This window comes from Leguminivora glycinivorella, chromosome Z (genome assembly GCF_023078275.1).
Source record: "Leguminivora glycinivorella isolate SPB_JAAS2020 chromosome Z, LegGlyc_1.1, whole genome shotgun sequence".
Taxonomy (NCBI): Eukaryota; Metazoa; Arthropoda; class Insecta; order Lepidoptera; family Tortricidae; genus Leguminivora; species Leguminivora glycinivorella.
The window spans coordinates 11139698-11250315 of NC_062998.1; the positions used below are offsets into that span (position 1 = coordinate 11139698).

Sequence of the window (110618 nt, forward strand, 5' to 3'; positions counted from 1 at the left end):
GGACAGACAGACATGGCGAAACTATAAGGGTTCCTAGTTGACTACGGAACCCTAATAAAAGTGACAGTAAAGTGTAAAAATATAAAACAGCAATTAAATTAAAAATACCCTTTTTAAACCCGTTAATGTAAGGGTGCTTTTTATAGAGGTTAAAGAAGGTCATCGTCATCGGATAGCATCTAAATGGGTCAATCAACTTTTTCTTGTCTGTTATTGCCATGGTTACGGTCCCCTGAGTCACGCTGGTTTTATGCAAATTATGCTACTGAAATTATGCAAGCATGCATGTAGTCCATGTTTGTAGGTAGCAAATTAAGGAAAGAGCTTGTTAACACCAGAAAAATGCATGTTTGCATAGTTTACGTAGCATAATTTCGCATAAAACCAGAGTGACTCAGGAGACCGTAACCATGGGCATGGCAATAATTCACCCAAAGACAAGAAAAAGTTGATTCACCCAAATACTTTAGACCTGAATAAAGCTTGTTACACCTTTCCTAAGATAAGGGCGCGCAAAAATGTCTGAACACGCATTATCGCCTTAACAATAAGGGCGTGTTGACATATTTGTGAACACCTTGACCGTTCCTATACATGTGATGACAACTGTACATAGTATTCTTGTAAAAGAGTCAAATTAGGTAATGTTATGTACGGGCTCTGGAAAATCTGGACTTTACTTCTTAGCATAATATGCACTAATCCAATTAAGAAAGTCCAGAATGATTATAGGCCGACTGTATAATATACAGTGATCGGAGCTATGGAAGCAAAACTTTAACAAAACCTTAGAGCTGACATAAATTAAAAAGAAAACCAGGATTATTATTTTCAGATCAGTGTTAATAGTTATTTGTTTTACAAGGGGGCAAAGTTGTTGTTTAACCGCACGGGCCAATATTGATACCCGAGCAAGCGAAAGATTCCATTATTGAACCGCGAGCGTAGCGAGTGGTTCACAAAGTGGAATCTTGAGCGTTGCGAGGGTATCAAGGCACGAAGGTTAAACAAACTTTGCCACCGAGTAAAACACAAAATTTTTCACCACACCAACACTATGAAAATATGAACTGTAAAACATCAAAATAAATAAAGTACTTCAATTTATTTAACATTTATGATTCAAAATCATGATTTCTACGTGAATTCCAACACCCAGCTTTAGACATCAAGTTAAAATTTGTATGAAATTACTTTGCACTCTTGTGGATAAAATGCAATTTTGCTATCAGTTTTCGAATAGCAAAGAACGCCTTTATCAGTTGGTGTGGTGAAAATTTAATTATATACCTGAATCCAAGATTTCCAATACATTACTACAAGGATATTAATATTTTCATGGCTGTAAGCACTCTACAATGTCCACTTAGCAAGTTTTGTCAAAGTTTTGCTCCCATAGTTCCGATCACTGATACGAGTATATGTTGAAGTGTACCCAAATAGCGATCGCTAACACTCCTTTATTAAGTATGTATGTAAGTTTCTAAATAAAAATGTGACGATTAAAAACAGGTAGTCTCCTTTTTAATATAAAATAACAAGTGTGTTCAAACAAAGCATGTGCATCTCGCGTGGAAACTCACCTCGTCATGTAAAATATTTACTCAGTGATAAAGATGTGCTGAATACGATGAATATCACCAGCAAATTGTAAATGTTTGATCTGTCTCGCGAATGACTTATCTTATTAGGGAAAAATAAAAAGTTTTTATTTTACTATATAAAAATAATTTATTTAATACTGTTAACTATCTTTTGTTGCTTAAATCTAACGGCAAGTCTAGGCGAGGGCCTTTTTTGTCAATGTTGCTCTCCTGTTTGGTGCATTTTAAATTTAACGGCATATCCGACACTGGCTTCGCCTCCGCAGCCTCCATGGCTTCCGGAAAAGCTTCGATCCGGGGTTCCTCGTACGTGTATATCTTTTCCCCGATCGGTCTTAATACTGGACAGCTGACTCCGTTGCAGTAATAGCTTCTGTAGGCGTGCTCATACATCTGTGTGTACTCTACGTACGACATTTCGTTAATAGGCAATCTTAATGGGTACATGTTTTCTAAAGGTCTTGTGTAGACTGGCTCTAAAATGGGCGGGTAGGGTGCTGTGGGTATGGTGTCGCTCATGGGTAGTATAGGGTTGTAAGGTGGTATCGTGGGTGACGTGTTCCTTGGTGGCGAGTACTGGATGCGCATTGGTGAAGTGGGTTGTATGTTGTTGTAAGAGAAGCTGTTTTCTTTGGCTGGCGAGCTGGCTTCGGGGCTGGGCGGTTCCGGCGTGTGTTTGGACGTGAAGTGCTTGTACGTTTTTACGTGTTTCCTCAGGCTGGAGGGGTCTGTGTATCTCTTGTTGCAGCCGGGGACCTTGCAACAGTACGGCTTATCCACAGTGTGGGTTCGCGTGTGTTTGAAGCGGTCGCTTGAGTTTGAGTACGCTTTTCCGCAACCCTGTTGGAAAAATACATTGTCAGTTCAAATATTAGACAAATCTCTAGTTAAATTTGGCTTCTAAACATAGGTACAAGTCAAGATAATAACTATATTTACTTTAAAGATTAAGTTTGTTTGTTTATATGTGTTGTGTGTTATCGTTTAGCAACATATATTCTTTGAGATTAACCTTCTAGGAAGACTGTCCTTGTAACACACAGGCCATTTTTTTTAATTACATGAAGAAACATGAAAGGAATAATTACCTCATAAGGGCAGACATAAGGCTTTTCCCCCGAGTGTGATCTCAAGTGTATCTTAAGGTTTTCTGCACGGGAGAAGCTTTTGTTGCATTGGTTGCACGTGTGCGGCCGCTCGTTTGTGTGCGTCCTTATGTGCACGAGCATTTTGTACCTGGGGACAAACAAACGCATATTCAATTTACATCAATTGAAATATACTTAAACGCTAACCTAGTTGGAATGATGGTGTGCAATTTATACCCGCACTACCTAAAAATCTTCACATTATTTACTAGCTATGTAGGTATACTTGTCTTGTGTGGTAATAATTTTATCAGTGAGCTTGAGCATGATTCTTATAATCGCATGGCGGCTTATAATAACAACATAAAAATAGTTGGTTCGGTTATATTTAACCTTTAAACGTCAAGGCTCTTTATATTGAGCTATCAAGCTCACCAAGCCTTCACTGAAACCAGTATCAAAACAACTTTACATTAAAACACACGTGAACTAAAAATAGAATGTCTGTATGTAGATTATTTGTTTTAAAGCTGCGATCGTAGCGCTACGCCGTAGCGTGTAGCAAGTTAATGAAACGAAGAGCTTCTTACTTTCCCAATAGATACTAACCGTGCGTTGAATCCTCTCTGAGGTCTAGTGCAGTCACGCCAGCCACAGTAGAAGAGGCCGTCTCTGTGCGCAAGCGCGTGAACGCGCGCGACGTGCGCGGAAAGTCGCGCGACGCTGCCGAAGTGCGCGCCGCAGCCGCGCCAGCCGCACGCAACCTCGTGCGACTCGCACTCTGGCGACGACCCTCCTGAGGATGACTCCTCGTCGATCTGTGTAAACAAAACAACATCGTTACAATCTTGATTGAGATTGCTGAAGACATAACTGCTCGGATGTCAAGTGAAAAACGACTTAGGAGTAATTAGGATTCTAAATTATTATGAAAGAAATTTCAACCGATTACTTAGTAGAGAGAATTTATAATTTTTTATATGAATAAAAAATCCGGTATAAAAATACCTGTGTTTGGACTGTAGGTAACATCACTGGCCTAGCAATGTAGGGCGCGAAACGGTCCGCGGGCATCCACCGTTGCACCCTGCATCCCTCCCCTGCCACCTCCGGTCTCCATTGCGGAAAAACTAACATAATGTATCACTATAGCTTTTATTAGAACGTGGTCACCGTTCGGCGTACACCGACACAATGATGGCTAGCGCGCGCGGCGCTTACTTATAAAACATCTCCGAGTGACAACGTGCTGATAAGCGGACGTATCCCCCGCGAATATGCTCCACGTTCCCCTTGGGTAAACTGGTTAAAACTATACCGATCTGTATGGCGAGCGGTTAATGAGCTCGTTTTGTTATTGCTGATGTTTCGATTATCATTTGCGGTTTGTAATAGGGGCTATATTGGCACAGCGGAGTGGTAAAGGACGGTTAGCGAGCGCCCCGTGGTAGTGTGGCCGCGTGTTATCTGCAGCCGCCTGCCGCGGCCGCCGGCCAGTTATTACCAGTCTGATAGGCCGTAGTTCAATAGGTGACTGATACGCAGTCAGTGTGAAGCGAACTCGAGCTGGTTCTTAGTATGAATCCCTTCATGATTGCATTAGTTGCAAAGTCCAAGCGCGGTTGGGCTAATTAACAAACACGTATGACATTAATTATGAAATACATTCTAAACCTACAGGGATAACTAACAATACCTACATAAAATAACAAAACTGCTTGTAAATATGTAGAACGTACTTATGTGCATTTAATATATAATGTACCCCTGTACATCATGGTTTCATGGTCTACGTGACTAGCTATTTTCAGTATATATTTTTGTTTTCATCATTTTAAATTGCTGTACTTATAGTATTAATGTCATCAGTGCCATCGGTAGAGCCGGGCCAAGGAAAGGAAGGGCTTGTTGAATCCAAACGCCTTTGGACTTTGCCACAAACATTGAAATTTTATCTGTTGATCTAAGATTAAGTAATTTAAAATAACCGTTATCATTGATGTATGAGTATAACACAGGTGAAATAAAGCTATTGCACAATCATTTACTTAGGTAGGAAAGTTTGTAAAAGAAATGAATTAAGTTTTATATTTTTCTGATTTAATTCATGGGTCGGGGAACGTCTTATTGCTGTCATTTGTCATTTTCAGTTATTTATTGATTAGTAGATTACCATACATATAGGAAATAAGATTACCTACCTACACTTTTATAAAAGTGCCTGAACCTAAACTGAGCGGTGCGATTTGTCCAAACACACTCTAAAATGAAATGATACCTATCAACCAGTAGTATGTATACGAGTATGTACCTATTTTTAATAGTAATAAATAAAAGTACCCATTATTTTACCCACCCCTTTATACCCCTACAGGTTTAAATGGGTGGGTAAAATAATGAGTACTTTGTGTAATGTAGAGGCGCGTCGAATTCTTAAGTAAGGCAAACTGGAGATCAGCTACATGGTAGGCTAGCTTTTTTCGAGACTCGTAGGTGCTTAAATAGATATCCCGAAACAGGCAAATAATGATTAATGATAATAATGATGTTTGGTGAACACTCAAATTCACCATCTGCATCATTCGAGGTGAGATATATTTTCTAGGCCAAACGATACTCATTATTTCGTATGGCTAATGAGCAAAACAAACATCATGGTTCTTAGCCGTTAGGAATACTCCAGATTTCCGGTAACTCTTAATACCAATTTGTATCTCTATGTGCGGCTTTTGCTCATTATCGGCATTATCCTCATTGCTTTGCTTTACCGAAGATACTTAATTGAGTTAAGGCGAATTGTTACGAAGGTCTCTTCTTCCTATGCCAGAGCCTTATGCTTATGCTTTATGCTTTTTGTTTTATGCTTGGTCAGAGAGTGGGACGCCAGCCCGCTACACGAGCGCTGGAGGGCCTACCACAGGCCTGTGGGATCGGGGTCGGGGTGACCCGAAACCGCGGGTCCTACTAGATTTATTTTAGTTTTAGTTTTATTAATTTTAATTTAATTTAGTTAATTTATTATCTTAAGACCCCTTACTCCTTAGAGCGCTCATCAATTTCACGAAACGGCCATCGATAGATGGCGTTGGCGCTCGGTACGCGAGCACCGGCAACTCAACGCGCGTTTCAACGCAGACACGAATAATCTTGATAGTTTTGAATTAAATTGCTAATAACATAATTTTCAATTTTATATGGGCTCTTTATTTAATTTCATATTCATGGTATGGTAGTAGTAAATAAGGTATATGAATGTAGTAAAAGTATAGTATTAGTCTACATGTACATATATAAATTCAGGTTTCCTAATTGATTGATTCAACAACCAACACCGCTGAGCCGAAACTACGAAAGCTAGAAAGTCGAAATTTATATAGATTGCATTAACAAAATTTCGAAGAGATAAGAATCGATTATGAAAATTTACACCCCTAGTAGAGGGAAAAAGGGGGTGAAAGTTTGTAGCGGGATCAATTTGTTTTTTTTTATTAGGAAAATTTTAGTTAGGAACTTGAAATTAGAGAATAGTTTAATAGTGATTTCTGTTTTTTAGGGTTCCGTAGTCAACTAGGAACTCTTATAGTTTCTCCATGTCTGTCTGTCCATCCGTCCGTCCGTCCGTCCGTCCGTCCGTCCGTCCGTCCGCGGATAATCTCAGTAACCGTAAGCACTAGAAAGCTGAAATTTAGTAACAATATGTATATCAATCACGTCAACAAAGTGCAAAAATAAAAAATAGAAAAAAATGTTTTATTAGGGTACCCCCCCCCCCTACATGTAAAGTGGAGCTGATTTTTTTTTTCATTCCAACCCCAACGTGTGATATATTTTTGGATAGGTATTTAAAAATGAATAAGGGTTTACTAAGATCGTTTTTTGATAATATTAATATTTTCGGAAATTATCACAGTTATAGTGACTTTCATATTTTTATAAGAACAGCATGCACTTACGTCCAGAACAGTGACATTTGGTGCATTGGAACTGCTCATGATGTGTCACTTTTTAACCGTCGCCTCAAATCTGAGAGATTCGAGGCGAGGTTCTCAATTCGTCTGTATGTTTATTTATTTTTTTCATTTTATGTTTGTTCCTCGATATCTCCGTTGTTACTGGACCGATTAAAAAAAAAAATTATTGAATGTATATGAATACAGATAAAAAAAAAGTAGTAGATAAAAAAAAATATCTGCCCCCTCTTTACATGTAGGGGTACCCTAATAAAACATTTATTATTATTAACGACCTTCCACATATTTATAATGAGCCCAAACATGATGGGGTTATGATGAGGAGAATAGCAGTTCTGTTGACCACCTCCTGACTCCATCATGAGAACTTGGACCTCGTCTAGTTCGATGGTGCTCGTCAGCCCAAATCTAATGAGCCCGAACATGATGGGGTTATGATGAGGAGAATAGCAGTTCTGTTGGCCACCTCCTGACTCCATCATGAGACCCTGGACCTCATCTAGTTCGATGGTGCTCGTCAGCCCAAATCTAATGAGCCCAAACATGATGGGGTTATGATGAGGAGAATAGCAGTTCTGTTGACCACCTCCTGACTCCATCATGAGACCTTGGACCTCATCTAGTTCGATGGTGCTCGTCAGCCCAAATCTAATGAGCCCGAACATGATGGGGTTATGATGAGGAGAATAGCAGTTCTGTTGGCCACCTCCTGACCCCGTCATGAGACCTTGGACCTCATCTAGTTCGATGGTGCTCGTCAGCCCAAATCTAATGAGCCCAAACATGATGGGGTTATGATGAGGAGAATAGCAGCAGTTCTGTTGACCACCTCCTGACTCCATCATGAGACCCTGGACCTCATCTAGTTCGATAGTGCTCGTCAGCCCAAATCTAATGAGCCCAAACATGATGGGGTTATGATGAGGAGAATAGCAGTCTGTTGACCACCTCCTGACTCCATCATGAGACCTTGGACCTCATCTAGTTCGATGGTGCTCGTCAGCCCAAATCTAATGAGCCCGAACATGGTGGGGTTATGATGAGGAGAATAGCAGTTCTGTTGGCCACCTCCTGACCCCGTCATGAGACCTTGGACCTCATCTAGTTCGATGGTGCTCGTCAGCCCAAATCTAATGAGCCCAAACATGATGGGGTTATGATGAGGAGAATAGCAGTTCTGTTGACCACCTCCTGACTCCATCATGAGACCTTGGACCTCATCTAGATCGATGGTGCTCATCAGCCCAAATCTAATGAGCCCAAACATGGTGGAGTTATGATAAGTAGAATAGCAGTTCTGTTGAACATCTTCTGCCTGACTCCATCATCATGAGAACCAGAACCTCATCCTGGTCCCAAAATATAATAATAATTCAAACTCTCAACAAACTTCACGTATAACTTAAAATCCAAAATCATATGAAAAGCATGTCGAATGCTAAAATTGCATAAGGTGTAAAAAGGATCAAGATTTGTTTAGTCGCAGTTTACGGCACTTCTCGGAACTATCGCGCTGCTTACGAAAGCCAGGTGCGCCGGACGATCAAACGCAGGTCCGTTGTCTTCGAGCGCTCGGCGCAGACTGAGCGGGCTCGCGTTAGCACAGTGTCTTTTATTCGAATTTTAGGTGTTTTAAAAACATATCTATCGACAGAAAGGTATGTCTTATATGTATGATTTTTTTCTTATAGGTCAATAAGAAGTTCTAGTTTATGATAATATTATTTAAGAGTTACAAAAAATGCAGGAATCGCAGGAAAAATACATAATGTAAACCTCTTTTTATCGAAAAAATGGGGAGGATACGGAAGGTTATTTATCCACCATTTCAAGTAAATCTTAAAATGTCAAAGTATTAGCTACCTCGTACAGGATATAACAAATAGGATTGTGATCATTTATTACCCCAAATAACATTTTTAACAGCACAATCACGATTCTAAACGAGCTATTCCACTACGAAATTTGAAAACGTCTTCCGAAAAAACTGATTTTTCGGAAGTATAAAAAGACATATTTTAAAGTAGTACCAATTGACTTTCTAGCTTAAGATATGTACTTTTAGGAACATTATCATTTTTTTAATAATCATTTAAAGTTTCTTTATAATTTTGAATGAAAAAGGTTCTATTTTGCAAAAAACGCTCGTCTTTAGGAATAAGGCCTCTGGAATGTATTTCCGGCAATAAATAATTTCATTTCATTTTCATTTCATTTTTCGTTATGCGAAAGCGGCCAGCATTTCTGAAACTTGAGTTACTTCAGCTTCAGCGATAGTGTCATGAAAATATTACTAGTATATGTTATCGATTATCGTAAAACTAGTTGTTCACGATATCTTGCTTCAATTTATTTTAAGCAAAATAATAAAAATATTTAGCTAAATAAATCGCAGACCGATTGGTCGCCGACGTCATTGTCATACCTGTCTACACCAGATAAGGGATTATTTCGTAAGGCCATCGGAAAATTTGGATAACCACGTAAGCACCGTCTGGGACGGTTATCTAATCACGTGCAAATCTGCTGGTCTCTGCGTGGCGGTCTTCCGAATCCGCGATCACCTAGAGTATCGGCTTTAATCCATTCCACAATGATAAAGCAATGTTGCTCTGTAAATAGCGGATCCTAGTGCAAATATGGTGTAAAATACTGCGTCATCGGATACCTAGTTCGTGTTTGAACTAGCAAAACCAAGAGCGTTATCGGTATGGTATATGTGTGCGTTGCGTGTGCGCGTGTGTGCGCACGGCCCCCTGCGGCCGCCGGCGGCGCGCGCGCCGGTTTCAGCCGGATCGCTTATCGCGCCCGTCTGCGACGACGTGAACATAATAAACGCATGAACAATTCAAGAAAGTATTAAATTGCGACATAATATTGAGTACATTACGATCAGGTTGACAATTATATGTCCACTTGGTTGCTGCGAAGTAATTGATGGTCAATTATAAATGGACAATCATCGACCCAACCTATAAAGCTGGTGCCTTAGAGTAAAGTAGTTTTAAAGTAATACCAGACCTTCGCCGTCGGAACTGTTTCTAGCTTATCCCTTTCTAGGCGGGCTCGAATATGGCCGAAACAGATTCTGATAAAGGCTCTTTGGATGACATCGTGATGTTGACGTATCGGCGTATCTACCCGGTGCTTCTGTCAAAGGAAAGGAATGACGCCCATGACTGTCCAAGTGTCCACAGTGTCCATAGCACTGCTACAGTAGCGATTATTAATTGTTTTGATCAAGGATCATATGATACGGAACATACAAAGCCCCTACAAACACATACAACAAATGACTTTGCCGATACATTTGATGATAAATTCGGTTGTTTTGTAATGCCTGATGCCTACTTTGAAATCTTTACAGATAGCCAAAAATATAATCAAATTGTTGAAACTAAAAATACCTATTTATCAACTTTTGATAAGCTTTTTATGATTTTGTTTTTGTCTTGACTATGTTCTGAAATTAAACTGTTATTATGGTATTTACATGGTCCTATTTATGAATCCAAGTTTCTATGAGATTTGGTTTTAAATGATGGGTTACTAAATCAATAAATTTTATATTTATATAAAGATTAATGGGTAATGTTAGGAGATACTTTATTTCATAACACTCTGCCACAAAGCTGCAAGATACTAACTTTTTTAAGTTGAGTGAGCTAACTTTAAGCCTTTACATTCTTTACACCTGTAAGTTGCTTACGTAAATCTTTCGTAAGCAACGTATGGATCCAAGTCAAAACTTACCGTAAGCTGCTTACAAAAACCAATTACATTTGAAAGTTTTGCATATAAGTCGCTTACGTAAGCGGTAAAACTCACAGGTGTAATGGCGGCCTAAGGTCCTGTCTCTACATGGCGAAACTAGTTGACTACGGGCTACGGAACCCTAAAAATGGCCGTCGGACCGAACTAGCTTATATTCAGACATTAAACGTCGATACGAACTCTACTTTATCCCAATGTTTCATCCTTGAGAAAACTATGGACGAAAAAAGCCGTAACGTAATGGACCAAGAGCCCTCTTGGTCCATTACGGCTTAAGGAGTCATCTCAGCTAAATGATATCCAAGAAATGTTTTAAAATTTCCATACTGGGCATCTGCCCTTAATCTGTTATTAAAACCGGATAACATGGGTAATGCAAAACACGTGTCGAGGTGAGAGTAAAACCTGAACTTGCAGAACTTGCAATATTGCTCTCTAGTCATGCAAAAATGAGTCTTTTGTCCATGATACAAGATTGATGAAAAGATTTTCTTATGACGCGTGGAGGACCACTTCTCCATACAAATGTTCTATTTTCTTCTTTAGATATTGACGTTAGTAGGAAATATTTTTTTCCTTGACTTTTTTTCACAAAGATTCTTTTTACCGCATAGTACGGGATGGGGTGCCAGGATAGATGGTCGGGTGGTAAGGACGTTAGTCGCGTTGGCTGAAGCCTGCAGTGTTGTTTTCGATTCCCGGTTAAGCAACCGTTGTACTTGATCGCCTTTACTTTAAGTCGAAACAGTACGCTTTAGTACGCTCTTAACTCTTTAAACCAATGCTATTCCAGCTTTAATTTCATATTTTTTCCATAATGTCAAAATCCAGAGATGAAAAGGTTTATTTGGAGGAGTTACTTCTACAGCCATCAGCCCTAATCCTTTAGTTCGCCAGGAATAAAGCTGATGTAGATGGCGTTGTTTACTTGCGATATCGGAACAGGCTGCGAGGGTGGGTAAAACGTAAATCCAGCCAGTGTGCTTTACTTTAACGTCTCATTTCATATAGCTACTTATTTCCCATAGTGTCAAAAACGCAGAGAGGAAAACCGCCTACGTCTGTGTGGAGGAAGGTCAGCCCCTCTCTCAGTTAGCTACGAATTAGTATAGATGGCGCCTGGTATATATCTGAACAGGTGCCGTATAGATATCTACGAGCGTTTCGTTTCGTGAGCATTTGTGCCATTCGGCTACGTACCCAGGGTACGTAGCCAAAGGTACAAACACTCACGATAAGCGCGACGAGAGGAAAACGGTCTACGTTTGTATGGAGGACGGTTCCTCTCTTTGCCAAGAGATGGCGTGTTTACTTGCAATATCTGGACAGGCCGCGGGGGCGGACGGACAGTTCATGCCAGCCGGTGCGCGCCGGTTGCGGTTATCGCACACTCGTACTTCATTTCATCACACAAATATTGTTTAACCGCTAATTGGATGCATATTATTGGCGAAATGGATATTTACTTGTTTTGTACATGTGTGCAACTAGGTATACCTAATGCGATATAAAATTCTAGAAATTTCTTGAACAAAATGGAACTAAAAAGGTTTTATACAATATTTTTGTTAAGCGTTCTAAGGGGGTTATAGATCGTCACTGCAGCATTTGGGCCGGCAACTATTGTTGTCTTTCTCTAACATGTGAGTAAGAGAGAGACATCAATAGTTCCCGGCCACAATATTGCAGTGAAAATATGCCCCGATAAAAACCCCTTAATGTCATATGGGCCATTTGGGCCAGACAGTTGGGCCATTTTTTTTTAAAGTTGTTCACCCCACTTTTTTTGTAACATGAGTATTTTTTACGCGATACATACTCAGAATCGCAAGGTTTTTCGATCCTGATAGGAGAAAAAAATCGTCCCAAGACTTCCATACATTTTTCAAACCTTCCATTCCGTTACCGCCATACAAAATGTACGAAAAAATGATAACGGAATTGGAGAAAACCTTGGGACACTTTTTTTCTCCTATTAGGATTGAAAGAGTTCGTGATTCTGAGTGGAAACCACATAAAAATTTTCAAATCCAAAAAAAAGTGGGGTGGACAACACTGGACAACTTTGAAAAAAATGGCCCAGTTAACTGAGAACACTTTCTTCGCCCTCATTTATTGCTAAGTGTCGTGATTTTTTCCGGATGGCATTATTACTGAGAATAAAAAGTGGCTTTAAATTGAGCACATACTTCGCGTTGGTGTGACAATAGTGTGACATACATTTTTGGGTTTCACTTCACAACAGTTTTCGTACCTATCCCTATTGCCTTGAAAACCATCGCCACGCTTTAGATTCCACTTATCGCAACGCTCGTGGTTTGATTTAAGAATCTTTCGCTTGCTTGTTCAGAGTTGAGAGAATATTCGAGCATTACGAAGGGCTTACTAACGACTTGGAAATATATACCTCCCACACTTCATAATGCTTAGAGAAATTGGTGTCAATTAAGTTCCTACGTGTAAAATTATTAGTTTGAAAACCAGACTTATCTAGGTAAGGCCCACTTGCACCAACTGATCTGTCAACTGTCAAATTCCATATAAAATGGTGGGTTAATCCTCCATTTTCGTTGGTGCGAGTGGCCCTAAGTGTATTCAATTAGGATTCCTATTTCGATGGAAGTTATCTAATTACCAAAACAATATCCACCGGATAAAACAATAAAAAAAATGTCTCGGTAATCTCAACTCGCAATTCAGGGTAAAAAAAGAGCAAATCAAAATTAGATCACTCACCATATCACCTATCACGTTAATCGTCACAATTTTTTTGAAGAGTCCCACCACCGCCGGCAATCAAAGCTGTTGTGACGTCGAGTTTCCCGCCAAAAGGGGCGCGCGCGACCACACGCGAACTACGCCAAAATAAAAACTCCAAAATAGTATTGCCGCGGCGGAATTAAAATAGGCGCGCGTACGCAGCCGATCGCTTAGGATACGATTATTGCTTATTGATGTTCCACTAGGAATTATGTATATTTTGTCAAGTGAACATTTATTAGGAATAATGTATACCCTAATAAATGAAACTTGACTACTACTAGACTCTCACCTAAAGTTAGGTACCTATCTATGTACAGTCGCTATTAGATATATTTGGAGATGCCGAGTTGCTCAAAAATATCTGAACACACGCTACTTAACGCCATGACAATAGACGCGTGCATAGATGTTTGTGAGCGTCTTTGCCGCTTCCATATATTTGATGGCGACATTCGCGATTGATTCCCCCTTATTAGAATTTTTTGTAACTACATAAAAATAGTACAGTAGGTCTGTATCAGTTAGAAATTTATGAGTAAAATAGGCACAAGCTTTTATCGCCGACTGTACCTTTCTTTCAACAGTTGCTCTCCGACACGTTTCTAAAAACCCCTTACTCGATGGGAACACGATGTTTCATAACAGAGTTCCTATGACCACCTTCCTGGTCCATCATCAGAGCAGCTCCATGATACCATAAATACCATAATATTGCATTGTCACTTGATTTACATATGTGTGAAAAATTTCAGCTAAGGAAACCGGGAAATGGGTCAAATTTAGCTTCTACGTTTTGACCCAAACTAACAAGGCAAGATACTGATATTTAATTGAGAATATATTCATAGTATTGATAATGATAGTACACTAAAACATAATAAATAATAAAGTAGTAGTAGGCAAGTAGAATAAAAACTTGTAATTATATGTTTTTCATTTCTAACACTGATTTGAAAGAGGTTAATCACATCTTAAGGTGGTATATTCCGTATATTTACTGGAGTGAAACTTTCACTGCGTTTGAACGGAAATTACTACGACTTTGATGATATGTTTCATTACATTCCAATATATTTCAAGCTAGCTCTTCAATCTTCCATTCCGTTACCATTTTTTCATACATTGTATGGCGGTAACGGAACGGAAGGTTTAAAAATGTATGGAAATCTTGTGACCTTTTTTTTTCTCCTATCAGGATCGAAGGACCTCACTATTCTGAGCATGAATCGCGTAAATAAATAACCACAAAATTAAAATTTTGAAAAATCCCCCGACCGTGACATAGTAAACCGATTTTCATGGCACATGGCTAAGAACACTCCCGACCCGACTAACTCAGCTTTCAGACAAAAAAAACTAAATCTAAATCGGTTCATCCGTTCGGGAGCTACGATGCCACAGACAGACACACACACATACAGACAAACAGACAGACAGACGGACAGACAGACAGACACGTCAAACTTATAACACCCCGTCGTTTTTGCGTCGGGGGTTAAAAATACCCATGTTAAAAAAGTGGAGTGGACAACTTTGAAAAAAAAAATGGCCCATCTGGCATCGAATATTTATTGATTATTGACTATCTTTGACGCCCTCACACAATAATAAATATTACCTACTGCGGTATTACTTGTTCCTACAGGGGGCCGATTTTTGAGTCTCACGGCGTTCGAATTAGGGTATGCAAAAACCGGTTAACTTAAAAAACCGGTTAATAACCGAGACTTTTCCTTCAAAACCGGTTAACCGGTTATTAACCGGTTTTGAGGATTTTTAGTAAATGGCCGTACTACGCAATAATTACCATTACCTTTAAGAATTCTGATGTTGATGACATCGTAGCAGGTATTACTTGCACGATGCAGATCATTTTTATCCAGTTTTTGGGAATTTTGTAAAATGCGGAAATTGCTAAAAAAGGCTTTTGTGGTTTGAATGTGATTCGTCAGTTTTGCGTTTTCTATATTCCCATTACGAATTGAACGGAATAAACGTAAACAAACTGCTGTCACTGTCAAAGTAACACGTGCAGCTCAAGTCAGGGGTTCTCTAAGTAAGGGCCGACCGGAAAACAAATAACTTTCAACCAGTTATTAAGTACACATTTAAAATCGTGAATCGATCGAACACGATGACTGTTATATTATGTTATGATCCCACGCAAGCCAAAATAAAAATCAGTCCAAAATTGTCGAACTTTTGTCATATCAGATACAAAAACCAATAATTAAATTTATAATCAGCTTATTATGCACAGGCTAATTAAAACCTTCTTCAAATACGAGTTGAGGACCGTTTTAATTAGCCATTAAAATTCACTACCACCTAGTCTCGAAAGTTGCTGAAAAATAATGTTTAGCGGCCCGCTATTTGGTCGCCCAGGTACATTTACACAGTGATACTAGTGCAATAAATAAACTACCCCTCAGAAACGGCTTTTTAATTTCAATAAATATACCAAAACGTTTTGTGTTAAAATTTATTTTCGTTTAAACAGAGTCATTATTTAGGTAATGGAATATGTAAAGATTTTTAATAAACTTGTAAAATATCGGCAATTTTAATACCTCGAATGGTGCAATTTTTTTATAGCACCGGCCACACCTTTGTTTACAATAATTCCGGCTAATTCAAAATAGGAATACAGGCATGTCGCAAAGGTTTACAGCTACCAGAGCCCCTAGCAATACAAGCAATTGATGTAAGAAAACCAAGATCTCCATTTTACCTTTCTTTTAAAAAATATAGTTTGAAATATACGGTAGACGCCGGTTACAACGACGCTCAAGGGACCGCTGATATTACGTCGTACTAACCGAATGTCGTACAAAACGAATTTCATTTCTTTTAATTAAAAGTAATATCTACATCTCTATTACTAAAACATTTCAATCAATAGGTTTATTTACAGGGTATTATTATCATAGTATTAATACCTTATTTTATTGTGACTTGTTTAGTTAGAAAAAGTCATTTTTAGTATGCGTGCTTGCTCATCATTTGTAGGTAAAGCTAGTTTATACGCAATCGAAAAATACAAATTGGGTTCTATTTAGCTTATAAGATTGGACCCGAGGCGAACAAATTGTTAAAATTTTAAAAGCTCCTAAAAGTTACATGGCCACAATGTAATCTTGCTACTTGTTGTAGGCAAGACAGGGGGCCGTGCTCGGGTGGAAGTAGCTTTGTTTCCTCAATTTACTAGTAAAACTAAAAACGTTGTCGCTCGTCGTTGCAACCGGACTTGACGGACGGATTCTGTGTAAAATGTGTCGTGAAAGGCGGCTGGTCGTTAAAATCGGAGTCGTAATAAACGGATGTACTTTCATACTATCACATACGAAAACCAAATAAATACCTGTGCTTATGTCGTTGTAAGAGGTTAATTGAGTTAGACTCGGGACTAATTTTTAAAATAAAATCATTACAGATAATAATGTTGTCAATGAAAAGTAATGAATAATTACGTATTTTTGAACCTTTTTATGCCTAATTTTCCAAATTTTGAGAAATAAATAGTTTCGGTTATTAACCGGTTAGAGACTATAAAAACCGGTTTTTAACAGAGGCCAAAAAGTCTCGGTTAACCGGTTTTTCGGTTAACCGGTTAACCGGTTTGCACACCCTAGTTCGAATTCAGAAAATTGTCACTGAAAATAATAGGCAATTCCCCGTTTTTCAACCGGTATTTTAGTGAAAGTGAGATTCAAAAATCGGCCCCCAGGTACCAATTTAAAGGAATACAAAATAAAACAGCTTATTTTTATTCGTTTCATACAGTTGCATATTTATTTTTCTAACATTTATTATTCCAGTATTAAATCGGACATGTTTATGTATTGTGGTAAGTACTAGACGGTATACTTTGTAAATATGTAGGAAAAAAACAATACAAGTGTTATTAAGTACAATGGTACAAGCACAATTTTGTACTTCTTCGGACTATATGTATACGTATGTGACTTGAACTTGCCAGTAAAAATGTGATGATATAATACAAGTACATAATATATAGGCAGACGAACAATTGAGCTAGAGAATAATATGTACTTGTAGAGTTTTTTTATTTATGAAATATTCTATGATTCCGTCAGGTGAAAAGCAAAACTCAAATCAAACATGTTTCTTTATTAGCTGTAGTGTAGTGAACCATAGTAGAATCAAAATAAGGTAGATAAATAGATATTTTATATTAATCGATTAGTGAGTTTTGTTTGACATCTGGGGGCCGATTTTTGAGTCTCACTTTCACTAAAATACCGGTTGAAAACGGTGAATTGCCTATTATTTTCAGTGACAATTTTCTGAATTCGAACGCCGTGAGACTCAAAAATCGGCCCCCAGAACATTTAATTATCTTCTTTTCTCTCTTGTAATTTTTAATACCGTATTGAGAATAGCAGGAGGGCGATTTTTGAATCTCGCATACGGGATTTTGTCACTAAAATACCGGTTGAAAACGGTGAATTGCTTATTATTTTCAGTGACAATTATCTGAATTCGAACGCGTGAGACTCGAAAATCGGCCCGCAGGTAATATTACACAAATAAGTTTTACACTTGTTTATTTACTTATTTCGTTGCTGTTTTCATGGGATAGTGAGACATGAGAGAGAATAATATAGACTACCTGGCATCGATATTTGAAAGAAATATAAATTCCATAACCCATAAATAACTTTAAAAAAATTAAAAGTCTTCTAATAATTGTAAGGGGTATCTATTTGAAAAATCCAATTAAATTGTACATAAATATTACCCAGATAGTAAACTATAATTATGTCCTACTGTTCAGAACATTGTTAATTCAAAACATTAGTAACAAGTTCTGAATTGAATGTGTTGAAACTAATCGTGACCAATATTTAAAAAAAAACTTTGAATTGTGGTTGAAAGAAAGTTTTCGTCTGTTGTAACAAATCAGTAAATTCGATGTTCTAACGGAGATAACTCCGTAAATATGTAAAACAGGCGTGCAAAATTGAGCTATCTGCGCGACGACACGAATCACTTAATAATAGTAGTAGCAGTGGCCTGAAATATGTATGTACGATACAAGATTACATTTAAATTTAAAACTAATATCGATAAAAATGCAAAAGCAAGAAGCCAAGTTTACAAAAACAGAAGGAAAGCAAAATATTAGATTAGAATACGACGCCGTGCCGCTAATTGCTAACTAATACACACTTAATTTAAGTAGATGCCGACTCGCAAGTCAATAACCATTGACAGTAATACTAAAAGCACAAAATCCTTAAAACATGTAAATATTAAATATAATTTATATAATATAAAAAGACATCACAATTAATTAAGTGAAATGCCAAACAGTTCGGGAATGATAATTAAAACAGTTGAAATAATAACAAAAATATAAAATTGTCTTTGTCATTTTGAAACATCTGAATCTCGGGCAAGAATACGCTTTTGTCTTTTTAATGTTAAGTTTGTATGCTAACATTTTTCTTTATTAAGAAAATTTTCAACGGGAGCATTTTATGCGTAGCCTACGTTTCACTTAATGACTTACATATTACCTATAGCAATCGAACTAATAAAATTCAACTACATAAGTATATATTAAGTAACCAAATACTGGTTCAAAGACACGAATAATATTAATAATTATAAAACCCCAATTTCAATAAGAATACTTATTTCTAGACTTGATTTTTTACGAGAGGAGGGGTATTGTTAAGTACCTGTTTATAAGATAAGGTATGCATTTTGTAATCGCATAGCAAAATTAAAATCACATGTCATGTTTTTAAGGTTGGTAAGTTAAGTAACCATTACGTCCTATCTCTTTGACAACAATAAATTTGTATACGGTTCAAATATTTTAAAATCAAATTAAGCACGAATAAAATATACTTCGGTAATTTATAGAGAACAAAGTCCAATAGCAAAAATCAACTAGAACAAGATAGTACTAAATATAACGTACCTATATATAATAAGTATAAATTCTAGCAGAACACATTTCGGTAGTAATCAAAGACAGTTCTGCTGTCCACGCTAAAATCTAATTATTTAAGTATATTTTTATATAAAAAAGGATTTTCTTTTTTAAATTATTTTAGCAGTTCTAACGTGGCTCGCTTGTGTAAAAAGGTTAGTACATTTAGCGGGGCTGGGAGATGTACTTGTCGGCCAAGCCATTCACACTCGGGTACGGACGCCGCACCACATAGCTCATAGGTACACAGTCCTGATCTTCTCCGTTCTAGTGCTCGTGTACAGAACAAGCACACTCTTTACATAAACCGGCTCGCGGCTCACGAGGTGAATGTTGGCTAAATCGTCAAAGGATCTTTAGACCCTTCAGAGAGTGCATCGAAAACGCTGATCGCGCTTCTCATCTCCATCAGGTGTACACGTTCGGTTTGGCTCCTCTTCATCACTTTAGTCCATGGGTTCGTTTTAATTACACTAATTGTGCACTCCGTTAACACCAATCAGTAATTATTGCCGCAAGTTAACATGATTCTACTTACAATTATTACGTAAAGTAACATGCTGAGAAAATCACCTACGTTACTGTCCTTGATATGCCAATCACTTATACTGTATAATATGTTGGTCCATTGTGTGCTGTAATTAGAAAATTCAGTCGTTTATGATCTAATGTAAGCTGGTTTTAAAGTTCACTTTTTCACTTTGACACAATTCGTACCTTGTGTGTACACCCGTTGTTTGACGACAAATGCTCTTGTCAATGACTGCAGCGAGCGCATTACGTATTAAAAAATAGATTAATTTGAGCTAAATTTATCTACATCTCTTCATAGGATAAAAGATCATTCACCTCGAAATCAAAGTTGGAAACCCTCCATTCTCCAGTATTATATTATGAAAAGTGGGTTACAAAGAAACGTAGAAGAGAAATAGCGCCCGCTGTAAAGTAGTCGATGTTCACGGGGCGGTATGCCGTCGTTCAAGCGGCACGAGGTAGTGTTTGTGCCCCGTCCGCGCTAGTCACGCGTAGGTCTCCCTGAAGCGTTTTTGGATGTGATGGGCGGCGTTGAGCAGCCGGTGGTGGAGCGTGAGATGTGTGTGCGGGGTGAAGACGGGCGGCGCGGGCGCAGGCGCGGCGCGCAGCGGCAGGGTCGGCAGCACTGCGTCGGTGTCCGGGTGGCAGAAGAACGCGACGCAGTGCCGGCCACGGGCGCGGGCGTACGTGCCCGAGGGAACCACTACGCGGTGCATCTGTAACGTTCAAAGTAGACAAGTTTAATTACAACACACATGGGGCCACTTGCACCAACGAAAATGGAGGGTTAACCCTCCATTTTATATGGAATTTGACAGATGACAGCCCACTAACCCTGAGTTAAGTGGTTGGTGCAAGTAGGCCTTAGGTACATAGACAAAAATCGAGCGCTTATGCGCACTGCCAAGGAGTGGAATTCCTTGCCGGCGGTTATATTTCCGAGCTCATGTACCTAACCCGACAACCTTCAAATCAAGAGTAAACAGGCATTTTCTGGGCGAGCTCACTCCATCTTGGGCCACGTTTGCTTTTGGCAAGTCCGTGGTAAAGAAACAGTACACCGAAACACAGATATTGGCTGTTGGTTGGTCTGTGGGCCAAGAGTACCTAAGCTCATTTATAATAATAAAAAAAAATAACTAAATAATCTGTCTAATACTTAAAAATAGCAAAACTGTTAATAAATAGCAAAATTCACGTAAATTTTGCAAATCATAATTTATATCAGAATTCAGAACAGTGTATACATGAGATAATTAGGAATTTGTTTACCTAAATTCTAAAATCCTACATCCTAATAAACTTTTTTTCACCACACCAACTGGTAAAGGCTTACTTTGCTATTCGAAAACAGATATCAAAATAGCATTTTAACCACAAGAGTGCAAAGTAATTTCATAGAAATTTTAACTTGATGTCTTAAGCTGGCTGGTAGAATTTACCTATAAATTATGATTTTGAATAATAAATATTGAATAGATTGATGGATTTGATTTAGTTTGATATTTTATAGTCAGTATTTTGTTCGTGTTGATGGGGTAAAAAATTTTGTGTTTCACCCGGTGGCAAAGTTTGTTTAACCTCCGTGCCTTGAACCCTCGCAACGCTCAATATTCCACTTTTTTGGAATCTTTCGCTTGCTTGGGTATCAATATTGGCACGTGCGGTTAAACAACAGCTTTGCCCCCTTGTTAAACAAATACATAACTATTGTTTCTCGTGTATACTCATCGATTTCTATACACGTTGAGTTGTGCAATAACAATAATAGTAACGTTTCCATAACACGCATTCCTCCAAACATAGCAGTTTCACAATGTTGATAAAGTACGGTATAAGTAAATAAAACGTTTGTCAACAGGCGGTTCGTGTTGTCGTCAATGTTATGTAAATAATGTTCATTTTGCTAAGAAAATGATATACTTAAGAATAAAATTCTGTTTTTAGAGCCAAAACATTGACTGACAAGAAGTATCGTATAATTTGGATGACATTATAATAAATTTATGTTTGGTATTTACAATTAAAGCTATTGTTTAAAGAATCGAATGTATTATCATTAACCATGATATATCAGACTGTTGAATCTACTCGTATAATAGGTACTCCCAATTCCCAATCTTTTCCAGTCCGCCGTACACTTGCAAATTTATAATATTAGGTGCCCTATCCTAGCCAGGCTAATCCAAACATTAGATAGAAAACATAGTGAAGGAATGTATCACGATTCACGGCACCCCCTCCTTTCCTCCTGTCCACGACGCCCCGTGGCGCACATTTTGGGAACCTTGCCGGCCTAGCCGAAATTACAATTGTTTTGTCGATCAAAACTCAATTTAATAACGATTTTATCATGAGCGTTCGTGCATTTGGCTACACACACCCTTATCCATATTGTATCATAGATTAAATTTAATGTAGTTTGTGATTGTATCGAATAGCGTAGATCAGGGTAAATAGTGGAAAACACCTATAGTTTTTGCAGGAGTTTTTTTATCGGTTGACTTTGACTACCAGGCAGGCAATTATGGTCGCGCGATAAATGATAAAACATCTGGCCGTTCCTATCGCACTTACTAATAGTGCGATAGGGACGGCCTGATATTTTATCGTCTATCGCGCGACCATGCTACCCGTGCAGGAGCAAGAAGTACAGTATTTAAAATGGACTTCAATAGGAGGGAGTTTAACTTCTGGGTACGTAGCCTAAGGGCACTAACGCTCATGAAACGAAACGCTAGTAGATACGTATATCTATCTCTATCGCTCTTGCGTATTGTCGCGACAGAGCCAGACTACCTTTCGTTACTAACCAGAGCCGGCAGTATGTTGGTCGTCCAAGTGGCGAGCAGTTCCCCAGTCTGCACCAAGATGGCGCCGGGGAGATGGCCGACTGACTGCCACTTTTCGCTGCCGTTCAGTTTCACCTGAAAAAGGTTTCAGCACATTTTAGTATATATGTTATGTACAGGTCGATTCATGAGAGTTTATGATAGTGGACTATCGGCCTTAGAACAAAATTTCGACTGTCACCTGTTTCGATATAAAGTCGTAGGAGTCAAGAGCTACCATCAATCATCATATTGATTAATCTGTCATACACGTGTATACTCGTAAGTAATATCATTTATTCGTTCCATTCGTGGAAGGGGTATTAAACGCGCTTTGTAGTGGGGTTACACGGAACTCCTCAATATTCCTATTGGACAGTAGGTAATTGTTCAGTTGATAACGACTTTGTTGTAAAATGTAGGTAGAGTGTGGTTATAAGACAGAACCTGTCTGTATAGTGATATGAAACTATGTTTGAAAAGTTAATAAAACTGGATATTCCTTCTAAGGTGACACAGAAGTCAAGCAAAAAATTCAAGTGAAATAAGGATATACTGATATTTATTAAAATACTTATATTGGGCGCTCTACACAGGTGATGCGAACGACCTTAGTACTTTACCGTGACATTGATCTAATGGCCTTGGCAATGATCTTGATCTAACTATAGACGTTATTGACTACGAACCAGGTAAGTAGCTACTTATAAACGGAGAACGGGGTACTTATGCGGAGGAAGTCCGGTTTAAGGTTAAAAGAACTGAGTTTTTGGAAAGTTGCAGTTTTCCGAGACCACAATAGCGCACTCTTTTCATGTAAGAGCTTTTGATCCTGTAGGACCAGGCGAGGATTTCCCGAAAATTTTACTAGCAATCTATTGTTGAGGACTTTTACTATTTAAATCCTGAATTATTATGGCTCGTTTAAAAAAAGAAACACTAAACTAACTTCCTTCAGGTCTTAAATACACTTTGTAAAATTCTAATAAAATGTACACCGATTAAAAAAGAGCAAAACTTATTACGCTAGAAAAAACTCGGTGATTTTTTATTTTTGTTACCGCGTTGCTAAATAAGTAAGCGCAAGCGGAAACAAACTTTATTAAGCATGACCTCGCAAACTACACTAAAAATACCACGATAGTTCACAGACTTTTTGTAATTCCAATCGTTAGGTATATTTAAACCCGTTCTTTCCACTCTCTTGACAAAAAACGGTTTCACAAGTAAAAATACTTCGAGGCCGGCTTCGGAATATTGCGCAAGGAGCGTGAAAGTGCTGCTGCGCTGTAGTGCACCGCGTGGGTATCGCTGTAAGGGCCTTTGCCCTCCGGCGGATAGTACATTGCTACTGATGGTAGATTGGTTGGCTGCCCTCGCTAGCCAAATGCCCGAGTCATCAGCGTCAAGCCTACTACACAGCACAACAGACGACAAATACCGCCAAATAATAAGGCCGCCTTCGGAGTCTTGCGCAAGCAGCGTGAAAGTATAACGTAGTCAGCGTGCGCGCCGCAGCAAGGACCTTATAACACTCTCAACAGACATATGAAGATAATAGGTATCAGTAGTGACGAATCCTGCCCACACTGGAAAGGAAGAGACACTTACTAGCAGAATGTACCTATCATGTATGCGGCACCTCGATATGATACATTCGGTAGAGACAGTTTGAGAGAAGACCAACTCAAGGATGTCGAACTTAAAGATGTCCTTCTGTTCTGCAGGAAAACGAGAAGATTTGAGGAGAGAAGTGTAGGAGGGCAGCTGGGACAGTAACATGCAGCTCGGAATTGGGCTGAATGAACGCATCAGTGATCGACAGCCCGCCTGTCTCCGGCCAGGCGTCCCTACACCACATCTACAAGGGCGTTTGCTCTCGGACGGGTAGTACACAGCAGCCGCATGGTAGACGGCAGTGTATCCAGTGACAGAGTTACCACATAAGCAATATTCAATTACCTCAAGGCCGCCTTCGGAGTCTTGCGCAAGCAGCGTGAAAGTGCCGTAGTCAGCGTGCGCGCCGCAGCGGGTGTAATGCACGGCGTCGCTGTCGCAGCACGGCCCTTCGTCTTCGGGCGGCACGGGCGGGTAGTACAGCAGCCGCATGGTGGACGGATTGCGGCCCTCGCTGGCCAGCATGCCCGAGTGGCACGTCAGCAGCGTCGCCGGCGGCAGACCTGACACAAATGTTTATATTCGTTATGAATTGTCCGGTATTCGAAAAATGCGATATTTATTTACTTAATGAGGAGGTAAACTGACAATGAATGGCGACACTATTTATAATCAGCTGGAGATTCCAAGATTTCTTTCTGGCTTGGCAACACATATACTGTATTCCGTACCTATACCCTACAAAGGCTGACGTGGCCATATCTAACCTATCAGTGTGATTTCTCATTGATTTGTCCAATGGTCCATAATTACTATAATTAGTCATAATGACCATTTCGCTCTACCTTTCTTGACAGAAGCCGTAGATTGCTGGAAGGTTGCCTGCCCAAACAAAGACCCGCCCGAATTGCGCCATTCGCAGCATCAATGGGACGAGCCGCTCTGCTTGCTAGTACGTGATAATTTATATGAAACGGCCACTAGCCCTGCAGAGCGAGCTCGCCTCCTTGCTGGTGCGAAATGGGAATCCGGCGCATGGCTGCAGGCACTCCCTTCGAGCAATCTTGGTACCCTGCTCACCAGCAGTACTTTTAGGCTCGCGGTATCGCTGCGCTTGGGGGCGGCATGCGTGACCCCACACCGTTGTCACTGCGGCGCTCAAGTGACGAAGTTTGGTACCCATGGCCTCTCTTGCCCCAAAAGTGCCGGTCGCTCGGCGCGCCACGCAAGTCTGAATGACATACTGCGCCGAGCCCTCGTCTCTGCCGGAACGCCGTCCGTTCTAGAACCTATTACGGGTCTAGCGCGTGACGATGGGAAAAGACCGGACGGAATGACACTGGTTCCCTGGAAGCTGGGTCGGCCCCTCGTCTGGGATGCCACGTGCGTGGACACTCTCGCGCCGTCCCATCTTCCAGGGACCTCAGCAAGGGCTGGCGCTGCTGCTGAGGCGGCCGAGCAACTCAAGCGGCGCAAATATGTAGCTATCGACAGCGGCTGCATGTTTGAGCCGTTTGGGGTAGAGACGCTTGGGCCGTGGGGTCAGGGAGCACACTGCATTTTCACAGAGCTGGCCAAACGCCTAATAGACGCGTCGGGTGACCGGAAGGCTGGAGCATATCTTGCCCAGCGCATCGGCATTGCTGTTCAGCGCGGCAATGCCGCCAGCCTTCTGGGCACTCTACCGGCCGGCTCTGACTTAGGTTCGATTTTTTATTTATAGGGTTTTATTTTATAGGTAGATTTAGTTTAGTAACAGTTTAATTTATTAGTTTATAGTGTAGTTTTATTTGTATTAGTTTAATTACTTTATGTCTTAATTACGTGTAAGCAAGTAATTGAGTTGATTGTCAGAAAATAAAGATTTTCTAAAGATTGCATGCTCTTCGACAAAAAACATTAGAACAAAACTTTCAATAAGAAAGTAGATCGATTGGTCATACACGCTTCCTCAGAATTATATGTAGAATTCACGCCGTCGAAGAATGTTGACGAATATGTGACATATCTTGCAAGAATATATTTAGTAGGCGGATATAAGTATTATAAGAATATAAATAAATAACAAACTTCGCATTGCAAGTCATTTAATAAGCATCCTTAGTATTAGGTAAAGCAAAGCAAACGAATTTTGGTAGTTCATAAATATACATAACTATACCCCGTCTTTCTTATTTCAAGTTACTGAATGTATAGTATACATATGGATTGTACACACGTGTAAGAAGGAAAGGGGATAACTTTGCTATGATGGAAACAAGAAAGACGCGAACTAAGTGTGTGATCCGTAAATGATAGTGACATTAGCTAATACCAGCTGTACCAGCACCCGGTCAAGACATCTATAAAAATATCTAATCTGCAAATAGCTATTAGGTACGTAAATTGCTGTAGTGTCAAACATAATAACCGACCGTTCTGCGAGTTTGATTACGATTCCATGATTTATTGGATAGGCATTGAACCGGTTGTTATTGATTGACGCAACAGTCAAAGTGCGTTTGATAATAATCGATGGCTGCGATGCAATGACAATTAGGATATATAAGTATGGTTACTTTAATAAAACCATTCCAGTGAGTAAAAGTAAATTCTGAGTCTGATACATCTCCAATCTCCACATCTATCGGGCCACATATGCAATTATGAAATGAAATTTTAGAGTCATACATACAGTCAACCAATTTGAATTCTAAGCCACTGTAAATACTGTAATTAGAACCCTTTCACAGTAAAAGTCAAACTGACTTTTCTATAGCAATTAAGAGGATACGATACCGAAGCACGAATTCAAATTTGAGATTTTTAGGTCTTTATCGCCGTCGCGCTGACGGGGGCGGAACCCACAGAGAGGCCCTGTGTGCGTGCGCGTGGCGCACGCACACAACCGCGTCCACAGCCGGCACAAGTACTTACTCGCGCTCAAGCGCTCTCTATATTTGTCTAGTTTCGGACTTCTGATGCATAATGTTTTGGACTCCGTGAAGATATTAAGTGTACTGATTTGACTAAAATGCAAATTTGTAATGTTTTAAGGAATGGTAGAAACAATTCCTTATCTTATACATAATGTGATTATCTTAAAAGATGATTTCTTTTAAGAGTCACATTGTTAGCGAAATAAAGTTATTCGGTATGTAAAAAGCTAAAACCTTTTCGATTTCAAAGAGAAGCCATATTATAGGAGTAGGTACGTACAATCAACCAATTAATCTGAATCCTAGGTCATTGGCCAATCTAGACCCTTTCACAGTAAAAGTAAAACTGACTTCTGTAGCAAATAAATGACGGTGTCAATACGACAGGGTTCTAGAGTGGCCTAGGATTCTACATAATTGGTTGATAGTATCTACCTACCAAAAATGTATGTGAATCTTATTCTTTTTTTTGCACATGTTTGACAGAAGTGACAGCGTAGGAAAATTTAACTAGGTAACAATTTGGTACCTATTATATTACCAGACACCGGATTATGTTCCAAGGTAATTAGAACTTTTTAGCAGAATTCTAACAAAAAATCTGCCAAACAAAATCTTATTGCATATGAAGCATAAGGACCTTTTTCAGATGGAAAGCTACATATGCATCTTATATTTCTAATTTTCTAGGGTTGTGTATACATATTACCTACCTAGCATTAGAAATACAAGGCTTAGCACAGAACAAGACCAACCATAAAAATGCTTAACTAATTTGCCAGCTAAATTTAAACCTAGGTATCGGTACTTAAACGTATAGATACTTTTGATATTTTTATTATTTAAAACTTATTTATACTTACATATCAGCATTTCTGTTACCATAGAATTAAAACGTATATAACACTCATTTCATCTACCAACTAAGGGCATCTGTAATCTACATACAAATAAGGCCCGGTTAAAAGTCTCGAAATGTTATGTACATTTTATAATTAGATAAGTGTAAATGGGTCAAAAAATTGGGTCCATGTGCAATTGTGCATTAAGTAGGTGCACTTTTCCCAAATTGCTGCATGTATGAAATAAGGCCCATCAGTAACTTAACAAAAAATAAGGTATTTCTTACATACCGAATTAAGCGTAATTGTGTCGCTTAACTTCAAACCTGGATATATCCATTCTGCTACAAGGTTAATATATATTTTTAATATATTCAATCTTAAAGCAGAATGGATTTAAGTACCCAAGTTTGAAACTAAGCGACACAATTGATAGTATGTATCTAGGAGATATTTTCTTTACAAAATCGTATTATTCAAGAGCGCTATGATAAACGCACGTCGAAATAAAGTAAAATTGACAATATTTACCGATGAGATTGTGCTCTATGTGTAATGGTAAACATTAATAATATGAAAAGTAATTGTTTCAGTCAGAGCATCTTCACTCGTCAATTTCGTCTTACTCTTTAGTTGTGAAACATGGGTGACAAAGGACGGTCGCCAGAAGGAAAAGAATAAAAATATATGGATACCTATATATATTATAATATTTTCAGTACAGATGGTGTTTTTTTACGCACTAGTGCGAGAAGTGGTTCATTATATGGCAGGTCGAAACTTCGGAGGCTCATCTGTACTGAAAACGTCGTACGATACACGTGCGAAAAGGAAATTCGTAACTCGTATCGATTTAAAACACTCCCTTCGGTCGTGTTTTAATTTATCGCCACTCGTTTCGAACTTCCTTTTTTACGCACTTGTATCGTAATGTACTATTATCCCGTAGGACAGCAGGTTACTTCAAAGTACTTTAATTAACTACCTAATTTTAATGTTGTCTTCGATTCCCGTCGTCGTTCGTCGTTCGTCGAATCCCGGTAAGGGTATTTATTTGTGTAATGAGCACAGATATTTGTTCTTGAGTCATGGATGTTTTCTATGTATATAAGTATGTATTTATCTATTTAAGTATGGTTTTGTATTTATCTATGGGATATGGGTTAAACTGTGGCGTAGGCGAGAGGCTGGCAACCTGTCACTGCAATGTCACAGTTTCGTTTTCTTTCAACCCCTTATTTGCCAAGAGTGGCACTGAAGCTTTAGTAGTTTCATGTGTTCTGCCTACCCCTTTATGGGATACAGGCGTGATTGTATGTATGTATGTTATCTATTTAAGTATGTATTATTTATTTATTTATTAGTAAAAACATGTTTACATGACATTACAGTAAAACCAATGCGTCACGAAACTTAGATAACAAAAATGTAAAAAAAAACAGTAAGTAAGAACATGAAAAAAAAAAAACAATAAAGTTTAAAACTAAACAATTTATTTGGGCGATTACGTAACAGCGTGGCTCCGTTGCATCGTTTGCCCCGGTGTAGGCTTCGGCAAGTTGCCCCGGAATCGCCGAAAAACCACACCTTTCGGCCAGAAGTCTGCGCTTGCGATGGTGTCCTGCGCTATATCGTCGCCTAGCACCCATAGTACAAGCTTTGCTTAGTTTGGGGCTAAGTTGATCTGTGTAAGGTGTCCCCAATATTTATATACATAATTATTTAATTACTTACCATAATCATAATGTAATAAAGTGTGCATTTTTTCGTGGTTACCAACATGCATACCAACCATATAAATGCTTAACTAATTTTCCAGCTATATTTAAACCTAGGCTATTTAAACGTATACTTGTACTTTATATACTTTTATTATTTAGATCTTATTTATACTTTTCGGCAAAGCATTTTTGTTACCGCAGAATTAAAACGTTGGTAATACTCATTTCATCTACCTACTAAGGGCATATGTAATATCAATGCAAACAAGGCCCGGCTATTAAGTTTGGAAATGTTATGTACATTTTATAACTTGATAAGTGTAAATGGTTCAAAAATTTCGTGCAGTAAGTAAAAAAGTAAAAAGTAAGTATTATTAAACAGAAAAAACTATGGGTCTTATTTGATGCAGGTATGAAATAAGGCCCATTCCGCCCATGTGTCCACATGTTCACAACCTTCGATACCCAAGAAGTAGCGCTGCGGAAATAGAGATGGATCGGATATAATCTTCAAAGATGAGCTATCAACAGCGCCAGTATTTGAGTGGTGGCCTCAGAGTGGAAGGCGACCCCGCAAACGCCCAGTACTTATGATACACAATACACATAAACACAATACATTATAATATTTATTGCCCCGTAGGACAGCAGGCTACCCCACACTACTTTAATTAAGTACCTAATTTTGTCCCTTTAAACTTAATATGAAATAAGGTCTGCCTATCTTGACCACATTGACCTTGACGCACTGCTTGTTAAGACTTGAACCTCTCTAATTTAGAGTGCCATATCCTAAATGCATAGTCCTGAATAAATGTGTTTTAGACGACAGACCGTAGTATAAATACTTATCACAAAAATTGATGATTGAATTCATGAACACAATGTTTACACAAAGTTATAAAACTTAAGAAGCGAGCGATGGGCCTTATTTAGAGAAGTAACTATTTAGGGCATTTTTTGATTCTATATCTGCGAAGAAAATATACAAAACGGCATGATTGATAAAACTTAGAAGAAATATAAGCACTGGGCCTTATTAAGGGCAGGTACTGGTACCAACCTGAACAAACTATGTATTACTAAATAAGGCCCATCGTTTTTTTAAATATTTTAAAACATGACTTAAATTATTAATATTATGTCTGTTTTTATTGTGTGTAAATAAGTACATATAATATGACTAATATAACTACTTACCTAATTGGTGTTCGGCAGAATAGTAATAAATAAACAATGATGACCGAATACCAAATAGTTGCCTAATATTCGTGGAATCTATCGTAAAATACAGCATAACTTTATAATTGTTACTAGTAAACCAATGACGAGAAAAGTTATGCATGTATAAAATAAACCTATTACCTGTATGCAATTGTTACGTACCTATACTTATAAAAATATGGACTTAGTATTTCCACAGAATATAATTATAATACAGATTCAAACTTTCACGATTTTTACACATATTTAAAATTGCAAACGGGACTTAATCGCGTATTTACTATGTTTTAAACACTAACCTCCGACGTTTCAAGGACGGCATTGTCCCCGTGGTCTCGGAGCAGACTGGTCTTCTTTGGACCACCAATTTTAAATATGAACATATAATAGTACGTATTTCTAACTAAAAAGTTCGTCAAACACGGTATGTCGATATTTCGACGTAGTATATCGATAACTTTTCACATCACTAGATTATCGACATTAGATGTCGAGTATTTCCCATCACTTTATTTCAGTGTACGTATATAAAAACTTAGCCCCGCCCCTAAATTTGGTGCGATAGGGACAACTGCAGCTCAGGCGCGAAATCCCGCGTAAAAACTGCAAAAATCGAGGTTCCGCTCTCGACTGTTTCCTCCTCCAAAACTTAACCAATCGTTACAAAATTTGGAAATCAGAATGACAAGGAAATTATCTGTGTCGGACCGTTTCGTTTTTTTGGATAATTGATCTCAGTTTTGAATACCACGCCTTTCTTTCTGGCAAATTCAATTAAGCCGTTTTGGCCAACTTTGAGAGGCTCTAATTCCTTTTAAAACAAAAATATCAAAAAAAGCAAAACGGTCCGACACAGATATTGATAATAAAAGTCTGTGTTGAAAAAACCATTGATCTAGCTTCAAAAACCAGAGAGGAAACAGGCGAGAGCGTTTGTATGGAGAAATGAGGGGTATCGTAGCGTCTTAAAGCACTGTGTCAATACGACAGGTTCTATAGTGGCCTAGGATTCTAATTGGTTGACTGTACATGTCTTGTACCGCCAAGTAGGTAGGAAACTAACTAAATGAAAACTAGATTATGTACTTGCATTTAACTGCAAACGGAAAGGATCGATTAAATAAATAATAAGACTAAGTTTAAGTTAAACATTGTATCGTATATCTAACATTTATAAACATTAAGCCAACGTGAGACTTCGCAAGGCAGTTAAATAACAACAAAAGCATTATAAAAACAGAAGACTCGAGATTGAGCAACAGCGATGACGATATCCAAGTAGGTATGTTAGTGCGCGCGGTTGTTCCATGCGATCAACGCAGCGTTAAACGCACGCGATCCACGAAATGTGGGAAATACCTATAGGTACCTAATATAACGGCGCTCTAAGCTGATCGTCACATTTCATAAATTTCGTGTTGGAATGATGCTATAGCAAAAAACAACCGTGCACTTTATAATTTCATACGAATAGTTAGATGGAAATCTAAATAGCGGCGGCGAGACGAAATAATTTAAAATTGTGTTTTTATTAAGATCACTTTTATGTTTCTAGCATTAGTTCAACTAACCGGAAATTAATCAGCAGGTAGCTGCATAAACGGTTAATTCCTAATTGTTCGGATAATCTTGTAACAGGCTAGTAATCCTTAAGAGTCTTATTTAAGGACTGACTCAAGCTAGACCTGACTAGTGACTATGCCCGTGTCGAGATGTCCGACACCAATTTAAGAGGGGGTAGAGCAGGGAGAATTTTCAGAATCTGTCAAATTACCCCATTACACACACAAACACCCTTCACTCACACTACCTCAATTTACTGTGAAAGGTCAGTGACCCTTAATTTTTTTCAAGAGTGTTATTTTGAGTTTGTAGTCAACTACTGACCTCCTTTGAGAAATTAAAACTGTAAAAAAGGTAGCATACAAGAAGACAGAGAAAAAATACGCATCATCTAGCTTTCCTTCTCTGTTCATGTCTCATGTGACTTAAATTTACCTAAATACGTAGATAACGTTCCTTATTCAATTGATTGTTTATCTAGGTGTATTTCAAATTACTTTGCACTTCATTTTGCGTTACTTTTCTATACTTAGATTAAAAATCGTCAGCCTGCCTATCCCCGCAAACATTATTCAAAGACGTGTGTGAAGGGCTAAAGGCCGATACCTCCAGGCAGACAATTATGGTCGCGTGATAAATGATAAAACATCAGCCCTATCACACTATTTGTAAGTGCGATAGGGACGGCCCGATGTTATACCATTTATCGCGCGACCATGATTGCCCTGCCGGTCTTCGGAGGCCTGTGCTGTGCATTACGTATATGCGGGGTGTATTAAAGACTAACAGATAGGTACTTTATTATTTTTGGTCGTTAGGTTTTTTATCAATTTATCATTTATTTTGATACAAAAATAAAGTATGTGTATAAAATAAAAACCTAATGAATAGAGTACAGCTAGCAGCAGTCATGTCAGAGACACAAAGAAAGACAGGGAATATCGACGCATATCTTATCTTATCCAATACTGCCATCGCCATCTGCATCAGACTCATGATCTTACCCAATTTCCGAGTCCCTTCTCTTAATTTCAGTTCCTTGAGTTGAAAATGTTGAAACTCATACTTAGTATTAAATAAACCACAAATACATATAAAATCACAATATAATTTTAAATTATGGCTTAGGCCCTGTACCAGTTGCAGTCGCCACGTCTGTAAAGCCCCTTGTAGTTTCTTTTAAATGGCTAAATACTTAGATGTCATGTCATACACATCTGTGATGTAACTGAAAATTAAAAAACATCGCTCAGAGATAAGGTTCAAATTAGCATGGCAAAAAATACAGTGCAGTCAAAATACCATCAAAATACGAAAAAGCATATGTCAATGTCAATATCACTGCCGTATGCCGTATTTCAGGCCATAAGGGCTATTTTCTCAAATATGAAAAAATCTCAAAAGCAGAACTTTAAATAGTATTTTATGCAACAGGCGTTTAAAGGAGATCAAAAAAGACGAGTGGCGTGTCCTTGTTATTAAGACACCACGAGTATTTTTTGACTCAGTTAAACACCGTTGCATACAATACTTTTTCTACGACCATGCACTTAGTTTTTAATAGGTTTCTTGAATAACTTTCGTGAAATTCACACTGTTTCCTGTATTTTGACGCAAAGGTTTGCACTGTCAGCTCAGCTGCCCAAAGCCTTCCCGCGCACGCGCGCCGTATCGTTATAAGGCGTTGCCATGGTTACAGAGCCAAACAATGCGTTTTCAGTTTTTTCGATACTGCGCGCATGCGCGGAAAGCCGGCGGACACTGGCTTTGGGGAATAGACTTTTATGTAGGGTTTTAAAGATCTATGCACGACCCTGTAAATGACGAATAATAGTTCGGGAATAGAAAAAAGACTTTCTAGGAAAATTATTTTGAACTTGATAGGTAGAACAATTTTTAAAAGTTGTAAAAAAAAAAAAATCTGAACTAAGTTTGTAACTAATTATATGAAAAGCATTTTTTATCTTAGATTGCATATTTTATATGCATATTATCGTAACGAATTTTCTTTCAAATAAAAAGAGAATTATTAGAATAGGTTGACGGTGTCTACCGTAAACTGGGGTTACATTGACCAATTTGGGAATTTAAACTTCTCTAGCTTCTACATTTAATAGGTATTTTTACCCATTAAATGTAGGAGTTAGAGAAGTATAAATTCCAAAATTGGTCAACGTAAGGTAACTAAGGAAGAAAAAAAATGGGACCATCAACTTTTTTAGTCTTTTCCTGCTAAAAATCTAAAAAGGTAACAAAATAAGTGATATCAGGATTATTGTTTTCTGTCACGATGCCTGCACGTATGAATTCTTTTTAACCCAGTGGTTGACTGGTAGAGAATGCCTTAAGGCATTATGCCCACCATTTGTACTTATTCTTTTATGTGCAATAAGGAATAAATAAATAAATAAATAAAATAATGTACGCAGAAAAAAAACGATGTGATCAAACATAAACTGACATTGGGGTTACTTTGATACACTATATATTTTTTTTAATGATAATCGAAATTATGTCAAGAAAAGATAAAAAAAAATGGTTCGCAGTCAAATATTACAACTCTTTAACGCTATTTTGGGGTTACTTTGATCAAGAATAAAAATTAACATCTTCGAAAAACCAACTTTATTTGCAATTATTTCAATATTTATCACAAGAAGCGATCAAATTATCAGCCTCAACAAGTACCGTGACAAAATCAGACAATAATTAACTATGTGTCATTATGGTCAATGTTACCCCATGCAAGTGATCAAAGACACCCCACAGAGTAAATCATTAGTAGTAAATACCTAGTTTGACTTTATGATACAAAATTCAATACAATGGTATAGCTAAACACATTTCTGGCAACCTAATATTCACTGTGAACCTTTTACTTTAATACCCACTACGTTAGTTTAGAAGTTTATTTAAACATGAAAAACAAACTATGCTTATATTTTGACACGTTATCCGCACTGCCCACGACCATACTTACTTATTCACCGCGTCAGAGCACCATCTAACTATAAAGGTTGGTTAAGGGTTATCATAATATGTGTAGATTTCATTACCGACCACTCATAACATATTAAATCCTTATTTTTTGGTAAAATAAATATAATACGCTCGTGACAGGTCATATTTTGTTCGCAATCCGAAAGAGTCAACCCTTTTCCCTATTCACCCCCTTCCCGACCCTATTCACTCCAACGTTAGGGTGAGCGAAAATTACTAAATAAAACGACATATTTTCAAAGACAAACCGAAGTTCACACTGCCGGAAGATTTTTTGTGTAAAAAATTAGCATGGCACATATAAAAAAACTGCTATCGACGTTCAAAAGTCGGTTTTGGCCCTATTCACCATAAATTACGTTACTTATACCCGTTCCGACCCCATGAACCCAAAATCTTCAGAAAACGATGTACTATGTAGCCCAATTTTATTTGGTATTTTGGAGGTAACTAGTAAAAATAATTTAGTTTTACAATTGTGCGAAAATAGATTCTCATTTGGCCGGTTTTTTTAACCTGGCCTGGTGGCCTAGTGGTAATAACGTTAGCTGCGTAAGCTGAAGACCCGGGTTCGATTCCCGGCTCAGCCACCGTGGGCCTTGTCGTTTTTTCTTTCGTGTATGATATCTATTTCAATATATGTATGTATGTATGTGAACACTTTATTGTACATAAGACAAGTTAGGACATAAAAATACAGTATGTACAAAGGCGAACTTATCCCTATAAGGGATCTCTTCCAACCTTTGAGCGAATTGAAAATTTATTATTTATATAAACTTGAAAAAGAACAAATCAAAAATGATTCAATAAAATAATTTTATTTCTTCCCTAGTTGTATAGTTTCATACTTATGATGTTTATTTTAAAGTAATCCGTCTATATTATAGCAACCATGGGTGATTTTTGCGGACTTAAGTAGAAACGTGGAGGTAGACAGAAGTGTGATTAACATTTCTAAGTGTTAATTTCTTGTATCTAGTCTAACTACGAAGCAATACATTGACGTATAAATTGCGTCCATATACAGAGAGGTCATTCATAAAAATACCACTTTAGGTAAGTTATATATATTTTATACAATGTGACAAGCATTGACCACACATCCCAATTCACCCCTCTTCCGACCCTAATCAGCCCCTTCGTAAACCTATTCACCCCCTTTCCGACCCGATTCCCCCATTCCTGATCCCATTCACCCCTCAGGCCGCGGATATTTATTCATCCCGTAAAAATTCCCCAACACAGTTGCATCGCTTTCTTCATGAAAACCATTATAAAAATGAAAATATGTCTTATGATTTTCTGTTATACATAAACTTTAGAAGTGTATACACATTCAAAAGGATAATGAACGATTAAAATGAGTAAAAATCCAATAAATTTGAACGTCAACTTTGACAGACATGAAACTGTAAATAAAAATGTGTGGCTTGCACATTTTCGCTGTAATTTTAAATATGTAACATATTTTTTTTTTAGTAACATATTGTGTATTAAACTTTTCACTCAACAGATAACTGTTATTGGCCTAAGACTATGTAAAAATACCTATGTAAGTTGAATATTTACGGCTGTTGTCCTAAATACCAATAATAATAATAAAAAAAAACATAATATATTATTTTCCTACTTTGATTGCGGAAAATATAAGGAATATGTCAAGAAATATAATAACATTATATACCCCCGGAACCCTTTTCACCCCAAATTACGGTATTTATTAAATTGTCATTATGTAAAATGTCGGAAACTACGGAAGCCTACACTGACGCGCTCTTGGTCGATTTTTCTTCTTAATGCTATGTAAGAGATAATAAAAAATTACACCTCCCAATTTATAAAAAGTTTTTTTGCAAAAAAAAATATTTATTGCTCTCCGAGGCATTTCTAAAAACCCCTGACTCAAAATGGGGATACGACGTTTCATAACAGAGTTCCTATGATCACCTTTCTGCTCCATCATCAGATTAGCTCCATGATACCATAATATTGCATTGTCACTTGATTTACATAATTATAGTAGGGGGAAATTAGCTAAAATTACGGCATAATTAATGGAAGGTTTTTTTTAATTGAAATATGTACGTTATAGACCGAAGTTATTTTTCATCAACCCTCCCCACTCCTCTCCCTCTGCGTCACCCCTCTACCCTCCCTTAAAGTGCCGAAAATGCGGTTTTTCTCGATTTCTGGCAAAACTGTTGAAGATACAGAAAAGGCGCGTAGGAACGAAGTAATCCTTTATAAATTTACTACAAATCCTTCATTAACACTTTGGTTCTAGCACTTATAGTTTTCGCGTGATCCGTCACGAAAGTTGGTCCTTTGCTGCAATTTTCTTTAATGAATGTTAAGTTTTCGCCCCAAATGCTTACGAAATCGTCGAAATTTGTTTGATATGACTAAAATATTGTAACTCATGACTAAAATAAAACTAAGGGGAAAAATCACTATAATGGGTGGAATTTCCAATATGTGTTGGAATTCCAGTAACTATTTAAGACGTAATATTTTCACGGTAGTAGTCGCTAGGAGTACCATTGATCCATATAGTATATCGATAACTAGGGATGAGCTTTTGGTAGCTGTTGTTAGAGCCCTGGAGTATCAATCCAGAAGCCGTAAGTTCCACCCATGGTAGTGATTTTTCCCCCTGAAATTCATTTTCAGTTTATAATATTTTAGTAATATCAAACAGATTTCGTAAGCAATTTGGGAGAAAACTTAACATTCACTAAAGAAAATTTCAGCAAAGGACCAACTTTCGTGATGGATCACGCGAAAACTATAAGTGCTAGAACCAAAGTGTCAATGAATGATTTGTAGTAAATTTATTAAAGATTACTTTTTTCCTACACGCTTTTTCTGTATCTTCAACGGGTTTGTCAGAAATCGCGAAAAACCGAATTTTCGGCTATTTAAGGGGGGGAAGAGGGGTGACGCAGAGGGGGGAGGGATGGGGAGGATTGATGAAAAATAACTTCGGCCTATAATGTACATATCCCAATCAAAAAAAACCTTCCATTAATTATGCCAAAATTTTCATACATAACTTTCCAGAAGCAACGTACTAATACGTGTGCAAAATTTCAGCTCAATTGGAAACCGGAAAGTGGGTCAAATTTAGCTTCTACGTTTTGACTCAAACTAACATACCTACTAACAAGGCAAGTTGAATAAAAACTTGTACAGTCAACCAATTTGAATCCTAGGCCACTGTAGAACCTTTGCACAGTAAACGTCAATGTGACTTCTTATGGCAAATAGAACATGGTTTAAATAAGACAGGGTTCTAGAGTGGCCTAGGATTCAAATTGGTTGACCGTACCTATAAAGGCTTCTGATACTAAATTTGCAATAAGTTTACTTGTCATAATTTAAGAACAGATGAGACAGACATATCCAATGACACAAGTCTATACCGTTTTCGTGAACTGTCAAATCACCTCATACAATTTACGGCTGTAAGGCAACCAGGTAGGGTTTATTATTGCACTTTAATTACATATTAATGATTTCTAGCCCGTAAGATATATATTTGCTTTAACAATGGATAGATATTTATGCGGGTGAAAGTGTAATTTAGATTTTTATAAAGAATCAAATATTTTTAAGCGACCCGATCAGATATGTATGCGGATAAGGACCCTCCCACATCTACCGTCTTGCGATCGTAGCGTCGGGCCAACTGTATGGCTAAGCCGCGCTGACGCGGCGTCTTTTTCCATACAGTTGGCCCGACGCTATACGCTCGCGAGACGCTAGAAAGAGAGACGATGTTTTTGCCGGTCACGGAGCATCACAATTTTTTGCCGGGAACATGTCGTCATATACTTATGGCCCACTATAGAACATCAGATATTTTTACACGGCTGTTCATAGTCATTTATGCTGGTCACCAGCTGGTGTTCCATGAATATTTGGTCTAGTTGAGTGGAGAAGTGCCATTCAAAACAAGCGCTTTGTAAACAACGATGTATTTAGGTGATTTATAATTATTATTGTTTTCAACTTACGGTTACGTGTTCGCGGTATGCACAGAGTAAATCTTTAATGAAATTGAGTCATTTTTTTATATACACAATTAAATTTGAACTAGAAGCACTATACCTATACCCGCTCGCATTCCCTTTTTTCTATTCTAAGTAAGAATCGATTAATACGTATCTGAATATGTATGAATAAATTAAATTGTAATTGTTTACATACAGCCTGTGAAGTTTGGTTGACAAAATTTGACGTAGGTACTGTCATATATATTTTTAAAATGACGTACTGTTAATACCAGCGTAATGAAAATGTATTCCAATGAGTAAAACAAAACATGAAACTTTTTTCAATTTAACCGAACTAGAATGAAATCATTTATACTCATTCGGTTGTGTTCGTTATTTTCTTTAATAATGTGATATATTTTTATTTATTTTTTATGCACAAGCCATGCATCTTTAAATTTTAAATGAGATTGGATCTCCACCTGACATATTTGATTTACCCTATTTATTTTGAGCACAGTTTTACACTGGTATGGTTTTTCGTGTACGTACACTATTTTCTGTCAAAATATTTGTCAAATTTAATTGTCAACGCGGAGCGACCGGCGACACGTCTGCCTCCGATGAGCCGCTCACGGCATCTAATCGAAAGGAGAATTCTGACAGCAACGGCGAATGTATGGAAATTTTACGATAGTTTAAATTTAAGGTAAAATTTCTTTGTTGCCTTTGAGAGGAAAAATATAAAAAACCTCAAAACTTCTAGTCCATTTATCTGGCTTTTAGAATCACTTAATGTTATAACTAAAGTATTGAATTTTTTTAACAAAGTTTACTAAACGGCGACATACGTTTTTCTCATTTTAGGTCAACTTTGCGTGGGTTTATTTATTATACCTTTAATAATTAGAGATTCTGAATAGTCAAAAGTTGTAGACACACTCTTTAAGATAATAACTCCATTTATTTTATTTCATTTAATTTAGAAATGTGAGCAGCATTTGTTAAACGCCGAATGCACTTTTCGAGGATTTCGTACGACCCCCTCTTAATTTTCACGTGACAGCTGATCGTTGCTTACGTACTTTCCAGATAAAAATCTCTGGCGCAGTCTAGCGAAAGTTGTTCTTTTATGAGACATAGTCCAATCGCTGGGACCTCTAGTTAAGAAATATTTACCAAACGCGTAAGCGAGTGCCTGCAGCAGAACGCGGGACAGGTTGGTGAGGTCCTGCGCCAGCGGCACGGCGTGCTTCGTGAACTCGGGGATCTCCTGGGCCGGCATCGAGGATGCCGAGAGCGTCGTGATGTTGAACAGGTGACGCAACTCCTGGGAACAACAGTAAGTGTTTGTTGAGCGATGTTTCAAGGGGTACGTGGTCGTTATGTATCGTGGTCAGCATAGGCTGCAGAACAGGGCCATTAGGAATACCTATCCGCGCTTCCAGTGAAGCTTAGGATCGCAATACTTCGAATGTCGCATATCTCAACCGTTGCCCTGAAAGTTTGTCAGCATCTTCGATAAAACGAGTAAAATGGCGAATTTATCACAACGTCTAATCAAAGGTTTCGTTTAAGTACCACAAGAGCAAGATTTGTTTGTATCTTTAGTTTACGATTATCCTGTCTAAGCGGTAAAACGACACATAACTTAAATATAATTTAATTGTTTATTTTTCATTTAATAGTTTTTAATGTTCCGTATGAAACATTGTTCTCATAATACTTATAGAATCAATTCAGTCTTGCAAATCGGTTATTTTTAAGTTTTCAAAATGGCGGCACAGTGGGATTCCTGATTCCTGATACCTACTTACCTACAGCTCACATACTTAGCCATAATATGCCTAACATCCTTCAAACGATAAGGTAAGTACACTCGCGCTCATCATTTTCCTCTTCGTCGAACCTGTTTATCGTTGCCTGTTTCGGACTTTGACTTGCGGAAATGTTTCCTAACCCTTGAGGTTGAGTAGACACCTTATAGAGTACATCGACGATTTTTCTACGCTTAACTAGGCACATACAGTTAGTGTTTTCAGAGTCTTGGTAAGCACTAATATATGTATATTATCATAATGTCTGAAATAAGGTAATTATCGAATTTGGTCGTCTAGTCAGGCAACAGATTCGCGAACAGCCACCATCACCTTAGCCAGTCTCGCTATTTCTCGCAGTGAATCATTAAAAGCACCATCACTCGTAGTTTAATATCATTTCAATAAGTGTTGTGTATCGGAGAGCGCCAGGATCATCGGTGGAGAGAACGTCGAAGGTCTAAGTTGAAAGCTCGAAGGTAACGGTTTTACGCTTCCTCTAGCTTGCGACAAGGAGCTGAAATCACCGCCAGCGGGCCTACAGCGCGACCAACGACTCAGTCCTCACATTCCCGGACTGTAAGGTAAACTTCGCTTACACTTATTTCACACTTAGTCGTCTAACATCACATTTATCATCTTCACTCCATACCAACTTCCTTGCTGACTCGGCTCTAAATTCCACTCTATCGTTTTCCCCTTTTCGCCCCCATACAGTCCATTAATTGTCGAACATTTTGGTCCGTAGACAAGAGCACAATATCGTTGACACACCATGGCGTACGATACGCAACTGTCTGTATCGCAACAATACGGAAGAGCTATAGAGAGAGAAAACTACGAACGCTACGCATGCAGCGGGAACAATTGTACTCTTGATTACGCACCCTGCGCTATGAAAAATGACGACGCTATTGCGCTAACGTTGCGTCGAGCAGCAGACAAAGAGTTGACTAGACACCGACGCTAGAAAGACTGAGCTGACTGAGAGCTGTAAATAGTTGGTTGGCTGGGTTGCGGGTGCGGGTGTATAATCTTACGCCGAAATTGTCCAAATATTTTGCGGGGGGCCTGTAGTCTTTGGTCCACTTTAAGCCACTGCCTGTCGCGAACGCTGCGTTCATTAGCTATAAATTTGACTATCCTAATATGTTTGCGAGACGGTAGACTGACACCTCGCACAATGGCTATCAAATATATGAAAGAGGCGCGTTCCTACGCACACAGTCTAAGCTCCTATAGGCGAACGCGTACCATGCTTGTATGAGTGAGGTAAGACAGGTCGAGTGGTCGCGTTCTTTACAGGCGGTGTGAGGTAAGCGAGAGCTGGTGGGCGGCACTTTTAGCGGGAAGCAGGACTGGCTATATATAATACTGTGTATTATACTGTGCTAGTGTGTTGTTATGTTCAAAGAATTGATATTTACCGTCATGGTGGTGTCAAACTGCTCGGTCCCCGGGCGCACGTACCCGTGGTTGTTGGCCGGGTTGCGTAGGTATTGCGCCTGACATCCCTCCGGCAACGCGCAGAAGTTGTCCAAGTCAGCATACACTGCTTTTAACTGTAAAGGGATTGATACATTTCAATGCATATTCGCATGCGCTCTTAGTAAGTAAATAAATGTTGTCAGGCTAAACAGGCGTAAAATTACTACTTCGAAAAGTGAGAGGCACAGCACAGCGGTCAGCATAGATCTAGAGCAGTGCCCAATTGGGGAACTACCTCCATCACCTTCCAGTAAACCTCAAACAAATAACACTAAAACCCTACTTAATGTTCCTGCTAGTGCGTAATGTTAGTATTGTTAATGTTGACAGAGGTCAACGAGGGTGCGATGCGTTTGAAGCCCTGCTCAAGAGCGCGCATGAAATACCTCTGGTGTTAGGTATGTACCTACCTATACGCGGAAATAGGCCACAGAGACTGCTCTTTAGGTTATTATCAGGGGGGCCGTATGTTTGTCACCGACGTAGTACAAAACAAAAGAGTACGAATATAGTATCAAATATACCTTCTCCTCGGCAATGCCATGGTTGACCAGCATCGCCATTCCCTTGCTGCTGAGGGCGGTGAACAGCTGTTGCCCGATGCGGCGCACCACTGACTTCATGGGACACACATCCGTACCTGGAACAAGGTACGACACAATATTGAGCAAGTGTTCCAATACCGATTTAGAACTTAGTTATAAATTCCAATTTGTCTTAAATAACTATAAAAAAAACTCCTGTGAGACTCGAACATATTCAATACATATATTTTAAGTGCAGGCGGGGTCTTACTCTTAAGATCCTCGAAAACCGAACGAAACATTTTGAGCGTTCTTCGACTTAATAACTTAGCGATTTACTGCTTGAAGTATTTCTGATGTACATTTGTGTAATTTTCAAGCAGAAAGTCCCACTTTATCGCTTAAAGACTCTTTCACAAGTTATTCGTATAAAATACAAGCAAACCTCGTCCTTATGTACTATATGTACATTATAACGACGTCCTGCCAAAGAGGCTATCTAACGACGATCATATTATTATTATCTGTACGACTATGACCTAGTGTAAATAGCTGTACCGTGCAAACTGACCTTTGTTAGGCTATCCGCAGATGCTAAACTTTAGCGTGCTGGCAAGGTCTTTCCGTTTACACATCTATTAAAATGCCTACGCTAACTTTAAACAAAAGAGCCTAAGAACGCGTGTTGTTCTTCGTCGATACTGCATAACATGGCGATGCATATTTTTAACTAAGTATGTATTTAGCAGAGAATCCGGCAGTAGAACGTAAATTCAAAGTATTCAAACCACTGACCATTATGTATTACTTTGTAAGGATGCAGTATACGACCGCCAAAAATTGTGTAGCGAGAACACCGCTATGCACTGATGTGAACGTTCTATGCGACCAATACCGAGCGTAACTCATAACATGAAACAAAAATGGTAACGAGATTTTTTTTTTCCGTAATTGATTTAAACGGTTATGACCCGGGATGATGTTTCCCACATATTTCAGTGTGGTGACTTTTGTTGATTGCACAAGCCCGCATGAACTTGTACAAGTAAACCAGCCTTTGCTGTCCGTGACACCATTCCGATGGAACACCTTGTCGAATAAGAGTTTGGTATTTTTATTTATATTTAACATGGAGACAAGTCGAACTCATTACGATATCAAAATGAAAGATTTGTGTAGAACAAGTGAAGTAGAGTGAAGTGAATAGTGACATCTTCTCGAGTTCCTTAAGTTTAGTTCCACTTCACACAATAATCATCATCATAGCGGTTGCTAGAGATCAACTTTGGCAGCTGTCGGCAACAGAGGCAGCTTATTCAGGAAGATCGTATAAGTATGTTTTTTGCTGCAGACGTACCCCCTTATTCATAAACGTGCACTAAAGTTATCAAGCCGATAAAGTTCGTTTGTCCCTTTCTATCACCCCAATACGTCGGAAAGGGACAAATGAACATTATCGGTTTGATAACTTTAGTGAACGTTTATGAATAAGGGGGGTAGTATATAAAATTGGTTATCTAGTAGCCACACCAATGTAGTCGATTGTACTTGTCCACCTCGTTTTGTATTTACAAGCTGTAATTATAGTTAATAAAAATAATGAAACACATAAATACATACACACAAACATACTTTAGGGCGGCCGAAGTACCTAAGTTTCTAATACATAGTTAAAACGCTAAAGTTTGCGGAATGGGGTCCGTAGCCGAATGACACAAACGCTCACGAAACGAAACGCTAGTAGATATCTATCTCTATCGCTCTTGCGTATTGGCGCGACAGAGCCAGACTACCTTTCGCGGCGTTTCGTTTTCGTTTCGCGTCGGAGAAATGCCATTCGGCTACGGGGCCTGTAGGCCTAGCACATGATGGCCGCGGGAGTATGTCGCCGCGAGATAGATCACACGTCTTCTTCTAACTGTATTAATGACATAAGGACGGGTAGTCTATCTCGCGGCGACATACTCTCGCGGCCATCATGTGCTAGGCCTACTGGACCGCTCCAAAACACCTGAAAGCGACTGTTCTTGTAAGTATGAAACAGAAAACCATTTGTGAATGTAACCAACACGAAATTCATTCATTTAGTTTGTGTAATACAAACGTATCGCTTTGTTGTCTGCATATCACGCTTGCTTAAACGTAATATTTTGAAACATTTTAGTAACAAAAATACTTGACGTATGAAACAGTGATTGAGTTACGATTAGATTGGAAACTCGCCTATCGCTAATATCAGTCACGTGCAAAAATAACTGATTGCTGTGAAAGTTTGAAGCCGTTGAAGCCCCACAGAATAGAGCCGAGCCGAGCAGAGCCAATTTCACCCGCGGAAAAGGTCCAGTGTAGTAAGTACCACTGCCTATAGGTACTGATAGAATGTAGACTCTCAGAAAAACCTTAGCAAGCTAATTTCGCATATCAGCCATTTTCAGTTACACTAGCGTCAGTTAATAAGGGTCTAAAGTTGAGTTGAGTCAGTTGAGCAGTACCGTCAACCGGGGGTGGCTTTAGGAAACTTTGATGTGTTTAAACGGCTTTAAAATTAACATTTTTCATTATTTACTGAAACTGTTCATGTAACTAGTTATATCAATAAATATTCTTGTAAATTTACCATAGAAAATCGCGAATATACTTACAGTATGACTTTAAAACTAAATTTTCAAAGTCGCCCCTGAGTTTTAAAGCCACCCCGGTTGACTGTACCTATGTGGGCCTGTCAGTTAAAAGCAAAAAGTGACAGTGCCGAATAACTGACAAACCGTTATTATCTGGCGAACTGATAGCCAGTGGGCCCCATTTACTTGGATAAATCTATCAGCGTGCGTAGCCGAATGCACAAACGCTCACGAAACGAGCGCTCGTATATATCTATCGCTCTTGCGTATTGGCACAGAGCCAGTCTCTTTCCCGTCGTTTTGTTTTCGATTCGCGTCGTAGAAATGTCATTCGGCTACGGGGCCAGTTGTGGTGATAAGAAGAAGTAATAGTAGATATTTGAAGTGTTGAGGGATTCACCCAAGTTTGTACTCAACTTACTTTGACTACACAATGCCAGTACTGATTGATGTCACGCGGTCCTTGGAAGCAGAGAGATAATGAATTGCAAGAGCAACATCCGTGGAGTCAACTCAACATGACATGTCGCGCCGCATTCCACAATCCACATGTGAGGCTCCTTACATGTGAGCACCTACTTACATTTGTACGATTGCGAAATCGTTAAGAAATAAGGTTGAATGTGGGATATCAATGAGTGATTTCTGTGAAAGTCGGTTATCAACGCCCGTCGTGTATCATTTGTGCAGATTAGCTGTGTTTCTAAAAACTCCCGCTTGGCGCGCTGGTCAAAATCCCATACAAAAGTAAGCTTATCTACAGATTTAGTGCGAATCGTTTTTCCTTTGTATTTTCACGGAAATTCGCGAATGTGTCATGCTATGTCAGTGAGTCTCAGTAGAAGTACTAATGTTGACGGAACTAGTACGGTATGACAATTACGAACGTTTCCGAGAAAATACGATGGAAAACTATTATGCACTACTTACATCTGTACCGCATTGTTGACGTCTCGTTTTCGACTGAAATTTACAGTAGGTAAGTATAATAAAGAGTACTATCGTACAGTATGGCCACTCCCGCTTCCCGCTGAAAGTGCCGCCCACCCCCTCTCGGTTACCTCACAGTTACCGCCTGTCAAAAACACGAACAGTCGACCTGTCATATCTCACTCAATACAAGCATAGTACGCGTTCGCCTACACGAGCTTAGACTGTGACTGTGCTAGGAACGCGCCTCTTTCATTTATATTTGATCGCCAGTGTCCGAGGTGTGATACATGTAATACTGGGCTGGGACAGACAAAGCCCTTACAAAAAAGCGTAATACCCCTGAAATGTATGGGCCTTTTAAGCTTAAAACTAGATGGCGCTGTTTCGCAGCCTGGAAGTGGCCAAAATCATATTTTCCCCAAATATTTTTGCGTTTCTATTTTTTATAAGAACAAATGACATGCTTTTACATTTTATTATCATGATATCACGTCAATCAATACACATTTTGAAAAAAATAAATAAATTTGTAGGCATCATCAGTGTAGTGTAGTAAGCGCTGGTAGCCTAGCGGTAAGTGCGTGCGACTTTCGTTCCGGAGGTCGCGGGTTCGAACCCCGGCTCACACCAATGAGTTTTTCGGAACTTATGTGCGAAATATCATTTGATATTTGCCAGTCGCTTTTCGGTGAAGGAAAACATCGTGAGGAAACCGGACTAATTCCAATAAGGCCTAATTACCCTTCGGGTTGGAAGGTCAGATGGCAGTCGCTTTCGTAAAAACTAGTGCCTACGCCAAATCTTGGGATTAGTTGTCAAAGCGGACCCCAGGCTCCGATGAGCCGTGGCAAATGCCGGGATAACGCAAGGAGGATGATGATCAGTGTAGTATAGTATTTAATAGATGGCGCAAAAAATGGAGGTACGATTCTTAGTATGAAGACTATGAAGATTGTAAATCCCATATACATCATAATTTAGGGATTGCAGTACCGGTACTGTTCTAAAGAACCGGGATTTTCGGTACCGAAGCAACATGGAACCGGGATTTCCCGGGATTTTCGGTACTTTCGGGACTGGTCAAATTTTTTCGCTTTTTCAAATATATCAACATAATTTTTGTCATTTTTCATCTTTTATTGATATATTACCATAACCGAACCGCACCAGCTTCGCTCGGCGTATTGTTTTATCTGCCTTTTTTATTTCATAGTCATTTTCATAGTGAGATTATACCGTGCAACAACAACAAAAAATCGTGAAGAATTCTGCAACCTACTACTACTTCTATCTGGCTGCCATAGGTACCAATGGTTAACGTTGCAATACATTGCTCCGATTAAGCGATCTGCCATTACTGGGAGATGTTTAATCGCTTAGTAAAATAAATAAGACAAATACTATTAAAGAAATATAATAATTTATTATCGACCGGCAGTAAAACCTTACAAAATTCCCCAAACATGTTATTTGAATCAAAGAATATAAACTCCAGGAAACAAAACATTTAAGATGGTGCACTTTTTTTGCTAGTCAGAGGGATCGATCTCGAGAAAAATTCTATGGAATACCGTAAGATCACAATATATCTAAACAACTATTTAAAAGTTAAGCATGTTTATAGCAGTTATCATTGAAAGTTAGACATAAGCCATTGCCGATTTTTTTCTAGACCTACATTTATGTATCAGAGCGACAGTTCCACCATACATTATATTGTTATAAGTCGATCGGTACGTACGGGTAGGGTTTTCGATTGAAGCTCTTAGCAGCGTGATTTTCACCGACTTTTAGCACATATGTCATGTTTTAATAATTAATTTATAATAAGAAAACCTTAAACATTCCTCAAGACATATGTAGGTGATTACCCTCTATTCATACATAGGTGAAAAACGCATAAATATCCGTTTGGTAGTTTTTGAGTCTATCACAAAATTCGCGAACACGGTTTTATAACATGCAGAGAAATGAGTCAAATGAGATTGAGAGAGAAAACATAAATACCCAACTTAATATAACAAACCTTCACCAAAAATACAAAACTCGACTACTGAACTGGCTAGTGGGGCTAGCTAGGGTATCGCGGTGGCTACGGCTGCCAGGCTGCCACTGCCACACGCTATTTAATAGTGATTAAGCGCGTGTACTGTACCTACGCCTATTTTTTAACTGTTTAAATAATATAAACAGAAATAAATAAATTTTGTAGCAAAAAATGTCACTAAAAAATATTTCCCGAAAGTACCGAAAGTACCGGGATTTTTCAAGTTGATTTCCCGGTTCTTTGCTTGGCCGGGAGCAAAAAATCCCGGGGAATTCCCGGTACTTTCGGTACCGGTATTTCCCAAAGTTGGAGCAAACCCTTTATAGTTTCGCCATGTCTGTCTGTCCGTCCGTCCGCGGATAATCTCAGTAACCGTTAGCACTAGAAAGCTGAAATTTGGTACCAATATGTATATCAATCACGCCAACAAAGTGCAAAAATAAAAAATGGAAAAACATGTTTTTTAGGGTACCCCCTACATGTAAAGTGGGGGCTGATATTTTTTTTCATTCTAACCCCAACGTGTGATATATTGTTGGATAGGTATTTCAAAATTAATAAGGGTTTACTTAGATCGTTTTTTTGATAATATTAATATTTTCGGAAATAATCGCTCCTAAAGGAAAAAAAAGTGCGTCCCCCCCCCCTTTCTTTTGAACCATATGTTTAAAAAATATGAAAAAAATCACAAATGTAGAACTTTATAAAGACTTTCTAGGAAAATTATTTTGAACTTGATAGGTTGAGTAGTTTTTGAGAAAAATACGGAAAACTACGGAACCCTACACTGAGCGTGGCCCGACACGCTCTTGGCCGGTTTTTCTTGTTGTTTTCTGATACGGCAGTGTAGGTTTTTAATATTTCTCTTTTTTTTACTTCTAACTACTCACATAAACTAAGAGTCCACTGTCAGTAAACTTAGATAACTGTTCTATGTAACCTGATATCTTCACTGGAATGCGTAGTAGACAATTTTTATCTTTGTGTTGGTTTGTAATCAACTAATCAATCAAGATAAAAATGTAAATAAAATTTGAATTTATCTAGGAACTGTAGGTATTTAAGTAGTTATTGTAATTTAAATATAAGTGGTTATATTCAGTTTTATAATGATCCGTTATATATGAGTCAATTTCAAGCCCTTGACATCGTTAGAAGTAGCAATCGATTATTTAGTCGGTCCCTGTGCTGGTATTTGTATCGTGCGCTGAATGTACATTGTACAGTCAACCAATTTGAATCTAGAACTTTTCAATAGTGAACGTCAAAGTGACCTGTATGGCCAATACTGTAAGGTGTTAGTGCGTTTTCACATTATCCGATCTCCCATACATTACAGGCGCCATCTTGGATTTTCTCTATTGAAATCCTTCCGACATCCGATATCGGATCGGATAGTGTGAAAACGGACTTAATATGACTGGATTCTAGTCTAGAGTGGCCTAGGATTCAAATAAGTCGACCGACCCGACCGTACGGTTTCCACCATTTTGTTGTTAGAACATCAGCAAATGACTGATTTAAACTTTCACGATTATTACACATAATTATTTTTAAAATCGGGACTTATCGCGTATGACTACGTATTAAACTGGCCTCCAACGTTTCAGGGACGGCGTTGTCCCCGTTGTCTCGGAGAAGACCCGAAGACTCGGGCTGAAGCTTCTCCGAGGCCACGGGTTTAAAGTTAAGTCCCGATTTTAAAAATAATTATCAGCAAATGATTCAACACATACACATATTTTAAAAATATTGGAGATAAATTTATACACTGCTAAGTCTGCTAAGGAAGTCGTTGTAGTAGAGTGGCTAAGCATACCTACTCGTACTCAATGCTCATATTACCGTACCTATAATAGTGAATCATGGTGATTCTGATGAATTCGCAATAGTGTGTTTTATTTAAGCGTGTGTAAATTATGTTTTTCTACACCCGAACTGTTATTCGTCATTTACAGGGTCGTGCTGCAGGGATATTTAAAACCCTACATAAAAGTCTATTCCCCAAAGCCAGCGTCCGCCGGCTTTCCGCGCATGCGCGCAGTATCGAAAAAACTGAAAGCGCATTGTTTGGCTCTGTAGCCATGGCAACGCATTGTTATAACGATACTGCGCGTGTGCGCGGGAAGGCTTTGGGCAGCTGAGCTAATAATACAGAAAATACAGGAAACAGTGTGAATTTCACGAAAGTTATTCAAGACAAGAAAACTTTTAAAAAGTAAGTGCATGGTCGTAGAAAAAGTATTGTATGCAACGGTGTTTAACTGAGTCAAAAAATACTCGTGGCGTCTTAGGCCGATAGTCCACTATCATATGTTTGTCATAGAAATATGATCATAGGCAACATGCCGTCCTTTTTCTTCACGTTGGAGAAAAAGGGAGGCATACAGACCTAGGTCTATGATCATATTTCTATGATAAACATATGATAGTGGACTATCGGCCTTAATACTTTTCGGCTTCGCCTCAAATTGTTACCCACGCCACTCGTCTTTTTAATACTATATTTCTGCTTATGATAATTACTAGCACGGAGCATATATAATTATATATATATATTTTTTATTTTTTCCTCCTTGCGTTATCCCGGCATTTTGCCGCGGCTCATGGGAGCCTGGGGTCCGCTTTGACAACTAATATATATATATATATATATATAATATAATATGTAGGTATACATAAAGCAGCGTTAAGCGTTCTTCTATTTTCTTTATTGCTAAACTGCTATCCTCATTTATTTTTATTTTCTGTTTTTTGTAGAAGCGAGAGAATTAAAGTACCATGCAATGCAACTTATTAACTTTGAGATATTATTAGTAAATTAGTTGCTTAACCTGCATACGTCAGTTAAAAGTGTCAAAACCAAGGCGGTTTACAATTTAGGTTAGCAGAACGATCTCGCTCGGTCTGACTCACCCACCTTCATTTCGATATTCGATATAATTTCCACAAAAGTTTAATAATAAATACGACTGAATTCTTTTAATGACTACAGTTATCGATTGCTATTGTATTTTAGTGGTAGTGGCTATTAAGTAAACTTCTTATACCTTGTTTGATAGAAGACTTCATAAAATGGAATGTTGCTATAGGATCTTAAATTCTAGACTAACTTCAAAACGTTCCTTTTAGGGCTGCGTTCTTCACTTTTGATTCTCTTGCACGGGCACGGAACCCTAAAATAACAAAGGGATTTTGCGAGACTTAGTCACTAGTCAGGCAGGCCTAAGTTCAGGCAGTCCAGCTGGAATCGTTCGATTTTTGCAGACTCTTCATAAGCCTTAATAGTGCCTGACTCGTGTTTTCAGATATCTAAGACGAAGCCTTGTAAGATAGTGCAATGTGAATCTGAATCCGTATCTCGATCTCGTCTTAAAAGGATAATGCGTAGTAGTGTCCGATTGCGTCGTGACAATCGGCCAGATTCAAACTTTAAGATACGCCAAAATTAGCTCTAGATTATCTATTTAGCGGATATTCCCGTGTCAGGTATATTACATATTATTGAAATTATATCTACATAGAGCAATTTTGAAGTTAAAATCGCATGACAATTTGTTTTCTAGGTATAAACTGTTCTAAGCAGCTCATAGAGCCTGGGGTCCGCTGTGACAATTGATCCTATCCCGTGCAGGATTGAGCTACATTACGCTGTTTTTCGTGAATAGAAATTATATTTTACGAAACACGGCTTATATGCAGAAAACATTGTAAATTGACCTACCTGTCACCTGCAATAATACGTTATAGATTAACCCCTCTAATCATAAACGTACTCTAAAGTTATCAAGCCGATAAAGTTCGTTTGTCCCTTTCCAACGTATTGGTGTGATAGAAAGGGATAAACTAACTTCGGCTTGATAACTTTAGAGTATGTTTATGATTAAGGGGGTTATTCGGTTACATATTATTGCAGGTGACAGGCGCAAAAATATCTGACACGATCTTAACATTTGTACAGAGCTATCGTCGCTAGCGTCGCACATTATTGCGGCCTTCGAAGTGTAATACGCTTATTGCAGGTGACTGTACCCATAAATAACTTAATGCGTAAGCGCAATGTTCTGCATGTGCATAAGTATTATGTAACGATTACATAGAATTCATTAGAATTCTGCTTAGTAGCAGAGTTATGCGACAGGTCGACGTGGCCCAATTATTAAATGCGATCCGAGAAATAATATTTATCGCGATACGAGACGGTGACGCAAGCAAAATGTTTTAAACAAAGAATTGATGTAAATATGTGTGTGTGTTAGCTCACAGCAGCGGACTGTGACGACGGCGAAGGTCGAATGGTAAGATCATCATCCAGTCGTCAAGTGCTGATTTTTTGCCCCCCGCCATTAATAACATAAATAATGCAATGAGCGCTACCTACTTCATCATACTTGTCATTTCTATAATTTTACTTCGTAATTAATATACATACTTATATGTATTTCTGACATAAGTGTATTACCTACTCATATCGTATATTTATTTATAGACCTTACCTACTCGTAGAATACGTGGAAAATCTTGTTATCTATGTAGGGAGTGCTGCGAAGTTGCATGGAGAAAATTAGGAAATGAATGAATGAATTGATAAATTCGCCATGTATTTTTGTAGATGAATGTACATATGTGTGTCATAGTCATAGCTGTATTCCCAAAAGTGGCAGATAGAGCACATGAGACTGCTTTTAGTTCCCGAAGAGCATGAAAGAATGCGAAGTTGAGATATTTATTATATTTGCAACTGTTACCAGTTCATCGCCCACTCCACAACTGAACCCATATGCCACAGTCGACTTCTACGACACCGCGGGAGAAAAGTGACTGGTAAAATTCTTTCCCCTCACTATAGCGAGGAAAATTCATACTTCCACTGTTCCACAGGTGGTAAATCATCTTCATTATTAGATTCACCCACTATTATCAATTTTAAAGCGGTAATTTTGACTAATATTCAATGTCAAATTACTTTATCCACTAGTGGATGAAATGCGTTTTTACCCGCTGGCATTAAAGGATGAAACACGTGTTTCCGAGCTAGTGAGGAGAAAGATTCACCACGCAGTCACAAAGTCTTGTTTTAATTTCAACACTTCGGCTGCTGAGTAAGTACTTCTTATAATGTAAATATCCGCCAATAAGCCGCATCACATTTCAACACTAGGCACTTAGAAGTCTTAGAACTCGCGAGTAAACTAAACGAGTTTCATGGAATTCTTACTGCAAAAAAATACGCTGACAATAAATAATACATTCATTAACTAACAAGTGCGATAATATAGTGCCATATGCACTGATATAGTACATTACGATACAAGTGCGTAAAAAAGGAAGTTCGAAACGAGTGGCGATAAATTTCGGTCGCGTTTTAAATCGACACGAGTTACGAATTTCCTTTTCGCACGTGTACCGTACGACGTTTTTCAGTACAGATGGCCTTCCGAAGTTTCAACCTGACATATAATGAACCACTTCTCGCACTAGTGCGTAAAAAAAACACCATCTGTGCTGAAATAGTACATTAGTGCGAAAAGGAAATTCGTAACTCGTGTCGATTTAAAACACTCCCTTCGGTCGTGTTTTAATTTATCGCCACTCGTTTCGAACTTCTTTTTTTACGCACTTGTATCGTACGACTTTTTTCAGTACAGATGAGCCTTCAAAGTTTCGACCTGGCATATAATGAACCACTTCTCGCACTAGTGCATAAAAAAAACACCATCTGTACTGAAAAATAAGTTATAAATACCTAATTGAAACTAAGGGAACAGAGTGAAGAAATTAGACTAATACCAAAGTCGTGTGGCCTAGCAGAATTGACTAAATGCCGGATGGCATTGGTGATGGCAGTATCATTTAAACTATTGCCTGTTAAGACGCTACAGGAGCGAAAAGGCTAAAATGGAAAGGAGCTCCCCTTTCAATTTTGGAATTTTAGTTAAATATACTGGTGTTATTAACTAGATTTATCGAAAAAAATTGTCCATTGAGAACAACAACTCAGTTAAAAGATATTGCGAAAAAATCTTTTTTCTACTCCCGTACTGTTATTCTTGAGTTACAAGGTCGTACAGAGAACTTTAAAACCCTACATAAAAGATGACAGGACAAGTCTATCTAGTCTATACCCTGAAAACATTTAGTAGCAGTAGCACGATATAGCTGTTAAAGTTCAGTAAATACGTTGCTACCAACTTAACAAACCAATCACTTCATCGTAGAAAATTAAAATATTGTATGAAATATATTGTTGCATTTGTTGCCAACCTTAGAATGTCAGATAAAGCCTGGCATTCGCAGAATCGAGTCTCGTTCGTTTTCTGCTGCGTTCGTTGGCGACGCGTCGAATCGCATTCAAATGTATGAGAACTCGATTCAACTCGGCTCGATTCGTCTTAGTGGCCAGGCTTCAGAGAACCATACCATAGACAGTTTTATTTTCATGTTTGCACTCAAACTGCATATTCAAATTGGTAGGCGGTCCACCAGATAACTAAGATGACTGAAAGTAGGTATTTGTTGAATTTATAATTTTCTTTCAAAGTAAGTGCTTGGTCGTAGAAAAAGTATTGTATGCAACGGTGTTTAACTGAGTCAAAAAATGCTCGTGGCGTCTTTATTAACAATTATCGGCTTCGCCTCAAATTGTTACCCACGCCACTCACCTTTTTTGACCTCTTTTAACCACCAGTTGCATAAAATACTATATTAAAATCGAGGATCCGCTCTAGACTGTTTCCTCCTGAATCAATCGTAACGAAATTATCTTTTATATACCACACCTTATTTGCGCCATAATCAATAAGGCCGTTTTTGGTATTTTTTTAATGGGTCTAGCGTCTATAAAAAAAACAAAACGGTCAGACACAGATAAAAATAATAATAATATATCTGTGTTGAAAAAATAATTGCTTTATCTTCAAAACCCAGGGACGAAATAGTCGAGAGCGTTTGTATGGAGAATTGACCCCTCCTGTATCGTCTTAATTTAATTACTTAGCCCAGAAAATTAAGCGGGGAGACATACATGACAAAAAAGACATAAGAACGTTTTAAAATATGTTCAAGCTCTGGTTTCCCCTACTATTAACTGTGTGCAAATTCAAGTCACTTTCACTTGTCGCACGGAGGAAAGTGTTACTTACACTAACGACCTGCACTAATAAAACATTATATAAAACCGGGGAATATGCTAACTTATCTACGATCCTGCGATCTCTAAGTACGATTTTACCAAGTAAACGAATTATTGTGCTAACTCAAGAGTAAAACATTGTTTCGTATAGTTCTGCGGGCTACACTCTACCGATGGATTACACTGACGTTATCTGGAAAGTACAGTCACCAGCAATAACATGTTATTCTTCGAAGGCCGCAAAAATATGTGACATGCTCGTCGCATATAAGATCGTGTCAGATATTTTTGCGACTTTCGAAGAGTAACATGTTATTGCTGGCGACTGTACCTACCTGATTACTGGCTACCTATAGTTCCATCCATATAATGTTTAAAGTATAGCTTAGGCGGTAAGTATACACAGATAAACTAGGTCTCAGGAGAGCTAAAAGGAGTTCTCAATATTGTCAGAGTATCGTGAACGAGGACGCACGCGCATGACGTGTGGACTGTGGCCTGATCAAGGCTTGAGGATGAGGAAGACGGATGGGATTTCCGTATAACAAAACCAAATAATAAACGCGATAACCCACACATTTTCGCTTTTGTCGACGTCACAGATTTTTACATTTGTCGACACCAGGCAGGCAATTATGGTCGCGCGATAAATGATAAAACATCTGGTCGTCCCTATCGCATTTACTAATAGTGCTACCCGTGCTACCCGTGCAGCGGTATCGGCATGGTCACGTGATATAATTTATGACGTCGTTGCCTCCTTGTCGTATTTTTAGGGTTCCGTACCAAAAAGATACAAAAGGAACCCTTATGGCGCGACTCTGTCCGACTGTCTGTCTGTCACATTCCTAAATATCTCGAGAACTACTTATGCTATCGATTTGAAATTTGGCATAGTTTTGTAAATGCGATAAGGACGGACCGACGCGATATCGGCTATGTGAAACTAAAGTTCTAGGCCCGCAGAAGAATCGAATCGAATCCCACTTGACACAAAAAAAATATTTGTTTAGGGGTTGGGACAACCGAGGACATCAGGGAATAGGCTAGCGATGGTGTATTGTATATCTTTAAACTTCATAGCGTCTTTCATATCTCGCCATTGGTAAACAATGTAACAAAAATACGTGTACCTACTTATATGAAAAGGGGAAATTACAAGATCATTGACAAAGTTCTTTAACCTCCGCAAGTCGAATCCATTGTTTTTATTTTTAATTTAGATTAGGTATTGGCTTATAACAAAACTGTATACTTCGTACCTACTTAATGAAAAATTGATACGAGTACTTATCGTAATATAAATCGCAATCTATTCGTTCTAGGGGCCCACTCTCCCACAGATAACAAGTTCGTCAACGATATCGGCTGGTCAGTTATTCGGCACTGTTACTTTTTGAGAACAATTGAAAGCCGACATTAGTCGACATTGTCACAGTATAACGGCCTGGCCACGGACACGCGCGAATTGCGGCAGCGGCAGCGGCGAGCGGTGAGCGGGAGAAACAAAAGCCTAAAAACGCATTTAGGATGCCACGAACCGCCGCCGCTGGCGACAACGCGCGCGAATTTTGTCGAGCGGCGGGCGGCAGCGGCGCGCGGTGCGACGCGCGGGGGAAACAAACGTACCGGGCTAGTGGACGACGCCACGACTTACTGCCTGGCCACGGACTTGGTCTAAGCGGTGAGCGGGGCGGCGCGCGGCGCGGTGGGAAAGCGCGGAACGGGGAGCATGCCACGTACTTCGCAGTCGCGGCAGCGGCATCGAGCGGAGGGGACGGATTCAAAATGGTGTTATCCGAAATTGCTCGTCAGTGCCTCGAAAGCAGCACATATTTCAGGCAGGATATTTTAAATCTGAGAGAAGGAGTACACGAAACTAACAGACGTCGCTGTACACATGGCGAATTTACAATTTTGTATGAAGAATACAGAAAGTACCCGGAGAAATCTTACGAGTACACCAGAATGAGCATCGAAACTTTCGATTACATACTCCAACATTTGGACAACCATTTACTTAAACCAAAAGTTACTTCAAAAAGAGTTTTAACTAATCCCCATAAGTTATTTCTCACGTTAAGATACGTAAAAAGAATATATATCTTAATATAGAAGCGCTTCCGAGTCCATTTCGCGAGCGAATCGTCTAATAATTTTTGGTCGGAAGCGAACCGCCCGATACGTGCCGCCAATATCGCTGGTCGCGCCGCTCTAAGTCGTGGCGTCGTCCACTAGCCCGGTACGTTTGTTTTCCCCGCGCGTCGCACCGCGCGCCGCTGCCGCCCGCCGCTCGACAAAATTCGCGCGCGTTGTCGCCAGCGGCGGCGGTTCGTGGCATCCTAAATGCGTTTTTAGGCTTTTGTTTCTCCCGCTCACCGCTCGCCGCTGCCGCTGCCGCAATTCGCGCGTGTCCGTGGCCAGGCCGTTACAGCGGCGCGACCAGCGATATTGGCGGCACGTATCGGGCGGTTCGCTTCCGACCAAAAATTATTAGACGATTCGCTCGCGAAATGGACTCGGAAGCGCTTAGCACGGAAATATTAAATAGGTAACTTATGATTAGGTATACATTTTTGAATGTGATTTTGATGTTACCAAAAGGCTGTGATTTCATACTAGTAAGTGCCATGAATTATTAGAGGTATATACAGAGAGTGGTGTTTTTAGTTATTTTAAATATTTGATACTGAGAATTTTATAGTTGTTTTAGTATTGAGATATGTAATCGAAGGATTCGATGCTCATTATGGTGTACTCGTAAAATTTCTCCGGGTACTTTCTGTGTTCTTCATACAACATTGTAAATGCGCCATCTGTTAGTTTCGTGTCCTCCTTCTCTCAGATTTAAAATATCCTGCCTGAAATATGTGCTGCTTTCGAGAAACTGACGAGCAATTTTGGATCCGTCCCCTCCGCTCGACACCGCTGCCGCGACTGCGAAGTACGTGGCATGCTCCACGCTCCGCGCTTCCCCACCGCGCCGCGCGCCGCCCCGCTCACCGCTTAGACCAAGTCCGTGGCCAGGCCGTAAACCAGTAATAACTCTTCTAACAACACATTCGAACGTCGTCGGTCGCGGACCCGCGTCGGTCGCCGGCCGCCGGCGGCGGGTGGTCAGAGAAACCAGGGCCTTACAAACGTACGCCGCGCGGCGTGCAGACACATCCAAGCGGATTTGGATAAACGTGGATAAGAATAATTATGCATAATGATATTTTTGTGTTTTCTGACTGTTATAATGTGGTATTATTATAATAATACTTATATGTAGTACGGTACTATTAAGTATTAAATAACAACATGTTTCTTTGGATGATGTTGAGTAACATTTATAGTAATTTTATTCAACCACGTACTTTCGAACGCAGTAGGGTAGGTAGGTACCTTTCGCGTACTTATACTGTGACATTGCCCGGCGAATGGCAAACTGGTGGATAATCAGTGGGCCCCTTTTCATACGTCTCAAGTCTCAACCAATAGCAGACCAGGAAGACTCTTAACTCTTTTTAACCCCCAACGCAAAAACGAAGGGGTGTTATAAGTAGGGTTGCAAAAAAACGGTTTTATTTCTGGCTTGAAAAAAAACATGAAAAACAAACCGTGAAAAAATCGGTTTTCTTTTCTGGATCATGTTTTTTTTCTAAAGTACGAAATCTCAAAATTTGCAAAGCCATTAATACTTTTATACGGTTTTTTAGACTTAATGTTAACTATTAAACACATTTAATCAAATAATTTTAATTTCTGGTCTTATAAAAGTAACATTTACGAAATCTGTAGTTGGTAGTTATCACTATTTAATTTTACTGTTGGCAACACCACCACCTCTCCGCGTTGCACGCTGCATCGGGGATTTCCCAATAAACGTTTGTATACTGAATGTTAATCGAATTAAAATGTACGTTATTATTATTGAAGCACGTTACAACTCACGAAAAACCGTTATTGTCGAATTATTTGTTCATCTGAAAAAAAACCATATTTAGGAAAAAACAAAGGTGCTCGGTTTTTTTTTCAAAATTGTGAAAAAAAAAACATTTGTTTTTTTTTTCTATTTGCAACCCTAGTTATAAGTTTCACGTGTCTGTCTGTCTGTCTGTGTGTCTGTTTGTCTGTCTGTCTGTGTGCGTGTCTGTCTGTGGCATCGTAGCTCCCGAACAACGGATGAACCGATTTACATTTAGTTTTTTTTTGTCTGAAAGCTGAGTTAGTCGGGAGTGTTCTGTTGTGTTCTGTGTCGGGAATGTTTCATGAAAATCGGTCTACTATGTCGCGGTCGGGTGTTTTTTCAAAATTTTAGTTTTCCATGCATAATTAGTACCATTTATCGAACACATACACGCCAATAGAATTTCAACATTATTTCATTGCAGAATAAGACTAATATTATAGACGAGTTTTTTGTTTAATTTACCGATGAAATGTCACACCTTGACTTTTATTTGATTTTTTCGAGTGATTAGAACAATTTTTAAGCACACAAGAACGCATTATTCACGTGGAAAGTAAATGCATCACGGCACGTGACTGCACTGCAAGGGCCTGGTGACGACTGACAACGTTGCGGTCCATGGACCGCAGTGGGGTGTGTAAAAAATTCTCTTAGCAGCGTCGCCTCTAGTACGTAGTACATATACCTCAATGATCAAGAATAAAAAAATGAGATTTGAAAAAGCAATATTTTCTATATTGTTTCCGATCGAAAGATCCGGCAAAGCGTGATATTCCCAACCATTTTTAGGGTTCCGTAGTCAACTAGGAACCCTTATAGTTTCGCCATGTCTGTCTGTCCGTCCGTCCGTCCGTCCGTCCGTCCGCGGATATTCTCAGTGACCGTAAGCACTAGAAAGCTGAAATTTGGTACCAATATGTATATCAATCATCACGCCCACAAAGTGCAAAAATAAAAAGTGGAAAAAAATGTTTTATTAGGGTACCCCCCCTACACGTAAAGTGGGGGCTGATATTTTTTTTCATTCCAACCCCAACGTGTGATATATTGTTGGATAGGAATTTAAAAATGAATAAGGGTTTACTAAGATCGTTTTTTGATAATATTAATATTTTTGGAAATAATCGCTCCTAAAGGAAAAAACAGTGCGTCCCCCCCCCCTCTAACTTTTGAACCATATGTTTAAAAAATATGAAAAAAATCACAAAAGTAGAACTTTATAAATACTTTCTAGGAAAATTGTTTTGAACTTGATAGGTTTAGTAGTTTTTGAGAAAAATACGGAAAACTACCGAACCCTACACTGAGCGTGGCCCGACACGCTCTTGGCCGGTTTTTTAGGTAGTTTGCATTTCTGACTGTACGGACAACTGGGGGCCGACTTTTAATATCGACCGCTGGATTACCTGTTCTTGTTCAATAATATCTCCACTACCTCTTATATTCTACTAATGGAATTGAAAACAATCGGACAATACCAATAGATTCTTAATTTCCAGACGAAATCGAGAAGCGCTCGAAATTTAAAAATATATATCTCTCTTTCTGAACCAACTACCGTCAAAACAAGAATTTTTCACCTCACTAGCTCGGAAAGGACTTTTTAGGGTTCCGTAGTCAACTAGGAACCCTTATAGTTTCGCCATGTCTGTCTGTCCGTCCGTCCGTCCGTCCGTCCGCGGATAATCTCAGTAACCGTAAGCACTAGAAAGCTGAAATTTAGTACCAATATGTATATCAATCACGCCAACAAAGTGCAAAAATAAAAAAATGGAAAAAAATGTTTTATTTGGGTACCCCCCCTACATGTAAAGTGGAGGCTGATTTTTTTTTTCATTCCAACCCCAACGTGTGATATATTGTTGGATAGGTATTTAAAAATAAATAAGGGTTTACTAAGATCGTTTTTTGATAATATTAGTACTTTCGGAAATAATCGCTCCTAAAGGAAAAAAAGGGCGTCCCCCCCCCTCTAACTTTTGAACCATATATTTAAAAAATATGAAAAAAATCACAAAAGTAGAACTTTATAAAGACTTTCTAGGAAAATTGTTTTGAACTTGATAGGTTCAGTAGTTTTTCAGTAAATTACGGAAAACTACGGAACCCTACACTGAGCGTGGCCCGACACGCTCTTGGCCGGTTTTTTTTATTCTTTATAAACAGATAGCAAAATCGCATTTTATCCCCAAGAGTGCAAAGAATATTTGAAATCCGAACGTGTCATTAGTTACTTTTTTAAATATAATTTCTTGTAAAGGCATGTCCCAGACAGGACAATTTTCTCTCTGTGCTTAAATTGTCTTAACAAATCATGTGATGCGAACGTAAAAATAATTTCATATCGAATTGTATCCGACTAAAAACAAACAATTTTATAACATGATTTTACCATAAAACACTTGAAATCGTACAATAAATTGTATTTTTGACTCTTCCATTGTACTTATTCAGAACGCACCTTAAGTAACATTGCAATCTCAAAACGCGTGAAACGGAACGCACCCAAATAGATTTTTCTTCTTGATTCTTAATTTGAAACTTGTGGTGTCGGTCGGTGCATCGTGGAAATTGTAATAAACGCAAATTGACTTATTTCTGTGCAATTATGTTCCAGTTGTTTTTATTGCGTGTTTCCTCGCTTTAGTGAGGTGAAAAGTTATGTGTTACACACGGGATGCAAAGTTATTTTACCTCGTGTGTATTGCAACACTCTCTACGCTCAGGATTATATTTTTGAACTACTCGCTTCGCTCAGGATTCTATTTTCGAACCACTCGCTTCGCTCGTGGTTCAACCGTAGAATCCATTCGCTGGCTCGTAGTTCAACTCTAGAATCCATTCGCTAGTTCGTGTTGCAATTCCACACTCGGTTAAAATACAACTTTGCTCCCTTGTATAACAAATAACTATTTCTGCACCACTTTTATGTATGTACATAGAAAAACAAACGCGATAGAATTACGAAGCAGAATACAAAAGCCGGTTTGTAATTACATTCCCCGACAAAGTAGGCACCCAAGTATATACATAAGTCTAATTATTTGTACGTCATCAACATTATCTCGGTTCAAAGGAAATCTCATACGGGCTAATTAGTGCGAGCGAGATGTACAAAAGTAAGTTAGGTACATAGGCGTTAGCCAAAGACATATGCAACTCCGTAGTCCGTATAGACAGCTACAGTCTAAGAAAAAAACCTACCTCAGAACCATATAGAAAAAGGTACGGTGGCGTCACACCTTTGGGGGACGCTCGACTAAATGGCGCTAATATTAATATTTGACATTTTAACATATATCAAGCTAAGAATATGGGCCAAATTGACAAAACGGAGGTTTAACAGTTTTAAGCTTGTATCGAGAGTCTATGCACTGTGATTACATATTTTACTACGACAGTAACTCTGTATAAAACTTGATCCCCTTTGGCGTTAGCGAATACGTCAGTTACTATTTAATCTAATCTGTACAGTTAGGTATTTAAATAAATGAGAAACAAAATTTACCCTCAAAAGGCTCTTTAAGACGATACAGGAGGGGTCAACTCTCCATACAAACGCTCTCGACTATTTCCTCCCTGGTTTTTGAAGATAGAGCAATGATTTTTTCAACACAGATTGTTATTATTTTTGTGTGTCGGACCGTTTTGATTTCTTTGATATTCTGCTTTTTAAAGACACTAGAGCCAATCAAAATTTTCCAAAAACGGCCTTTTTAATTGTGGCGCAAAAAAAGGTGTGATACTCAAGAAGTCAAGATTGGTAACAATGAACCAAAAAAGCTAAACGGTCCGACATAGATTATTTCATTGTTATTCAGATTCTCAAATTTCGTTCCTATTGATTAAGTTTTGAAGGAGGAAAGAGTCGAGAGCGGAACCTCGATTTTAAAGATTTTTTTTGAAATATTTTTTGACTGAGTTGTTCTTAAAGGACATTTTTTTTTTCGATAAATCTAGTTAATATCACTTGTATACCTTGTATAATTTAACTAAAATTCCCAAGTTGAAAGAGGGGCTCCTTTCCATTTTAGCATTTTCGCTACCGTATCCTCTTAAGAATAGGTCGTTTAGTGACAGAATCCGCTTGGTTGTAAATTTGGTTGGTTAACCAAGAAATGTAACTACCTACCCGATAATGTACCTTTTAAATCAATAGACACGGACACTAGGTAATGTTGCCATTCTTTTATTTCTTCAATTCTTGTTGGATTGCATAAAGTAGGTATGTACTCAGAACAACTACATTTCTAGACCATCAAATTGACACCAACCAACTCGGTTCGTATTGTCAACGCATTATATTTAACTGATATCATTTGAATCTCCTATTTCAAGGGAGGGGGGGCGCGGGGGGAAGTTCCAACTTTTGGATTTTTTGTTCTTTCTCCAACGGAGCGAAGAGTCGAACTCGTCTTGGCGGGGACACTGCCGTGCCCTCAGATAATTATGCAGGTAATTTCTTTATACTGTAAAGCAATGTGTGTAAAGCAATTTAGCTGTAATAAAATAGCTTAGGCACTAATCCGCGGCCATTGTCTTCGCACTACTAAATAGGCTTCGTTAGTGTTATATTTCAATATTGACATCGTCTTACGTGTTTTTATGGTTGTTATAGATACAATAACGGCGGGAACGTGTAAGGTGTTAGAATAGGTAAATGATAACGTATGTATGTACCAGATGTACCTACAGGATGCGCAAGTTTTGAGTTCATACGGTAAGATGGGCTGAAAGAAATTGACCTTAAGATTTAAGTGATGCGTTTAAAATGATACTCCATATATTTCTAAATAATAGCTAATTAGCAATTGATTAGGATTTGTTTTTTAAAGTTTTATAGAATACAAATACTCTGCATTAACCAGGAAAATGGTATGGTAGTGGCCTATATTTGAAATGGTCGCATTTCATCTCGTCGCGGTCCAAAAACACTTTTCATCGGGTTGATATGATAACAAAAGTTGTGATAAGTACTTGTGTTTTATTCGGTACTTAGAAAACTTTGTTTAACTCTCCTGCCTTGAAGCCCTGGGAATGCGTTGTTTTTTTTCTACCCCTCAATATTTTGTGGCTTGGCTTGGCACACACAGTACGATTTTTTTTAAATTAAAACCAATCTTAATCAACAAACGAGACAAACAGATCCGTACTGATTTATTTTGTTAAATACTTAAAAATAAAAATATTATAGGACATTCTTACACAGATTGACTGAGGCCCACGGTAAGCTCAAGAAGGCTTGTGCTGTGGGTACTCAGACAACGATATATATATATATATATAAATACTTATATTTATACATAGAAAACATCCATGACTCAGGAACAAATATCTGTGCTCATCACACTAATAAATGCCCTTACCGGGATTCGAACCCGGGACCGCGGTGCAGCATCAGGCAGGGTCACTACCGACTGCGCCAGACCGGTCGTCAAACACATACACATACATAGTCGTAATTTTCCATATAAATATAACCGACTATCGCTGATAAATTGGTGATACAAATTTTCATAGGTACGTGCTTATCTACTTATAAACAAATACTGTATCTTCTCGGTATTTGATAACATATAATATGACAGGTTGATATCAATTGAACAATGAATTTACACCGACGGTATGCTAAATGATAGCAAACAGTTACAGTACTTATCTACTATATAGTACTATGTAGTGAAACTTTTGATCGATATGCGTCTCTTTGCGAAATAGATGTTTGGGTGTCAAGATTAGTCGAGTCGATTAGTTGAGTGTCAAGATTACTGTCATAGTAAAATTTGTAAATAGTCACAATACAAACAGTATTATACATAGACCAAGCTGCCATCTCTCGACACAGGATTAAAACTTTTTAACCTCAGTTTTGACAATTTAAAATCTATATTCTATATCTATATATAAAATGCTAACGCTAATGTACGTATGTCCGGGGTTTTCTCTATCACTATGAATTCCAATCAACCCCCTGTTGGGGTGGTAAATACGCCTTGGTCTCTAGATGAAAGTAAGGGAGTTTGGTCGCGGTGGGTGGAAGTGGGTGGCTGTGGGTGGCGAAAATGTTAAAAAAATATATATCTGTCCTTCTTCTGTACTGTACATCTCTACTTCTGTATCACGCAATATAATTTTAAATGTGTCACGCAATATAAAAAATGTGGGTAATAAAAAATGTGGGTAAGGCATCTGTACTTCTGGAAAGTTCTAAAAATTTCTGAAATGATCTAGAAAAGTCCAGAATGTGTGTAAATGTTTCAATCGATATGGAATGTTCTAGAAAGTTCTAGATACTTCTGGAAAGTTCTAATATTTTCTAGAATAATCTAGAACGTTCCAAAATCTTCAAAACTGAATGTAGTTGATATAGAATGTTCTGGAAAGTTCTGATATTTTCTAGAATGATCTAAAACGTTCCAAAATGTGTAAAACTGAATGTATTTGATATAGAATGCTCTGGAAAATTCTAATATTTTCTAGAATGTTCTAGAACGTTCCAAAATGTGTTAAACTGAATGTAGTTGATATATAATGTTCTGGAAAGTTCTAATATTTTCTAGAATGTTCTAAAACGTTCCAAAATGTGTAAAACTGAATGTAGTTGATATAGAATGTTCTGGAAAGTTCTAATATTTTCTAGAATGATCTAGAACGTTCCAAAACGTGCAAAACTGAATGTAATTGATATAGAATATTCTGGAAAGTTCTGATATTTTCTAGAATGATCTAGAACGTTCCAAAATGTGCAAAACTGAATACAGTTGATATAGAATGCTCTGGAAAATTCTAATATTTTCTAGAATGTTCTAGAACGTTCCAAAATGTGTTAAACTGAATTAAGTTTTACATATTTATGAAATTTCTACATTATTCCATAAGTTTTCAGAACTTTCTAGAACATTCCATATCGATTGAAACATTTACACACATTCTGGACTTTTCTAGATCATTTCAGAAATTTTTAGAACATTCCAGAACATTCTTATGAACAACATTAAGTTTTACACGTTTTGGAACGTCCTAGAACATTCTAGAAAATATAAGAACTTTCCCAAACATTGACTGACTGACTGGCTGACTAACATATCAACGCACAGCCGAAACCGCTGGTCCTAGAGATTCCAAATTTGGCACGTAGGTTCCTTATATAATGTAGTCGCTACGGGACGAGACGGGACGGGCCGGGACAGGAATAAGGTTAGGGATAAGGATAGGGACAGGGACAGGGACAGGGACAGGGACAGGGACAGGGACAGCGACAGGGACAGCGACAGGGACAGGGACAGGGACAGGGATAGGGATAGGGATAATATGGGTATCGTTAGAGGGATATCCAGGCAGTGTAAAACGCAGTGCAAAAAGCAGGCGGCTCAGTGGGACGGGATCGTTGTTGTAAGGGATAATGCAAGAAAGTACTTTTTACCCACCGACCATTAGTGTCGAAATACGGGCTATGTGGGTTGTTTATAAAGGTTTCCCCAGCGTATATAGAATACATACCTACTCATACCTACTACCTACGCTGTGGTCGATGTGGTAACATTTCTTCAATCATTGCAAGCATTTCTTTAAAAACAATAGTATTATGTGTAATCGAAATAATCGCAGACAAATGTACCTACAGAGAAACCTACGGATCCAATGAAAATCTTAATTTTTGTATACGTTTGAATAAAAATACTTTTAGTACGCGGGCGAAGCAGCGGGTAAAAGCTAGTTGTCTAATATTAATATTATCGCCATCTAGCCGAGAATCAATACAAGGTGTACCGCCATCTAGATGAGCATTCATGTTTGATGGGTCCGAGTTAAGTTTTTCTTAGACTTTATATATATTATGTCTATAAGGAGTTATATGTATTTGTATATACTGAGAATACTGGAAATCATGACTTTCCTTGAAATAGGATGTACGATGTGTGTAATTATTTATTCCCCTTCCAACGTCAGCAATGTGTCACGCAGCAGATGATTCATCCCAATGTAGATCATAATATCCCTTGATTTCATTTCGGAGAGCTCTCTCGAGTATTCGATGCAATCGGTTAATTATTTCCAATGGTATATAAATAGATTGTAACGGTTATTTTTCCTCTCTAACCTTTTTTCGTACTTTGCGTTTGGTGCTGGCCGATTTAATAAACTTCTAAATTCAAAATTTTTATTCGTTCTTCGAGACGTTTCAGGAAAACGCCAGAATATCGCCGGTGGGCATTGTAGACACAAACTGAGGTTAAAAAGTTTTAATCCTGTGTCGAGAGATGGCAGCTTGGTCTATGTATAATACTGTTTGTATTGTGACTATTTACAAATTTTACTTAATTTTACAGGAAGGTGTGGTAGAGCTGAGATATAAAATAAAAGAAAGGAGGAGACACAGGTCATTAAGAACTTATATCTAGATTATATGTACAAATTTACAACACACCCGAACCGGGGAAACGTAGCACACAATAAACTACATCAACTACATGTATATGTAGTGTAGATAGAAGAGTTTAGTGAAAAAAAATAGGTAGAAATTTAGATTAAAAACGTAACAGAATTGTCTAATTATAAATAATCTAGATATAAGTTCTTAATGACCTGTGTCTCCTCCTTTCTTTTATTTTATATCTCAGCTCTACCACACCTTCCTGTTTGGCTACTACATCCGTGAACACCAAAGTGATACTGATGGGTCACTTCCCGACTTTGGTGGGCCGGGTGTGGTAGTCACAAACCCTTTGTGACTATCCTAACGCGTAATTATTCTTAGGGCTGTTTCTCCGGGCTTCGAGGCTCCTACCCTTCCTCTCCGGGCTCGAGCCAATCACCCTCTAATAGGTACTCACCGCTCGAGTCCGGAACGCTGGCCTTCTACATTCAAGATCTTCCTGCAACTCTTCTTCCTCTTCGCACTGCTCCTTCTTCAGAAAAGCCCGGGACAACCTACCTACGTTCGACGCGTCGTCCCCGGCCTACTCCCAACTACATCTGCTCAGGGAAGTGAAGCCTAAGGCTTGTTTCGCGGAATTTCCTACCTATCAGCTCAGTTTCATTCCCACTTAACTTGTAAATATATATCTTCTTTTTCATTACATACCTACCTACTTCTACCTCCATACATGACACAACGTCATAAGATAGGTAGGTATTCCAATAATATATTATAATGTTGATTAAAGTGTTAGACATTTGTGGGTTTCACACACTCACGTACAGTTTTCGCGGTTTTAAAATGAAACCTACTTGCTGGTTAACGAATTGTATATGTTTGATTGATAAAACAAGATACTACGATACGAATGTTAGTCGTATCGTAATGTTAGTAGTAGTTATGGAGTCATATTAGTGCCGAGATGTATTGTTTGGAAAATATACTATGTATATTATGATTCGCAGAGTTTCTTGCTGATCCCATACTTGCTGTCAGGATATTTTCCTGGTATTAAACTAAAACCATAATAAAACATTTTTGTTTCAAACAACAAATAAGTTGATTTCACAGTTTTAGAAACAAATGTACCTATACGGTTTTTCTTGTTCTCACGTGCACGCAGCCCAGCCACGTGATTGCTGAAATTGTTTGAAAATAGTCAACAAGTTTTTTGGTCTCTCTGTTTATTTTTTTATGATAAGGATAAACAAAAGAAAGTATGTACTTAGTACAGTCTCCAGCAATAACATGTTACACAACAAAGGGCGCAAAAATATTGTCACATATGTTATTGCGTTCTTCGAAGAGTAACATGTTATTCCTGGTGACTGTACCTATGTACGTAGAGACAGGCAGGCATATTCCAAAATTTTCAATTTTCACGCATCGCCATACTAGTGTACCTTCTGCTCCTACTTGTGTTTTTATGACCATAATACTTACGCGCGGTACGACAGGTTATGATATATTGTAGCCCTCAGTTAAGTGGAAGTATAGCTAACCTAACCTAAGCAAGTTAAATGCAGCAGGTAAGTATGTTTTTCAGCTAACCGATTTTTTTAGTAATACCGAGACATATTGGTGCTATTAAGAAAATAGTTTTTTTTTAAAAGCATTTCACATGAAAATTTCTTGGGATCAGTGGACTAAATTGCAAGACTGATGACATCATAGGTACGAGTACACAGCTAGGCTATAAGAGATAACAGAGAAGACGAAACCTGTGTCACGACCTAGATAATTTACCTGTACCTAACCACTAGCTAACTGTTTTTATTATAGTCCGCTAATTCTGCCGTCGCAAGGAGAAAAACCATAAGTGCTATGCTTATGCTATGGAGTTATGGTTTTTCTCCTTGCGACGGCAGAATTATGGTCAGAATATATGGTGTGAATGAGTATCAATGTCCAAACGATTTAAGAAACCTATAAACAAAAATGACATTTTTTCCGTGACATTAGCGCTATTAGCCGGGTCCACACAGAGCGAGGCACGCCGCGATGCAATATGCTCGCGCGGCAAATGTACAGTGTATAGTGCCTCGGTCGACCGAGACAGGTTGATGGGTCGAGCAAAACGCACACACTACCCTCGGTAGGTCTACTTAACACGATCGCCACTAGAGGAAACTCAGGAAATTGCCTCGCTCTGTGTGGACCCGGCTATTCAGTAACGGACTCTAATCTAGATACAATAGTATTATAGTCCCTAATACTTGTAGGAATAGGAACTCACGGTGAAAGTTCGTTAATTGTTTTTGTATGGAATATACGAGAAGCGACCGACCGACTTCTTAATTTAGTTAAAAACGTCGAGGTAACGCGACAAGGATGGAAAGTGAAATCTAGTTCAAGCTCATTACAAAGTAGTCTTACGAAAACTGTCAAAAAGTAAACTAAGATTTAAGCGTGAAAAGTGAAAACATGTTATTTGCATATTATTGCACTCATTCGTAAAAATGGGTAAAACCAAACGGCTAATCGACTGATAATGGAATAAAGGGTGGTGCATGTTCCAATTACGCATACAATCTATTTATATCAGAACTAGCTTTTGGGCCGCGGCTTCGCTCGCGTTAAATTCAATAATTGCGATATGGTCCATACAAACTTCCACCCCCTATTTAAGGGAAGTGGGGGGTTACAAAGAGACAAAAAGTAGCCTATGTCACTCTCCATCATTCTAACTATCTCCACTTAAAAAATCACGTCAATTTGTCGCTCCGTTTAGCCGATAAAGACGGACAAACAAACAGACACACACTTTCCCATTTATAATATTAGTATGGATAGTATGAATAATAATAAGAAATGGCTTCATTGTGATTAGCACTAGCGGCCTTCCTTATTATGGGAAAATATACAGAAGAAGCCCTAAGTATAGCCACAGAATATATAATAGAACAAGTAGTATAGCTTATACTTTCAATATCTTTCATAAAAGTAATAATAAAAGGGACATCATTCCTTAGATAATATGGTGGTGTAGAATGGTCTTAATGCTTGTATGTAGTTGGCCGGACAGATACAGTACTGGCACAGAATATATAATAGTGTACTGGACAAAATTCTTCATACACCGACATATAAAATAAACTTTCTATCATAATTTATTTACCCTTAAACTTAACATCACAGTTGTATTGGAAAACTTTTAACTAATTTCATGGCGTACAACATACAGACAATAACATATCAATGATCGTACAATTATTTTTTTACATGAGTATAAATATAAATATCAGTACTTTTGGCTCTGGACGAATTTGATCATACAGTAATTAAAATACGAATGAAATGCAATGTAGTAGTGTGTATGGCTGTCATCTGCTTTAGATATCGCTGATTGTCTCGGAGGAACATTTTATGTTAGAAACTGAAAGTATTTATCTAACCCAAGCTTTTTCCTGTGTGTCTACTGAAGTAGGCAAAGTGGGTATAATTCAGAATGACATTTGATATTTTCTTTATTTTTCCAAAAACTTTATTTTTCCAATGGCTGACATAGTCTCATGTTATCAATCCTAGCCAAAATTTAAGGAAGTTTTTGGAAAAACAAAGAAAATATCAAATGTTATTCTGAATTATACCCACTTTGCCTACTTTAGTAGGCACACAGGAAAAAGCTTGGGTTAGATAAATACCTTCAGTTTGTACCTGAAAATGTTCCTCCGAGACAAGCAGCCAATATCTAAAGCAGATGAAAGCCATACACACTAATACATTGCATTTCATTCGTATTTTAATTACTGTATGATCAAATTTGTCCAGAGCCAAAAGTACTAATATTTATATTTATACCCATGTAAAACAATAATTGTACAATCATTGATATATTGTTGTCTGTATGTTGTACGCCATGAAATTAGCCAAAAGTTTTCAACACAACTGTGATGTTAAGTTTAAGGGTAGAGAAATTATGATAGAAAGTTTATTTTTTTATGTCGGTGTATGAAGAATTTTGTCCAGTACTGTAAAGACATCAGTCTACCCGCACAGTTAATAATTTGAGGAGATAAGCCAACATTCAAATGTTGGCTTATCTCCTCAAATTAACCGAGTCCCACGGTAAGCTCAAGAAGGCTTGTGTTGTGGGTACTCAGACAACCATATATATAATATACAAATACTCATATACATAGAAAACATCCATGATTCAGGAACAAATATCTGTGCTCATCACACAAATAAATGCCCTTACCGGGATTCGAACCTGGGACCGCGGCTTAGCAGGCAGGGTCACTACACGCTAGGCCATACCGGTCGTCAAATTTGTAATGAAACTGCATCCAAGCCGATAAGAACAAGGTCCACTGATTGCTTCTGCATAGGTATACGTTGCACGTGCCGACTCGTGAACCAATAAATACATGATGGCGTTGAATAATCGGACTAGTGCACGTGAACCTTGCTTTCGTTTCTAAACAATCCGTTTTGTTTTGTTTTCTAGCACCTGTGACAAGCTAGTAAATGTAGTAAAATCGTAGTCTACTTCAAATCAGGTTTACGCGAACTGTATGTACAGTCCACTACTTAGCAATACTCTACTACTTTTCCACATTTTAAGTCAATTTTCACCTATTCGTATTTCGGAATTCTACATATTTACGCAATACAATTTTGGTTCATCATTTTTGACATAAAGGAAGTTTCGTTTATTAGTTGAACGTATTTGTCAACAAGGGACATTATTAGGTTCGAACGAAGCCTAATTTTTTTGTCAACTTTGTTATCACGCGCGTACGCAGGCCCGTGGTACAGTCATCGTCATAAATAAGTGATGATTTCTGTACCCTGTCGCATTTAATTGTTTGACAATTTCGTATGAGTATGACATTTCAAACACCACGTTAATGTGATAAGGTACAGAAATTATTATCACTTATTTATGCCGGTGACTGTACATAAAAATGGCGGTTAAATTTGAAAGGGAAATTTTGGTTGATACCTTTTGTTTTGAAATCAAACGAAACATAACGTTTCAACTCTATTCCAACATTTCCGATATAAGTAATTGTTATCGCCTATATCTTGGTCTACGTCAAACCCCAAGGAAGACACCGGTTCACAATGACCTTATTTATTATTGGTCGACAGAGTCGAGACGACTTCCATGGTCAGACCACGAAGTTATTTGCATAATTTTATTATTCCCCTTGTCTTGTAGTTTGGTGTACACAGATGGCGAAACCTTGCGCACAATGGACTACAAACGTCATTAGGATGTACAAGTACAAGTAGCTACGTTAAGACGATACGGTAGGGGTCAATTCTTCATACAAACGCTCTCGACTATTTCCTCCCTGGTTTTTGAAGATAGAGCAATGATTTTTTGAACACAGATTGTTATTATTTTTATCTGTGTCGGACCGTTTTGATTTTTTTGATATTCTGCTTTTTAAAGACTCTAGAGCCAATCAAAAATTTCCAAAACGGGCCTTTTTCATTGCGGCGCAAAAAAAGGTGTGATACTCAAGATTGGTAACAATGAACCAAAAAAGCTAAACGGTCCGACATAGATTATTTCATTGTTATTCAGATTCTCAAATTTTGTTCCGATTGATTAAGTTTTGAAGGAGGAAAGAGTCCAGAGCGGAACCTCGATTTTAAAGATTTTTTTGAAATATCTTTTGACTGAGTTGTTCTTAATGGACAATTTTTTTTCGATAAATCTAGTTAATAACACTTGTATATTTAACTAAAATTCCCAAGTTGAAAGGGGGGCTCCTTTCCATTTTAGCATTTTCGCTACCGTATCCTCTTAAATAGTTGAGGACAATGGAATACCTTACGATTGGTCTGTCAATTTGAATATCACTAACATGGACACTTGGCTCTTTACTGAAGAGCTTAGCGACTGACGCATATGGTCAGCCAACAAGCTATAACAATCCAGTGCTGTGTAAATTATTTTTCAGTACAGATGGTGTTTTTTTTACACACTAGTGCGAGAAGTGGTTCATTATATGGCAGGTCGAAACTTCGTGTGTGTGTGGATTGAGTGAGCACCTTCCGAAAATAAAAAAAAATATGCTGATCATTTAGTAAAAGTTCTAAAACAATTGTAAAACGAATCTCTGAATTTGTAAAAAGATAAATCAAAAGATACAGCCATTAACATGTGCTCACTCAGTTCTCACAAACTACCAACGAAAACAGTGAATATATTCATTTAACATATAATATTTATATACTAACATTTAGTAAAAAATAGGCCAACCTACCTCTATAAATATTAGATCACCTAGTGACGTATTAAATTTTTTACAAATAGTTTCTTATGCTCACTCAATCCACACACTTTTGAAAAGCCGAATTTTGATGAAAAACATAAGATTTAGACCGCTATTATATGTGTATAGTTTAGTAAAAGTGAAATGGGAATTTGTAAAATACAAAACGAACCACTAACGTGTCAGGTTTTTTTATAATAAATTTTTGTAAGTGCTCACTCAGTCCACACGTTTTGAGAAAGTTAAAAATGTAAATATCTTACGATTTGTAGCACCTAAGACACTCGAAAGTACTTCAACATTTAGTAAAAATTTTTACTAAATATCCACCATCTAATATTTTATATTCGTTGTCTGGTTTTAAAGATATTCAGACATAACTTTTCTCATACAAATGTATCAAGTAGGGTGACCACACTATGTCGGCTCCTGATTTGCCCCACCTTCCCATTGTCATATTGAGATTGGGGAGTTTCGTTCGTTCAATTTTGATAATATTAAACTAATACCATATTAATTCTCCATCTGCAAACTGTTTTTAGGTTATGTTCTTGGCCTAGTGATGATGTGTATTGTGTAATTTTTTATCGACGTCAGGATAATAACCATATCGACATGCATGCATTAAAAAGGACATGAATAATAATTGGTAAGAAACAAAGAATATAATACTTCACTAGTAAGAAACCAGAACCTGGTAATCTAATCGCGCTAACAGATGAGCGTACCGGATTTGTAAGTGGGAGCGAGAAATAGTTATTCTTTTATCAAAATTGTAAACTATTATCAAAATTGAACGAAACTCCCCAATCTCAATATGACAATGGGAAGGTGGGGAAAATCAGGAGCCGACATAGTGTGGTCACCCTACTTGATACATTTGTATGAGAAAAGTTATGTCTGAATATCTTTAAAACCAGACAACGAATATAAAATATTAGATGGTGGATATTTAGTAAAAATTTTTACTAAATGTTGAAGTACTTTCGAGTGTCTTAGGTGCTACAAATCGTAAGATATTTACATTTTTAACTTTCTCAAAACGTGTGGACTGAGTGAGCACTAACAAAAATTTATTATAAAAAAACCTGATACTTTAGTGGTTCGTTTTGTATTTTACAAATTCCCATTTCACTTTTACTAAACTATACACATATAATAGCGGTCTAAATCTTATGTTTTTCATCAAAATTCGGCTTTTCAAAAGTGTGTGGATTGAGTGAGCATAAGAAACTATTTGTAAAAAATTTAATACGTCACTTACTAGGTGATCTAATATTTATAGAGGTAGGTCGGCCTATTTTTTACTAAATGTTAGTATATAAATATTATATGTTAAATGAATATATTCACTGTTTTCGTTGGTAGTTTGTGAGAACTGAGTGAGCACATGTTAATGGCTGTATCTTTTGATTTATCTTTTTACAAATTCAGAGATTCGTTTTACAACTTTTACTAAATGATCAGCATATTTTTTTTTATTTTCGGAAGGTGCTCACTCAATCCACACACACACGAAACTTCGGAGGTCCATCTGTACTGAAAAACGTCGTTCGATACACATGCGAAAAGGGAATTCGTAACTCGTGTCGATTTAAAACACTCCCTTCGGTCGTGTTTTAATTTATCGCCACTCGTTTCGAACTTCCTTTTTTACGCACTTGTATCGTAATGTACTATTTCAGTACAGATGGTGTTTTTTTTTACGCACTAGTGCGAGAAGTGGTTCATTATATGCCAGGTCGAAGCTTCGGAGGGCCACCTGTACGGAAAAACGTCGTACGATACACGTGCGACACTAGTATCGTAACTATTCTTGGTTTATTACGCCTACGCCCTGGGGCTCATTTCTCGAAGCTACAAGTTACAATTTACAAGTGGTTGTCAATGTCTAATATGACAAGTTGGAAAGACACTTCCGCTTGTAACTTTCAGTTTTGAGAAATGGGCCCCTGATATTTATTATTGGTTTTGTTTAACTTTATAGTTACGCTGCTCGTATATCGCCTAGACCGGGCATCCACAAGATAACCATACCAGCATTTCTGTGCTTTTTTTTCACTGTGATTTTATGAGTAATGCTGATAGACTACAAATCTGAATTAGGTAAGTATATTGATTACTTCTAGGTTATCTTACTAATCTTCGATTCGCGGGTGGCATTGCATTAGTCACGTTAGTGAATACGAGTACACAATGGGATCGATCTTGTGCCTTGCCCATCATAGGGGTGTCTACAAATCTTTGCCGCCTGGGCCCCGCCAGGTAAAGAAACAGCCAGAGTCGTTTAGAATTTCATGAGAATCCCGATTGCCGCGACGCCGTCAGTCATGAATACAACATGGTCCATAATATGTGGCTTTCCATCTTATAACGGTCTGAAATGCTTCAAGTGCAATATTTATTTTTTGTAACTACGATGTTGTTTATTAATTAATGTATACCACATAAGTGCTGTGGTTTAACACTGTAAACTTTTGTGTTAATGTTTTAAATAAATGTTTAAGAACAACTTTATCTGAAATTTTAACAAAAATTTTGATACGGTGGTCTTTATTGCAATTTAAAAACAATGAACCCTTCTGTGTTCGAAAGCCACGTAATATTGAAATTCAGATACGGTTACCGAGGATTATTGTGAAATATTTACGCGCAATCAATAATACAGTAGGCAACTAACGTCATTCGTTCAATGATAACACGAACAATATTACTTGAAAAACGAATTTTATTTTTTAATGATATTTGGTGAGGTTACAGATACTTACTTATGATGCCAACGATATGAACCTACCCATTTCAAGTATTTTTTAGCTTCGCTTTCCTGCTTAGGTTTATCTACTTTCGATAATTTCAATGCGGTAGCGTAGCATACGTAAATTGTACATAATGTATTTGATTATGGCCATTTACTGATAAAGTTACATGATTTCAAATAATTATTACCTATGTAATAAACGGGACTTATTGCATGTACGTAATTAACTACATTATTTTACTTTCGATGTTTCTAATAAGTATTCCACTGCAACTGGTGTACAGTCGAGTTCTTAAATAAATATATGTACATTTTTTCACCGTATTGCAACAAGTTTAGTTGAAGAAATGTACACATATGTATGAACTCGACTGTAACAAGTTATGTATTCATAGGTAGATGAACAAAGAAACAAAGTATATGTGATAGGTTCGGACAACGTTTAAAATATTAAATAGAAACTTTACAAATAAATGTTTATAACATTCACATTGCATCTCGCTCGTGTACATTCGAGTTCCTTAACATAGCTGGTATACGTACCTAACCTACACGCGCAACAAACAAACATCTGAACTTGCTACCACGACAGTCGAATTCACATAAATATTTCTCGTGTATTATTTAGATTTGATTTGAGAACAACCGAGAATTGGCATAACCTCCGATCCTGATCACGTCCTGAACCACCAAGGAGTGTAAGGTAGAATGGACACCGCTTTCACGTCGGCGTATTTATTAACTTGATCTATGATGTAGGTCGACTGAAGTGGGAGTCTAATCTATGCAGCACCGTTGTCGCTTAGGTGGTTGGGCTCGAAATAAATAATATTCATGCTAGATGATGAAGGTTAATTATAATTAGGGAATTCATTTAACTGTCAGATGCCTGTTTTTGTCGAAATCCTGAAGCCAATTTTAGACCTGACTCAGAATAAATATTTAACAACTACTATGATCTTTGGCCCAGCACGATCTTAGGGCCCGTTTAGACTTAATTCATCAACCGATTGTGTTGTGGCATTCACTTGCACAGCTCAATTTGACACCAATGTACTGGGCTACTGGCCCACTTTGTTCCGGCCGTTACCAAGAAATATGTAATATTAAAATGAGTGATTTTTCCATCGATATTTTAAACAACCTAGCTGTAACAAGCTGACGTGGGCGAGACTGAATGATGAAACTGATGAATGAATTCGTACAAAATGTGGGTCAGTGCTCGTTTGGCAGACGGGTATAATGTGGACCAGACACGATCATTAACAATCACGTTACTTAGCACAGAGCGGAGGACGAAGGTTTAGGATCTCGTCCGCATGATTCCATGTGTCTCGTGTCTCCTCTAATCGTTAATAAAAATAGCGGAACCGAATATCGACAGTTGAATAATCGACTACTTATCGTTAATAACATCCCTAGTAGGCACAACGTTCAAGTGGATAAACAAGACCAAGTACGGGTACCATTCGAGTGGTTCGAATAACGCGTGCGGCTATTAGCAGATGTTGATGTCAACTTTAGCTAGTCTTCTCCGAGGCCAAGAAGACGGCGTCGTCTATTTAAACGTCAGTAATAACATTTACAAATTCCCGTCTAGATAATATAAAAGAATAATGCAGCAAAGGAATGAAAATAAGCTTACTGCACTAATTCATTAATAATGATAATAGTGTCTGATCTATATCCTTATATCTGGCCGATTAACAAACTAATCGGTCCAGTGCATTCTGCTGTTAAAAATAGCTACATACCTACTTGTTACTTTTAATATTCCTTAGCGATATTTGCTTCGTGTAAAGCCGTTTTCACATTATCCGATCCGATGTCGGATGGATTTCAATGTAAAAAATCCAAGATGGCGCATGTAATGTATGGGATATCGGTACGACATCCGATATCGGATTGGATAATGTGAAAACGCACTAAGGCTTAGATTCGAGAAATTTAAATTAGGTATTTCATTGTGAATGTGTAATTTACTTTTCCCCTCACTATCTCGGAAACACGTGTTTTGTCCTTTAATACCAGCGGGTAAAAACGCATTTTATCCACTAGAGGATAAAGTAAATTGACCTTGAATATAGTCAAATTAATTGCTTTAAAATTTATAAAAGTGGGTGAATCTAGTAACAAAGATGATTTACCACCTGTGGAACTACTGGAAGAGGGGAAAAGTTTTGTGTTACACTCAGGTGCAAATGTATTTTACTTCTCGTGTTTTAAAAAACTCACAAGTTCAGGATTCTATTCTCGAACCACTCGCTTCGCTCGTGGTTCAACTATAGGATCCTTTCACTTGCTCGTTTTTCAATTCCACACTCGGCGTTAAAATACAACTTTGCCCCCTTGTATAACAAATAACTATTTGTCAGTTGCCAGAAACCTTACTTCATTATTTCATTAATCATTGTAGTCGCTCTTGGAGGATTTCGCTCAGAAGATAGGGGACAATCGTTCCTCCAGAGAAAATTAAGTTTGATTGAATTATTTCGATTGTGTATTACATAATAATTTACGTGAGAACAGAGGGAATTCTAATCAATGCTAAACCCTTTTAGACATGAAATGCATTAGGTATAGGCAAGAGCAGGAGATCACGGTAAAGATACTGGTACCTAGAATACCAGCATGTAGAATGGGGACGAGTGCGAATCGGGAAACGCAGTGGCATGTGGAAGGGAGCCCGGGACCGCCGGCCGTTGCCCCCAGTTGCAAAGCTTCCTTTTTTTGTGTCTGCTCCCTAAGTTAGAAGTCACGGCTTCCGACGTGTAACACCACCCGATCAACCACAAGCTATATCATGCGTCTATAACTTGTATTGAATTACTATCTCGAATTTATAACGTATCGTTTTCAAAGACGCTAGATTGAACAATTTACTTTACACGCCCGCGTTAATATTTGGTCGATTGTTTACATATAACTTACATACTTTGAGCATAACCACAGAATATATAATAGTACAAGTACAGAAGGCTCACTCCTTTGATGTCCACAAAATGCCGCCATTCTAATTTTTTACCTACATTAACAAACGGACCGCACGCGAGCAGGCGACATTGAATTTTATTGCGCGGCGCGAAAGTCGTCACCACAGAATGGGCCGCGAATTCGCGGCCGCCGACATGTACTTGTAGCGCGGCGATAAAAGCGCGGAGTGAGCCGCCCCTGGCATAACGGTAAATTTTTAATAAATTATTTCACGAAATCGCTTTGTTTCAATTCTTAGAAGGATGTTTATTGTTGACTCATAGCGGTCGGTTGCCTGTAGTGGCGCTGTGGACATGCCCCTATCTCTTACTCATCCTTTCAGTAATTTCAGTCTTTGTTTACTATTTGCACTGGCCTCATTATTTACGTTCAGTTTACCGAAAGATGCAGTCTATATGGGTCGTCAGTGTGCTGGATGATTTATGAACTAGGTGCACGAACCGAGTTGAACTCTCAGACTGACTTCTAAATAACTGGTGTGCGGTCTTTGAACTCGAGCGGGATGAACGCGAGGGCAATTTGTGTTGGACGTTAATCAAATCGTAGCAGGTAGGGAGTCTCTGGGCACAGCTGTCGCATCGCTAAGCACGCAATGCAGCGCGAGACCTCGTCCGCCAGCTTTTTTAGTATAATAATAATAAGGATGCGCGCGCAGGTAACAAAAGTTTCGCTATCGCTTTGTCGTTTGTGTAGGTAAGCACAGAATTGGGATCGACCGTTATATTTGTAGTGAGATTTAGGCAGCGTTCTGGTTCGGCGCTGACCGTGTTTAACAAAGTGAATGCGCTCGGTCGGCGCGGCGGCGGTGACAATGAGCAAGCGAAAGTAAGAAGGCTCACCTATGTGCGCCAGGTCGATGATGGGGATCTCGCAGCGCGCGAGCAGCGTCTCCTCCTGCGCGGCCGCCATCGCTGCTGCGGCGGGTGCTGCTGCTGCCTGCCGCCCTGCCGTGCCGCGAGTGCTCTGCGCTCCGTCGCCCGAGCCCGCAGATAACGCGCCGACTTCTTATCACTCGACTCCCACAGTAATTAGCAATTAGCGATCGCGACACCGAACGATAATAGAGAAACGATAGATAAGCACTTAGACTACCGTACGGTAACCTGTACGTTAAAGTTTATTGAAGTTGTGAATGGTCTTTTGATTACCCCTAGTATAGAAGCGTTCAGAACTCATTTGCATAACCTTGTAGTTCCTGCTCGAGGCGTTCTGCGATCTGACGTAGCAGCAATATGCTATACTGACTTGACACATTAAAAATTGGTTTTCGTAGCTCTCTCACAGTAAAGTAAATGTGTTAGGAAACGTCGCTCCCGCGTGTACGACCGACGCCGTCGCGCCCCCCGTCCCTCACAGCTGGCGCGTTTCGAATGTCTCTCGCCGAATAAACTGGCTCACCGTGCGCGATGAGCGTTACCCTGGCGTCCGATGTCGGCTCTCACTTGTATATCATCGCGCAGACTTTCGCAACCGAGTGGCGTAACCGAAACACCTATGCTTTGAACACGCCGCAGTGTGGAGAGAGCGTGCAGTGAGCGGGCGCGAGCACGAGTGCGTGGTGCGACGACTGGAGTGACACTGATGGTGGTGAGCGGAGCTAGGGCTGACTCACGCCGCGCGGACTGCCAGGCGGAAGGAGACTGTCACTCGCCCGCAGCTCGCTTCAAGGCCTATGGTTAGAGGCTCACTTCGCGTCGCTCGCGCCGTCTGTCACCCCTATACTGTATCTATTTTTTTTTCATCTTGCTTGCCCCATGATTTCACCGGAGAAACTTAAATTTAGATAATGTCTGTTTCTAACTTGCAATGGATTAAATCATTATTTGACTGACAAGACATCACATCACTCACACATAAGTCTTTTTTTATAAATTGTCATAATGATTAGCCACTATGCAGTTTATTGAGTTTATAATAAAGTTTTAAAATATTTTCTAAGTCTATGGTTTTTTAACCTTTATTATGGAGTTTATAAAGAAGTTCTATTCCTTTCTACACAGTACACTCCATGCCCTATTTCTGTTATGGAAGTATTGTTAATTGAGATATTTATTTTTATTCTTACATTTTTCCCGCCGAGAACAGCTAAAGATAGGTCTAGCCACGGTGTTTTCAGTCAAAGTAAATCCCATGTACTTTCGATATGTTTAGGGAAAATAACGATAGAGGGCGTGAAAATCAATTATATGCCGTAGTGCAAGTTGTTCGCTAGATGTCACTGTTACGTCCGCAAACTGGGTAATAACTTGTTTTTGTAAAATGTATAAGGATTTTTTGATGTCCAAAATTTTCGCTAGATGTCGCTGTACCACCCGCAAACTAGCGAACGGCATTCTATGACTAATTACATGTATTAAATTGTAAATATTATTAATATCTTCTTTTTTGGCAAAAAGGTTAGCGTTCAAAAATGTATTAATGTGACTGATTGATGAATGACCTAATTAGAATTCCCGTCATAAAAATGTGGCGTTCCATGTTTAAAGGGTCCACATGCTTCATGTTCTAAAAGTAACCTTTAGGCATGGAAAGTCACATGAAAAGTTGTCGTAACTTAATAATAGATGGCGCTGCATTCGAAAATCTTGACTGATAACTCTATATCATACCAAAGACCTATATAACTTCGTAAAGACCGATAAAGTCTAAGAAAAAAACGTACCCCAAAACCATACAGAAAAAGGTACGGTGAGCTAGATGGCGATACACCTTTGGGGTACGCTCGGCTAGATGGCGCTAATATTAATATTTGACATTTTAAAACATATCAAGCTAACAATATGGGCCAAATTGTCAAAACTGAGGTTCAAAAGTTTTAAGCTTGTGTCGAGAGATGGCAGTCTATGCACTGTGATTACACATTTTACTTTGACAGTCATTCTCTATAATACTCGATCCTCTTTGATCATACTATTCAATATACTCTATGGGTCTAGCTATATTTTTGTGGGATTAGAAATACATAGTGTATTACATTATTATGATTCACAATTAACATCCCTGTTGCCTAGGTGAGGTGTCTGTTTTGTCAGTACGTGTCGATATACAAATAAATAACTACCCTACGTCCTACGTCACTACCAGTTACCAGAATGTGACCATTGTTAGACGAGTCACCCTACCTAAGGTCTTAGATTCAATACATTCAAGGTATCAACGGTGAATCTGTTAACAACTCCTATTTACCAACACTACTTATGGGATAAAATAGTAAATTAACTAAATGTAAACAACACGAAACTGTATTGTTAATAAATACAACTATATTTTTCACAGTTTATTCTAAAAAGTAATCTTAATATACTTTACAGACCGAAACATTTTCTATGTAGGTACCTATACTTTTGCTGTTCACATTTAGTTATACAAATAGCTAACAGTTAGGTAATTGAAAATATTAATGTTAACAACAAAAAAGAAACACATAAAGCTTGGGAAATATCCTATTGGAAAAAGTGATTTCTCGTGTATGATTACAAAATTATACAAAATATTCATAACGTTACATTAAAATCTTAAAAAGTAAACTATTTTAGTTAGATTTGCAGATATTTAAAATCACAAGATATTTAAAATGATCAGCATTAGTCTTGTCAGATAGTACTTTTTATTAACAGAATATGTTTACGAAAAACAATAGATTAGATTAGATTAGATTTCTTTATTTCATGATAAAAATTACACTATAAATTTGCTACATGTCAAAATTATGTTTATCTTCTCATCATGATCGTCAAATAAATTTATAAATCAAATCTATAGAGACAACTAGTTACACTCTTACGTAATAATAGTCGTGACATAGTTGCATCATGAAATAAATAGCATTTTTATGTAAGTAACACTAATGGCTGGCTAACCGTCGCAGTTAATGAATATGTTTGTTTACCAAAATTCCACCTATTACAAAGAAAAAGGAAAAATGTACCTGTCCATTTTCTGGCCTAGTGGCCATATCACTTGACAAACATCCAGATAATTTAATTCCCTACTTAATTTTCGTATTTTTCTATACTTAATTTCGTCAAAATCGATTTCTGAACATACATACATATTGATACCTAAAGCACAATGTGTAACTTCGTAAATATTTTCACTTGCAAGTTACGTGGCGAATAGAGAACGGTGAGCGTTTAAACGTAGAAAAAACTGCCACCATCCTCGTGGTAAGTATGTTAAACCTTGCGATTCGCCCCGCTACGCACTCGGATCCGTAACATACGGGTTACCGTTTCGACAAACAGTAAGCATCAAATATATGCGATAATCAAAAGGTACTTACCACTTTGCCGGTTGTCGATAAGGACGATTTCATATGGAAATAGCGCCTTAAATATTGGCAACGGACAAAAGAACCCTTTTGAATATTTATACAATTTTACAGTTTGGTATTTCTACAATTGAATGCTAACTGTATATACAGTTCAGTTATATACATACTAGCTTTCGCCCGAGGCTTCGCTCGCTTTAGAAAGAGACAAAAAGTAGCCCTTGTCACTCTCCATCCCTTCAACTATCTCCACTTAAAAAACACGTCAATTCGACGCTCCGTTTTGCCATGAAAGACGGACAAACAAACAGACACACACACGTTCCCATTTATAATATTAGTATGGAGTATGGATTGTTAGATTACTTTCTCCCTCTCATTTGATGGGCCGACCACACATGTAACTGAAAATGTTGGTAATGAGGAAATAGCAATTTACTGAGTATTTTAAAGAAACCAATCAAGCAAACTGCTGCTACTTTTCTCAAAATTTACGAGTAGCGAAGTAGCAATTAAACCCTGACATTTAACACTAATATAAATATCTATTATATATGTAATTTAGAAACAAAATGACCGTTTTCTTATTTAGAGTTTATTATAATACACTGCGTAGGCGAATGCACCGGGGTGCTTCGTTCGGAAATAGTTCATAAGGAAATTAGATGTAATATTTAGTTATCTACATACACTGAGGCAGGCACTGAATTCATCTTTAAATAAAAAGGTAAAATAAGTATTGCGCTGCCCGTTGGGTGGCCAAACTTATACATACAAATTGGCTAAAACAATTGCGTATGACTTACATCACGACAAACTTTGTACATCTATTTGGAACCACAGACAACTGTACCATGATTTTATATGTACGAATAACAATAAAATTTAGTATGCTATCGGTTTTCATTTCACAATTCATTTACAAATGTTTGCATGCATTCTACCCGTAGATATCTCTGTTCCATTGAAAAAAAAAACCGGTCAAGTGCGAGTCGGACTCGCCCACCGAGGGTTCCGTACAAACTTTCTTTCAAACTACCTAGTTAAAATAATCTCGTTTCTCATATAAGTAACTGTAATAACTTGACTGGAAGACAAAAGTACCCATACTTATGAGCATTATAGTGTATAGCGCCATCTCTCGGCGAATTCGCTAACTAATTGCGCGATCTGTAGGTATAGCATGTTGGTTTTTCAAGGATAATTCTTTATAATGTTAACCGATTTTAACAGTTTTTACTTTATTTGGAAGAAGATGATTTACGTAACGTTTCTTATTAATTTGAAGTACGATATACATCCGGAAGGGTGGTTAAATTGAAAGTAAAAATCTGAAAAGGTTTTTGTGAATTAAAAAAGTTTTCAAGATACAAACACGGTTATATTTTTCCTGTAATTTTTAGCATATAACCAATGTTTCCTAAAATTTTCATAATTTTTCGTTGGTAAACTTCGGAGATAAGGGGGGGAGGGGACGGTTTTTTTTTTAATTTTCCTTAAAAATTCTTTTTTTTCCACAACAAAAAAATTATAAAAAATAGTTTATTTACGTTTGGCCATTTTCTACAATTAAAATTAATAAATTTAAAAAAAATTATACTTTCTATTTGTAGAGGTTTACGATGTTTACAACTATTCCAAATTTCAAGTTGATAGCATTAGTAGTTCTCGAGATATTTAGTAATGTGACAGACGGACAGAGTCGCACCATAAGGGTTCCTGTTGTACCTTTTTGGTACGGAACCCTGAAAACAGTCGACGAAATCTTACCGACATTATATACGTAGCATGACCACAATTATGACTGACTTTTGACGTATAGCCTGACCAGAAATATATTAAGTACAATTGTCAAGAGGGCGCTGTTATACTGATGTATGGGGTTCAGTTCAGTAAGTAGGAACAAAATAGTTCTAATAAAATTCCGCAACATGGCGCGTTTTTTATTTATTTCTGGTCAGGCTTTAATTCTCTCTTTTCTATTGGTTGGCTCTGACACTTGGGGCACAAATGTGCTCATGCTAATATCCAGTCTGCGGTGCAAGATGGGTAACAACGACAATTAACTGCTTGTGCTAGCAATATAATATTATAAAAATTAAATTTCTTCGAATTTATTAAAACTGAATTCAAATTTAAAAAGCGTAAAAAGCATGCAGCTACAGAGCCACGAGTATTTAAAATTATACATGTTAAGTTGAATAATACCAGATTAGCTAAAACACTGACCTATGCTGAGAGCATTCAGACGGGAGTCACCTTCGTCGCCCTAAGGGCTTAGGGATCATCCACATATTACGTCACACCAAATTTCAGGTTTTTGGACCGGGAGGGGTCCATATCACGTCCCCCTATGTCACGCTTTTTTGTATCCCTTTAACAGGGATTGTCACATTTAGTATGACCCCCCCCCCTTACACTGTGACGTAATATATGGATGACGCCTTATCCCTCTGTCAAGTATTTACGTAGCCATACATTCGACGTGTCAGAAAGTGACAGACATGGCGTCTCCCGTCTTGAGCCCTAAGGACCTATATGATAGTATAGCGTGATGTAATTATGTAAAGAAATAAAAAATGCTCTGTTGAGGGTATTCACAGGTGGTCCGTAGGTCACTTGAGGCAGCGCTCGAAGTAGGAGGAGCCGACGTAGCCGCCGCGCATGGCGCGCTGCACGTGCTGCTCGAACAGCCGCCTGTTGCTCTGCAGCTCGTCCGCCGCCTCCTTGTTCAGTGGGTCCTCAGGGTTGGGTTCCTGGGGAATAACGATTGGTTAGCATTACTTATAAATACCTACACAAAATTACTTTACAAAATGCTCGTCACTAGTAACTGACGAATCTAGGCTATGCGGGCCATTTTTTTCAAAGTTGTCCACCCCACTTTTTATGTGACATGGGTATGTTTTACGCAATTCATACTCAGAACTGCGAGGTCTTTTGATCCTGATAGGAAAAAAAAATGTCCCAAGATTTACATACATTTTTCAAGCCTTCCATTCCGTTACCGCCATACAAAATGTATGAAAAAATGGTAACGGAATGGGAAAATACCTTGGGATACTTTTTTTCGCGATTCTGAGTGGAAACCACATAAAAATTGCCAAATCCAAAAAAAAGTGGGGTGGACAATTTTGAAAAAAATTACCCATCTGTGCCATGGGTATGCCATTGGATCAAAATCTCGGACGCATTTACTCGCCGGCGACGGTGCGGTCCTTAGCAAACATGGTTAAATCTGTCGCGTAGTCACTTGTTCTCTGAATGAATGAATGAATGAAATGTTTATTTGTATCAAACAAGCATATATATACAGGTGTTACATAATATTAATTTTGTGCGATTCTTGCTCTGCCACGACGGGCGTACAAATATTGTTCTTATAACTAATAAGTGACTATGTACAAGATAAAAACCTTAACTAAATATCATGCCATTCATGCAATTATATACATACGTAATTAAGTATAAATTAGATTATTAAATTAAACATCATTTTTATAATTATTAAAGGCACACTATAAATACTAAGCAATTATTATTTTAATAACTGTGTTACAATCAGTGTGTTATTATCATAAATTACAATTGTTTATAAATTCATTGACAGAATAATAACATTTATTTATAAGATGATCGAGTAATTTCTTTTAAAAAATATTAACAGGCATTTCTTTGAACGTGTCAGACAGAGTATTAGGTATATATCTTTATAGCCATACAATATGATTTTTTCCGAGATAACGCTAGATTGGTTTTTGGCAAGTTTGGCTTATACCTATGTGTCCCTCTTTTGGAGTTAGTGATTCTTACATCAAATAATTCTATATTTTTCTTCACAAACATACACATCTCAAACACATACAGACATGGAAGTGGCAGTATACGTTTGGATTGGTAAAGTGGTGTACAAGGGTCTAGGAAGTCGGCTCCATATAAAGTGCGAATGCATTTCTTTTGCAGTTTAAAAATAATTTCAGCATCCGTCGAGTTTCCCCAAAGTATGAGACCGTATCTTAATATTGACGCAACATAGCCGTGATACGCAGAAAGGGCTGCTTCTTCTGACACTACATTTCTTAACCTATATAACACATAGACAAAACGATCGAGTCGTATTCGTAAATTGTCAATATGACTCCTCCAGTCACAGTAACAGTCCAATGTTATACCTAAAAATGTCGCAGATTTAACTTCTTCAATTGATTGATTATTGTATGATACATTTAGATTAATAATTCTACTTTACATGTCAAAAATTGTATACATTTCGTTTTTACCAAATTAATACTCAAATTATTATCATCCATCCAATTTATTATGTCATTGAGAGCTTGATTTATTTCATATTCAAATGTTAAACGATTATTACACTTTATAAGTAAGGTTGTATCATCTGCGAACAATATACATTTGTGATTTGTTGCATCTGGTAGGTCATTTATATAAAGAAGGAATAGCAATGGACCTAATATACTTCCTTGAGGTACACCGGTAGCATTGAGTTTATAATTAGATCTATATGCAATTCGAACATGACCAGTCATTCTCATGACTTCCACACACTGATGTCTGTCAGTTAAATAACTACTTAACCAATCGTACTGAGGTTCCCAAGATCTTCTCATTTTTTGTTTGAAGTAGAACTACACAGTATAAAAGTTGATGTACAGTTGTACACTGGTTGTAGTACAATGCGCGTAAAGTAAACGCGATGTAAATGAAGAGTTACCATTTCCTCTCCTTTCATTAGTTTTTAAATAAATTAACTGACATATGGGTAAATAGACTGACATTTTGACTACAAGACCCTAAGAACAACCTTACTTACCAAGAATAAGTATTGCAGCCCATAGACTATGGAGTTGACTGTCAGCACTGGTTTCCAGTCTTCTCTAAGAATGTTGAGGCAAACATTTCCTTCAAGGTCTATGTTAGGGTGGTATACAGCTGTCTCACATTTCACCTTCGGAGGTTCGTGAGGATAGTTTGGTCCTACCTGTAAATAATGGCATATAAAAATAAATAAAACTAGGGTTTTTATACAGAAATAGGCTTTTCCTTATTGTTAAAATTCTCAGTTATTGGGTGGTCAATAACAGTTGGAAACTCAGGACTTATACACTCTGGTGGAACATAGTAGAACTATAATACAGCAGCTAAACTGAATAGTGTAGTAACTTGCGAATTACTAACACCAGTTGTAATCTTGAGTTATAACACCCAGTTAGCTGTTTCTCTGAATTTGCAGAACTTTTCTCCAAAATTAATGTCATAAACATTTTTTTTTGTTAGCCTATTTTGAGTCTCCCACTGCTGGGTAAAGGCCTCTACCCTGGCTCTCCAAGACTCCCGATTCTCCATTTCCGTTCTTCAGAAAGGTGCCAAGATTGTTTCGCCATCTTTGCCTGGGCCTGCCCGGCCCATGCTTCTTCATTAATTAACATTTTTTCTAATTTTACACTACATTTTAGTCACTTTAAACCAAAGTAATTTTAAATTACACTTTGAATAAAACCAAACTTCAAGTTAGTTAAGGTTTTATACTTATAGAAGAAAGTAAGGTAAGCCTTTTTGACACTCCAATATATGTATTGTAAAGAGTACAGTCAGCCGCAAATAAGATTAGTAATAACTACTCTACAAATGTTCTTTTTATGTTTTTTTTATACAGATGTACTATTTTATTAAATATATAAATATTATACTACACAGAGAGATGAAACATATTTAAGGGCAGTGTCAAACTTTTCGCTTATGAGCTCGATTTTGGAAGTGCATGTAGTAAACCAAATATAGACGTACATATGAGTATATCCATGGTCGTTTAAGCGATTAAAGCCTCTACAAATCTGCGGCCTTTGTTGTAAGTCATTTTTGCTAAAAACCTCAAAAGCATGCAATGCAATGTTCAAGTACAATATACCTGAAGCACACACTTTTGAAAACAAGTTAGTGATCATACATATTTAATAGAAATGAACTTTTGTTACTCCTGCATAATTGAAACAGTGATTTTTATGAAGTGTATTTTTCATAATTTGGCCTTGTGTTCATGTCTGATGACTTGATGAGCATTTCAATGTTTACAAATAATTATGCAAATATCATCATCATCATCATTCCCTTGCCCTTTTCCCATTATTTGGGGTCGGCGCAGCAGATCATCTTCCTCCATTTCTCTCTATCACCCGTCATTTCCATACTAATACCTTTCACTCTCATATCGTTGTTCACACATTCCATCCATCTTTTCTTAGGCCTTCCACTATCATTGTATCCATCCACTTTCATATTTACCACTCGTTTTATAACATTGCTTTCATCCCTCCGCATTACATGCCCATACCATGCTAATCTACTTCCTGTCAATTTCTCTGTCACTGGCGCTACTTTCAGGCTTCCTCTTATATACTCATTCCGAATCCTATCCAGTCTTGTCACACCACACATCCATCGCAACATTCTCATTTCATTCACATGCAGTCTTCTCTCATCATTCGTCTTGGTGGCCCAGCACTCACTTCCATACAGGATGACAGGTCGGATAACTGATTTATAAATTTTCCCCTTCAGCCTGAGAGGCATTCGGGGATCGCAGGTTGTGCCTGTAACCTGTCGCGATTTCATCCATCCTGCGTTAATCCTGTGCTGAACTGCTCTGCTTTAGTACAAAATGAGCTTTCAAATCATGCATAGAAGGAAAGAATTTATTTGAAAATTTAATCATATAATTATGCAAATATATGATTAAATTTTCAAATAAGTTCTTTCCTTCTATGCATGATTTGAAAGCTCATTTTGTACTAAATGAGCTTTCAAATCATGCATACTTCTTTTAAATTTAATCTGTTTGCTATAGTTTATGAGTTAAAACTTCGGTATCAGGACTTAGTAACCAACTAGGTATGCAATGACAACAATATTTTGATATGCCTTTGATTTTGTAGTAAACATAATTTCCATACCACCATATCAATGGATAAAGCAAAGATGCAGGTACTTTCACACAAATGTCTGAGGCTGGTTTTAGTGTCACGCGGACCGTCGCGCGGAGCGATCCTCACCTGACTAATACGTATGAAGTTCAGGGAGCGTTTTAGAGTGGCGCGGATGACAACATCATATTCATACAAATTAGTCGCGCGGATCGATCTGCGCGGACGGTCCGCGTGACACTAAAACCAGCCTGACTCAAGCTGCTAAAAGCATTTTTTTTTCAAAAGCCTGTTGTTAACCCTCTTTGAACATTCTTAATTGACTTAAGTGACTATATTTTAATCGTTATTGCTTGTTTATTCACCATTTATGTTGACATCAAGGAGATCACAGGAAGTAGATCTATTCTTGAGCCGGCAGCCAATTATTTCATCAATACCAATAGAGGCTTATTACTCATGACTGAGTCTAGTTAGTCATACTTTTGTTCTAATTGATATACTTGTATTGCTCTCTCTGTTAAAACTGATGGTCTTCAAGATTGTTGTTATAGATTGATACATCATTCGAATCAGATCAATTATTTATAGATATAGGTACATATATATATATTATATATTATAAGGGTTAAAAATATGTGACAGGACCTTTTGACACCTTACCTTAAAACTAAATACAAATCTGCCTCCTCGATAGAAACCCTCATCAGGGCATATTATCAGTTTAAAATTGAGTAAATCATCTTGATCTGGAAACTCTGTACTGCAGGTCTTAGGCAAATTCAGCTCATTCAAATCTGTAAAGAAACGAAGTGTGGTGATTTCCAAAGGGTCGTTACAAGTAAAACTTAGTGTGCAACATGATGTGATGCTGACGTAGGTTATAGCTCAGCAAAGTGAGCTTTAGCCAGCGCAAGTCTTAGTTATTAGCATTACACATGTAACTTTCAAAATCATACGTTTTATTGTATAGTATCTCTTACCTTTTGTAATCCGCAGCTGGGCTGCCGACGCTTTCTTCTGTGAACCACCAGCTCTCGCTGTACCCTCTTCATCTTTCTTTTGCTGTTTCAATGAAAAAAGTTTAATCATTGTCCTATTCTAATCGATATAATAGAAATTACAACGCGATTTATTTCACAAAGTATTTTTGTACACAGGATACAACTTTCTTGCGATTAGTAAAATAATAAATAATTATATTTTTCTGTAGATTTGATTGGTAACTAGCTAACGATGTTAAAAAGTGTATTTTAGACCAATCACAAACGAGTTGACGAGACAGTTGTTCAGACAATTTGGACCACAGATACTGTATACTAATGAATAATAGATATAAAGTTAATAACCGACTTCGGTTAAATTTAACTAAATTTTAATTATATAAATAATATATATTTATTTACATAAACGAAGATTGATTGTTTAAACAGTGGTTCACCGTAGTAGCTTAAACCACTTTACCTTTTTTTGGCTGACGAAATAATGCTATGAATAAAGGTTCTTCCAGACGGAACAATTTTTCATATGTACAATCTGGAAGGCAAGATTACTTGTCGGAATGTTTTGCATTCCAACAAAATCTTGCATCAGTTTACAGCAAGTTTACAGGCAGAAGGCATTTGTGAAAATAATATTCACCATACTCCAGATACTTCAGGACGTGTACCCAATGTTTCACACATTAATGGTATATGAACTTAAAAGAAACTTCTTGTTTTTAACCGCGATTGTGAAGTTGAAAATGTTCTGGACACTACTAGGGAGTAGGGAATCGCTACCTGTGCGAGACGTAACATGTCTGTAGGTAATTAGGCCTTTAAAATATTATTACTTGGCCTATTGGAAAAATATATGTTCTTATTGTTACAGTTGTTTAAGTATAAATGGTATAAATACATCATTGGCATGGTGACTATTAAATTATTTGACAAGTTCACAATACAATATAACGGCGACATGAGAAGACAGCCTAAAGGGCGAACTACACAGGGATTCGGCGGTTTGTAGGGCTAATTAGATCCACCCAGCACAGGCTACTCCGTGAGTCGATTTTCAGTGTCTTTGATTTTTTTGATTGTGTCTGATCTGTCATCACCAGAAATACAACTACAGTGACAAGAGGTCGCTATTAAGGCCGACACACTATTAAAACGCGACGCGCCCCTGTTTTAATTTTCTACAAATGTTAACGGGTAACCAGTACACGCTGTCCCGATTATATAAGACGTCGCCACATTATTGCCATATGAAAGCGGTTTGTAGCGACTCCTTTTAGGGTCAGATAAAATCTTGTCAGGCCAGTATAGTATGAAGAAAATAGTTTCAATGAAATTCCGCAACATATGGCGCGTAGTAATATATTTCTGGTCAAGCTTTTTATTGCAGTTAGGGCACAGAATATATAATAGTACAAGTACAGAAGGCCCACTGCTTTGATGTTCACGACATGCCGCCTTTTTAAATACCTACAAAATTCTAACAAAGAAACGAGCCGCACGTGCGCGACGCCTGGCGATAGGGTTGCCTACGGATTAAAACGATTTAATACTCAAATAAAATGTTATACTATTATATTCAAGTCTTGGGTACTTTCTAGGTATATATATATGGTATTTATATATTTTTGTTTAAGTTTCAACATCACAAGCCTTATTGAATCTTTTCGGGGGACTTAATCAATAGTAGATCTGTGTAAACATGTCCTATGGTATTTATTTTATTCATGATATCTATTTAACTAAGCATTATTAGCCATTCCACACGCGGACATCGCATATGAACCTTAAAAAAACTCGCGACGTAAAGTAACATTAGAAAGTGCGAACGTGCGTTTCGTGAGAACACGCGCAACCCCTGATTAGGCCGCGAACTCGCGGCCGCCGGCATGTACTTGTAGCGCGGCGATAGAATCGCGGAGTGAGCCGCCCCTGGTTAGGGTGCGCGCCCACGGGCAACAAAGTTGCTCGGTGAGTTACGCATTTGTATGAAAAGTTGCGTCGCTTCGTGAGCGCACTTTCATATTAGCATGGGCTATGACCACAAACTACTAAGAAGATACTATGACCATGGGGTCGCGACAAAAAAGTCGCCCGTGGGCGCACCTCTTAATTTAAAGATTTCATAAATTTCATTCTTAATAGCTTTTGTCACCACCATAAGTTGCCAAAAATGTTTCATCGTGTGGATCTATTTAGACCTGCACTGCATACGACGCCAAAGCCCCTTTTGATTTGACAAGAAAAAGGATTTATAGTCTGTGGTCTTCTATTCCGCTATTATGGCGCCGATAACACTAAAACATACTTGGAGTGTTCAATTTTTAATGGAAACATAGGTTTTTTAAGATTGTTATTGGCATCGAATGGGACGGTTATCGTTTATTAGCTTATTACAATATACGAGTAATAGCCTGAGACAGTGCTACAAGTGCCAAAACCACCATGGAAACGGAAGACATTATAGAATTGGGGTCTTCAGATGAAGAACCCGGGCCGCCTCCGCCTAAAAAGGTAGATACATTACATATTATAAATGCGAATATGCTCGGCGCTCTGTTAGCACAATTAGACAATAAGCCTTTCATTTACAAAATACGTCAGTAAATTAACTTAGTAATATTTGCGAGACGGTTCCTGACTGATGATGCTGTTGACGTGCATCTGTTATCCATTTCTACGAAAATTGCAATTAATAATTTATGAGTTTTGTTATACTTAGTGATTAATCAAATTAGATTTATGCGATATTATTTCTTATATTTTAAATATTTATTAGTACCATCATATAAACTTTAGATGTAAAACTATGAACTCAATTTTCTGGCATTGCATCTGGTTAAAGGAATTGGTCCTACAACAGTGATGAGCTCCTTACAACTCACATTTTATAAGATATAGACATGGAATCATTTTTAGGTTCCGTAGTCAACTAGGAACCCTTATAGTTTCGCCATGTCTGTCTGTCCGTCCGTCCGTCCGTCCGTCCGTCCGTCCGTCCGTCCGTCCGTCCGTCCGTCCGTCCGTCCGTCCGTCCGTCCGTCCGTCCGTCCGTCCGTCCGTCCGTCCGTCCGCGGATAATCTCAGTAACCGTAAGCACTAGAAAGCTGAAATTTGGTACAATATGTATATCAATCACGCCAACAAAGTGCAAAAATAAAAAATGGAAAAAAATGTTTTATTAGGGTACCCCCTACATGTAAAGTGGGGCGGATATTTTTTTTCATTCCAACCCCAACATGTGATATATTGTTGGATAGGTATTTAAAAATGAAGAAGGGTTTACTAAGATTATTTTTTGATAATATTAATATTTTCTGAAATAATTGCTTCTAAAGGAAAAAAAAGTGCATCCCCCCCCTCTAACTTTTGAACCCTATGTTCAAAAAATATGAAAAAAATCACAATAGTAGATCTTTATAAAAACTTTCTAGGAAAATTATTTTGAACTTGATAGGTTCAGTAGTTTTTGAGAAAAATATGGAAAACTACGGAACCCTACACTGAGCGTGGCCCGACACGCTCTTGGCCGGTTTTTGCTGTACTATTACAACATTGGTGTATTTTATGAAGGTCAACAACGTGTTATGCTGTTACAAATTAAATAAAAACAGACTGGTTAAAGAATATTACCCTATTTGCCCAATACAGTAAAAAAAAAGAATAAGTAAGAAAAAACATGGTAGTGTATGAGAGTAAAGCATTGCATGAATAAGGAATAAAAAGTTATATGTATCTCATGCATCTGCAGTAGTATTTTTTAATAATGTCCCAATGTTACAGACTGATATTTAAGCTAAATTCTTATTATACTGTCTACATGATGTGTATGGCATTTATGTCTATATATATTTCATATGTCTTGTCTCTGTCTTGATTGATGGTCAATAGCTGGGTCCATGCCATAGCGCATGATCATGGATATTTTGTGTCCGTGGAATTGCCTCGAGAAATTGCCTGGTCAGTGTGGGCACAGCTATAGGTGTTTGTCAGGCTGGATAGAGGAGGAAAGATTGGTGCTAGAGTGTAGTTGGTGGTTACTATCACAAATTTAACACTAGGTGGCGCGATAGCGCCCTGTCCCTGTCACACTATATTATATGTATAACCTTTATAACAGCCCAGTGTGGGAGCACGATAAGAGATACATTTGAAAATTTCTAATCCTGAGGGGCTTTAAAAGTAACTGAAGTTCTGTATTGAATATAAACTTTATGAAAAGGTATTTTATTGCAAGTGAAGAAAATATATTTCATCATTGTTTTGGGCAAGACTATTTGAAAGTGTACATTAAGCATTTCAAAAGAGTCTAAACCTGTTATATACTTGCATTGCATTAAAACCTGTAAAAAATGACACTATTTTAGTCCACTAGAGGACAGCAGAAGTGTGTGTGATGTATAATTTTTAAGTGTGCACAGCGAATAATAATTATATTGCTTATTATAACATATAAACTACTAAAATTCTGGATTTTACTAGTTTTAGAATTTAGACGCCAAGCAATCGCCTCTTTATGCATTTTTTGTAGGGTTTATAATTTGTGTTGGCTAACATGTTACATAATTATCATATGCATTACTGTAATCATCATGTTAAATTTAATAACTACTCTTTTTTTACTATTCTTATATGTTTTTAGATGAATGTAAGAAATGCCATGGTTCACATTCCGGCAAATCTCCCAGGAGTGACAATCAAACCTGTCAAAGCAATACCACAACTGCCAAAACTGGGGAAAAATATAACCATCACGAAAACAAACACTAGTTCAGTAAACAAATTGATAAACCAAAATCAAAAGCTTACTGTAGCTAAAAAGAAAACAATGGGGAAAAAAATTGCACAGCCAACCCCATCCAAGGGAAAATATTTAACCCACTTAGTCTACCAACTAATCCTGCCATCACAAAGTTAAAAAATCCAATACAGATTAAAAAGCCTCAGCAGAATAAACCACAACCTCTACAAAGATTGCCACCAAGCATCACAATTAAGAAGACAGGGTCAGCAGCCAAGCCTCCACATATAGTTATGCTTCCAAAACCAGTTCTCCCAAAAACCATTCCAACACGAGCTGTTAACCCAAAAACGATGCCTAAACAACGGACAAATTTAGGTAAAAAGAGAAAATTAGAGGTAGTCCAAACAGTCGAACTTGATGATGATGATGCTTCTACATCGTCTAAAAGTCCTCAGTGGTATGTGAGACCAGAAGAACAAATTGAGATCCCTGTTGAAGATGATATTTTACCTCAAGATGAGGCAGCACCTTCACAAGAGGATACAAATAATAAAGAGCCAGAGGTTCCTAAGTATATTGAAATCACAATAGAGGATAGTCCTGTTAAACCAGCAAAAATGAAGCGCACGCGGGAGCTAAGCACCGAAAAAGTAATTATGATTGATGATAGCCCCAACAAAGGTACCATTGTAAACGATGAAGTTGGTGAGTGCAGTGACAATGAAGTAGACACTGCAAAGAAGGTCCCACATAGTAAAAAGAGACTAGACTATCCACATGAGCTTGAGACCATTGAAGAATTACGTACACTTGAAATAGAAATTGAACCAATGAATCTAGATGATTCTATAAATTCAAATGATTTGAATCCAAAGGATAGTGACAAATCAAATAGTAAAGCCAGTAAAGAATCAAATACTAAAGTGAATAAAGAGGCAAGTAAGAAAGTAAATAGAAGTTCAAACACTAAAGTAAATAACGATTCAAATTCTAAAGCAAGTAAAGACAGTAAAATAGTTTCCTTAACACCAGAAATTATGGAAACAGATGAAACATCTGTTGAGATAGCACAAAACAAGCAAGGTTCTGTCTCAGTCAGACAAATCAAGTCCATGCAACTAAAACAGAACACTAAAGTAGCTCCGAAAAAGGATGTTGGATTGCCGAGTGAATTTCATCCTATTTATCAAAACTTCATTAGCTTATGTATTCAATTAGAGAACTCAAATGACATGGAAAAGATAATCGAAAAAAGATAAAGCCTTATTATAGACAGGCACCAAAAGAATATACAGAATCGGAAGAATTCCTTGACATGGTATCTAGTAAAATAACAGCCATGGAGGCTGCTCCTGAAAAGATGTATTTGTATATCAAAGACATTGTAGATGAACTGAATTTACAAAGGAAGTATATGAAACAAGTGCCAGTGGAGGAACCCAGGTCTAAAGGTAAATTTATATCATGTTTTGAGATTAAAATTAAAATCATTAATATAAACACAGTATGTTCTTCTGTCATCTGGAACGGTGACTATTTGCTGATTCAACCACAATAATCACATGAGTATTTCAGTTTAGCCACAGAATATATAATGGTTTAGTAGGACACTTTTAATTTGCCCTTGTTTTTTTCAGATGTGGACAAAGACAGTTTTCTATATGGAAAAGAAAATGAATTGGATCCCAACAAGCAGAGGCAGATACGGAAATTGGAGAAAACACTCAAGAAACTAAATCGAGCCATTCAGAAACTTGAGGCCCAAGAAGTAGATTTTGATGACGAAGAAGACTCTGTATATTTACTTACTGAAAAGTGAGTACCATTGCAGTCATTTGATCCGTCATAAACTTTTTAAAGATTTAGTAAGGTATGAATTTTGTAAGAAGACTAAGTACATCTTGATCACTAATTCTGTAAGTTTTCTGCTAACTTTGTTGTTCTTAAACTGCTGTTGTTGATGCTCTTAAATTCGTTATGTTTGCTGCTCTTAACCCTTTGGCCGCTAAAGGTGTTATCCAACCGCACAATATCAACTTTAGCATTAGCACATTACGGGAAAGTTTACAACATATGCGTGAAGTTGGACGCTTTAAGAGTCTATTAATTTTGATTCCTTTGTGTTAACGAAAATTAATAATTTTGCGACATTTAATTACTCCATCCATACTAAGTCATACCATACTAAGTTGGGAGGACAGTCACGTCAGTGCAAATGTTATTTTAAAGGTCAAACTTAACTCTTGCAGAGGCGGCACTGTCGTAGAAAATCGTTGCTAAATTACGAGTATTGTGGTCTAACTATAGTTAGTGGAATTTAGCGTTAGCGTTTCAGTAATATTCGAAAGTAACTTGGCTTCATAAGCCATATCAAACCTCACGCTCATAATTAGCCAGGGTGGTCATTGCCGATTACGACATGGATAGATATATTGCAATATAATGTCAGTTCTGCATTATAAAGCTGTCGGAAGCGCCTAACTTAATCTTCCAAATCTTCGTTAATTGTAAAATAAACACGATTACAGGTACAAAGAGAGAATGGTACGAGTGCACGCAAAGTTCTGCCAACTGACAAATACTAAGCTGCCTTCACAACCCCGGATCGTGATCGACCCCGGCCGGGGCTGTCCGCCGCGCTCGCGAAGCGCCTCGAGGCGTGGATCAACAAGAAAATACCGTTACATTTCCGGATTTTCACGATGTGTTGCGCTGTGTCAGGGAGGCCAATGAGATCGACAAGCTTGGCTGGAATGAGGCCTTCATAATGGAAGAAGGTATGTCTCTATTCAGAATAAACATTATAAAGAGAGCCCTAAAATATTTAATTATTTTTGTAAATTCATGTTTGACTGTTAAACTGTCACCATAAATATCAGTAATACAGGTGTATGATAGCGGGTCAGTAAAGGCAGCTACCATATCCCGTGCTTCCACTCAAAAACGGTCTTAGAAGACCTTCCATCTATTTCAAATTGATGAAGATTGGTGTTTACAGATTTTGGAAAAAACATACAGGTTGTGAGAAAAAGGTCATTCCTATCAAGGATCAACAGTTGTATGAAACCAAAGACAAAAATACAGCTTAAATAATGTTTTGTAATTAGGTTATATGTTAATTGACATTATATAGCGCTCTTAAGTTAAATATATGAATAAACTAGCTTTTGCCCGCGGATTCGCTCGCGTTACAAAAAGACAAAAAGTAGCCTATGTCACTCTCCATCCCTTCAACTATCTCCACTTAAAAATCACGTCAATTCGTCGCTCCGTTTTGCCGTGAAACAGACACACACACTTTCCCATTTATAATATTAGTATGGATATACTATATAATATGTTTCACATCAAATTTCAGCTAGAGATCTCTTTGTACGGTGCGGTAGAAAGCTACAAAGACGTAGACAAGAAAACGAATGGCGATTGGCTACCTCTAGAATAACTGCCAACGTTGACCCGGCCGAGCAAAGTGATGAACTTAAGAAGCAATTGGAAGCTAATCGCCGCCTGGCTAGTACGAAGGAAACCGAAGTATTTGACAAGTAAGTTACGCATCATTACAACACAGTATTCAGTAAATAAATAAATAAATATTGGGTAACACCTATACAGATCAATTTAGCCCCAAACTAAGCAAAGCTTGTACTATGAGTGCTAAGCGACGATATACATACTTAAATAGATAAATACATACGTATATACATAGAAAACATCCATGACTCAGGAACAAATATCTGTGCTCATCACACAAATAAATGCCCTTACCGGGATTCGAACCCAGGACCGCGGCTCAGCAGGCAGGGTCACTACCGACTGAGCCAGACCGGTCGTCAAATATTCGCCTGCTAGTTATGTCGCGGCTGCTGCTCTCGCATTGGACGTCCTAGTCACTTGCATACCTATTTAAGTTCTGCAATGCTATGGAGGCTGCGGCTAATAAGGACTGATAATAAGGAAGTCAAATGCATTGAAAACATAGGCTTCAATGTTTTGCTTAGTATGCCTTTTTTTCTAAAAATAAATAGCTATATTCTTATGCGGTATGTATATCACCCGTTGCCCGGTGTAGGGTTTAAATGTAATTGTACCAAATATGACGAAAATAATCGTACAAATAAAAACTCCGCAAGGTTTCCGCAATAACTAATTATCATTATTATTTTTCTAGATTTGTGACAGACAAAAGTCAGCTGAAACTGGAGGCTGAAGAGATCGACGATAAAGACGCTGAAGAATCTCCAGTAGAGAGTGAGGAGGAAGATAACGAAGACGATTCCTCTCTAGAAAGCAAACAGAGACGAAAAGACAGGCTAAGAAGGCTGCTACAAGAGCAATCCAAGAAGAACATTCCTAATAAAATTCAACCAGACGATAACACAAAAACAGAAGATGACCCTCTCACGCAAAATGAAGAATCAGATGGAAAAAAAAGAAGAAAAAGAAGAAATTGAAAGTAAATTTGACGCAGTCAACGAAGAAGATAAAATACAAACCCTGAGTGATGACAGTAACGAAATTGGTTCAGATATGGATGAACTACACTTGTTACAGAAATTACATTCTGATTGTGAAAATACGGACAGTCTCGTCGTCGTCTGATTCTGAAACCCTATAGCTATTTCTGATACTTTGGATTCAAGTTCTGATAATGAACAGCCAACAAATCAACAACCCACGGACGTTATAAGTATAGAAAATTCAGTTATTCTGATGATTCAGATGCTGACAAAAAGATCCCTTAAGCGATAATAAAAAGTACACAGTGGCGAGTGAAGATTTAATGGAGGAAAGTAAAGAAATTGAATGTTCTTCTTCAAGTGTTGTAAAAAACACTCATCTCGCAGATGCTGTCATAGAAAATATGGTTATATCTGATGATGGAAGTAACCTTGATGACAATACCAATTCAGGAAAAAGCGATAATTCATCAAAAGTATCGCTACAAGAAGGGCAAATCTTTGATAAGGATAGTGTTACGTCTGAAAGCGTTGAACTCAGTATCAATGATGTTGCAAAACCTAGCGATGCTGAAGATGAACTAAGTACGAACTCGGATATAATTGAGAATCCTGGATCATCTGCTTCATCAGGACAATATGAGGAACTTCTCAAGGAACACAATGCTGATCCCCTTCTAAAACGACCAGATTTAGTTCCGCGAGATCCTTCGGATGAACTCTTTGATAGTATGGTAATTAAACATTACAATGATCCACTTGTTAAGAAACATCTCGTAAAGGGCTCTGATTCGTCTAATGGGGATGATGCAGAAAACTCAAACTCTGATACTCAATCTACAGGTTGCAACTGAAACAGCAGAAGAGGCCAAGAAAGATTTGATAGAAACATCAGTAGACACCGAAGAATTCCTAAATTTAGATTCACCATCAGTACAAATAGTTGATAAATTAATTGATAAATTGAAACAGTCTGACGGATCTCAAAGCAGTGACGAACTTTTAATGAAAATTGATCAAGAGATTGGTTTGAACGCCGAAGCTATGTCCCCAGTAACATTCGAGCTAGAGAAGGCGGTTGGTCTTGCCAGACAAACCAAAGCATGGCCGAGGTTTAAAGATGAATGTTCATCTATGAGCTCTGCTGAGGAAGAAAATACAGGTGATCATTCTCAGTCGATGCCGCCGAATTCTAATGATTCCAAAAATGACGATGAAACTGTGCTAGCGCAACGTGAAGAAGCAAGTCCAGCTGCAGATACAAATGATTCAGACGTTTGTGGAAATGAATCACGAACCGCACACCCACGACTAAAATTACTACCCAAGGTATTAATATTTCTACTGATGATAACAGCGCGGGCGCCTCCTGTTCAGAAAGTGTGAACCAAGTGACGGATAATAAGGAAGTCACACATAATGAATCAGGTTCTATTGAAAAATCCGATTGTACTAACATTTGTAGTTCAGAGACTGCTGAAGAGGTATCCGAAGCAACTGATATCAACAAGTCAGCAGCTACGGCTGTCTGTACTTCTAATACTACAATAGAAGCATCTGGTGACTGTAACATTGCAGACATTGAAATGCCTTCTACTGAAGAGAATATTGAGAATTACAAATCTACTGATGAAATAACTGAATCGATGGAGGTTGTGCCTGATTTAACGGAAGAAAAAGAAATTGAACAGTCTAAAGAAACAGAGTGTGATGAACTTATTAATAGTGTAGCATCCCTAGCAAACGCAGATGATGTAGATTTGTCATCTATTCTTGATAACAAGTCTGAACATCTTCATCCTAATGAAACCCTAGAAGAAAACTCGGGCGAAGGAGGAGACTCTGTGATGAAGATTTTGAATTCCAGTAGTGGAACTAAGAGTAGTATTGGAAATGAATTTAATGGTAATGTAAATATTAATATGGATATTACTGACTTACTTGATAATGATACTAGTTTATGTCCAAAACTTGGAGATAATTTAGGCCTGGATAATTTAAATGAGCTAGACTCAGTAGAAAAAGGCGAATGTGAGGATAAATCAGTCCCTAGAACAATTTCAAATATGCGTTTGCAAAGCACTGAGAGTAATAATTAAATCTGATTAGATAATATTAGTATGAATGCATTTATTCAATTCAGATTGATATGATGGTCAGGATACTCTGAGAATTTTTTCTATGAGGTAGCTTTGAATTTAAATTAAGTGATGTCTGTTGTACGCAATTTTCTGGTCATCTAAAGAGTTTGCCATGCCGTAGGATCCCCGTAGGAGCAGTTCTGTGATGTACCCGGTGGAAATAGAAATTTGGCTCTTCCAATAAAATTTTGAAAGTATGTACTTACGCAATTTAGTAGAGATCATACGAAAATTTATATAGATGACATAACTTAAGAGCAGAGGGGACGGCCGCTCACCATATACACGTAGTCCTCTTGTTCCCACTCTAGATTATCATTATGCAATAGTACATTACGATACAAGTGCGAAAAAAAGGAAGTTCGAAACGAGTGGCGACAAATTAAACACGACCGAAGGAAGGAAGGAATATAGGTATTGATTTTATCTTCATATGTCATGTCTTCTATGTTATTTGTAAGACATTCATTTCAACATTTTTATTTAGTCGGTTTGGTCCCCAATTGTGTAATTTTTTTGAATCCCGAAATATTTTCTGAAATATGAAAAATACACAGTGAATTTTTACTAAGTTATGTTACGTGTTTAGTGCGTTTTCATACCTTGTCGCATAGCGATGAGATGTCCTGTGTAAAAAGTAGGCTTACAATTAAATGTTCCTTGATCTTTAAGAACCGTTGGGATATCGTAGATTAACAACGGATAAGTTACGGAGCTCAGTACTAGCTGTAAAGAATTAAAAGGGGCGAATGAATAATTAAGCATTTCGAGTAGGAATATAATTGTTTTAATGACTAGTTGCTGTTGAGGGATGGCGAATATGCCGGAGGGCTGTAGCTGGAGGAACTAATTAATAATTAGGTGGAACACCTATGTTCTCGAGTTGATAGTACATATCTCTTAAGATATAAACACCGCATAAATAAGTGATGATTTCTGTACCTTTTCGCTTTAAATTGTTTGTCAATTTCGCATGAAATATCAAACAAGACGTTAATGTGATAGTAGTGGCTCATTTCTCAAAGCTGAAAGTTACAAGTTACAAGCGTAAGTCTCTTTTCAACTTGTCATATTAGACATTGACTACCACTTGTAAATTGTATCTTGTAGCTTCGAGAAATGGGCCCTAGGTATAGAAATCATCACTTATTTATGCCGGTGACTGTACCAATGGGATTTGGCTGTTTATTGCCCCATAATTTCTGTCGCTGGGGACAGCCCTGCGAAAACGGCAATAGGATTAAAATCCGTGAGACGAAATTTTTTGGGAGGTGCCTTTGGAGTGAAAATGACAATCTTTATGAAATATTTTATACGTTTCGTGGACGAGGCAATAACTGGAGAGTGATGACTTGAAGATTGCTCCTATTTGTATCCATATAATTGATGGCAAAAATCAAGCTAAAATGTCTGTATAGCCGTGTTTGTAGTTATACATATACTGTATCATTAATTGATTGATAGCGTTCAGGTAGATATCTTTTTATATTGATTTAAATTAACACTCAATTGAATTCGCTCGTCCGCACACACAAATACCTATAATCGTCATGTATATTGTATCGGAGTCAAATTTGGATTTCGACCGCTCGGTTTCGTGTTTTTCTTCATTACTAACTCCACTACTATGCGATTGCATAGGTATTTTAATTTACTAATACAATAAAAAAGACTGCTATAATACTTACTAAAATCTAAATTTCTATCGCTTGTATTTCATAACTATAGAATTTCGGGCTATAACCACAGGTTTCCAGAAGGAAGAAATCGAGCGTTCGATGTTTAACCCATGTCGGTTGGTTGGTTTCGAATTATTATAGATATTTTATATACGTTCGCCCGATGTGATGAAATGATTATTGATATAATAAAAGTTAATTACATTAATTCTTGTATGTAGGCAGACAAAAAGTGGCACTTAAAAAAAAATTGTTTTGACAATTCACTTATTGTTTTTCTCGAGAAAAATGTAACTTCCCAGGTATTCATTGCTTAAGCCTTATACGCTGTCATCGATTTAATGATGTACTACGATTTTTTAAATTGTAAAATACGTAATGTTAACATACAGTAGGATACCTACCTATCTAATATACATGTATCCATGATAATTTTGTGTAAGAAATAAAATTTTAATTGCTATATGCTACTCATTTTTTATTCCTTCTTGTATACATGTATTTGCATGTTGCCTTCGTGTAGTAATAATAGTTAATATAAGGTCAGTGTGGGAAGACCGTCTACTCCGGAAAGACCGTCTATTGACTATAACTTTTGTGTTTATATATCTACGCCCTCCTCACACCTCCGAAGCTGTATGATCAGTTTTTCATCCTTAAGCCATTGGTCTTTCAATATATATCCCTAAGACGAACACTTCAGTTAACAATAAACTTGATTCGTGTTTCGAAGTCGAGCATCGAGTTCAACATGGTTCCGCAAAAATTAGAATAAAATAGAAGCAGTCGGAATATTTGTATATCATATATGCAACGTACTTCATTCAATAAACTGTAGTTCTTTCTGACTAGTACTATTAATCTACTCAAAACGCGTTCAATTTCTTGTTTTATGTTCTGAAATATGTAACTTAGGAACATTGGTGCCTATTCAGAAAGTCCGGCATAAAAGAGAAAGGCAAGACCGGTATACGATAAACAAGGAGTTGCCAACCTTTTTAGGCTTTATTGGAAATAAGTCGAGGTAAACAATATCAATATATAAGTATGTTTTTGGTTCAAGATAATTAAAAATTATTTTTGATTTTAACTTCGAAATACAGTTTTTGTAACGATTCGTATGGTGTTACCAACACGTCATTCGAAAGTATTAAATAAAAATGATATAGTTGTGAAGGAATTATAAGTTGGGTGAACAGAACTAAGCCTACTTGCGAATAAACAATGACTTTAAAATGCCCTTGTAAAAAAAATTACTTGGTATCAACAATGCCAATTTGACGTATTTTTAACAAAGGCTGTAATGATAAATAGTGGGTAGTATTTTTTTTTTATTTAGTATACTAAGAAAAAGTACATTGTAGTATCAAGGAAGGGAACTTGAATATTACTAACGAGAGTAAGTTAAATCGCGACGGTACGCCCGAGCGATTTAAAGACTCGAGTTTGTAATATTTTATAATTCCCCGGAGTTACACACAATGTTTTTCATCACACTTGCAATATAAAAATATGTAAAAAGATAAAAAAAATTGAATATGAAAATAGAAATTTCCATAACTCCCTTTGGGAGAACGATTTTTCTATAACTCACGCTCCGCCTGCATGCAAAATCACATTTAGTGTGCGAGTATGATGAAAAAAAAAATAACGCATTCATTCATATAAACTGTAGTGACTAAAGCAAAACTCAAGCGCATTGCTAAGAAAATGTTACCAAACTAATTCACGTATCTTAATATCCTATTAGGTTTTCTTCGAACAACATAGTTTCAAAAACAGATAAGTAGTTGGATTTATATGAGCCTGTAATATCGTGACTAAATTGTATTCATGCTGGTGTTCGTTGGAAAACAGTATTATGCAATATCTGGACCTGAAAAGAAAAGGTTATGAACCCCATCTACGGGACATATGCCGGTCTTGCCTTATAAATAGAAAAATGCTTATATGTTCAAAAATTTCAACGTTATTTTAATAATTATCGAAAATATTCTGTTTCAGTTGTTACGTAAAACAACAAATGATCATGATTTTGGAACCTAGTCTCATATGAAATTATTGCACAACAAGCATCTGATGTTCTTTCGGGTGTTTCATCGCAGGAGAACGGGTCAACCCGCCGAGCCTTAAAAAATTTGATTTTTATCACTTAAAAAGTACCTTTATTTCACCAAAATACTCAAAAAAGCTTTTATAAAATATAATATTTTGTTATCCCATAGGACCATAAGCGTATTGCCGCCTGACTGCATTAATTATAGAGTTTTATCCACTCAAACTTTTATTTCAAATAAACTACATATGGTCTGTCTTGCACGCACTGACCTTATGTATGATGCGTCTGAGTAATAGTTACACTACAATCAACTTTTCGGTGGAAAGTTGTTCAATATTTAAATTGCTGACAAAGTTGGGCTTCGTTTACGAGTAATTTGTGTGTCAGATTACTACATTTATTTTTTTAGTGGTTGCCTCAGTTCTCTTCATAATTCTTTAGTTCTTAAGACGTTATCTTTTATCTGATACGGTATTTTGTGTGATGTCGCTTATGTGATATTAAATTACTTTATAAAGTTACGCATCGCTGGCTGTGTGACTCAACCTCGCCTCATATACTCGTGTTCGGCTTTACCAATCAAACTTATAATAATCGCTACAGTATGCAAGATTGATCTTGCTATACGAGGCTGAGTCATACGATGTCACTAACCCATACGAGTTCGAGTCACAACAACTCTCGGACAGGTTTCTTAGAAAAATGGTTTTCTCTATGGAAGCCACAGTCGCTTATTTTAGCCTACATGAAAACAAGGAAATCAGTCGTCACAATAATTTATTACAATATTTACAAAGGTTCTAAGTACACAGTAAAACAGTCCTCGTCACTTGAAAACAGACCGGGCCCGGGACGAACGAGAAGTCGTGCCTCGGCGTCCGCGAACGTGCGCGTGGCAGTGGTAAAGTCCGTTACGGCGGGCAGCCGGTCCATCCGGGAAGTTCTTGATTTTAATGGTTTCACCTCGCCCTTGCCAGCCTGAAAATATAACATTATATAACATAGTGTATAGTCTCGAGTTTTGTACCTACACATATTATAATTATTTTATTTTATTTATTTAAACATTAACATGCAAAAGTTTACAGCACTCAAAACTTATGTGGTATACCTCATTAAAAACTACATCGTTGTTGAGGTATAAAATTTTATGCATAAGGTTGTTACATATAGGTTATCCAGGCAATAAGGCGTTATTTCCACAGGCGTCATTAGAGACTTAGAACCTTAATCAACAACCACTCAGTTACGTTATACAAGTTAGATTCAGAAACAGATTGAACATGCAGAGGTTGGCCATACAAATTGACCACGTGACCCTCTGGGCTGGGCATACACATACTGACCATGTGTGCCCAGCCCACCTGCTCATATTTTCGTTTCTTATTAATATAGGCAGGTACCTAATAGAATCGTTCCAAGTCTGCAAAGATTTTAGATAGCCCCGCTTCTGCAAAAGAAGGTTAACTAAACCTCATAAATTCACTCAAAGTTTGACGTTTAAAATAATATCTGCACTAAGGCGAGGCTGTGAAAATCGTTGCAAACTTATCGTGGATTACCTATACAATTGGGATATGTTTTTACCTGCTATAATCGTCCTTCTAGAAATATTGGTTCTCTGAATTCAAATGAGTTTGACCAATCAGTTTGATATTGTTAATTTGTGTCAAGTCGTCGGGAATGTCCGATCTGAAAAAAAGCTTCTTTACATATTTTATACTATTACACCACATGGGCCAAACAATAAAAGAAGTGGGTGTACATTATTGGAACACAATTATTGACTCGTAACCTTGTTTGGAATATTACTTGGGAGTGGAAAATGGAAATGGCAAAACCGTCGACCACAATAAGGTCACTTCCGTGTTTTTAATAAAAAAAGAAAACCCATGTATTTTACCTTGTTCAACTCTTGGGGTATTGATGCACGTGTATGTAAAGTTTTGGTCTGGCTCGCTGATAGCAGTCTCAGGAATCTCAGTTGTATAGAGCCAGTACTCCCTCTCCTCGTACGTTATCTTCGAAAATAATAAACATGTACGCATGTTTAATGACAGTAGGTTACATTGCGGCAATAAGGGGAGGAAGTTGAATATTACTAACGAGAGTAAGTTAAATCGCGACGGCTTGCCGGAGCGATTTAAAGCACTCGAGTTAGTAATATTATCTTATATTCATTCATACTCCCCGAGTTACACACAATGATTTTCATCACACTCGCAATGTAAAAAATATATAACATAGATGTAAAAAAGTTAAGTACTGTACAAGAAATTCTCATTATTTCCCTTGGGAGAATCGATTTTTCTATAACTCATTGCTCCGTCTGCGTGCAGCACACGAACATTTAAATTGCAGGGTGTGATCAAAATATTATTTTTAATTAAAAAAAAACTTTACAATACTATACATATAAAAAAAAACAAATGATGGTAATCATTTTAGAAATAAAAAAACAACTTGAGAATAGACCGTCCGGGGAGTACATAGTAACGGCACGTAAGCTTAGCGCTGACCGTTATTGCAGCAGAAGTCAAAAACAGGGTAGTAGCAAGCATGTATCGCGCGGATAATTGATCAAAACACCTGGGCCGTCCCTATCGCACTATTTGTATGTAAGCGACAGGGACAACCAGATGTTTTATCATTTATCGTGCGACCATGCGTTTGCCTGCCAGGTCTCTCAGAGGATTACAGGCGGCGAAGGTGTGCGATGTGCAGCTTATCCCCTTCACATTTCACTCAGCGCTAAAAACTTACGTGCCGCTTGTAGTTACAGTAGTGTACTGAGTTAAGTAACCAAACCAGTAACTGCACCCGATACCCATGGTCGAGCGTGTGAGAACTTTTGCGCAGACTCCACGATGCTGGTTGTACGTGCCAGGTTCCTTGGCATCGGGATAAAAGGCAGGTGTAGAAAACCTCTGCAGAACACGCGCACCGGCTGACTGCACGCCGCGCGCGTCGATCCAGTAATATCCTGCGGAGTTGATAA

The 110618-nt window shown here is 37.8% G+C and overlaps 4 protein-coding genes across 4 annotated transcripts; 1 reads left to right on the top strand and 3 right to left on the bottom strand.

Annotated features, from left to right (window-relative positions):
* Positions 1-1705: 1705 nt before the first annotated feature.
* Positions 1706-3897, bottom strand: LOC125241076 (zinc finger protein GLIS2-like). The gene is made up of 4 exons (XM_048149383.1): positions 3701-3897; positions 3302-3510; positions 2693-2840; positions 1706-2444 (listed from the first exon to the last, which is right to left on the bottom strand). Exons 1-4 carry the CDS (start codon positions 3827-3829, stop codon positions 1749-1751), a joined length of 1182 nt encoding a protein of 393 aa, XP_048005340.1. The 5' UTR covers positions 3830-3897; the 3' UTR covers positions 1706-1748.
* A 13066-nt stretch (positions 3898-16963) lies between these two features.
* LOC125240588 (UPF0676 protein C1494.01-like) lies at positions 16964-81993 on the bottom strand. The gene is made up of 7 exons (XM_048148539.1): positions 81174-81993; positions 43243-43358; positions 42658-42792; positions 40593-40743; positions 24493-24710; positions 22513-22626; positions 16964-20415 (listed from the first exon to the last, which is right to left on the bottom strand). The coding sequence occupies exons 1-7, from the start codon at positions 81241-81243 to the stop codon at positions 20185-20187; spliced, it is 1035 nt and encodes a 344-aa protein (XP_048004496.1). The 5' UTR covers positions 81244-81993; the 3' UTR covers positions 16964-20184.
* A 4232-nt stretch (positions 81994-86225) lies between these two features.
* On the bottom strand, positions 86226-92743 carry LOC125241101 (NEDD8-conjugating enzyme Ubc12). Its single transcript, XM_048149416.1, has 4 exons — positions 92526-92743; positions 92206-92339; positions 89436-89603; positions 86226-87360 (listed from the first exon to the last, which is right to left on the bottom strand). Exons 1-4 carry the CDS (start codon positions 92632-92634, stop codon positions 87220-87222), a joined length of 552 nt encoding a protein of 183 aa, XP_048005373.1. The 5' UTR covers positions 92635-92743; the 3' UTR covers positions 86226-87219.
* Positions 92744-98538: 5795 nt separating this feature from the next.
* Positions 98539-101735, top strand: LOC125241619 (death domain-associated protein 6-like). The gene is made up of 6 exons (XM_048150181.1): positions 98539-98735; positions 98922-99099; positions 99813-99904; positions 99957-100061; positions 100643-100826; positions 101453-101735. The coding sequence occupies exons 1-6, from the start codon at positions 98600-98602 to the stop codon at positions 101733-101735; spliced, it is 978 nt and encodes a 325-aa protein (XP_048006138.1). The 5' UTR covers positions 98539-98599.
* The last annotated feature ends 8883 nt before the right edge of the window (positions 101736-110618 follow it).

Bases quoted from the DNA above. Each gene is read 5' to 3' on its own strand.
- LOC125240588 (XM_048148539.1), bottom strand. From the start codon at position 81,243: ATGGCGGCCGCGCAGGAGGAGACGCTGCTCGCGCGCTGCGAGATCCCC. The intron at 40,744-42,657 runs GTAAATATCAAT...TGTTGTTCCCAG, and splicing joins AGTTTGACACCACCATGACG to GAGTTGCGTCACCTGTTCAA. The intron at 24,711-40,592 runs GTAAATATTTCT...CATTTGTGTCAG, and splicing joins GGCACTCGCTTACGCGTTTG to GTCTGCCGCCGGCGACGCTG.
- LOC125241101 (XM_048149416.1), bottom strand. From the start codon at position 92,634: ATGATTAAACTTTTTTCATTGAAACAGCAAAAGAAAGATGAAGAGGGT. The intron at 89,604-92,205 runs GTAAGGTGTCAA...CATTATTTACAG, and splicing joins GATTTGTATTTAGTTTTAAG to GTAGGACCAAACTATCCTCA. The intron at 87,361-89,435 runs GTAAGTAAGGTT...GTTATTCCCCAG, and splicing joins GGCTGCAATACTTATTCTTG to GAACCCAACCCTGAGGACCC.
- LOC125241076 (XM_048149383.1), bottom strand. From the start codon at position 3,829: ATGTTAGTTTTTCCGCAATGGAGACCGGAGGTGGCAGGGGAGGGATGC. The intron at 3,511-3,700 runs GTATTTTTATAC...TTGTTTACACAG, and splicing joins TACCTACAGTCCAAACACAG to ATCGACGAGGAGTCATCCTC. The intron at 2,445-2,692 runs GTAATTATTCCT...TTTTTCCAACAG, and splicing joins CTTATGTCTGCCCTTATGAG to GGTTGCGGAAAAGCGTACTC.
- LOC125241619 (XM_048150181.1), top strand. From the start codon at position 98,600: ATGGTATCTAGTAAAATAACAGCCATGGAGGCTGCTCCTGAAAAGATG. The intron at 98,736-98,921 runs GTAAATTTATAT...TGTTTTTTTCAG, and splicing joins GGAGGAACCCAGGTCTAAAG to ATGTGGACAAAGACAGTTTT. The intron at 100,827-101,452 runs GTAAGTTACGCA...TTATTTTTCTAG, and splicing joins GAAACCGAAGTATTTGACAA to ATTTGTGACAGACAAAAGTC.